This window comes from Thamnophis elegans, chromosome 3, assembly GCF_009769535.1.
Source record: "Thamnophis elegans isolate rThaEle1 chromosome 3, rThaEle1.pri, whole genome shotgun sequence".
Classification (NCBI taxonomy): Eukaryota; Metazoa; Chordata; class Lepidosauria; order Squamata; family Colubridae; genus Thamnophis; species Thamnophis elegans.
In genome coordinates, this window is record NC_045543.1 from 93033161 (window position 1) to 93177339 (window position 144179).

A 144179-nucleotide genomic window follows, 5' to 3' on the forward strand; every position below is an offset into this window, starting at 1 on the left:
TCAAGCACTCTTATAGTGTAGCCTTTCTGTCAGCTTTGATTTTAGTAGAATTTATGACTAAGAAACTAAATGAAGAATTGCTGCCACATGAGACAGTCCTGAACTATTAATGTCTATTTAGATTTGCTACTGATTTTGATTTAGAAAAAATTAATCAGGGAATCATATTTTAGTGATACTATGCCACATTCATACATACGTATGCAAATATATACTATAGTATGTGTGTGTGTATGGAATATACACACGGGGGGGGGAGATACTCATTTACTATAAATACAAGTAATCAGTGTAAAATAAAATGTTACAACTCATCATTAACCAAACAGATACCAAACACACATGCACACATGCACCAAAAGATACAGAAATAAAAAAACTGGAATAAAAAGTTAGAGAACCATTGTAGTAAACTGAAGAGGTTATAAAATGTTGTTAAGCATTAACAATAGTTACTAGGCACTTAATGCAAAATTTCATAAATTCGTATTGTATACTTTAGGGGTGTCAAACTCGATTTCCTTGAGAACCACAAGGTTTGTTTGACCTTGGGGGCAGGGGGGCATGGCCAGGGTGGGCGTGGCCAGCTCAATGTCACTTGTGTCAAGAGCACTATGGTGACCTGAATGCTTTGCCAGCAAAAACGGGTTCCCAAGCTCCATTTTTGGCTGCAATGGCCTCCTGCAACTCTCTGCCAGTGAAAATGGAGTTTGGGAGTGCTGTCTGCGACCCTCGCAAACTCTGTTTTTGACTGCAATGGACTCCTGCAAAACTTTGCCAGTGAAAATGGAACTTGCACGCAGCCCTCCCAAGCTCCATTTTCACTGGCAGAGGCATGGCAGGCTGGCCCTTCACTGTTTCCAGGGCGGTCCTGCAGGCCAGATCTAAGCATCCCATGGGTCAGATCCAGCCCCTGGCCTTGAGTTTGACACCCAGGTATACTTTTTAAATGATAATGAGATATTATGAGAATGTTGATATGAGAGGAGTACCTTGGACCAAATCACTTTGAGTTTTGTTTTTGGGGAAAGAGGGGTTGAGTTTAAGTCAAATAACAGCCTAAATCCTGGAGATGAAAGTTGGTGCCCATTGCATTAGTATTTCTAAGTAGTTTGTTGACAAAATTTAGATGCAGAATTTCCAGGGAGTTTGGACTATAGCAAAAAATTAGATTCAGATCTGTATACAACCAACCACTTTTGTTATACCTCAGGGCAATTAGGATATAAAACATAAATGTCAGGTGTTATCCTTTTCAGATGATGTTATTCCAAAAGAGAAAAAAAATAGAGGAGATGCATTTATAATTTTGAAAGATTTTTTTCTCAACAAAAGAATGATTGAAATAAGTTCTTATCTTTGTTTTTACGATTTAATAGACCTTAATTCTGACTTACATAATTTGGCTATGCCTAAAACAATATTTGGTAGTTAAACAGCATAAGTAAATATTTGCAGCGCACAATTACTGTAAAAATCTTTCATCACTACTATGCTCAAGAAAATAAATCATGACCAACCTATCTTCAAATAACATTTGTGACTCCCCCGTTGGCAACCATTTGTTAACTGCCTAAGATAAAAGTGGAAAAAAACCCAGACAATAGTTTACATTCCAAAGTATTTATATATGGCCCAGTACTGTTAGACTTGCTCTCAAAAGTATAATTTATTTGTACTGTTTTTGGCTATCAGTTCCTTTCAGAAATTGGTTTGAGAAGACTTAGCAGAATCATTCATCTTTTCTTTAAAAGGTGATCAAAGTTTTATCAAAGAAAAAAGTTTAGTTATAGAACAATTTAACATTTTATAATTACAGTACAAAATTAAACTTTAGAAGCTGCACAGTATATTAGTGACAACTCTTCTTTCAGTCTTAGAAAGAAGAATTTCAGTTCCCCCAATTCAGCAGCCTATGCTGGGGGCTTTCAGGACCTGGAGCTATTCACACAAGGACACGGGCACACAAGCAACAATATTTTCAGGAAAACATAACATAGTTTCCATAATGCCGAACTACAACCATTGCTAACTGACTATTATTTTAAGTAATCTGTTGAGTTAGGTATGGATTGCATCACTGTACATCACAACTTCTTTTTTTAAACGACTTATGAACTCTTCCAATAGATTTATGCTTACAGTGTAATAGATGAGGCACCGGAGATCATAAAGGTGTAATTAACAGAAACACGACACAATGTTTTGAGATACATTGACTCTTCCTCCAAACTGGAGAAAGACTTTCTTCTGAATTAGCATGGGAAAATTTTAGTGGAAACTGTGGGAAAAGAGAAGCTGGCAACATTTTCCAAATGTTGGCGCCCGACCTGTGCCCAAATTGAGCATCCTGTACCAAACTCATGCTTGCTCTGATACTAGTTGGAAGGATAGGATGTCTCTGTCTTTTGAAGAAGCTTTAGAAATCTTGGAGAACTGTATCAGTGCATTGAAAGAAAATAGGATATTTTGTCATGCTGTTTTTCATGGTTTCTTTAATTAACTAGTCTTTGCACTTAATCTTCTGACATTTAACACATTCTTGTCTTGACTTTACAACCTCTATTATTCTTCTCTCCCCAAAAAATCATTTTCCTCAATATCATTGTATTTAAATTTCTGAAAAGTTGCAGGATTCTGTAACGGAACAGTAACTCTGTTATATGCCAATTACATCATAATTGAATAATACTAATAAATACATTTTTAAAACCTGCAAGCTCATGCTTTTGAAGTGAATTATCTGTATGGAATGGGGCACCAAATAAATTCAATATCATTTCTTCAAGAAATATTAAATTATTGATAAATTTAAAAACTCTTGCACCTATCCATCTGGAATGTGGCTATTATATCTGCAAATGTACCCAATGCCATCCACAAGAATAAGTTATGGCCATTTTCATCACTAAGGTGACAGACGGTAGAAGAATTAGAATTTTCTGAATTGACATTCAGACTTGTACCGCTGAAACATCCAAAATCAAGTGGGCTACTAGCACAGCCCTAATTTTGTTTCTAGAAATACTAGAAAGTTTATTAGCATTTCAGTTAAGACTGAAAAGACCTAAATCAAGAAAAAATATAAAAGAAACCTAACTATCTTAAATACTATATACAAATAGATGCAGATAGGTACACATGATTAAATACTATTTGAAAAGAAAATGTATATTATTCTTTAAACATGGCTGAAACTAAGGATTTAATAATCTGAACCAAATAAATTGGTTTATGTATTTAACAGTAGCCGAGGGAACCTTCAAATACTAAGGGAGTTTAGCTTGAATGGTGACTGGGGAACAAGGGAACAAGAGCTTAAGAATATAGATGCAAGAAATGTGGACAGAAGATATGGGTGTTGAATCAAAAAAGTAACTTTGCAAACCTTTAAGAGCAGGTGTCAGGAAACAGACCTTCCAAATAAATTCTGCTTGTCATTAAAAAAGTGAATAATTATCATGTGTGTGTTTGTTTGTTTGTCTGTCTATCCATCTTTCTGTCTTCAAGCAACAGCTGCTGTGAAACTATTGTTCATTCATGTTTTGTTTAAGATAATAAGAGCGTTTTAGAACTATTCCTCATCTTTATGCTGTGCTGGCTGAGGATTGCATACTTGGAGGACATGTGTTTAGGGAAGGTGACTACAGAGTAAGAGACCTGCAAATTTAACTTGATGGTTTATATTAATTTTAGCAGAGTTATGTTATTTCACATCTAAAACATGAATGTTGGAAATATAATATAGAAGGTGGATAAATGCCACAGCAAAGGTTGCTCAATAACTATAGCTGTGTGTTCCCATACTTTTCATTATACAGACTAAGTGGGACATTAATTTTGTATTTCCTGTCTTTTGAGCGGTTTCGCTATTGATTTTTTTTCAAACCACACACCAAGAAGGAAAAAAAAAAACCAAAAATTCCTCACTACAAATAATTTCCACTTCTTAAGAGAAGGACACTCTTTAATAGATTCCGCATGACAGCACCATCACTTTGGTAACCTAAGGTGGCCAAATCACACTGTGCTCCTAATTTTTTTTTAAAAGGCCTGAGTTCAGGTTTTAGTTGAATGTTATAATATGAGTCATGCCCATGAATGCCTAGATTATGGAAAGAAACTGTATTCCACTGATACCCTGTGCCAATGCAAACAAAAATGAGTTCTTTTCTTAGAAAATTGATTTGATGTAACTAAATGAGGAGGGATATTGTGTAGTGAGATCATGACTGAGATGTGTGAGAGTCAAATGGAAAATTAAAGAAAAATGGATAGTCATGGAGATATTAGAGTGATTAAAAGGGAGGGGGAACGCCTAACTTTAACTGCAGGTGGTTTACGGCCACTTATGAGCCAACAGTTGTTCTGACCTAGAATCATAGAAGAATTGGAAGGGACTTAAGAGTTCATCTAACCTTAAACACTTCAGCTCTTTCATCTACTATAGATGACTATCTACTGGAAAACCTCCAGTAAAGGGTAAGAAACTACTCTATGCTGCAGTTCTAGAGAGTGGCAGCTTTTATTAGCAACAAGTTCTTCCTAATGTCTAATGCATATAAATATCTTTAAAAATTTTATCCCATTAATTCTAACCCTCTCTGAGAATAAGTCTGAACCCTCTACAATATGGCAACTCTTCAGATGTTTGAAGACAGCTATCAATTTCTCTCTCAACTTTATCAAATGTAAGTTAAATATACCAAGGGCTTTTAACCAGGTTTCCAGTCCTTCCACATCTTGGTAACCCTTCTCTGGATTGTTCCAGGTCATCAATGTACTTCTAAACTGGGAATTGGGGTGTGCAGAATTGAACACAATATTCCAAGTGCTTCCTGACCTGGGCAGAGTAGAAAGGGATAATTACTTTCTGTGACCTGGACTTTATATGCCTCTCAATGTTCTTTAAGATACCATTGGTCTTCTTTGCAGCTGCATAAAACTGTTGGGACATGTTGGGCTTAGTACACCTAAATCCAGAATAATATTAATGTCAACTTGAGACTCATGGCTTAATTAGGGCATCCATCATAATCCTAACAACCAAGATATTTCTCCCTACTAGTTTTTCTTTTCTTTTTGATTTCTTTTCCTGAAAAAAAATGTAACTGGAAAGAATTAGAAGCCAAATAAACACTCTTTTTCAGAGTAATGAATTGAATACGACAAGGTCTTTTATATACTGCATTTTTCAGAGTATAAGACTCACATTTTTCCCTCAAAAAAGAGGGTGAAAATCTGGGTGCATCTTATACACTAAATACAGCATTTTTGGCCTCCTGAAACCCTGCCTCCTTTGCAAAAATGGCCATGCATAGCCTGTAGGAGAATTGTAGAGTGCTGCTAGGGGCTGGGGAGGACAGAAATGAGTGAAAAAGAGACCGGTTTTTGCTCATTTTTAGCCCCCCGCAGCCCCCCCCAGGATCTCTCTATAAGCCTCCTAAAGGCTATGCATGCCCTTTTTTTTTTTGACAAAGAACAGACCCATTTTCATGAAAAATCGGCCATTTTTGGGAGGTCTGCAGAGTGCAAAAACTTTTTTATACTTTGGTGTGTCTTATACTCCCAAAAATATGGTATATCCTTTATTCTTCTCTAAATATGTTTCAAGAAGATTAACAGAAATATTTTTATTTATGGTAATAAAAATAAATTTATGCTGGTAGTCTTACAAAAACTCAGACCACTGGTGAAAGACATCAAAAAGAAAATAGGGTAATAAAAATGGATATTCCTTATATTAGTATTTTTCCTTAAAATATCTCTTAAAAATGACAGAAAACATGGATTTTTCCATGACTTCAAAATTTCCAGAAACAATCTTTTTGGTAATAGTAATATATTGTATGTTATATATTATTGTTAGTTGTCATTAAATTTTATTAACATAGATTCTAGAACACTAAGGAGCAATTTAGTTTTACAAATATCATGAAGAACCAGCATAAATTTCAATTCTGTAAAGCTTTACTATAAGCAAAGTAATACAAATAATAAAACAACCGCAAACAAAAGAACAAGAAATTATCATATTCCACTTATCCTAACATACAAGTACTATTGGCATGTAAGTGTGTGTTTTGTTTATTTACTGTAGAACTGAGATTGCAATACTAAAACTCATTGCTTTTGAATACTCCTCTTGGTGTGCTTGGAAAATTAGCATAAATTACTGTAAAAATTTCATCCTAAACCAGTTTCTGTCAACCTGTTCCAGGTTAGCTGCCTGTGGTTCCAAAATCTGTGATTAGCGCTTGTTGTCGTTTCCTTTGCTGCCTTTTAAAGGTGAGAAGGTGAATTCAGGAATGGAGGTTCTTCTGAAATTCCCAAAGAACAGATTTAATTCTTACCTCCCGTGTGAACCATTTGTGTCTCATTAGTTTATGACTGATTGCCCAGTTGAGCGAGAAGGCTGAGATATAATCTCCTGCAGCCTGAATCCATACAATTTCTTGCTTTCAAGAACTCTGCTAACATAATGAAAGCTGCCTAACTTTGGATGATTGACTAGCCAGGCCACTTGTAAACCAGCAGGCTGTCTGTTGGCCAATTACCTGGTTATTTTCTCAAGTTCAGTAGTTTTATACAATTATTCTGCCGTGGTGGCTCTGGTGCTTATACAAAAGGTCATATAACACAAGGAACAAAATGAAACAAAACAAAAATGACATACTGTTCACAGACTGAAGGAGTGTTTTTTCAAGTGGCATAAGCGGTGAGTTAATGCACTAATCATTACTTCTTGACATATATGGCTGCAATGAAAGCAGGTTCTACAAGGCAGGAAAGGTCCCTCAGAGGGGAGCATGGCTAGAGCACTGAGATTTGGTTTCCTTCAAAATGTGAGATCAGGTAACAAGCACAGCTTGAATTTCGGCCTTGAGCCACTAGATGGTGATCCTTTTAAAATAGGATCACTCAAGAGGTGAAAGAATTGTAAGATGTTGAATTAAAAACACCTTCGTTTCAAGAAAGGCTAAACATGGACCTCTTTTTGCTTTGTTACATCAGAATTCAGCTTTTAGTCTTTTCTAAAATGTAGTTCAGGACCTTCTGGGCACTTTCAAACAGCAGACAAGTAGAACCTACCAGTTCCACATTAGCACCACATCATTTGCACTGCTGTGTTCAATCAATTGCTAACACTATCTAGCTGGCCAATGGAAGTGGGCAAAAAGGTCACACTGCCATCACTACCTTCCTCCCTTTGCTGTCCACCAATGGGGAGGATAACTATTACTGTGGAGATGGGGTGAAAAGCTACCGCTTTGAGAAACTGACATTGGGTGTGTGAGATAGTGGCATAGTGCTCTGGCAGAAGGAAAGAAAGAAGCATAGGACAAAGGAACTAGATGGTATAATGAAGTTCCCACCAATGGAAATCTTCTGAGCTTCAGCTCATTGAATACTTCTTGATATTTTGGGTTCTGGAGTACAAGAGTTCACTTAAGCAATAATGTGGTCTCTTTAGCTTACATATTACACTAATATTGTGGAACATTGTTATGCATGTGTTAGATCGAATCTAATCCTACCTACGGAATCTGGGAAGGAAAGTATTTAATATTTAGAGTACATTTAGAACACATTTGAATGGCTTCGTTACAAATGAAGCCATATTTCTCTGTGGATGAATAGCAATAACATTTAGACTTATATACCACCCATAGCACTTTATAGCACTCTTTGGGTGGTTTATAACAATCCCAAAAATCTGTTTCCTCATTTTACTGACCTTGGAAGGATGGAAGGCTGAGTCAACATTGAGCTCCGTCAGGATTGAATTCCAGGCTGCCCCTGCAATATTGCACGTCAACCACCAGGACTTGAAAGTTGTGTCGTATCTTTGGTATGTTGTACAAATAAAGAAAAAGAAGGATATATTATCAATATTATCAAGAGAAACTGCTGAACCTGATATATATATAGGTCTTGTTGTATTCAGGTCTTTTCCCATGTAAGATTGAGATTGTCTTGGCAATGTTTTAGCGAGGTCTCTGGGTTTTGGGCTTAAAGTGTGATTGGAGCTGCTGTCGTTGTATAAATCTTGGTGGGTAGGTGTGGAATGCCGGCTTTGTTTCAGTAAGTGGAATGATTGATTGTGTGGTTGTATCATGATTGGTAGATTGGTGCTGATTGGTTCTGGCTGTGTGTCTATTGTTGTTTTGTGTTGTAACGGCCTGGGTGGTGGGTGGGGCTTGTTTTTTGACTAGGGCTGGTTTCCAGATGTCTGGTAGGCAGAAGGTATCATCACGTTTATTCATGTTGTGGGGGTGTTTCTCTATTTCAATAGCTTCCATAATTATTCTCTTGTTGAAGTGTTCTGTTTTAGAGATTAATCTGGTTCCTTCAAAATTAATTGCATGTCCTGTAGCTTTAAGGTGTTGGAAAAGGGAGGAAGTTTTTTTCTTTTTTTCTTACTGCGTTCTTGTGTTCTATCACAAGACCCAGGCCATTACAACACGAAACAACAATAGACACACAGCCAGCACCAATCAGCACCAATCTACTAATCATGATACAACCACACAACCAATCATTCCACTTACTGAAACAAAGCCAGAACTCCATACACTCCACCAAGATTTATAGAAAGACGGCAGCTCCAATCACACTTTAAGCCCAAAACCAACTCTGAAGATGGCGAGTGAGACCTTGCTGAAACATTGCCAAGACAATCTCAATCTTACACAGGAAAAGACCCGAATACAATAAGATCAGCATACCTGCACCCATGAAAATCTACATATATATATATATATATATATATATATATATATATATATATATATATGTGTGTGTGTGTGTGTGTGTGTGTGTGTGTGTGTGTGTGTGTGTGTGTGTGGAGGGAGGGAGGGAGGGAGGTAGAGAGAAAGAGAAAGAGAGAGAGAGGGAGAGGGAGAGAGAGGGAGAGAGAGAGAAGGGAATTCCTTGACCGCCAGGAGCTACCCTGGAGTTAATGGCTGATTTTATGTAACACTAACCCAGTAGCTCAGGCTGCTTACTCATTGATTATAATAAGGTTCGACTTAGTAACCCATTCTGAGTATGCATTATCTTGAGGAAAAGATGTTATTGGTCACAAATTGGCATGAGTAAGGCAAGAGTCCTGAGTTTAAAGCTAAAAACAAATGGAGATATCACATCCAGACTCACCTTTTCAATCTTCACATGCTTTTTTAATTGACATATATTAAATTCATACAAGCCATATCTCCCTGATTCCAATAGGATTTTTTCCCATCCTATATGCTTCTCTCCCTCCCTCCCTCCATATGTGTGTGTGTGTGTGTGTGTGTGTGTGTGTTGTGTGTGTGATTTTTACAGTAAAATATTCTGAGGAATATTTCTCCAATAACCCTAAATTCTCTCCAGGAGCATTATTTGTTGTGAACTAGGCAGTCATTTTTGTGTTATAATTACTTTATAATTGATTAAAATTTGAATTAAGAGTAATTGTCAGCATGGACCACTGACCTACAGTAATCTGGTTGCAGTGACAATTTGGAAGAGTTCTAAATTTCAAAGGAATTCTTTATTTTTCATCATTTCATCACACAAAGAAGAAAACAACAGCAGTTCTTCTGAGGTCAAAGATACATTAATAGCTTATTTTCAGATAGCTGGGGAGGTGTTTTTTTTTTTTTACAAGAGAAATGATGCAGAAAGTAGTTTTTCCAGGACATAATGATTAATGAATTTCTAAGTACTCAGTTTTGAACATTGATATATTATGAGTTTTTCTTAGTTTCTCTTCATTACAAATTTAAATGATAGCTAATGAAAAGTCTTCATAAGAAGATAAATATTTTATTAACCAAATAGAATAGAATTCCTTATTGGCCAAGTGTGATTGGACACAAAAGGAATTTGTCTTTGGTGAAAATTCAGTGTACATAAAAAGAAAAGAACAAAAATACATTCATCAAGAATCCTAAGATACAACACTTAGTGATAGTCATAGGTTACTAAAAAAGCAATCAAATCATACTAGGAAAGAAATAAAACAATATAAATCATAGAGATAATAAGTGGGGGGAGATAGGTAATAGGAAGGATGAGGAGAATAATAGTAATACATCTTAGTAAATAGTTCGACAGTGTTGTGGGAATTAGTTTAGCAGAGTAATGGTGTTCAGGAAACAAACTGTCCTTGTGCCTAGCTGTTCTGGTGTGCAGTGCCCTATAGCTGAGATGGTGAACCTATGGCACGCAGAGCCATTTGTCAGGGCATGCGAGGCGATGCCATGTCAGCTGGCCAGTGCAAACGGCCTTCTTTTGAGGCCGTTTTTCACCCTCTGGAGGCTTCCCTGTGGGCAAACTGGAATTTTGGGAATGGACTTCCGGTTTGCTCATAGGACCAATTTTGGCTGTCTGGAGCCTTCAGGGAAGCCTCCCAAAGGCCCCTGAAGGCTCTGGAGGTTGAAAATTGGCCCTATGGCTAACCCAGAAATCACTTCTGGTTTACTTGTAGGGCTGTTTTTTCCCTCTGGAACCTTCAGGGAAGCCTCTTGAAGGCACCTGAAGGCTCCGGAGGTCAGAAATCGATTCTACAGGGAACCCAGAAGTTTGGGAATGGTGACTTCCAGTTTGTACGTAGGGCCAATTTTTGACCTCCGTAGCCTTCAGGGGCCTTCAGGAGGCTTCCCTGAAGGCTCTGGAGGTCAAAAATCGGCCACATGGACAAACTGGAAGTCACCATTCCCAAACTTCTGGGTTCCCTGTAGGTCCATTTTTTTGCTCTCCAGAGGCTTCAGGGAAGCTCCTGAGGCCTCTGGAGGGCATTGGGGGTGGGCAGGGGGCTGTTTTTGCCTCTCCAGGCTCCTAGAAAGCCTCTGGAGCCTGGGGAAGGCAAAAAACCATGGTAAAATGGGGCTGACCATGTGCATGTGCACACTGGGGGAGGGACAATTTATGCCCAGGATGTGAGAGGTCTGTAGATAGCCCTCGTTTTGACTCGTGCAATATGCAGGTCCTCAATGGAAGGCAGGTTGGTAGCAATTGTTTTTTCTGCAGTTCTAATTATCCTCTGAAGTCTGTATCTCTCTTGTTGGGTTGCAGAGCCAAACCAGACAGCTATAGAGGTGCAGATGACAGACTCAATAATTTCTCTGTAGAACTGAACCAGCAGCTCTTTGGGCAGTTTGAGCTTTCTCAGTTGGTGCAGAAAGAACATTCTTTGCTGTGCTTTTTTGATGACATTTTTGATGTTAGGTGTCCATTTTAACTCTTCAGATATGATAGAACCTAGAAAATTCTATTTTTGATTCTGTGTTGTCTAGTATTGTTAGAGGCAGTAGAATATGAGGGTTTATCCTAAAACCTACCATCATTTCTATGGTTTTGAGTGTGTTTAGTTCAAGATTGTTCTGGCTAGTTGTTCAACCTCCCATCTGTATGCAGATTCATCGTTGTCTCGAATGAGACCTATCACTGTTGTATCATCTGCAAACTTCAGTACTTTAACAGAGGGATCTTTTGAAATGCACTCATTGGTATATAGAGAGAAGAGAAGTGGAGAGAGCACACAGCCCTGGAAGGGCTCTCTGCTAATTGTACAGATATCTGATGTGATTTTGCCTAGCTTCACCTGCTGTTTCCTGTCTGCTAGGAAGCTTATGAATCATTTACAAGTGTGGTTGGTACAGCTAACTGATTTAGTTTAGTTAGAAGAACATCTGGAATGATGATATTGAATGCTGAACTGAAGTCTACAAAGAAGACCCTTGCATAGGTCTTTGGAGATTCAAGATGGTGTAGTGCAGAGTCATATTAACATTGTATTTACACTTTCTTTTCCTCAAAATAAGTGGGTGTATTTATGAAAATGGTGTGATCTTATAGCTTCTAACACAAAATGTCACTATGTGCATATATAAATTATTTACAATTATAAAAGAACATATTCGACATATTACTTCTGCCACACAATTCCAGGAAAAAAATGCATTTGTAGGCCGATGCTATGTACATGTCCTCAGATGATTCAAATCACCTTTTAATTTTTCAAGACACTGCATAATCTTAGTAAAGATGTCTCATACATATTTCATTTTTTTAAAAAAAATATTAATGTACCATTTTAAGAAGCAGATATTTACATAGCACTCTCTTAATTTCAAATTTATTGCTTTGATGCCTATAGAATCCTTGAATATCCAGAGGATGCACTTATTAAGAATAAGCTCCATACATTCCATTACTAAGATGTATGGGGCCTTTCAATAAGTAAAAAACATAGGATGAATGGAGCAAGCTTTCATATAGAGAAAGATCAGGAAGCTTCCATAGATTAAAAATAGGTGTTTCCTATTCAGACTCACTGGCTATGCATAATATGAAGTAGCATTAAGCCTTTCAAGACAAACTTAGATATTCAAAATGTATTGGGTGAAATACTGTTATTGCTTGTGGGAACAATCATTTGGTAACAACTAGTATTTATTTTATTCAGTGAAATTCCTACACTCAGTTATTCTTCCAATTATGGAGAGAAATAATGGGTCTAGAAATACAAGAGGTTCATAAGAGTAAAAGCAAATATGTGTTTTTTCTCTTCTTTAAAAATACCTTTCTTGAGACTGCAGTGTCACTGTATTTTAGTATTGAGGGACATACATTTAGGATCAATATAAGGATTACTCAGAGTATACTTTTTGTTACGTGCGGAAAACATTTTAATTGAACACAACTGCTGTCATTTCATTTTAAAAATGAGCAGCTTTTTGCATGCTGAAATCTTTCATGAATTTACACAGATTCTTTTTCACAGAGCTTTTTCTACAAGTTATCACAGCTGTTACAATGAAAGAAAAGAAAAACATAGACACTGACTTCCTCAGTAACTGTACTATGTACTGTCAAGTACTTTGATAAGATACGAAAGGCACATGGCTATAAATGACTAGCCATCTCTTTTAATGCTTTTGGAATAGAACAACAAAAAGGAGAGGCATTGTCAATATCTCTCAAAGCATTCACTACCTCAATGACCATATTCATATTATTATCCATGAATGATTTTATTAGATTTAATGGCTACCCAACTCATTTCAAACTGAACATCTTACAATATTAAAAGTAATAAAACACCAACATGATTTAAAAAGATCCATATTTGGGGAAAATTCATTCCCTACCTTTTGGACATTTTTCCCTTTTCTGTTCTATATTGCTGTGGGAATCCTGACTGATCAATTTATAAATGATTTAGCTATTCTAAAACCAGGCAATCTGATATGTATTCTACAGTAGTCTTTCTCAATCTTGCTGGTTCAGGAATTCTGGGAGTTGAAGTCCATATCTCTTCAAGTTGCCAAAGTTGAGAAATACTGTTCTACAGGGTTTAACTAATAACTCTTATGCTTCCCTGCCACTGGCTCTTTTGGTTTGGGCTGATGAAAACTAAAATAAAAAAATGTATATAGGGCAGTGGATTGTAAATGTCCACTTGCAGTTACAGAGCAGAAAGTCACATCACTTGCCCAGTGATATTATCATCCTAGCACTATAATGCCAATGACACAAATTTTATAATGATACAATTACACACAGAATTTACATCATTGTGACATGCCAGATCCCAGTGTTTAAGCTTGTTTTAGAGCTTTGAATATCATTTATAATCTTTATCTAGTTACTGAAATATTTCCAACTTTATTTTATTAATTGAATCCCACTGGAGTACTGGAGTAATTTTTGTTGTAATAATTATTTTGTTTGTAGTGCTATGAATGACTCTGGCAGGACATGTACAAGATTCTGTAAGTAGCATTTCTGGGATTTTTGTGGTTTCTGTTTCCTTACCTGGTTTACTTTGAAGGGCTGACATCAATCTTGAAAAACTGCCACAATTTTGCAGTATTCTTTCTTATACTAAACAGAATCACAGTGGGTTTATGGTGAATTCCTTTATCACGTGTACCACTTTCCAGAACTGAGTTCATTTTTCCTTCCCTTTAACATTCCTTAACCATGAATCCATTCCATAATCAGGGTTATTTTATTCCACATCCCTCTTTACCCCATCTTAATTTTTATCACCACACAGCATTTCATTAGTATCATTGAATTAAGTAAGTGTTAACCCCCAACATATTTTACAGTCATATAATTTTACCACAAAAACAAGTTAACAGTGCAATCTGTTGCTTATTTATAGCCTTTTGATTCTAATACAATCAAAATGGAAGAAAATAGCATCTGCAGTATATGCTGGTGGTGATTATTGATGCCCATCAATGAGGCAGAACCAGTAGAAATTTAAATTGTGATTTGTCCTAGAAATCAGTAAAATCAAATTTCTTAACTATTCTAAATACTTTGGATTCCTTTTCTTAAGTATGAGTCATTATGAGCTATTTTGAATAGATGGGTCCTCTAAAGCCTGTAAGAGGTGACTGCCTTATCTTAGCACAAAAACATGCCAGGAGACACATTACTCAGAAGCAGTGTTCTTGATCAGGCTGCTGTCACTCATTCCACAACCAACTTTCTAGAAGTGTCTCTGACTTTTTCCCTTGAACATTTAATCTGATGCAAGTTACAGCTGATTATATATATATATATATATATATATATATATATATATATATATATATATATATATATATATATATATATATATATATGATTTTTTACAACCCCTGGTAAGCCCCAATTATGGGAGGAAGCTAACTGCTTCCATTATCTGTCAATCGGCTTGTCACAAGAGTCCATCATGACAGAAACTCAATATTTTTTACTGTTGCCTTTGTTACACATTTTGTGTTATAGTTGTGCTGAGAAATAAATAAAGGGAGACTAGTATAGATCTATTTCAAGCTATTTAGCTCTCATCAGCTAGCCATACCCTTCGAATCCCAGTAAGGGTATGGCTAGCTGATGAGAGCTAAATTGCTTGAAATAGATCTATACTAGTCTCCCTTTATTTATTCATCAGCACAAATATAACACTATATATATATATATATATATATATATATATAGTGGTACAGTATAGTTTGGATGATTTTGAAATCAATGAAGTTTATCTCCAGAGTATATATTTGGCATGAAACTATGAAAAGTATAGAATTTCATTATCAATGTTATTATTCTCATATTAATAATTACTTTGACTTAAATCCAAAGGTTATATTCTTTCTCATTGAGGGAGAAAATAGGTTTTTATATTTATAGAAGGCTTTGTACAAGTTCATAAGGGCTTTTGTCAACTTTTGAAGCCCTCAAGGAGTTTGAACATTTGGTGACTTGAACACATTTGGTGTGTGCATGTAGGTGACTTTCTCGTTGTGGTGCTTGTACAGTTAGTTTCTAATTAAGTCAACAAAGCTTACTTTTGAATTGAAATGTACAGAATTGTTTTGTTAAAATATATATGCTGAAAGCCATAAATTCTTTATTCCTCTGATTTCGGTACTTTAATCTTCTTTGCTTTAATTAAAACAATGGATTCGCATTAAGAGTAAGGGGGCTGCGTGAGGAGAAACAGGAGAACCTGAAACAGATCCTATCGGAAGCTTTTGACCGCCTGATGGGAAGACCAGGGACCAACCAAGGCTGGCAAATTGACAAAGCTTACCACGTTAACTCCTGGCTGGCAAAGCAGAAGCAGCTTCCTCGAGACATCGTTATATATTTTACTACAAGAGAGTTCAGAAATATGGTACTGCAAGCGTCTTATAACACTAAGCTTCAAATTGGCGGTCAAGACCTGGCTGTTTTGAAAGAGATACCACCTCAAATGTTAAGAGCCAGAAGAGACTACGCTTTTTTGGTCGAAGAACTCAGAAATCGTCAGATACAGTATAGATGGGATGCACCATTTGGCATCATATTTACATTTGATAAGCAAAGGTACCGCCTCAACTCTGTATGGAAAGCCCGAGATTTTATTATAATATATTGAAGGCCGGACACCCTGCACCATCTGGACCTAGAGAAAGACCACAAGAAGGACAGGATAGACAGCAAACTACACAACCACCAGACAAGATGGAGCATCTCTCTTCTCTAGAAGTGCAAGGTGCTATGGAACCAAGACCTAGCCGCATGACTACTAGACGTATGGAGAAACAAGCTAAGAGGCAACAGCATCAACAATCATCGGCCATCGATCAAGGAACTACAACAACAAATCTGGAAGCAGTGGGAGGAGCTAGACCTAAGGTTAAACAGGCCGTGCAGGAAGCTCTAAAAATGCTTCAACCAACCAAAGATGACAACTAAGATTTTAACATGGAATGTCAACGGACTGAACTCTCCACAGAAGAGGAAGAAAATATTTCATTATCTTAAACAGTTTAAGAACGATGTAATTTGTTTGCAAGAAACTCATATCAAGTCAACTGATCAAAAATATTTGATCAACTCAAAACTTGGTCAACATTTTGCAGCTTCTGCTATGGAAAAGAAGAATGGTATAGTTGTATACTTAAGAAAAGATATGAAAGCTGAATTAATAGAAGCAGATCCCTTCGGAAGATATATTGCTTTAGACTTAATCTTAGAAGGGAAAAAGACATTACTTTTGGGAATTTATGCTCCCAATCAACAGCAAGATAGATTCTATAGAATCTTCATGCTAAATTAGTACAGTGGGACTATAGTTCCTGTATACTATTGGGTGACTGGAATGGAGTGATAGACACTAAGAGAGATAAGAAGATTTCCCGCCTAAATACCAAGATGCGAGCAAAGTTACCCAAATCTTTCTTTGACATTATGGATGATTTTGAATTGAGAGATATCTGGCGAGAAAGAAATGCAGAGGAATATGACTTCACTTTCTTCTCGGACAGGCATCAATCCCTTTCAAGGATTGATTTTATTCTAACCACTAATGATTTGCTTTCTAGGGTCAAGAAAACAAAGATTGCAGCTAGAGTCCTTTCGGACCATAACCCAGTTTGGATGGAGTTGGGAAGGGTAGTGCAGGCAAGAAGGTTTTGGAGACTGAATGAAAATTTATTTAGATATGAAAACTATATTAATGATTGTAAAAAATTACTATCTGAATATTTTGTTTTGAATATGAATAAGGGTACATCTATGGAATTTGTATGGGATGCAAGCAAAGCGTATATGAGAGGAGTTTTGATGAATATAAATAAAACTCATAGAAATAAGCAAGGGTTAAAACGAACAGAACTGGAAGAGGAAATTAAGAGAAAAGAGCTGGAGTTAACAAGGAAACCAGACGATACAAAGGTTAAGGAAGCTATTAACATATTAAAATCTCAATTTGACATGTTGATCTCTGACCAGGTAGCTACTAATTTATTATATGCAAAACACAATACTTTTTGTAATGCAAACAAACCTGGCAGATGGTTAGCTTATCAGATTAGGAAAAAAAGGAAAACTCGAAATATATCTAAACTGATTTACAGAGGGAAGGAGGTGTTCCAACAGGAAGAGATTCAAAAGGCTTTCTGGGAATTTTTACAGAACTGTATAAAGGGGATAAAATTAATGGTTTAGACATAGACAAATATTTAGACAAGGAGAAAATACCTTCAGTTAGAGAAGAACACAGGCAAAAATTGAATCAACCAATAACCTCGGGGGAAATCCTGCAGGTAATTAAGCAATTAAAGCCAGGGAAAGCACCAGGTACAGATGGCTTGACAGCGGTTTACTACAAAAACTTACAGTTAGAAATGGTAGAACCTCTTAGAGAATTATTTAATATGATTCAAACGGAAGGTAAAGTCCCTCCATCTTGGAAGACAGCGTTTATATCTTTGATACCCAAAGAAGATCAAGATACTACTCAACCCAAAAATTATAGACCCATTTCATTACTGAATGTAGATTATAAAATTTTTACTAAAATATTAGCAAATAGGTTAATGTTGGTCATTCAACAATTGATACATACGGACCAAACAGGTTTTATACAAGGGAGACAGATGAAAAGTAATGTCAGATTAATTATTAATGCATTAGAATATTTGGGAAAGAACAACCAGATCCCTGCTGCGTTTATATTTTTGGATGCTGAGAAGGCCTTTGATCGAGTTAACTGGCAATTTCTGCTGAAGATATTGCAAAAAATGCAGATAGGAGATAATTTTTTACAGTCAATTAAAGCAATATACCAACAGCAAACAGCACAAATCATAGTCAATGGAAGTTTAACAGACTCTTTTCAAATTGGAAAAGGTACAAGACAGGGTTGTCCTTTGTCCCCATTATTGTTTATTATAACTTTGGAAGTATTGTTGAATAAAATACGGGGCTTGGATGGTTTAAAAGGGATCAAGATTAGGCAGCAAGAATATAGAGTCCGCGCTTTTGCGGATGATTTGGTCATAATATTGGAACAACCGCAGGAATCCAGTATGGTTTTAATGAATACGATTAATCAATATGGTCAAGTGTCTGGCTTTAAAATAAACTTAGGAAAAACCAAAATATTAGCTATAAATATGAATATTAAACAAAAGGAAGAATTAGGAGTGATGCTAGGATGTGAGGTAGTTAAAAAAGTCAAATATCTTGGAGTTAACATTTTAACTTCAAATGGGAAATTATATAAGCATAATTATGAACCACTTTGGCATAGCATACAGACAGAGATGAAAAAATGGGAGAAATTGCACTTATCTTTGCTGGGCAGGATAGCGGCAGTGAAAATGAACATTTTACCAAAATTTTTATTTCTTTTCCAAATGTTACCTATACTTAAAAAAGATGCGAACCTTTTAGAATGGCAGAAGGGTATCAACAAATTTGTGTGGGCAGGAAAGAAGCCGAGGGTAAAGATGAAAATAATGCAAGATGTACGCGAGAGAGGAGGATTGAAACTACCTAATTTAAAACTATATTATGATGCAGTGGCATTATCTGTAATTAGTGATTGGATTCATTTAACCAATGATAGAATATTGAACATTGAGGGACACGATCTGGTATTTGGTTGGCATGCTTACCTGTTATTCAACAAAAAATTGGATAAGAACTTTAAAAGTCATATTTTGAGAAATGCTTTATTGCGGGTTTGGAAGAAATACCAATATAAATTAAATGACAAGATACCCATGTGGGCATTCCTAGACATGCAATTGAAAATATGAATACAGCACAAAAACAGGACAGATTTACTTACAGACAGCTTCTTACCTCGGAAAGGGGGGGTATTACAATTAAAATCTTTAGAGGTATTAAAAGAGGAGAAGGTAGTTCAAACATGGTTCCAGTATGGGCAATTACAGGCTAGGTGGAAAATAGATCAAAAAATTGGCTTTATTCAAGTTGAGGATAATCTGTTTAAACAAATAAGAGATCAAAGCTTAATGCATATAAAGAGGATATATAATGTATTAATACAGATGGATTCGGAAACAGAATTAGTTAAAGATTGTATGATAAAATGGGCTCAAAATATTGAGGAACCAATAATGTTGGATACATGGGAAAGAATTTGGGTAAGAAATGTGAAATTTACACAAGCTCAAAATCTGAGAGAAAATTTTTACAAGATGTTTATAGATGGCATTTAGATCCTAAAAAGTTGGCTTCTATGTATCCGAATGTACAGCCTAAATGTTGGAGGTGTGGTTCTCTCGATGCTACATATTATCATATATGGTGGACCTGCCAAAAGGTTAAGGCATTTTGGATAAAAATATGGTGGGTCATGCAAATGTTTTTAAAAAAAGGATAAAGTTTATTCCTCAGTTATTTTTATTAGGTATATGTACTGATTTTACAGTGGTAGAGACCAATTTGATTCTGCACCTGATAACTGCAGCAAGACTGTTGGTGGCGCAATATTGGAAGAAGGAAGACTTGCCTACAATCCAAGAATGGACATTGAAAGTAACAAACTTAGCTGAAATGGCTAAAATATCGGCATATCTCAAAGATCATTCAAATGAGAGATATAAACGAGACTGGAAAAAATGGATTGACTATATACAAAATAAATACGGGACTAAGAAATTCCAGTTAGCCTATGCTTAAGATCAGAAATGATTTAAACTGTTAAAAGTTAGTTCAATAAGAAGAAGCTACGTTCAATCTAGAATGTCATTATTTCTTTATTTCTTTTTCTCAATAGATTTTAGACTGTGTTAGTTAAAAATCCATACCGTGTACGGGTTCTGGGAAGTCGGGGGGGGAAGGAGGAGGGGGGATGGGGGGGTGGAGGGAGGGAGGGGTATACACAACAAAAAAAAATTGTATTTCAATGTCTTAATGATTGACAAATGATGACATATTTGTGTTTGTTTTTTTTTTAAAGAAAAATAAAAAAGTTCTCTTAAAAAAAAAAAAAATTAAAACAATGGAAACTCTGGTGTAAAAAATAGCAAAGCTATTATAACACAAAGCTTAGGCAACTTTATTAATCTGAAAGAGAAGATTTGGTTGAACAATAAATTATACCCAATAAATAGGTGCTGCTGTTATAGTTATGAAATAGTGCTCTAATGACTTTTTTCTGCAACAGATTACTAATAGGCTCTAATTTTGAATGTTGAACTTGGAAAGAGGACAGTAAACATTACACTGAAAGTGAGAAACAAGTAAAACTCATTTACTTTCCCAGGTTGAAACACAAGTCACATTTATTAAAATATGTTAAAGATAGACGATTTGTAAAGGAAAGTTCAACCCTGATATTTTTGGTTATGGAGTTTGGCTAAACCCAGTATTAAAAGTTCCGAACAGGCATGTTGATCTAAAAAAAAAATCAGATTCTAAAAAGCACTTAGAGAGATGCCCTGATACTTCTACTAATCATTATGTGTTCCACAAATTAAGCACACTAGTTGATTTGAAATGATCTTATTCAGCTGGAAGCAAAGTACAAAATAAGAAGCAAAGATTCTCTAGTGCACTGAGCAAATTCTTGACCAATCTCTCAAGCCTCTTATTGTTAAAAAAGCACTGCTAAATACTATAGCATGCAGTACTACTACTGTGAAATTTCCAACTCACCTTCCAGAACAGAAAATCCAGTGATATTCTTGGGTATCAACAGTGCCATTTCCTTTAAGACCATTAAAGTTGACAAATAAAGACACCAACCATTTCGTAGATATATGCAGGGCCAGGCAAGAGTTTCTTCTAGGTCCTTTATTATTGTTACTTTGTTGTTTCAATTTTATAATGTTTATTCATATTTATATATTTTGTCTGCTACTCTTGTAATAGAAAAATGTGATTAAAAAGGTATGAAATACACAAATTTCAACTCTTTAATACTACATGTTTAATGAGACAAAGGTGCCTGGTTACTTTTCTAAATGAGCCAATACATTAACTCAGGGGATTTATGAATTATATAGTGATGCTTCAGTCATGAAGTAATGAGGTAGGGTTCTAAAGGCAAAAATGGCAATTACAGGTTATGCCTGATAAATACAACTGAGGCTGGGGCCATTTCAGTGATGACTTTCAGAATTGGTAGAATTAGTTTGTACAAAGGAATCAATGACCAGATGATGTTGATGATAATCTTTTATAGCACAGACCATCCTGAAAATTAAAATAAAGGACATTTTTATCCACACACCAGCAATACATCTTGTATATGATTTCATTAATTTGTTGATTTGATTAAATATATGTGCATCTATATCATCAACACCAAAAATGAACCTCATAAATAGTTTGCTTTGTTTTTGTTACTAGGTTTTTAATTCAGTATTGTAAATTTAATCTTTAACATTGGGCTTACCCCCTAAATCACAAAAACAAAGTAAGGAAATGGAGCCAATTGTGAACAGGGTAGGAAGGTCACCTTACCTGGTGTTAGATTAATTTTTGCTACATTTGCTACAGCATTCAACTTATTCATTTATAGTGCCTTTTGCGATTAATTAATTATCCCATTTATATTGCCTCCCACCTCACACAACGCAACAATTTTCATGTGTTTTAGTTTTAAAGGAGTTAAAAATTGGAAGAGGCCCAAGACAACTTTCAAGGAATAAATATTACTCTGAAGTGATGGGAATAACTGTGAATTTAATTTAATATAAAGTCCTGCCAGCATGGTCAACTGAGATTAAAAAATATAAAATGCTTCAACATAAATTTAAAATTGATGATCTAATGCACATTTGCCCCACATAGCCACTTAATATGGCAGGACTTTCTTTCATGTAAAAAATACATACTTATTGACTGTGCATCCTTACTCCATCATTTTATGCTCAGAGGTTATGCTCACCATTCCAAGACATGGGAAAAGGACTTGAGAATATTATATGCACATAGAATGGAATAAATTCAGATAAGTCTTAAACTTTTTGTACATCAGGAGATATTACAATCATATCAAATGAGTGGAATGACTTTAGCTTTCTGTTCATGTAGTAATCGACATCTAGACTGCCTGTATTTTTCTATGTTGTACAATAAAAAGTTGGAACTCAATTTATCATGGGTTGTAGCTATATATGAACCTATTTTTGTGATTGATTGTAAAAAATTTAAACATGGACAAATTGTATTGATTTTTCTTCTTCATAATTAAAGTAAAGAATGCCTCTTGCTATACCATTTTTAATGTTTATGATTTCAAGCACGGTAGCTTTAGATAAGAGAGTGTCACTATTTTACTTGAAATTATTCATCAGTTATGAATAATATGTCTCATTCATTAAAGAGGACAGTTTTCAAAAACTCTACATATTTCAAATGCTTTCCTTATGGATATTTTACAACATATATATCTACAGATTTATTTAACAATTCTTGGATCTCCTTGGCCAATGCAACACTGGCTAATGAAAACATTTATACAAAAAAGTGCACAAAATGTGAATTTTGAATCCATGGAAATGAAATGTGCATTAGTCAGAGGAGGGCAACGATGGTCCTGGATCACCTTCTCTCTCTTGTCCTTTAGTCCTTTTAAATTAACGTCAAGTAAAAAGAATGGCAATCTAACTGAACCTTATCAGGAACATATATTCGGGTCCGTTTAGTCGTGCTGAAGAAAAAGGTGCAACAATAAACAAGTCCCTGTGCATTTGCAGTCATACTTATGGGCAGAAAAGCCCTTGACATTTGTTGCTTTGGTATTAAATAGCAATTATAAAAGCTTTTAGAAATAAAGCAATACATGATGAGGAAGGGGCTGGAAATCCTACAAGGCTTGGATTTCTTGTCCATTGAAATCAGTCTCATTCTTAGTCATAAATAAATAATCTCTTTCCTGGTTTCGCTTCCATGCCAGGATCAATATCTCTTAACATCTTACTTATTTTATTACTGCTCTTGGTTTTCTGGGACTGATTGAAAGTTGCTCAGAGGAAATCTTTGGTTTTGCTTAAGTGTCCGTGACATTTAATCATGACTTTCCTTGCAGTTTAATTCCAACCAGTCAATCAGTTAATCCACTTCAATTGATTCTGTGCTCTCTGTTATTGGCTTGCACTCATTGGGCATCCTCTGGTGTCGACTCAGCTGGGTGGCTTGGGTGAAGCTCCTCTCACACCTCTCGCACCTGGAAAAGGCAAGAGAGAAAATTGAGAGTGGGAAGCTGCTCCTGGGGGGCACGGGGCTTCGTCTTATCATGCCTAATCAGAACAGACACTCAAAAGTGGCTTCAGATTTTACTGGCTCAAGAGGTTTAATTGGTGGCTACTTCCAAGGCCTTGATGCCTATGATGGGACAAGGCCTGTCTGATTCAGAACAAGGGAATCTGTCAATAGACAGGGGAAGGTGATTTCTCTAGAGAGGCTTGTCCTACTGTAGCTCTGATCACTGTCAGTTCAAATAGATAAAGAACAAAAAGAGATTTTTAAGAGTGAGCCATCAAAGAAGCAGCTTGTCTGCAGTTTTCTGCTCTGTAATCCCTCGGAGAAATTGATGACAAATAGAATTTCACCTCCTGCTAATTTAAAACCAGGAATCTTACCTATTGGAACAATCATGAAACTGGGAAACAATAATCACTTTCTGTATTTCTCTGAAGTTACTGTTTAGCCAGCATGATACAAAGGAGTGTTATCGTGTTTAAAAAGAGACTTTTAAAAATATTATTATAGAATCAGTATATTGCTGAAATGACCATTGCCATCTTCTCATAGATTTAAAATAATGTGCCAAAATAATGAATACATTTAAGATGCAGGCTTTCTGGATGAACATCTGAGGGATATGCATAATTCAAACAAAAACAACTTCATCTCTTTTAGAGAAGAATTGATTTTCCAAACTTTGGCCCTTCAATAATTTGACTTAATATTCAGCATAGAGTGCTTAACTTGAGATCTATGAGATGTAAACATTCTTTTCAATAACTTCCATCTAAGCAAATATTCTGCTACCTAGTGCCCTCTCAATAATTCAACTCTTACAATTTTACCCCCAGTTTATAACCAACAACAACAACAAAAACGCAACAAAGAATCTGTTCTAGATCACTTAGTCCAATTAAATGCTCTCCAAATATGTTGAACTACACACCGGCTGTGGAATTAAGCATACGATTTAAGCCAGTAAAGTTGTCATAGGTAGACTATTAGAATGAATAAAGCCTGCATAAGAACTTCTTGAGCACGTTAATTTAAACTGAGTTGACAAAGGAGATTACTTGTGAATTACAAACTATAGTTTTAACATAATGTTGATGGAATCATACATATAATAATTATTAACAATGGTTAAGAAGCCTGCTCATAATCCAAGATATCCTTATGTAAAAAATATCTAAATGAAATGTAAGGAGACTCTGTTCAGGTACATCTTTCTATTGTAAACATTATATAGATAATGAATTGATTCATTATGGATACATCAAGAGCCATTTATAAATATATATAATTTCAGAATGAGATAAAGTATGTGTCATTAAAAAAAAAAAGAAAATTATGGCTTGAGAAACCTATGGCCTGAAGGTTACAAATTCATTCAACTTATCTCTACTTCCAGTCTAACATGTCAAGATCTTTAAGTTAGTTTCTTTGATTGTTTCTTTTAGAATATTTTAGCAGCCTGTTCTACTGCTAAAACTGCACTGTGATCTTGACAATGTAAAAATGTCAGCTCTAATGTATCAGACCTATCAGCTCAATGAAAATAACTCAGAAGTATTGATCACCTAATGATTTCTGGTGTATTCATTAATGTCTATGTGCAGGTCTTCCTCTCTCCAGAGTTCCTGAAATGCTGATGACACATTAGTGTGTTGCTGATTGTTTATTAGAAAACTGATTAGTTACTGGATTAGTGTGTCAAAATGTACTATCTTTCATTGCTTGATAAACTTGAAAATTATGAATTTGTTTTTCATTATGAACACCTTGAAATCAATTCATTTTAGGCTTAGTTTCTCTAGCACAATGCAGTGATCTCTACTTAGATTTGATTTTTTTCCTTTCTCTTTTCTGTACCAACAAAACTATTATACATATATATCATGTTTATATGTATAATGTCTCTCTGTCTCTTATATCTCTCCTCCAAGTCAGGGTGGACTTCTAGTTATTTCCTGGACAAATCCCCGCAGCTTTCTTAACAAGATTTTTCAACCATAGTTTGTTATTGCCTTCTTCTAAGGGCAGAGAGAGTGCGACTTGCTTAAGGGTATCGAGCTGGTTTCATCAGGTTTCCATAGTTTAACCATTATACCAAACTGGTTCTCACCTTCTTGCTACTGAATTAATAAACAAATTATAATTTTTTTATAAATGAAAGGCACAGGTGAAAACTGAAAACTTACGAAATGAGCAACAAATTCTCCTGGATCATAAAGTGAAAGGTGCTCCTACATTAGTGTTACAATACCAAACCTATTTCAAGTAACACTTGAAGATTTAGGATTATTCATGATGCAACAAATAAATAAATCCTCCATACAGCTAATATTCATAGTGACCATTCTATAGCTGTAGAGGAAGCGTGCATAAGTGCACTAAAGTGCCAATCATCACTATCATTGTATTTTTATTCTCTTATTCTTGTTCTCATTTTTTGTTTGACAAATTCCAACAAATAGATAGATAGATAGATAGATAGATAGATAGATAGATAGATAGATAGATAGATAGATAGGCCAACAGTTGAATCATTTTTCCTTCTGTTCAAATATATGTTTTCATTTGCTTGTTTTATGATAGACAATATAATGCATATTTATATTTAGATATGTAAATACATATATTGGAAATACAGAACTTGTGGGAAGGTACAGTAACATACAATTGAATTAAATTATTCCAGTGCATTACTTTGTAAATTATAAATTCTTGCATACGCTATTCCGTAAATTTTAATGCAATATATTGGTTGAGTAAAGATATTGGTGTTACACAAAACACTATTATCATTTCAATATCCATTAAAATGGATTTCACTGTTACTTTTTTCATTACATAAATGTTTTAAGGTTAACTGAAATACATATATCAAATATTGGCCAATTATGTAAAAATCTTGCATTCAAATATAGTCACAGAACACATAAAATTAATGTGATTCACGTGTATCTAATGGAATTGGTTCCTAAGCAGTTTATTTCATGGATGGAATTAAACTGAAACCACTCCATATTAATTCAAATATTTTAGGAAATAAAAAAAGAGAAAGAAAATATAAAGGGAAAAAATGTAGCATTGGCTCTTAGTGGTGCAAATAGTAGATTTATTGGAAACATGACAAAAACAGAATGTTATGGGGGTGGAAATTAAATGGAGTCAACAAGGTTACATATAAGTAACATCTTAACATTAAAAGAAATCTATTTTCCATTTTGACCCGGAAGCCTGTACAATTAATTACTAAAATCTATTTACACAGCAACTACATAAAATCAATCTGAACTGCTAGTTTTTGGCTTCCTTTTCCATTGGCTGTATTAATCCAATGTAATGGTTCAGTAGCTGCCATTTGTTGATACGGCACTCTTGTGTCATTCTAGATTGAAGCTGAACACTGATTGAGTTGCATTTTGGCAAACATGGCACTTGACTCCTCATCTTAGCACTCTAGGCATCCCAGTGAGATGGCCAATCATAATTTTTATGAAGCTTAAGTAACTTGGTATTTAAATGGTTACATTTATATATGGTTTACAAGCCAAAGCAACCAAAGAAAGTGGTTATTATAATATAATATCAGCGAACACATGGTTTTGGCGTTATTTGGGCTGCAAGTTAAAAAAAAGAAAGTAATGGAATATTGCTAGTATTTCATCTGAGTATAACAATGGCTGTCAAAAGTTATGCAACAAAACTATTCCACAAACAGAATCTGAAAAGGTATCTCCACTCTAGGTTTCTTTATGTGATATGGTTTCTCAAATGATACTTTGCTGTTACTATCAATATTTAGTGGCTACTGGCCTTTGCAATTAGTGTGTATGTCCGTGTGGAAAACTTTGAGTCAGTTTTTTAAATTATTATTATTATTTCTGGCAACTGCCTGGACTGGTCTCTGCAGTTTCCTTGGCAAGACTTTTCAGTTGTCTGCCATTTTCTCATTTCCAGAACTGAGAGAAAGCTGTGACTAGTTCAAGGTGCACCTTTGTGCTTAACCCAAAACTAGAACTCATGGTTTCCTGGTTTCTAGCCTGATTCTTTAACTATTACACCAGGGGTGATATTTAGTTACCTTCCCTACCGGTTTGCAAATGTGAATGCGTGGCCACCTCCCTGCATTCGCTAAGCATCTCACGCATGCTCTTTTTGCTTAAAAAGGGCCTAAATGGGATACTATAGAGCAGGGGCAAGTGTGCGGGGACACCCACGATTTCCGCTTCTGGTTCGGGTGAACGGTCCTAACCGATAGAATAACACCTCTGTATTACACCAACTAGCTGTTCCATAATTAGAAGCGGAATCAATTGCAAGCATGTCAATAATTTAAAAAATATGTTATTTCAAACTTACTTGATTTATCTGAACTACTTAAAACATAAACAATCAACAACAAACCTTGTTTTTCCATGCACTCCAAACATAAGATGTCTGCCTCAACCACATCTTGCAAAGCAACTAAATCTCAGCATGGAATTCAATTCAGCTATAGTAATGATGGAATAGAGGAGGACACACTCTTTAACCCCTTTCTGTGACTTTTATTTTTTTTTCATATTGATAGCTGCTCTGTTTTGACTAGTTCTGGGAATTAACATACTAAAGGTTCATAAGGGGAACATCTGAACCAGAATTGATTGGCCTGTGAATATTGTTGGGTTACAACTCTTATCAGTCCTGGTGAGCATAACTGTAAGCCAAAACTAACATAATTTGTAGTTCAGTATCCACAACTATGTTTTCCACCCCCCCAATTTCACTCTAAAATATTAGTTGTACTTATATAAAATAATATAATCATACACTTGTGTAGTATTTTTTTCCCTATTTAAAATACTTCTGTCTTAAAAGTATGCAATCACTGTTGCTTTGATGCTCACTGATTGTTCCCTACTTGATGTTCCTGAATATACTGTGCATGACATATGCCTGAAAATTTATTTATTTTGTTGTTCTTAGATACTATTACTGGAGAGATTGTTACAGATTTTTTTAAAAAAAAACCAACCACCATTTTCTGGTAAAATTACAAGATTATGTAGCTGAGATAAAGAGAGACAAAGGATGCAGAGGTAAAATAAAGGTATAGGTAGAAATAAAAATATGTAAATATATGAATACTATCATAGCCCTTAAGGACTCAATTAACAAGTTGACTCCTGTCGACATATTTTTCTCCTAAATAAGTGACACTGAAATAAAGAAGGAACATGGCCAGGTTCACACATCTGTTTAGTATTCAGAAGTGAATTCAGAAAGGACATCCCAGAAAGTGTGAAATTTAAATCTGGATTATTTTAGTGTTTCCTTCCTGCTCCACTGAGTCTTTGATTACTTACTTAAATGGTTTCTCCCCTGTATGTGTCCGGATATGATTGTTGAGTGTAGTAGCACCAGCAAAGGCACGACCGCAATAGCCACACTTGAAAGGTCTGTCACTGGAGTGAGTGACTACGTGGTTCCGGAGCTCTGAAGGTTGGGAGAAGGATTGGGAGCAGTGTCCACACTGATAGGGCCTGCAGAAAATAAGAAACACCCAATGTGATCACTACTTGTTTTGTTTTTTAACTGCAGCACATGGAAAATCATTTGGGTGGTGCCGCCAAGCTTGGATTGCTTACTTCAAAAGGGAATGTAATAGTGAACTTCCTAAAAATTTGAAATGTTCTCCTTCTCATCTTCCCTACTGATGTGCTCCACATGTGATAAATACCATATCCTATAAGCGTAGCAAGCATTGCTATGCTTGCTAGATATTGCAAAGTCCAATACATTTAGGGATGTGTTGTCTATAGTCTTTTTTTAAAATAGTAGGGAATCTCAGTTTCATATAAGGTCCTCATGAAAGAAACATTTTCCCTCCTCTTCTCACAACAAAATATTGAGTGTATTACCAACTACAAACAATAGTATCTTTGATTCTTCTGAGAATGTGTAATATAGTTGTTACATATACTCAAAGAATCCAACAAGCTTGCTCCAATCATTTTTCTGTTTAAAATCTCTAAGGCAGGTCATCTTTAATAAATGAGGGACTTGGAGGATGGTCGGAGACTGGAATTCAATCTTTCATTTGAAAGCTTGTACTGCTGAATCAGAGGTGGTATTCAGTAGTTTCTGACCAGTTCGGAGTGGTTCGGACAACTGGTAAATATCACCTCTGACTGGCCCCATCTTTTCTCTGCCTCCCGAGTCCCAGCTGATTGGGAGGAAATTGGGATTTTGCAATAACCTTCCTCTGGAGTGGGAAGGGAATGGAGATTTTACAGTATCCTTCCTCTGCCATACCCACCAAACCATGCCATGCCCACCAAGCCATGCCCACAGAACTAGTATTAAAAAAAATTGAATTCCATCACTGTGCTGAATATAATGACCCTTCTACACTAAGCATTATCAATGCCTATGGAATCTAAATACAGGCTTTACTCATTAATTCTAGAAGACTCTTAGAAAAGCTTGGACCTATTTAATGCAGTGAAAGCTACACTGGGCATTGATTGACTTTACTGTGCTACATGTGTGTTACTTATTCAGTAGTGCCACTGTCATACAAAGGATTTGTGTATATGGCTTGGATGTGTCATCAGTAATACCAGTAATGTATATGAGCAGCCAGCCTCCCAGCCCTGTACTCAGTAGGTAAAAATACCATTAGAACAAGGACAAAAATAAATAGAATAAGTCTGTTAATTCTAATATTACACATTAAAAATGTATTGGTGGTGTAGAGATCTTTCTGGATAGAGAAACATCTCAACAATATAAAGGTTGAAGCATTGTTTTGCATGTGATTATGCCAACCAAAGGGAAATATATAAAAGCATCAGTTTACTTAAAATGCTTTAATATCCACAAAAGCAATGCAATGAAAACATAAATATTTTTACTTAAGTCTTCTGCAGACTGTAGTCTTAAAGGCAGAAATTCAGTTCAAGGTAATAATTAATATTTATGAAGACCTCCCTGAATTGAAACCAACATTCCTTATGTGTTCCTGTCATCTGTAATCATGTGACTATCAAAAAAATATTTGCTTGGCAGCAAGAGAAAAACATGACACCTTGGTTCTAGAAATCCCTTCCACAGCAAGTTCAATGGGCCCATTCTTTCAGAGTTTGCTATTAGAATGAAATCAATTAGTGGTGCTAAGATTTATTTTTCAATCTACACTCTTTTAAAATCTCTTTGTTTCAAAAAAAACTTCAGGTTCAGAAAGAAAACATTGTCATGAAAATAGTTCTTATTATGACAAACACCCCTACCAAATTTTAGACTTTTACACTGAAGGTATGTACTCTTTCCAGAATGGGATTGCAGCTGAAGCCCTAATGAAGGAATAGAATAGTCTAAAATGTACTGATATTTTTCTCAAAGGAAATAAACATCAGATGAACCATCTAGTTAAAACAGTTCAGTTTGTTGTATAACTGTCATGGATTAAATACTAAGAGGTAGTAAAATGGATAGGAAAAACTACAGCTCTCTGTCCCCAAATCTCTTAACCAATTCCCAAAATGCTCAGATTAAGAAAGTCAGAGTGGGATAATCATAAGAGTCACTCTTATCTAATCCTCATTCTCTCCTTCCCACCATAGTATTTTGCCCAATGCAGTTATGGGTTCTTTGTTGACAGCTCTATTAGATGAGTGAAGTTTAAGATTATAAAATCGGTTATACTGATCTACTACCCCAAATATCCCATATATCTGAGAGTTCGGTCTTTAGCTTTAGCTCAGTGTGATACACAACTCTGGTTTAATTATAAAGAACTTAAAGCATGAATTTAACGGAAAATTAAAAAGTTTGGGACATGGTTGGGACCCCATAATATACAATACATGAAATTCTGATGTGGTCTTCCTAGAGCAGATTTGGAATGTTCTAACTCAGTATACTTTATCCTGATGCTGCAGTATAAAAAATGATTTGTTCCGCGTCAGCATTCAGGTAGTTCTTGATATACATAATAGCTCCTCACTATTATCTGCTGCCATCCCCATATTTCCACCCATTTGTCCACCTTAAATGCTAGAGTTCCTTGAACCACCCCACTACTTAATTGTTACCTATCTTAAATATCAGAGTGTGCAACTGAAATACGTACATATTCTATTTTTTTTTACACTGCCTTCCCCTTGTCACATTTCAGAATGAACTGTACATGTACATGGATAGTGCTGTAGAAATCCAAACATATTAAACATCCAGTATCATTTAGACCTTTCGGGAGAGGAATATGGATTATAAGAAAAGTTCATTGGAGAAGATGGTGCATGATAACACCTTTCAAGAATCGGAAGAACTCTCATATAAACTATTACTGTAGACCTGAAGTCATATATAAATAATTTGAGTTACAGGCTGGTTTTCCACTGAAAATTACAAAACTTTTTTTTTCAGAGGATAGACCTATACAGCAAAAGAAATTGAACTTTAGAAAGAGATAAGTTCTTCCCTGCTGCAGATGACCAAGGCAAAATTGGGCTGATCTAGCCGTATGATGTGTGGGATTGGTTTAAAAAAGCCAATTTAAAGGGATTATACAAATTCTGCATACCTCTTCAATGCAAATAATCTGTTCTTTGCCTCAAAGAAGGCTCCAGCCAGCTATATTGCTATTTCAAAGTTAGAAGAAATATCACTTTAGAGCTGTGAAAAACTTGGGCGGCATCATCCTGTACACATCTTGGAAGTCCTATTTCATAGTTACAATTTTTTTAATTTTGTTTTCCAAAATTAGAAAAAAGAATTCATTTTGCCTTTAGCTAGACAACTCCAGATTGTAGCTTCCTTTTGTTGAAAATGCCTTATGTTGCCAATGGAAACTTCAAAGCTTTAAACATATTTACTCAACAGGCTGTTTTATTTATTTATATTTAGCTCTACCAACCTCTTTTATTTTTTTTTAAAAAATAAGGATATATCTTTAGGTGTCTCAAAATTTTAGTGCTGAGGAACAAGCAGCTTAAGCTACAATTCGTAAAACCTGTAATGTTAATGTACACTGATGTCTTACCAGCGTTTTGTTCTGAATAAATATGTATTGCTGAAGAGCTAAAACAAAAGAACAAAGGAAAGAGACAATGGTGACCAGGCATACAGAACAATTCAATGAAGTGTACAATAAAATGTTATCCCTCATTCGTCAGCTGGACTGCTTAATTGTGACTACTTGCATCACGATCACCAATACCTATTTATTTTACAGTGCTTCAGAGCACTGATCACAGAATTTTCTGCTTGATTAATGGCCTAGCTTTGGTCAATAGTTCAATACTATATTATTTTAATTACATTATAAAATCTGTGATGAGTGTTCCACAACAAGTTTCAAATGTAAAGTTCTATAGCTTTAAGATATTACTTGAGCTGAGATTATTTAGGGATTTAAATTTTCTTTACATTAATAATAATCAGATTCCCAAACATTATTTGATCATTTCTTATGTAAATATGTGTAGGAAAGGGGGTGGGAGGAGTAAGAGAGAATTTGTTTTTCTGCCGAACTCCCATAAAGAACTTTCAGTAAACCCTAATGGTAATGCTACTAATTAAAGGATTTATGCATGCATAGATTAGATAGACATAGACAGGCATATAGATAATAAACAGACAGATTCATGCCAGTAAATGAAAAAGAACTGTCATACAGAAGCCAGAACTATATACTGAGAAGGATGATGTAGTATACTTCTAGATGATACTGTATCTTTATTGTATTAAATTTATTTAGCACTGGAATTAAATTTGGTTTATTATTGGATCATTTTCATAAGGATGATTGATAAATATAGATAATAGAGATAGATGGATGATAGATAGATATAGATAGATAGATAGATGTGATAGATCGACAGATAGAGATAGAGAGATAGACACAGAGAGCGTTAATAGGTAGATAGATGATTGATAGATGATATACATAGACAGACAGTCAGTCAGTCAGTCAGGACAGACAGACAGAGACTGGGAAAGGGAGAGAGACTGAGACAGGGACAGGGAAAGAGAAAGGGAAAGGGAAAGGGAAAGAGAGACAGAAACAAGAGATGGAGAGATGATATAGATAGATATGATTTCTCAATTCTTTTTTCTAGTATCTATTTACAGGACATTATTGACCTTTAAGTGGAAGACTTTTGGTCTGAGGACACTTCATTAGGACATACTATCTCTGAGCTCTGCAAATCCTATGGATTTTTTTACACTCACTTGTTTTATTCTTTCTTTTACATAATTAATAATGAAATCTTTATATATGCTTGTTTCTTCATCCTCCTTGCCCTGCCATTCAGACTTCACGTAGAAAATTTGCAATGTATATAACATTTTTGGATGTTGAAGTAGCTGCCTTTCATACAAAGCTCAATGTACATAAATTTCAGGTTTCCAAAAAAAATCAGATATTTTGCACTGCATTAATACTACATATTAAAAGTTATATTCTAATGCATGCTGTTATGATCGGAAAGTAAATTCAGTTTTTGTTCAAAGGAACTATTCATTTTTATATAGAAAATGAAGCTGATAAGTCAAATGTACAAAAATCTACTAAGGATTAAATATTTTACTATAGTGTATTCTTTTTTCTTGGAGCACTTAATAATAATAATGTACTGTAATAAGATATTTTTAGTATTAGATTCTTTTAGTAAAACCATAAACAAAGATGTGCTGTAATCATCATGAATTGATTTTCTGAGAATGAGTGGGATCATTAACATTTATTAGCCCCTGGTTATCTATTTTTTAACTGGTACCAAAATAAACAAATAAGTCACTAAATAAAATCAATTAATTCCTTATTTCAAGGTGATTAATTTTTCTGCAAAATCAAATCATTCTTTGTTTATAAACAATAATCTCTCTGAAACAATTGCAACTGAATAATAGATATACTAAGCTTTTAACATTTGTCAGAAAACCTGCAGTTACTATACTTTCAAGACTATTATTTTCCATAAAAGAAATGTATAGTGATTGCTCAGTGATTTACTTAATAAATAGTAATAATTTTCTGTAATAGAGGCTATATTATTGAAATCACTCCATGAGATTAAGGGGGAAATGAAGGGATGGAGGGTTTGTTTGTTTTTCAAAGTCCCTTCCAGGTATTCTGCTCATCTTTCTTAAATCTAAGCTTTCATGTAAAATAAAAAAGATTATTGCCATAAGCAAATAATATACAGCTTTATCATAGTAATTAGACAAAAATACCTCACATATCTAGAATATCAAACTACAAACTAGTAACTCTACAAGCTTTTTAGAAGCAATTATGCAAGAAGTGTTGGATGTTAAATTTGATTTATTGTCAATTCTATAGTCAGAGGACCAAATCCTGGCAAGGTGTCCATCTTAAATGTGATGGGATATAAATTGTAAATTGTGATTTGGGAAAAACCTATAAATTTTATTAACAAATTTTCATTTAGATCTTGTTATAAAGGTGTAAGGGTTTTTTTGGGGGGGGCTGATGAGTGGAACTGGGGATAAATAGTAAATGATTTTTAGCCAATTATAATAACAACAAGGAAATGTTAATGGTCATTATTTAATAATATATACATGCTATGGTATTGGCTAAAGTAACTTAGATATAAACGTTAGTCAGTGAGTTGGGAAAAAGGGGGGGAGGCTTAAAAATGTTATCTATGACTTTTATTTAAAAGATGCTATAAAGGTGTAATGTTATTGGAGGATTTTTTGAAATAGCTAATGAATGCCATTATGTGGTTGTGTCTTTAAGTATGAATGATTTGAAGTAAAAGCATGTTCAAATAATTGTAGTCAAATGAGAACTGTAGTACATTGATAGTAAGATATACAAAGATTTTTGACTTAAAGTGTATAATCTAATATGAACTATAAGTAATGACTTTGGAAGAAATGCACGAAAGTTATCTGTAACCAATCTACTGGTTTCTACAAGATGTAATGAAGGATTCTTTTTTTGTCTTTTGTTTCAAATAAAAAAATTTTCGAAAAAAATGTGATGGGAACAAAGAAGATAACCTACAGTGACTAAAGCTACTGTCATGGCTAATGTAGAACTGGGGTAGAGGTTGGTGTAACAATGCTTTGGGTGATAACATATGTATATAATGGGAAATCTAAACAGGAGGATGCTGTTGTTCTCATGTGCTGCTTGTGAGAGGCAGGTAGATTTCTGGATAGCAATAACAATAGCACTTAGACTTACATTCCACTTTATGGGGCTTTACAGCCTTCTCTAAGCAGTTTACAGAGTCAGCATACTGCCCCCAACAATTTGGGTCCTCATTTTACCCATCTCAGAAGGATGGAAGGCTGAGTCAACCTTGAGCCTGTTGAGATTTGAACTGCCAAATTGCAGGCAGACGGCAGTCAGCAGAAGTAGCCTGCAATACTGCACTCTAAACACTGTGCCACAGTGGCTCATCAAACAGAAATGATAGACAAGATTGAATTGGTCTTAAAATCAAACAAGATACTCTAAAGAATATATCTGAAGAAAATCCAACATACTACCACACTAAAAACACAATCCTACAAGACACTGTTTTTCAACCACTGTGCTATGGCCCATTTGTGTGCTGTAAAAAATCCAAATCAGTGAACCAAAATAAATGATAGGAAGTAGTGCACAGCCAGCACACAGCCTCTGTGGCATCACCAAGGGCCAGCTGCCTCCATTTCTTCTTCCAAGTCCCAGCAATTTGTGGTATCATGACACACTCTTCATCAGATGTGTGATGAAACATATTTGATCTGATGTGCTCATCAGTAGATGACAGGAAGTGATGCACATTCAGATGGACTTTGACTTAAGACCACAATTGAGCTCATAACCTCGGTTGCTAAGTGAAACATTTGCTAAGAGAGTCTTGACGCATTTTGTGAGGTCTCTTGCCACAATTGTTAAGTGGATCCCTGGAGTTCTTAAGTTAGTAGCAGGGTTGTTAAATGAATCTGGTTTCCCCATTGACAGAAAGTCGCAAAAAAAAGAATCATGGTTGCCAAGCATCCATGACCAAGGGGATGCTGAAATGGCCAGAAGTGTGAAAATGGTCATAGGTCACTTTTTCCAGTGCCCTTGTAACTTCAAATGAAGTTTAAATAAATTGTAAATCAAGAGTTACCTGTATTAGCACATAGCTCATGATATAAGCTTGAACATGCTGTATTTATTAATCAATCAATATATTATACATGTAACATTTAATTTATCAAATTAAAAATTACAAATGTTTTTTTAATTATTTAAGAAACTGTCAGGAACAATATCAATATATGTATATTAAAACATTATATTTATCATTGAAAATGCATGGTAGACTGTGCATGACATTAAAAAAATAATGATGTATTGTAAGAACTGCTTTTTTAATTAAAATGCATTATGAAAAAGTTATTTTTTTAAAAAATCACTTTGATTGAAGGCTTCTGCTTACCCCTTTCTGGAGCCCCCCAAATGGGATTGTTGGGAATTTCTGCAGCAGAAAAACAGAAGAGAAAAGGGATTTCTAATCCTGGTTCAATGGAATAATGGGTAAGATTGTCGAGAACCAGGCAAAACAAGCAAACAAGCAAAACAAATCTTGGAAACCGCTTGGCCAATTACTTCTAGAGGTGCTTCTAAATTTTAGACTTTAAGTTGATTTCGGGAGAAGCATTAAATTAATTAGCAATTTAAAAATGCATTCTAATGCAAGAGGAACAGCATCTAAGGAGAGAAGGGGGTGTAAAAAAATGAAGATGGCAGCCAGAATGGCTTTCTAAGTTCTACCCCATTTTATATGAGACAGAACCTCTTTTGTTCCTTTTTTTTTAAATTCTTCCTCTCCCACACCTGGCAAGAGACGATGTAACCAAAATGGTGAAAACTGTTTCCAGAAATCCAATTACTATAAAACTCAACATTGCCTACATACAAAACTTGAACATACTTAATTTGCCCTGGGGATGTTATTGTCTACCATACATTTTTAAAGGCTGAAGCTGCTGCCTTTAAAATAATATAACATATATTATATCATATAATTGATCAATTATTTATTAATATAAATAAACATTATACATTGTTCTCATATCATTATTCTGGAAAAATAATGCCATTGATTTGAATTTTCCAAAATTCAAATCATATCATAAAGAATGTAAGACCCTTTTACTGCATTATTATTAAAAGGGATTGGCTTCAGATTTCTGGAGAGTTGAGGAAGGCTTTTGTAGAATCCTATAGAAGAGCTAAAAAAGCACACAATGTGTAATTATCTCCTGGGAGTAACTAGAAATAATCAATCATAGTAAACCACCTCAGACGATTTCTTAATTTTTTTGTAATTAAAAAATATTAGGTTTAAATTAAAACAGATACTTATCACCTAGAATGAGAATAGAAAATCTAAATGAAAATATCCATGCAATATGTATTGTAAAATGAGACAAAAGTTACTACTATACTAATGCTGTACTATACTATACTGTACTACTACTGTTACTACTGAAAACAGGCAAAAACACTGTGCGCTTAGTGAATATATTTCTTCTGTTTTAGTGGAAATAAAAGTGCAAAACAACTCCCCTCCCCTTTTGAAATGCCATTCTCTATGCAGAAAAGCATTTCCACTCTGCCACTATAATCATGCTACAGGCACTTAATGTCTCTATCCTTGTCACAAATCACTCACAGTTATTTTACTGTCAAATCTACCAGCCATAATATCCACAAACCAGTTCAAGTTAGTGAATTACACAGGTAAAAAGTAACCAGGCATGACTTGGGGAAGAACTGACTTTGGACCTGCAAACCTATCTCTGCTACTGTTGAAAAGAAAGAAAGGTCAATCATACCCCTGTTCAGAAACAATGGCGAAAGGGATGTATCAAAGCACGGGCAGGTCAAGGATGTTACTATCAAAGCAAGTGGATTTTTAATCTGTTGTAGTGTTGGACATTCTGCGTAGGGGAACATGACATAGAAAGTCCTTGACAATTTAAGAAGAGTTACATAAGATTCATATTCCACTCTTTAGTAATAGTCACAACACTGTCTATCCTTTGAGTGATTTAAACAATTTCTATAAAGCATTTTGCTTCAGTGCAACTTGAAATGAAGCATGAGCTTATACTGTTTTGCAAACTAAAGTCATTGCATCTATAAGAGCAAAGTGACAGTAGTGTTTTAACTCACTCTGCTCTGGAACTTCTTTCAGGCTTTTTCTGCAGAGTTCAGTTGATGTGCTTCCACACTAGATTAGGTTTGACAATGCACAAATCCACAATGCAAGCCAGAAATTTAAACCCTACCGACATGTGCTGAAGGTATTTCAGGCTAGGTATGCTGCAAGGATTCTGAAAACTTCCTTTTCTCTAAGCACTTTTATAATGTTGAGTCAGAAGTCTGAGACAAGCCTTTTCTCACAGTATTAGCTCAGTGCTGAAGGCTGCACAAATGGCTTTGTTAAGATGAAGATGTCCTCTTTATTTCCATGGAGTGAATTACTTTGTTAGAAGTGAAGGTGTACGCTTTGTATGGGTCTAATAATTACGTAGTAAGGTAAAGATAAAGGTTCCCCTCTCACATATGTGCTAGTCATTCCTGACTCTAGGGGGCGGGGCTCATCTCTATTTCAAAGCCGAAAAGCCAGCACTGTCCAAATACATCTCCGTGGTCATGTGGTTGGCATGACTAAATGCCAAAGGTGCACGGAACGCTGTTACCTTCCCACCAAAGATGGTTCCTATTTTTCTACTTACATTTTTACATGCTTTCGAACTGCTAGGTTGGCAGAATCTGGGACAAGTAACAGAAGCTCACTCTGTTACGTGGCACTAGGGATTCGAACCGCTGAACTGCCGACAAGCTCAGCGTCTAAACCACTGAGCAACCATGTCCCTTTATACACCATGTCCCTTTTAATATGTAGTATTAAATGCTAATTAAATTATTAATCAAACATGACAACAGTATTAAAATGCACATTATTATCAAGAACTACAAGTATTCCCCTAGAATTATAAATACATGCACTGGGAAAAATTCTTGATTGTCCCCAAATCTGGCTCCAACATTCTCCACTGAATAACAGCTATAACTTGCATAGGAAAACCTTATTCACTTCATCCATTACAAGATATTTCCCACTGAAACCACAAATAATTTTCCAAAAAATCCATAAACTAGTTCTTAATTAATCCAGAAATTTTTTTTTGAAGTGTATATTCAAAATGAAATTCTTATCATATATTACAAGATAGAGGACTGGTTGACCAAAGAACATTGTTCTTTAAAAAGATTTAAGGATAATCTGTATTCTTCTGATACAGAATTGTGATAATCTCAATTTCCAAATTGTCCTTACTCCCCTAGCAGTCTCTACTCTCAACAAACAAACAGTACTCTTGTAAAATAATGTTAATATTGCATTCAGTTTTTGTATCCAGAAAGCAAATCCAGAAAAGCTGCTTATAATGAGATTTTATCCAGCTCTGTCTTGTGTAAGGTAACTGTTTAAAGAAGAGTTTTGCCACCTAATTCCTTGAATTGCTGCTAGAGATGACCTACTACTGATCTGACCCTTCCCCAAGCAGTTGGAAAAGCGTCAAGATTTGTATTCCAACCTAAATCTTCTGGGATGAACAATGACACTATAATGATATTGACTAAGAGTCACATTTTATATAATTGCTTTACTCAACTACAAAAACATTGACAAAAAGTGCAAGCACAATATTCTCACACATACAATCATATTCTTTATTTGGTGAGGAAAATTTTGCTTGCTAATATTAATATACATCATTGGAAAACTGAAAAAAGTACAAGTACAATGCTAGATGTATTGATTGAAAGATGTACTTCTCTACCCTGGCATGCTTGGACTATTCATAGCTTACATTTCCCTAACCAGTTTCTTATTGTAATATCTGAAAATGGTCCTAGAATATATAAGTTGCGTGAGTACTAAAGTAAAAATAACTGGTGTAGATTTTCATTAATACTAAGAGGCAGAGGTAAATGAGTTTCCATGGTTTTCTTTACTGTGTTTCCCTGAAAATAAGACATGGTCTTATTTCTTTTGACCCCTGAAATAAACACTTGGCCTTATTTTTGGGGATGTCTTATTATTTTGAGGTGCAGGAAGTGGCAAGCTTCATGGCTGCTGTGTTGTAATATTTTCAGGGAGGGCTTATTTTGGGGGGAGGGCTTATTTTAGAACAAGCGTTCAAAAGCCTGATTGGGCTTATTATCGGGCAGATCTTATTTTCGGGCAAACAGGGTAATACATGTGGAACCTCCAGATAAATTCAAATGTGATTTGTAAAACATGATGAAAACATCTTCCTTCATCTCACTTCAGACTATGCCCAATCTTATAGCAAAACAACCTAAATGGCTGCTATTTCAAGATTGTTTTGTGAGCTTCAGCATTAATACAAGGTTACAGTTAAGATTTAGTGATAGGTTGAGCCAGGTTTAGAAACATTACTATAATTTAGTATGATTAAATGTCCAAATAAATTAATTGTGGAGGGCAATGGACATTTGAATTTTTAAAAATGGCATGCTATCTTACTTTTTAAATCCTCAAAATTGTTATTGTAGATGCTTTAATTATGGCTCAATGTTTTGCACATTTTAATGCAGTGAGGATAGTAGCATGAATTTGACTTTAATCCAAGATCTGATTTCTTACAGACAAAGAATTTTGATGTACACTACAGTACATGCATAAATATTTTGGAAAATTAGCTAATTTACTTCAGTGGAAATATTACCATTAAATACATATATCTCACCATACAGTCTATCACTTTATTGAAATGAACAAAACAATGAGAGACCTGTGCATCCATTCAAATATATTTAGATCTCTGGTTGAATAGCTTAAATTCCTTTGGAAATTTTCAAGCCATATTGAAAAGGCCTTTTTTCCCCTTCTTGAAAATGATCACCTATTAATTCAACACATTTATTAATTTATTCTAATGCAAATCCCACATAGAAGATTTACTGGGGAAAAAACCTGAGGTTCTATAGTAGTAAACATGATTAATGTATTTTGATGAGATTCCTATAAAATGATAATAGATTTATACTCAGCAATGAAAACATATTAAATGTTTACTAAAATAGCACATCGGCTTTGAAAACTTCTCTCTAATCTGCTAAGGCTCCTTTTCATCACTAAAGTAGCATAAGAACAATATTTGTGAATTGTTTCTGAAATGATTGTTCCAGGACATTCAATCATTTTTGTTAAAGCATCTCTTTGTCACTAAATCCCAAACAATATTTTTATTGGGTTAATTTGATTTTTGCCTTTTGTGCTGCCAGCTATCATGATTGTCAAATAAACCAGATTTGATTCATAAATAATAGTTCCATTATCTCTACCGGGCCACCGGTCAGGATACCTGAAATTTTAATTCACTTGTTCAGCTAAATTTCATCCTCAGTTCATGGCCATAAAATTCTGTATTGACAAACTTTCAACCAACTTTGACTCTGAGGTATCTAGTCAACATTTTTCTTCGGTGTGGATATTAGTTTATTGAATAAATGGCATCTGTTTTCCTCCATCACTAGTGGAGTAGGTATTTCCTTTTGACAGCTTTGCACGATTTATGGCTTTGCATGCTCTGAAGAAAATAGTGCTAAGCAAAAAATTCCAATTCATTACCCCTTAGTACTTAATTAAGTTCATACACATTGCACACTATAGGTGAACCCTGAAATGGCTATGACAGCTGCTGAGCCACAAGTTATATTATCTCTCAAAGATAAAATGACTTTTAATTATCTTGACCTGTTTTTCCCCATCTGGTATATCCATATATTTTTCTTCTATTTTGTCCCCCTCCTCCACTTTCCAAGAGATGCACCAAACTAAGATTATATTCTTAGCCATTTCCTCTTATCTGTCTCTTTAGGTGCCCAATATTTTTACAAATAATAACACTAACCTACAGCCATTATCTGTATGTTTCATACAGCTGCAGATGAATTGCTCTGCACAGGTTCCTCCTAATAACGCTCTGTTGCTGAAAAGAGTGTCAGCCTGATAAAGCAAAAACAATGTTGTCTATATAAGCAGATAGAGAAGTAAAGAGTGCCCATGTTTTTACCTGTCAGGGTTCTGTGTACAAACATGCATTTGCAAGAGGATCCGTTGGGTGAAAGTCTTAAAGCATTGCCCACATTTCCAAAGATGCCAGTCACTAAACTCAGAATTCAATTGACTTGTTGATGTCGGACTTGCGAGAACTCGTTGGTTTTTACATTGATCTGGTTAAATCCTGATTCGAGAGAACCCGATTTATCCAGAAGAGAGAAATTCCTGTTACATGGAGTCTGTGGAAAGACTACGGATCGCTGTGGAGGGGCAGAGGGTGATTTGCTACTTTTGCTGAATGGCTGGAGAGTCTTGTCTTGACATGGCTTCCATAACAGTTGAAGGAACGTTCACTAGGGTGGAAGGAGGGGGGGGGGACGACAGAAAATTCTTGTCATTATAACACAGCCTTCAGAAATATGAAAAAAAAAAACAATTCGCGTAAACACACCATAATCTACTTATATTTCATTGTATTTACAATAAAGCGCTGAATTCTAATAGTAGAAGTAAACAGATAAGCATTGCAATGAATTTTTTCCTGATCTACACAAGCAGTCCTGTACATGGTAGTCAGGAAGTGTTAAAAAAGAACTCCAAAAGCAAATTTGAGATTTCATTTCTGGGTGTTCCCTCATGCCATGAACATCATGGTAAGTGGAAGAACAGCACTGCAAAAACAGGCTATTTTAGCCACTGTGATTGTTTTCTTTTGCAGAGGCATTAGAAAGATGGAAAATCTTACTTACAACCCATGATAACCAATTGTTTTCAGAATTTAATCACCATTTTCATAACAATGGCAACAAAGTCTTATTCACTATAAGAATGTGAAATAATCTTGGACATACCTATCTAACATTTGTAAATGATTTTTTTTCATTATTTCTCTTTTGCAAATTTTAAAACTCAATTCTGGAAAATTGATGTACAATTAGTATCAAACAAACAATTTACACAAATATACATGAAGAAAACAATTTATTAGGCAGGCAATTCAATTCAGATGAATAGATGAATAAATCTGGATGTTTTATATATTTTCTTCAAACAAGAACTTTTCAAAGCAGGTGGGATGGGTATAATCCAATTCCTTCACTTAAATTATTCTTTGTTTTTTATTTGATTATATACTTTTTAATGTTGCCACCCAGAATCATTGTGCATGACATGGAATTTATGTCTGAATAGACAAGAATAAGAGCAATATACAAAATTTTACACAGAATGTGATTAAATGAAATTCAATTTTTCAAATGTAACAGATATCTAAAATAATTACAGTTGTTTGCAATTATGATATGTGTGCGTGTAATTGACATATTTCAGAAACCATAAAATTAATTTATTTATCCAGCAAGCAATAATATCAATGACTCCTCACACTTCATTTCATGCACTTCCTCATGTGGAACAGAAATGGCAATCCATTATCCCCATTTAAATGCACTTGTGCTTTGCCATAATATCTATACCCCTCAGAAAATCAAAATTTGAAGCTATCATGGTTGTTTTTTCGTTTACAATGTGTCATTGATACCTATCATAATTTCCATAAAACAAGAGAATAGATTTGTTGACTTTCTAAATTTCATGTAAAATTTGACACATTGCAAAACAGAGGAAGATGGGAAGGAAATTGATGCAGGATAAATAAAAACAATAAAAAACAGGCTGTGTTCTGCCTTAAATACTTAGGTTTCATGACAGGTCGAGTTATGTACAGAGCCTGGGAACAAAAATTATATTAAATGTTTTACTGAGAAGGTGGACATATTGTTACATTAGTTTTTGCTCTGTCTCCCCATTATATATCTGTGGTTGTTTGATCTAGCATCTGAGACTGTCGATGATGCAGTGGCTAGAACATGTTACAACTGATGCAGAATATATTTGGACCAGGTCGCTCCCTTTTGAATGCAAACCACTCTCATTTAGGTTAAACATAGGAGAATATATTTCTTTACATGCAACAACTGGCAGCAAGGTCAGTTTCCCCTTCCCTTTTTTAACTTAAAAAGATACAGACTTGGTGTTTATCTAGTGAAGTGTATATGCACACAGTGGAGATGTGGCACTAGCTTTTGTGATGAACCAGGTGATAAATTTCACTGCTGATTTCATAATATCTATAAGATTAATATTGCTCCATAATGCTCACTAAGTTGATGGGTTTTCCAGATCCTAACTAACATCTTAATGGAAAGAAAGGGTATAGCCTGTCTATTCTTACCGGCTTGATTCAGCCTTCCATCCTTCTGAGGTGGGTAAAATAAGGACCCAGATTGTTGGGGCAATGTGCTGAGTCTGCAAACCGCTTAGATAGGGCTGTAAAAGCACTATGAAGCGGTATATGTCTAAGTGCTATTGCAATTCCTAAATTCTTTTTAGTAATGAGCTGCTTCTCGCTGATTAGTGTTGCAGTACTTAAGTTAAGAGTCTTGCAAACCCTCAAGTTAATAGTCTTCAAATGCAACAAATATTTATTATAATCATAAGTTAATTCATATCTTGTACTATCATACTACTAGTTTCCATAGTTAGCACCTTCAGAAGAGTTTTTTATATCTAAGGTGGAAAATTCATGTTTGTTTGTTGACATGATTCAGTTCATAAGTATAAGTATAATCTTATTGTCATTGTACTTAAATACAACGAAATCATAGGATAAGGATCTACTTCAATCTAAATACAAAACATGGATGCAGATAAGATACTATTTTTTGATAATTCCACTTACAGTTCTCATCCTGTGCAATGCACTGCAAAGGAATTCCAAAGAAAGATGTGTAGCTGTCATTATACCACACCAACAACTCAGTGCCTCTGGGAATATCCATGCAAGCTCGGTAGAATATATTTGATCTAGTCATAGGATAAAAGAGAAAGAAAGAATGAATCAGAACCCAAGATATTTTTTATTAAAGTGCATCCTCCTGATCACCTGAGTGAAAACTTTGTCTAGCAAAAGCAATGCATTCTGTTAATCCCAGATATCATAATCTAGTTTACTCTGCAGAGTAAAAGCGTGCTATGTATTTTTAAAAATTCAGTATTGCTTCACTTTTTTAATTTACAGAAGTTGAGTTATAAATAAAGAACTAAATTGTAGCTAGTATCCCTCAACAGCATTCAAACAAAGCAGACAGTTATGTAAAATCTAAGATTATTTAAAAGTGCCTGATACTACATAGTGCCCAACAACTTTTAAGACAATTTATAATATTTTAAAACCATACATTTCAAATATTTTCAAGCTTGCAGCCTTTTGCTTACGAATATAATTTAAATATCATGCCTAACTAGCAATACTTGTACAGTTTTTGAATGTAATCCTAACTCCCTGAAAATGTCTAATACAGCAAAATACCATCATGGAAACTCCCAGCTTGTCTGCTGATAGCTTGACAGATAACGAGCTACCAGCAATTGGTGATAGTTATGTGACATTTCAAAATGAGATATTCTGGGCATAAAAAGGCACATATTTTGTTTCTTAGCATTCAGTGACTTAAAACGGATATGAAGATAATTAATAAATTGCATGTCTTCAGAATCTAGAATAATGTTGCAGGTTTTTAAAAGTCGCTAATATAGTCAAAAGTGAACAATGGATTCATACTTTTTCAGCAAAGTCACTTGTCTGGAATGTCAGAATGTTCCAAGTGTATTTTCACAAAACTAACAAAATCATAACTGAATAATACACCGGGAGGCTGAATATTTTGGAACATTTTGAAAATATAATTATTTTCAATGGATTTAATTTTAATACAATTAACTCAATGGAATTCGTTAACACAACTTTTCTTTGTCTTCTTTGTAGCCTGAACAAAGTTGAACTGTTTTAAACAATAGCAAGGAGATGCTGTATTATAGATTGAAGTTCTTTGGATTCATTTCAATTCTGCCCTGCTCTCTGTGTGTGCATACATACAAACATACATGCCTACCAGTGGTGGGATTCAATTTTTTTTACTACTAGTACAGTGGCCGTGGCTTGGTGGGCATGGTGTGGCTTGGTGGGCATGACAGGGGAAAGATACTGTAAAATCTCTATTCCCTCCCACTCCACGGGAAGGTTACTGCAAAATCCCCATTCCCTCCCAATCAGCTGGGACTCAGGAGACAGAGAATAGATGGGGGTGGGGTCAATCAGAAGTAGTATTTACTGGTTCTCTGAACTACTCAAAATTTCTGCTACCAGTTCTCAAGGACTGGTCAGAACCTGCTGAATATCACCTCTGACACCTACTCAAGGGAAATCCATCTGCTTGCACCAAGGCATGTTACCACTTCATTGTGCTTAGCACAGCCTGAGATCTGTACAAGTCGGACGGAGTTGTACAGTCTGACTAAACTAGAGCTATACAAAGCAGCCATTTTTTTATTCATTCATACTTCCCTTTATGTATCATTTTATAATGTAGTTAATAAATATTTTCTTAGAAGGAAGAACACAATCTGAAACAGTATCAGGGCAGGCTACAGGCAGTGGTAAAACTAAAATAGTCATTTAGGAGCCAAAAGAGAAATTATTATCTTGACACTGTAGTTTGTCACCTAAACCAGTTACAGTAACATAAAATATCCTCATATGTGATAGATCGCAATTCAATAAATACAAGATGAGCATTCTTTTCTACCTGGAATAGCACCCTGCAGAATGATATAGCCATAGAAGTAAGGAAGGGCCATTTATAACACCACCTCATGTGAAGCATAGATATAAATGGAGTTTTGAAAAAGTTGAATCTGAACTGGTTCCTGCAGTGAAGAATTGCTAAAAGCTTGAAGTCGAGATAAAAGCTTGCAGGATGGTAAGCCTTAAATTTAGTCCCTTTGTAAAAAATTGGCCAGAGTGGTGCAATTTGTTTCTTGTGTAACACTGCCGACATAAGGAGAATCTTTAACCACATTTTTCATGGCAGTGAGATATGCACTTGTCAACATATTTTGTCACCGCAAAGTGGCTCTTGGCAACAGGATCATAAAGATCAATAAAAAAGTGCAGATTCTCAATATTTTACGAGCAGCTGCAAAAATTTCATTTATCTTGTTATTTTCCTCGCTTACTGCCACCCTGTCTCAGGAGGGCACTGCTGGCTAAGCAGAATGCTTTTTCCCCAACCTATGAATATCTGACAAAAACTCAAGTCTTGCTCTCTCTCCTGCCCTCATGCTCTACCCCTACCCCTCCCACTATTTTCACCCAAGCTGCACATTTTATTAATTCTTTCCACCATTACATAAAAATCAAATTGGGGCAGAGTTATAAATCACCCGCATCTCCTGACTTTGGAAAAAAAATACAGTCTACTTTGTACTTCACCCTTGTAACTTTTCGTCTCTCTGTTTGGCTTCACCTAACATAAACACAGCAGCCCAGCAAATGAATGTGCTAAAACCCAATGACACACTTTGGTGCTGAAAGAACTGAACTGTTTTCGAGCAATGGGTGGTCTCTGAGGAGTAGGCCAAAAAAGAGGGGGGGAAGTGTAAGCATACACCATTCCTTACAAGCTCACAGAGCTTCCAAAACTTGCAGAAATCTCTGCATGTTGAAGTACATCAAAGGGATTTTTCCTCTTTCGGATAATATTTCCTTTGCTGACATGTATTTAGTATTGTGGTTGGATGATCATAAAGATAGCTTCGTGGCGTCCAACGCAGTTGAAGCAGAACACATGCCAACAAACATTATTGTCAGCTTCAAAATAAAAACAAAACGTTCAGCTAAGGGTCAATCAATCAAGAGCTCTTTGAAGAAAATTCCATTTAGATATTACAAATCATAACAGAATGAATTTAAACCATCTGACTTTCAGTGAGGAGGACGTCCATATACAATAAAAATTAGATGGATTTTCAGGGTCCAAGTTTGTTTTGTTTTTTATTTCTACACTTGGATGTAGTCCCTGGTGATAGATGCCAGGGTTTTTTTTAAACTGTTTTTTAAAAGCAATTGAAAACAGATCAAGAGAGAAAACTCTAAGCAACAATTACAGAATGAACAGGGAGCTATAAGATCTGTTTAATATTGACAGATGTTTAATGGTTTCCCATGGCTGGAGTTTGATTGAGAATGTGTATTTTTGCTTGCAAATATGCTCAGTTTAAGCCAGTGAATTTTGGGGGAACGGTGCTCCTATGCAATCAACTCTATCTGCTGACTAGGAGCACCTTCTACTCTCTTCTTGGAAAGAGCAAGCAGAAGTATGACATCATTCATCTCTCTTTCTCTCTTTCCTCTAAGAGTATATCAGATGTGACACAGAACTCTGCATAAGGACAATATATGTTCACAACTGTCCTAGTAGATCAGAAAATACCTCGATTACAAGCACACCATCTACATTCTTGTTTAGGCAACTTGAGTGACAGGTATGGAAGAGGTTGGTTGCATCACACTAGCACCATACCTGATGTGGCACATGGTGCACTGCCATCTCCCACAACCTCTCCATTGTGCTTCAACAGTTGTAAATGGTGTAGTCTTTATGACAACAATGCATTAATTTCCATTTTAGTTTTGCTATGGATTAAATTATTTGTAATCTATCAAAGCAGGGGTCTGAACACAGTGAACAAAAAAATAGAAAAGCTGAAATTAAAACGTCAGCGAACTAAAACTAAACACCTCAGAGCCCCCCAAGAACTAAAACAATCCAGCCACAGGATAAAACTGTTCCACCTCTCTTCCCTATGGAAGGAATTACTCACAGACAAGTCCATGTTTCTATGAACATGCAGGATGAACTCTTCATGAAGGGACTCCCAACCTACTTTTACTAATAATATTATATTGAAACTTTCGTCTAATAGAAAATGTTTAGTGGCCCAAATTGGCAAGTTGTTTTCCTTTAATTTCCTATTATTTACTTTCATGTTTAAGTTGTAAAAATTAAAGGCATAATAACCATTGCATTCATGAAAGTTTTCTGGATTGTGAAGCTACTTTTATTCATCTTATTCTCTTATTCAACTGTAAAAATGATTTTTGTCAACTTAAAAGTATGTGCATTTTTGACAAAACAAAACAAAGAAGCTAATATAGCAATTGCCAAATTAGCTGTAAAGTAGAATAGAATGGAATTCTTATTGGCAAAGTGTGATTGGACACACAACGAATTTGTCTTTGGTGCTTATGCTCAGTGTACATATTGCCATAATTCCTAGTTGTGTCAAATCATTGTTTCTGAATTTAAAAGGGTAATCAATCAATCTTATTATGGTCACAGACCAGCAAATAAATGCATTAAAGTAGCAATAACAGTAAAAATAAAGATAAAACACAATAATATATTGCAAATAGTGGAGTATTAACAATGAACAATTAAAATTGGACTAATTTTACATACAATATAGCAGAATTTGGTCACATTCAGAGAAACTACTTCATACTGATGTGATAACAATAGCTAGACATAAAAAAGTACGTATTTCTCAGAATTTTTATTAGATAAGGTATTATAAATTGAGTTCCTTAGTCCTTATAGAAAATGCAGTACAGCAGGTCGTGACCTACACATTGTACAGTGGGGCAAAATCTCAGCTCATATGATAGTTTTTTATTCAGCCCCCAAAACTGCTGTGGGAAGTGCATTGCAGCATGCTAAGGTAATATCCTTTGGATTTTCGGGATTGTTATTTGATATATATATACCTTTTTTTTTCAGCATAAATATAACATATATTATATATATATATATAATATATATATATATATATATATATATATATATATATATATACACACACACACACATATATATATATATATATATATATATATATATATATATATATATATATATATATATATATATATCTTGCTGCTTTAAAGGGTAGAGTTAAAAAGGGAAATATTGTTGACTGAAACTTCACATAGCTCTGTAGCACATTTACTAGGTTATTTTGTTTGCAAATGTGACTTCTACATCCAAACACAACTTCTCAAATTTGTCATTATTTCCTAGATAATTATAAATGGACAGGTGCTAGGAGAAAGTGTGTCTCCAAAGCTTTCTGGTTTTTCCACAGAGAAACTGCTATTTTTATTGTGAGTAAAATTCTAAACTTTCAAGCCTACATGCATTTGAATGATACATAAAGAAGATGTGCTATACTATGCAAAGCAATGACCGTGTTCACTAAGCTTTTCTGCCCAACAATGGATTAGGCTCACACAATTGCACAGAAGAAATACATCCAGAATAATTGTCTGATAAACAAGCCACAAAACAAATAAACACAGTGGGACTTTCCCCCCCTCTTCCATTTTATTTATTTGGTTTTGTTGGCGCTCAGTGAAGTCGCAGGGAAACTTCAAGGGATCATTTTGTTTATCCCATGACCCAAGTGTGGTGTCCCTTGCAGATAATAAAACTCAGACATAAATGCATTGTAGACTTATATTTCTCATAATTAACACATACATTTTTCTTGCCGTTTTTCTACAATCATTCTGGAAAATGCAAGCTAAGTGTAATTAGCAGTGAGAACTCAACCCAATGACCTTATAAGGGAATTAAACAATTTTCTGATCGATCAGTGGACCATATAACTAAGTTCAGAGCTGTTTCTGAGGGACCAAGAGTATACAGGTTATAGGGAATAAGTGCAACTGAATCTAATAGGGGTTACTTTCCATCAATATGGATACAGTATGCATATTATAAATAAACAAAGCATCACTCTAATCCAACATAGTTCATAGTTTGTTTTTAAGATTGGAGCCTTAAAACTGAACTCTTCTTCCAAAAGGAAAGCAGAATAGTTCAATTATATGGATCAAATCATATTTTTGCACTTTTGTTTTCTAAACAATGGCAAATAGAGTTATCAGGAATTTTTGCAGGATACAGCTTGATTGCAAGCATGAGTGTTTAACATTTTCTGGGGTTCCTTATGCTGACTGACATTACACCCCAGTTGAGGTAACTGATTGTTTTTATATTAACAGAAAATCATCACATGATTTTAGTGCAATTTTTTTGCTCACACTCATTTAAGCAAAGCACTTACCTCTAGATGCAACCTGGTAAGGGCAGCTTTTCCCCGTAAGAGCATTTACAAAGCCATAATTTTTTTTGCTGCAGTGAAATATGCTATTCATATGGTCTTTTTTTGTTGCTTTCTGATGCACATTTGTTTGACAAAATACTATTGCAAATAAATTGAAATGTTTGTCGGATAAACTGAAGTAGACCTTACCTGTATTGGACTACAGTTAAATTTTGTTCCCCACAGTGCCGTGCACATCGAATATATCTCATCCAACTTGACTTACTGGGTTCCCCACCATCAATAAAGTGCTGTAGTGTCCCATCTTGGTCATATATCTGTAAACAGGTCAGAAGTCAAGTCATTAGAATGAATCATCTGCAGTCATATTTGCTGTTGCTATGTGCCACTCTCAGAAATTTATTGCAGTAACATTTCACAGCTTATTAATGCTCTCAGAAATCAGAGGAAACAAATGACAAAATATTTTTCATGTTAGCAGTCTGTCATGCTTTTCTTATCAGGTTAGTCTTTCCTATATTTAGCATGATTTTCATGCATCAAAGATGCAGCCATAGTTCCCAAAGAATATTTAACCTATTTTGACAGAGTAAACTTAAATAATGAACTGTCATATAAACACACATGCAGGCACATATGGAAACTGAATGGGAAAGGCTGAACAAGGGTCAGTACTCAGTGAACATTTTGTCGTTGCTGCTGCTGTACCAAACTCTTTCCCATATTTCCCAAAGCAAGTTACAAAATATTAAAGAATAAGGCAGAAAATTAGAAGAAGCCATCCTGGGAGAAATGTATGACACCATTCATTCACACCATCCAACTGAAGAAATGATATCAAGAACCAAAACACTGAGAATTCAAATTTAAACAGGGCACTTTGGGGGGGGGGAATCTGTAGCCTTACACAGAACATTCATAAGCATTAATTCCTGAAGATGAATTTAGCAAAAATATTTTCAATCATAGAAAGGAGTCATTGAACAAATGGATATTATCTGAGAATTACCTATATTGTTACTAAAATTTAATTTAGCCACCTACTATACATGAAATACAATATATGTATGCTTTTGTGGGCTTTTTTGTGGGTTTCCCCTGGTGTGTGTGTGTGTTTGTGTGTGTGTGTGTGTGTGAGAGAGAGAGAGAGAGAGATGAAAAGTTGACTGATGAAAATTCCTAAGTTATCTTACATAGATTCACATATTGAATAAGCAAGTTTACAGAAAATGTGTAATTTTAAAAGACAAATGTCATTTTATGTTACAAACATCTTTGATATTGAACTATGAAAATTATATGAACTACATAAGAAACAAGGCCAATTTTAGGCATCAGTTAAACAATAGAACAAAAGAAAAGGCAATCATTTAGTAGCCATATATGAAAAACAATTTTTCTTGCTGCAGACGAACAGTATTACAAATATTCTTATACTTACATCAATTTTAGCAGCTTAGAAATTCAGAAATTCTGTAGCAACTTATTTTTCTTTTCAAATGTTCAAACATATATCATAGTCCCGTTGGGGGAAAAAAATCTGACTTTTCAGAGGGACTGTCCCCACTAGTGTTGACTGACAACTTCCCTCCCCTTGGAAACAGGCAATTGATCACAAGCTGGTCTCTTATGGGCTCTCACCGGTATTCTTAATGTCTCTAGGCTTTGACCAAGCAACGCAAGTAGTAATCAACAAAATGAAGGACATAGAGTTCCAAGAAGAACTAAATAGGTTGCTTCTCCCCAGTAGGACAGAATCAAACAGGGTGTGTGGGAATCGACAAAATATCTAAATGACTTGATCTTCCCAAAACAAAGAATAGCTTTATTCAGAGCCAGATTTAACATTCTTCCTTCAGTACTCCTCCAGGGCAGGTATAAGAGAACACCAATAGCAGAAAGGGTTTGTATATGTGGTAAAGGAGAAGTGGAAGATATCTCACATGTTCTATTACACTGTGAGCTATACAGATCTTGTAGGTCTGCACATATTCTCCCCTTATTAGAGAGATTGCCAGGAAGGGCAGACAATTTTTATCTAGGCTTCCTCCTCCAGGACACAAACCCAACTACCACGTACGCAGTGGCAAAGTTTTGTGCTGCTGCAATGTCCACAAGAAAAAAATTGGTTACAGAGGTATAGTTGTCATCTTGTACCAAATATTTGGACAGAGCTCTAACAATTTCTGGACCATTGTATTTAGTCCCATACTTATTGGCTTTGTACCCAGGTAAACCAGGGAGTGAGAACATGTGTGTTATTTTCCACTTTTAACATCAATACTTTTTAATTATATCTTAATGTCAGTGCTTTTTAACATATTGTAAAAAGTAATGTGTATTGCTGGTCTTTGACCATAATAAAGATTTATACTTATACTTATACTCAAACGTATATCATAGTCCCGTTGGAGGGAAAAAATCTGACTTCCCTTTGTTTTAATTAATATATGTGAATTTTTTTCCTGTAAGTATTCCGGTCATACTAGATAAATTTATGGCTTTGGCCCCTGTCTTGCACCATTTCTTTCCAGGTGGTATGCTTCAATATGAAGATATTGCCTGAGAACTCAGTTTGATGAGAAAGTCTTCCTTTCAACAATTTCAACTTCTGTAGTTAAAACCTTCTATACAGTACTTACAGTAAACTCATACTGTAGCAATCAGAAAGTATAAGATAGGTACTCCTTGTTTAGTGACCACAATTGGGATTGGCAACTCAGTCATTATTGTAAATAAAGTAACCACTAAGTTTAATGGTCTTATTATTTTATTTCAGCTTTCTTTTGCTTTAAAGGTCTGTGATGTCATGATATTTTTTCATCACCACGATAACTGCAAACATTCACACTTTTTTAATGTGATTAGATATCTCTCCTACCCAGTAGCTAATCTTCCTTGTGGTTGTTAGTAAAACTGGACACTTAATAGCAAAAGAATTGTTTAATGTATCTGTTCCACATCGTTTTTCCCAAAAAGTACTTCTGGTTGCAGACAGTGATGTGTAAGAACAACTTTCCATCAATTACAGCTTTGGTGTGACTAATTTTCCCCCAAAGTAACACAAAAATGATGGACTAACTTGTCTTGACTGAGTGAATTTCATTTTCTCTCACTCACTCATTCCAACTCCTTATTTCATTTTGGAGACAAGGAGAAGCTGAGAGGTTGAAGTCTGGACAACGCCATTTTCATTCCCAGTTTCTCCAGACAAAGCAAAAGTAGATATGCTAGATGCATTACCAAACAAGAATGTCAAGAACAATCCCAGAGCCTAATGAATCAATCAGCTAATCAAAGGTCACCTGAAAAGAAGTTGAATCAATCCTCTGTCTAAGCTATTAACCAATCCTGAAGCCACAAACTATTCCTGCCTCCCATAACTATATAAAGAGAATTGAAATAATGGATATACCTCACTCCATAGTCTCAATCTGCACTAAAGACCTTTGTTTAATCACTTGCAGAAACAGAATAAAATACATCCCCACCCCAAGCACTTACTGGGATGAACTTGCCAGGCTATTATGCCATAATGCTTTCTGTACTAAAAAAAAAATACTGCAACAAAGCCTGAAATAGATGAAGGTGGCATGATATCATATCATCAGTTTTGCAACCAGATACTCTTCCTAAACGTCTAATCATGGTTAAAGTCCATAGCAGTATCTGACCTAGAAGAGTGGGGCAACATGTTCTAAATAAAGTTAAATCATTTTAGGGTGGAAGGACTGGTACTCACTGCAAGGGACTTATAGTCCATAACATTTTCACTCCACAGTGGTAAGCTAATCCCTTTCCTGCTACCCATGCTTTACACAAAAGAGAGAAAAGTAAGCAAAAGTTCTGAGCTGTCCTGAAGAGAAAAGGAAAGCAGACCCTCCTCTCCTTCTGCTCGTCAATTTCATTCTCGCTAAGAATAAGCATCAGCCCTCCTCCTCCAATGACGCTCAGGAACCATTCCTCTTAAAGGACACATTAGGTTGGCTGAAACTCAAAAGCTGACAGGTGGCAAACAATTGCTCCAATGAAACAGAAGAGATTTATCATTGCAAAATGAAATACTGCTTTGCATGAATGGTATTCCAGGTTACTGATGAACCCTTCTCCTCTAGAAATTTCAATCAGTTGCTGAATTCAACAAATGATCTCATCTCAATTAATTTGAAGCTAATTTTGAACTGGCACAGAGTCTTTGTTTAAGAACTCTCACTTAGTCTTCCTAACTAACACGGGTGAAGTATTTTTGGCTTACATAAGGTATAAAATTTTGGCTTACATAAGGTATAAAATTTCACAAAATTTAGTATACAGTGCTTTTTCTGAATTCTCAAACACACTCAGTATTAAGTATCAACTTCCTAATATTAAAGCAGCAGCATTATGTCCATGCAATGGAGAGCCAACCAGGAAAAGATAAAACTGTGCCAAAGTTAGGGCTGGTGAAAAGGTTTGGGTATCCCTGCCGAATATTCACTAAAAATTGTGAAAATTTGGAACTCCCTACCAAAAACTGACTAAAAATTTCAACAGAGAATCCTGTATCTCACAGGTGTCAAACTTGCTGCATCACGTTGCCATCATGTGATGTTTTGTGACATTTTCCCCATACACAGAGCTGGAGTGGGCATGGCCTGCATTTGACGCATCCAGCCAGAGGCCGCCAATTTGACATCCCTGCTGTATCTCATTCTTTGTATTCATTATAACTGCAACTCAAGATTTTATTGTCTGTACTAGCATCAGCTTTGTAGCTATATATGAAACTTTAAAAATGCTTATACAAAGCCTTATTTCTAATTTAATTAGAATTGTAAATTTCACTACAGAATAATTTGTCACTATAGCGAAACCCTTTCTCTGATCCATCCACCTTATCTTGTTTCATTTTGGAGACAGAGAGCAACTAAGAAGCTCAATAACATTGTCTCTGTAGGATACACGATTTGACTTTCACATATTCTGATGATGGCATATCTAGCATGTTGCTGTACCTACTGATCATTTAGATTTTTGCAGGACAGATCTAGTAGATCTACTTTGCTGAAAGTGTATATTTCAAGCTAAAATAATTTTGAAAGACTTAGTCTTACAAAAAGACCTACATATAATAGTTATTCTTTTAGGTTCTTTTGCAAAGATTCCAAAATGAAAACACTGTAAAAATTTTTGTATATTTTTAACAGATGAACTGTCAAGTTTCCAGGATGATGTTTAAAGTCCAAGTAATAAAATATATGCTAAACTATGTCTGAAATTCCCCCATAAAATAAATGAGCAATGGTTGTAAAAGCTGGAGCCATATTTTAATGCTGATAAAGGCCCATCATTCTGCCATTCTTCACATTCATTAGATGGGAGCTAGAAAATCAGCATGTTTCCTTGTGCAACTAATCCTTAAAGTTGCATTCAGCTGGCATTTTAGAAATTAGTGAAAAAGCCTATGTTCACATTGTGTAGTGAAACCAGTGGCCTCAGTGTGGATTTTGTTCAGTATTGTTCCACACTGTTTTTGTAGAGATTAGAATGTTTACATCAGAACATGTTCCTTTCCCAAGAGCCCTTCTGGGCTACTCGACATTTTCCCTGTCCTACTTATCTCTAAGAGTAGCAGAGGCCACAGTACAAAGTGGACTATCAATCAATCCGGGGGCTTCTTCAGGCACTCTTGTCAGCTGAATCAGAGGAAAATGTTGGGGAATGAGCTATCCATTATCCATTGGTCTATGATGTAGAATAAACCATAGGACCTTCTTTACTTCTTACTTGGCAAAGCTTTTATACTAGAAAAAATGCATGACAGTTCATTCATTTTGCTCCACCCTGGAGCCAGATGATGTTTGATCGAACAGACCCACCCTCTTTGATCTCGCAGTCTATTGAGACTGCCCTACTGTGAAAAAAAGGTCCTTCCAAATTAAAGAAAAATATTTCTGCATCCAGCTGTTAAAATGTGGCATATTTGCCATTCTTCAGTGTCCTGGCAAAGTGCCACATTTCAGGCTGTGTTTCAAGCCTATCTTTTTTCCTTTTCTCAGCAATCATAGCCGCAAATATGCTCAACCTCGCTATATAACATCAATACCAAATGGGGAAATAAAATACTACTTTATATTTCTGTGAACTTTATTACAAATATTTATACATATTTCTCTTATATGAATGTACATGTTTGGTTTTCTAAGAACTATCTAAATCAGAAATTGTTTTGAGTATTATATATTACACATGAAATATCAAGATTTAAAATATCTTTACCTAAGAAAAATGAATTTTGGGGTTAGTTCTGATTACAATAACCAAACCATGAAGTGAACCTTGTAGAGGTTTCGTTTACAAATGAAATGTGTTTGGATGTTATTAAGGCTGTTTCTCATGTGCACTTGAGCCCACATCAAAAAAGTGGCTCGGGTACAGCAGGACCTAGTTCTGTTTAAATTAAGACAAACTTCTCATGAAAGCTTGAATAAACATTTAGATTTAAGTAATCAAGAAAATCTGTATCTCCTCATATTTATTAAGTGCAATTTTTGGAGTTATAAAAACTTCTGTCACAAATTGTGTATACTGTAAATTAAGTATAGACTACATCATTACAGTTCTTCCCCATCTTCTGAGGTGAAATGAGACACAATAGGTCCTAAATTCACTTTTAGTTACTGACTCTCTTCCTTTTCACTTTTAGGTTTATTCAAATGAATAAAAATCACATTTAACTAGACACTGGCACATTCATAGGCTCCGGAACCTCCAGCCTACTATTTATTTTACAGAATAAATGATTTATACTCAGTACACTAATAAAAAACTAAAGTTTTAAAAAGAAATCAAAGCATAGTAAAGGTAAAGGTTCTCCTTGCACATATGTGCTAGTCGTTCCCAACTCTAGGGAGTGGTGCTCATCACTGTTTCAAAGCCGAAGAGCCAGAGCTGTCTGAAAACATTTCCGTGGACATGTGGCCGGCATGACTAAATGCCAAAGGCGCACAGTACACTGTTACCTTCCCACCAAAGGTGGTTCCTATTTTTCTACTTGCATTTTTACGTGCTTTCAAACTGCTAGGTTGGCAGAAGCTGGGACAAGTAATGGGTGCTCACTCTGTTACATGGCACTAGGGATTCAAGCCATCAAACTACCAACCTTTCTGATTGACAAGCTCAGCGTCTTAGCCATTATTCAAATTAAATTAACACTTTATCAATTTCAAAACCAGAAGTTGATTCTTAACAGAACTAAAAAGAAAAGAACAGGAATCCTCCTCTTCCTCTTCCTCTTTCTCCTCCTCATATCATCATGCTGATGCTTTCACAGATGTAACTTCAATAGGACAGCAATTATTATAGTAGTCCTTAGTTGAGGAACACACTTCAGCAACTCTTTAAAGTTGTGACAAGTGAACAAGTAGTACTTAGGACCAGTTTTCGAAGTTCTGGCCATCACAGCACCCCCACGGTCACATGATTGTTATCTGGGTACTTGACAACTGGCTTATATTTATGACAGTTGCAGCATGCCAAAATCACATGGCTGCCATTTGGGACCTTCTCTGCCAGCTTATCACAATCAAAGTCAACGGGGAAGCCAGCAAGGAAGATTCCAAGGCTTTTCCACTGTGTTTCTCCTGAGCCTCCAATGGACTATGAAATCACAGGAACCCTGAATTATGTTGTGCTTTCATGCTACAGCACTCAATTCCCAGCCAGCACACACTCGCCACAACAATCCCCCCCTCCCGCTCCCCCCACCTCGCTCTGTAGTATTCACCCTAGAGAAAAATTCTGTTGGCTTGAAAAGGAGAACTGCTAAATATCTGCCTACGGTATTATGATACAACAACCTTGTCATAAATATCCTCTCTAAGCAATGTTTTAGATACAGGTAGAAAATGTTATTATTCAATCTAAAATTATTGGGGATTATTTTTGTCAGGATTGCGTAATGCTATAAAACCAGTTTTAATAATTTCCATGAGAATACATTCCAACTCGATGTTGCTCTCCATATAAGATGTAACCAGGTCTTTTCCAAGGCTGCAGCACAGATATTCTTTAATTTTAATATTTGTCTTCTGTATTTGCAAGAAGACCAAAATAGATTCTTTTTTAAAACAAAATATCCAAGTATATTTGTCGTCATTTTGTGATCATAATTAAGAAGATGCCTTTGGTTCTTAAGTAATATTTAACAACTTTCAAAATGAAATGCTACAGAGAATTTTCCTCCACTATTTTTTCAAATAAGAAAGTGGGTTTCTTTTTACTAAAAATATTAGCCAGAATGGTTCCCAAGGTTCTCCTCTGTATTACTAACAACTTTATTTTCTTTTTGCAAAATGTCACTTTTTAATATTATGGTGTTTACCTAATTCTATACTCTGTTGCTTACCATTTATTAAGGACACTAGGTGATCACCCTTCCAATAATTTGGTAACACTTGGTTGTTGTTGTTTTTACAATATCCTCATTTTTTCAACATATTCAAATCCAGTAAAAGTAAACTGAGTTTAAAGACATCTGTCAGAGCAAGAAGATACTGTGAAGACACAACAGCCCCAGGGAATCTCTGATTATTACAAGAGTCACAGCCAGCTTAGATAAGATACTTCTGTGATACAGAAATTACTGCAACCATCATTTCTAGACTTATCATTTTAGACAGCTAAGATTTGTTTAATGACAGCCTAAGAGATTTAGGTGCTAGTAGAAAAACAGATCAAGGTGCCCTGGTTTTTCCCTATATAGTCTAAAGATTAGTTCTTTTCAAAACGATTGTCAAGTGGAGCACATTTGCTTCCTTTCCTTGAAAGGTTTATCATTGCTTCAATAAGACATCAAAAATTGCATCAAGCAATTTTTAGCATTTTATTTCTTTTAATAATTTCTAGTAATATTTCCCCATTTTAATATTCATTTTTCAAAGTCCTATAAAAGTATTACACTATTAGCACACAATTATATAGAAAAATAACCTATTCTGGGGAAAACAATCTAGAAAAATTATATAATTATAATTCTCAATAAGCAGGAAAAAAAGAAAGGAATTTTCAGTGTACTGTATCTCTTTGGATAACATGTGAATGGCATAAAAATCAACTCTATAATAAATAGTCTGATGTTCTTCAATAAAAGGCAGCAAGAGAACAGTTAAAGTTCGCTTAGGAATCATTGTGTATGCCATAAAAGGAAGCTGTGGTGAATGTCACTGGAGAGCAACACAAGCAAGGAATAGGACTTTTTTAAAACTAAATTATAAAATGGTTAAGAAATTTATAAAAGAGGACATATAGTATTTAATGCTTTTTAAATAGCCAATTGTTTGGCCAGAATAAATAAATAGACCACAGTAAAAGTTAGCTAGAAATATTTTCATCTCTTCCTAAAATGAATATTAGAAATTCATAAAGTTGGTTCCCGCAATGGTTTCTTGTGGACAACGAATTTTACTAGCTACAGAATTAATTTTCAATTTAATTTCTGCTGAAAGCATGGAGTACAGTGCGATTTCTACCAACATGTCTTGCCATAGCAACCAATGATGAGTAGCTACAGAAGAAAAGATAATCAGTCAGATTTGGCTTCCCTGCTTTTTCCAGTAGGAACATTCTGAATAGCATTTATTTAAGGAATTCTACCACCAGCTGAATGAAATGCTGAATCCAGACTAGTTTGCCTCATTTTTATTTCATTTAGCTGCATATCTGTAGCATTTATTTCTTAACTTTTTGCCCATTTAAGGAGCATTAAAAAAATAAAGGGGTAAAATATTAAAAATAAAGACAATTACTCAAAATTAAAATAACTCAAGCTACAATGGCTCGGCTAAAGAACTGAACATAATTCATTTCCTTTTATGACATGAATTAGATATTCTGTATGTTTCTGTTCTTTTAGTGTAATTACCCATGTATTATTTCTGAACACGCTTTTAAACAAAATCCTAAGTATTAACAATAACTACATATCAAACAATCTGAAACAATCACCACTGATTTTATTCATACTGACTCATAAAATCAGCAATGAGAGACCAATAGAGCTTATTTTGAATGGTATAATTCTAAAACATAGTTAAAGTCAGCTTGATTGAACTGAATGGGATTTCCTTCAGATGAATTTAAGATATTGCTGTAAATAAATGATCATAAAATTAGTGTTCAAGGTTTATGAAGCATATTAAAAAATAAATTATTTCCTCTGTGTCAAGAGGAAGATTTAAAATCAGTTTGCACTTCATAAACATTTAAATATAATATAAATTAACATTTAAAATATAAATGAGTAGATTTCTTTGAAATGCATTGTTTCTGTCACAGATACCATAACATGTATCCAAATGTACATTTTAAAATTTAACCAGCACCTACCTATAAAAGCTATTAACTTGGTTTATCAGTATTTCAACTGGTTTTCAAAGTCATATTCAACTTCTGGAGGTCAAACTTAAGACAATAATGCTAACCTGTTCTTGTTATGATAATGTTACCAATGTTAACATATAAAGATGAGTGATTGCAGGTTTCCGTAAACCCAGTAGATTAGCCTCTTGACTACGTGAGGGATTCAGTAGCTTTAGTAAAGCAATGGCAAAACATGACTAGTGAGTAAGTAGTCTGATCACTAATGGTACAGTTTTGAAAGAGGATATATTCTATTTACAAGAATATTTACAATTAGAATGTAGAAGCATGAAAACTTGACATTCACAAAGCAAGAATGAAGTGATGCAAAAGTGGCATTTTTGGAATATGTGAACAGACAGATATAGTGCTTCTCTATAATGCTACACACACACATACAAATACGAACACACAAGCACACATAGAGTATGTATGTCTGTGGGTGTATACACTGTAAACAAATTCACAACATTGTCAATTGAAAAAAACAATTACAGAGAAATCAAAGAAAATTTATGGTTAAGCTAGGAATACTCCATATTGTAGTAATCATGGGAGATATTTCATAGATACAAATGTGAATAAGGAAAGATGGCAATGTTATACCCAAACTCTTTACAGATGGGATTACAGAATACAGAAATGTTTGGAGAAAGAGATTATGTTCAGGAACTGACTCCACTAGAAACTGAGATTCAACAGACAATAAATCAGCTGTCAAATTGGTTGCACCAGAGACAGATTAAATATCCACTGAACTGTTTAAAGCTTCATCAGAACAAGCAGTAAAAGTGATAACAGCTCTGTGTCAACAAATTTGGAACAATATGTGGCGGAGAGACTGGAAAATATTGTTGAATAAACCTATACTAGAGTCAGGAAATGCAAGAAAAATTAACAATAATTGAATGATTTCACTCGTTCTTCACATGGGTGTCTTGCAGAAGATCTTCCAAAAAGGCAAGGAGGTGGAAGGACAAATGTCTTACAAGTAGGCAGAAGCAGCCAAAGTTGAATGACTGATTTGAGGTGTACAATGGACAGAATAACAGCATATAATAAGTAATTTGGGTTGTGATGTTGATTAGAGCAACATCTTAGATTGTATAGATAATGCCAGAATGTGGAATGTGGTAAGATAACAAAAAGAAGACCTGATTATTCTGAGAATACTTGCAAAAAACAAGAAGCTACTGCAAATAGAGAATCAGAGTAGCTCAGAGAGAAAAAAAATGAACAAGGCTGCCCATTAACCCATGTCTTGTACCCTATGCAACACATTTAAGACTGAAGAATTGGAAAAACTTACCTGTGGAATCAAATTAGGAGACCTAACAACTTGAAATATTAGGACAAAGCAATGTACAGCTGCAAAGTTACATACTGAGAAAGAAATGAAAAAAAATATATAATGTAGAACTTTGTCCAAATCACCTTTTCCAAAACAAATTCAAACCTCTGTCCAGGACTAAATTCAAGAATTATATACATCTAACAGGTCAAGGAACAATCCATCATTATTTCCCCAACCAGCTATGTTATTATTACCATCACTTTAAAAATCTATTTTTACAGTGATGTACATTTTAATATAAGTGCTCCAATGACCTCAGTTTAGCACTTCCTTTCTATCCATTAAATAAGGATGAATTTGTTTTCAGGCTTCTGAGTCAGCCTGAAAACAAGATGCATATTATCTTTAATGAGGCAATTCCTTAAAGCAGCCACATCAGGCTTGTATAGAAAGCAGGAAAAAATGGATTTTTAAAAAAATAAATAGTGCAGAGGTACTCTGCTCAGTGTGAGCTGCAAAGCGTTTCATCCAAATCATTTAAAAAATATGCACAGACTATTTATTGCTGTAGATTTCAAGAGTGCTAAAATGTTAAACTGTAAACTGGTTGAACTTGTAGTTCAGCCTTCTATGGATACTTAAGAATATTATTGATATTAAATTGCTACAGACTATTTTTACTATATTGCTAGATCACTTTCCCAAGCCGATAGATATTTGCTATGCCATAAAGTTGTTTTGAACTTGTTCTGACCATATTTAATAAGAAAATATTAAGAACAAATGTTGTGTAAGAAAAACATTTGTCTTTAAATTTGCAAGCATTTAAAGTAAACAAATTTAGTACAAATATTTTGTATATATCATCAAAGGTAAATATTGTAGCATATACTACCCTTGCATATGCTGCTATAAAATCAATGCTAATTGTTACTTTATAATTTTATATTTTTATTCTGGATTTACACAAATATAAAATGAAAGCTGAATGGTGTTTACACTGAGAATAGTACAATAACTGAGAAAATATGTTTAGTAAATCATAATTTAGTTCTAGGTCTGAGTAAGTACTGGAACTGGCAGGTACTAGAATATCACATTCACTGATGATTTTTATAAAAGACAAAAATATGTTAATCTAAAAACTGCCCTTTGCTCCTATTTAGCAGCTGTAGCCGCAGAGGCAACAGAGTAACATGAATCTAAGAATGTACAATAGTAGTGGAAAATGCATAATGCAAATAGATCAATAAATGATATGAAGTTGCTAATAGTAAATTCAGACCATGGTCGGTTTAGTCTAATAATGTCTGTGTTGACAGATTTCACCCAGACATCAAAACTTCATCCTGTTGTGACATACTACAATTAAACCTGGAGATTTATGCAGGTCTTTATGTGCTTTATCATAGAACTATGGTGGTTTCTTCAGTGTTTGTAAGGGGTCATGACCATTGTTTTAACAGATATTTGCTTCATTAGGTGATAGGACAGAAAACATGATTCTTAACTCCAGCATACCCAAAATCTAGGATACATCAAAATGACATGGACCATACCACACACGTTCCATAATGATCCTCTTATTAAAAAGCGGAATTCACCATCACACTAATTATTGAATATTGCAGAAGGGAATCCAGATGTATTTGAAAATTTGAAAATTTATTTATAGGTCGCCCTTTTCCCTGGGGGGACTCAGGGCGGCTTACAACTCATAGGGAGGGGGATACAAACAATAACACATAAGGACAATACATAATTAAAAATGATCACAACATTCATACCATTCGGGTGGGGTGAGTTACATTCTTTAACCCCAGGCCTGACGGGATAGCCAGATTTTAAGGGCTGTGCGGAAGGTCTGGAGGGTGGTGAGGGTACGAATCTCCACGGGGTACGAATCTCCACGGGGAGATCGTTCCAAAGGGTCGGAGCTACTACCGAGAAGGCTCTCCTCCGCGTAGTTGCCAGTCGACACTGACTGGCAGATGGAACTCGGAGGGCCTAATCTATGTGATCTAATGGGTCGCGAGGAGGTGATTGGCAGGAGGCGGTCTCTCAAGTATCCAGATCCATACAGGATGTGTTTATTCCATACAGGCCACTGAATGAAAACATGATTGTTTTTTTGTTTTAAAGTATAATATCTAATCATTAAGTTGAAGAGACTCATGTCAGGGGACTTACCTGAATATTTTTATTTATTTAATTTTATTTAATTAATTGGTTTAATAGCCAAATGACTCTAGATTGTGAATCATACTATTAACTGCAGGATCTAATCTGGCTCGGTTACCTGGACCAGAAGTTTTGCCTTCTGGGATTTTGAACATGTGCTGGAACCCATTCTATAGAGAGAATCTCTGATTCCTGGTGTCCAACCCCCATTGGATCCTGCAACATTACCCCCAGGGTAATGTCCCAATCCATACATTTGCCTTTATTTATTAACACTATTAACAGTTTTCTATAGTGAAACAGATGTATAGCTGTAAAAGTTGCACACTGAGAAAGAATTTAAAAATATTATAGAACATAAACAAATGCTCTTTCATTGATTACAGCAAAACTTGATTTTTTCATCTAAGTTACATTATAGTATCATTAAATTGCATGTATAATTAAATTATATCTAAGTTAAGTATCATTTTATTTCAGAGTTGTGTAGTGTTCTGGATGCTGCATAGCCCTTACCAAAAAAGCATACTCATAATCTGGGTTATGGCACTATATTATCATTATTTCTAACAAATCACTGGATACCAAGTCGCTAAAAAAGACAAAGTATGGGGAAATTTGGGTGTATGTGAATATAATTATATTAAAGTTTAATAAGTAATCTCTATTATAAGATTTTCTTCTTGGCTCAGGATTTAGATTTCTTCCACAACTCAGTTTTCTGTTTTATAGATAATTTCCACACACATTCCTTTTAATAATTACATGGTATTAAAAATACTGTTCTGGGCTTCTCTTTTAGCCCTGGGTAATATATCAATAGAAAAAGAAGAAACTATGAAGTTGAGTTAAATGATTTAGTGTACATACAACCAGAGTCAGAAAATGATTCCTGGTGGTTTACATCATTAAAAAAAACATAATAAAAACTAATAAACCAATAAAAGCACAACCTAAAAACCTAGCCTAGTGCAATGGGACAACGGTGATCATTCACTTCTCAAAGTTCCTCCGGAATATTTTTCTCTTTAACAGTTTCTTAAAGGCCAATAAAGGGGGTGTCTCCTTAATCTCTAAACAGGAATTAATATGGGACTACAAGTGAAAACTTTGCCTGAGAACCCCATCCTTGTTCAATACACATAGCCAGGGGGAAAATGTATGGATCACACTGGTTGTTTTGTGTGCGTGTTAATAAAAAAAAATCCTCAAATGCCTATTAGACCCTCATCGAGCTGCTTCTTAATATATGCATATCACAGCTTTTGAAAATGTTTCTTAGTTTGTAAAGGCAACTAATGAAATAAACGTAGGGATATACTGATAGAAATACATTTGATAAGCTGTTAAAAAGCCTCGGAATTAGACTGTGCTATTTCAGACTAATCTTTAGCTTTGTCTAGAGCTATTTAAACCCAGCTGATAAAGAGAAGGTATGCAAGTGACAAGACAGAATGGAAAGTTCTCTGTGATGCTGAGGAAACCACCCAAGTAGTTAAATCAATTGCCTTCTGTTTAATTTTGTGGTTTACTTTCACTCTCAGAACTGTCTATTGTCAAGCATATTACAAAAGTCTTTAGATTGATGACTATCACTTTGCCTTTTTTCTTCTTCTTTTCCACTTTAGGTGAATCAATCCCATAAAGGTGTTTGTTTTAAACCAGAACATGGTAGGCTGCTATTATGCTGTTTTGCTAGCCATTGTCCAAAAAGCAATTTAAATACTCTTTTATTTATTATTTATGCATGCATGCATGCATACATAGATACATACATACACATACACATACATACATAGATATATACATACATACATACGTACAAAAGGATGCCTTGACAAGCATGCCATAACAATTCATTTCACCCTTGACCTGCAGTGTGTACATCATCTTGTCAACATATAAACAAACACGTGACAGGTCATATTTTAATAGATTTTGTAAATATCAGGATCCAATTTATCAAGTGGTTCACTAAAGTGACAGCTATGGCAGCCACTGAATAATAACTGCAGACTTTATTCACAGTTATTTCAATTGAATTATCTATTGAAGGAAACAATTAACTGTTGCTGTATAATGTGCATAAGGTTTAAAATTCAGGTTCTAGTGCCAAAGGTCAACAATTACAAGCCTATAATACATACATACATTCATACATACATACTGTACATACATATGTATATCATTACCACCTGATCTAAGCTTGACTTAAATGAAGTAAAGCTAAAATAAACAAGACTGAGATAACTGTCAAGACCCACTCAAACTTTTCAGAACTCCCTGATCCACTTTTAGATCGCATAAACAAATGACTGAGACAACTAATTACTCATGATCGTGCTTGCAATAAATATCAGTATACTTTAGTTTAGAACTCCAGAATCTATTTTATTTAGAAAAATACTTTGTATTTAAAACTATTATTATAGTATAATATATCTTAGTCATGCCCCGAAATGTCTGTTCCTCTAATAATCAGCATTATCTATAGGGACTGATCACTCTATAGCCATGGGCGTTTTATAATCTTCTTAGCTGATAGTGACAGCACTATTTTATCTTTCCTGGAGTCTAAGCCACTGAAAGTATGACACAGACACACACACAAAAGTTCACATTTACAATTTTATCATCATTTGTGCAATATCCCCCTTTTAAAAAGCTTTAACTATGTAAAATAATATAATATTAAACGTTTATACACAAATTGAAACTTTGGCGTATATCTGACTGCAACAAGCAATAGGTACGGTGAGAAAGATTTCAAAAATTTACCATGTTTGTGATCCTTGCATTTACTTATTTCAGACATCTGTAACCCATTCCCATTCTCTAGAATGTAATGCATTCCCAAGATATGGATCTGGATTTGCTGGCTATCATTATTATGTGAACAAACTAAGGCAACTGAGATCTTTTACTAGGACGCAAGGAGAAACTGCAAAGAACAGCTGAGGAAAGCAAAGAGAATTTTAGTTAGGCAAGACTTTATGAGAAACAAGTATCTCATTGAAACTGAACCACTTCTTCCTGATTTCTAGATTATTTAAATCAGCCCATTTCAGGGTTCGGTCTTTTGGCTGCTGTTATTTCACTGCTATCTTTGTAATAGAAAGAACCTCAGTTATTTGCCTAGGCCTGATTCAAGCATTGTAGTTAATAACTTTCAAGCAAGGCAGGATTCAGAAACAAATCATTAAACTATGATTCAAACACAGATTAAATATAATTTAAGTATGAAAGATTTTTAGAAGGGGAGAATACTACTGTATAGTACGGTATGCCTAGGAATAATTAATAATTAATTAATTTCAGTAGAAACATTAAGCATCTATTTCAGCTATGAGACATATATTAATGTTGCTACAAATATTTCAGTCTTGGCTATATCCCACTACACCTATTTAAGTCGACACTTAAACAATACTTCTCATTTTAATTTAAATGTATTTATAATATTATATTCAATTATTAACACTGCCAATTACAACGTTACCCAATTCTATAAAAACCCAAAGGAAAATAAGACATCAACACATTTCATGAAAGCAACCAAATTGTTTCTAACCAAGTGTTCACTTTCATCTTTATTTTCCACAAAATTCAATAAGGATTCAATAAGTAAACCAAAACAAAAATAAAAACAAGAAATAGATTTCAGGTTTATCACAAATGAGATCTTATTCAGATTGGACTATATTACAATGAACTTTTTCACATCTTAAAATAAATTGCTTCTGTATAAACTAATACATTTTCTCTGTATTAGACGGAGTACTAGATTACCAGAAGAAAATGGAATATAGACAAATAATATATCCATCTATATCTGAGTATGCTATCAGTTGAATATATATTAAACAGCTTTAATTCCCTTAATTTAATACCTCTCGCTCTCTAAAGATGTATGGGACTACATCCTTCAGAGCTGTAACCATTTTAACCTTGTTGCTTATGGAATTCTACCAAATGTAATCTTGTAATGTTTGGAGAGTCCATGTCTGGAGAAAAGCTGAGAATATAGCAATATATTATAAGAACATCATAGAGAGTGAAATATTTTATACGCCTACTCAGAAATAAATTCTGTGATATCATTCATAGGAAAGTACAGTACATGAATCCATCCACAGAAAGCATATTAGCAGAGTATTTTGTTTTAATTCATTTTCTCCCAATGGTACTATAAAGCATGACATTTTGAGTTACAATTCATATAAACTACTACAGTACTAAACTCACATTAAGTAAAAAGAATTAAAAAGCTAAAGGTGCAGCACAAGGAAAAAGGAACTGATTCCATAAAATACCAGGTCATGTTTCTATACTATTTATAACTCACGTACAGTGAGAGAATAGATTCCTATTGATCATAAGTTGATACTGTAATTGATTATTTTAAAATGACTAGTTAATAGGACTTTTGACACAAGTTACTGGACACCCTATCCAGTTTTTATCTTTTATTAATCCTACTGATTTAAAGAGCGATCTTGTATCGCCTGAATTTCAGCATTTGTGCCTATCTCAAAGGTGCTTTTTCAAAAGCCAACCAGACTGTTTTTTTTTGAGGACGAAGAAGAAAATGTTACACTTCTCATCCAAGAAACTTTGTCAGTTCTGATGAAGGAGAAATGAAAACTTTTCTTCTTCTCCCTCAAGGAAAAAGCAGTCCAGTTGCCTTTTGAAAAAGCATCTTTGAGACAACTATGACCTGAATAAGAATTTCCACTGGCATTTGTGCCTATGCACAAGGATCATTCTTACTAGGAAAGGTACAAAACTGTGCAATGGCTAAACCTGAATTTCCTGGGGCTAGGTTAATTGATAACTGTAGGCTAAAATTCCTATTGATGTTGATACACCTGTCATGCAGCCAATGTGATTCACCCTGGCCTGATGTTATACTGCATCCTTTATAACCATAGATGAAAAAGGGTTATGTAGGTAAATGAAAAACATTGCAGGCCTCAAAGGAATACATGGCATGTCAACCAGCTATTTGGTTGTTTGTACAGCAGTGGCTGTGCTGATGCCCGCAATCAATTGGAGGTGCTTGGCAATGTGCCTTTAGAAGGGGTTGAAGTTAATTTCTCGACTTTAAAAAAAAAATCAGTGGGATTCACAAGCCTTCTTGGTAGACCAGGGTGTCAAACTCGTGTCCCATGGCGTTGTCACATGACAGATCGTGATTTTTTCCCTTTGCTAAACTAAGTGTGGGGCTTGATGGGCCGGATGTGTCACACTCTGGCTTGTGACACATCCGGCCCATCAAGGTGTGAGATTGACACCCCTGTGGTAGACCATGTATTATTAGGTCTGCTCCACTGCATTTCAATGTTTTTCAAACTTTGCAAATTTGACAAAAAAATCATTCAATGATCACTGAAATTTGCATCCAAAACAAGTAATATCAAGGTCTGCTAAATTAAATTTTCACTATTCTTTGTTACAGATGCAGCAAGATATGGCCAAAGTACAAAAGGATCCTTCTGTTTTGGAAACTTTTATCATTATCAGAATTATCCATATATATCCATATAATTATCCATAATTATCCTTAGTATATACCAAGGCAATGAAATTAAAAATCTAAGATAAAAGCAAATGCAGTTAACTCATTTCTACCAACCCCATTCACTATACTTCTCCACTGCCTTCTAACATTGCAAACTATTCTTTAACGCAGGCAGTTTAGCATCATCCTTAAGAGTTCAGTATCATGCTGCCAATTCCTTTATTTTAAATATATGTAGGCTAGATTCTAATGCATTTTTTCCAAGCATAAATTACCAAGTCTATCAAAAACTAGGTTTGTGTTTTATATAATGGTGTTATGATCAGTACTTTATTTTTGTAATTCCATAACTGAATATAAATTTAGAAAAAGATATAAGAAATAACAGTTATAAAGAAATGTGCCAAACTCTCCAAGATGGCAAACTCAGAAAATAAGAAACACTTGACTTTCTAGAAATGTATAATATTGGTATATTGAAAGGTTGTTAAAACAGTTTTCCTGCTTAATTTATATCTACAGTAATGTAATTAAGGCACAGTCAGTCGCAGTCTCTTCCCCCCCGACACCCACTCCTCTCTTCCTGGTGATTTTTTTTTTTTTTTTGCAATAGTCCTATATATAGGGCTGGCTATAAATTCCATCACACTGTGCCTTTCAGATACATTCCTAACTTGATAAAATTGTATGGCACTTTCTCTTTAGCTACAGCATGCATTTTCATAAATACTAATAAGAACATTGAAAAATAATGCAGAGTAAGTTACAGAATAAAAAATGGCCCCTAAATAAAAGTTAATGTAAATTTACACCTAACTATACCATATAGCTGTGATGGTGAACCTATGGCACACATGCCCAAAGTGGCACACAAAGTCATGTCGCCCGGCACACGCAGCCTTCCCAGTTTGTCTTCTGTGTTTCTGGCCTGCATGTATGGGCGACAATCAGCTGTCCTTCACACAAGCGGCGTGGCCGCAGGCTGATCATTGGGCATGCATGCGTGCTAAACCTGGAAATTCAGCTTTTCCAGAGCATGATTCCCTTCACGAGCACGGCATTGCCAAAAGCCAGCCTGCACATGTGCTCCAGCCAGCTGATTGTTGGGCATGTATGCATGCTAGAACCCAGAAGATCAGCTTTTCTGGAGCGCGGCCCCAATGAGCGTGCATGCACGCAACATTTCTGCACGACCTTTTGGGCACCCAATGCTGAAAAGGATCACCATCACTGGTATATAGGAAAGCTACTTAATCTTGATTATTTGTCTATGTAGGCAATATTATTTGTTCTGACAGTCAATGTTTGTTGGCCACGTGGAATCACAACCAGATGAGCTACTGTATTTTTTGGACTATAAGATGCACCGGTGTATAAGATGCACCAAGATTTCGAAGTGGTAAGTAAGAAAAGTTTTTCTCCTTCTTCTTCTCCTTCTCCACACTCTACAGATTTCAGCAAGGCTGGGGAAGGCAAAAACGCCCCCGTTTTTGCAGAAACGGGCAAAAAATGGGCAATTTGTTTTGCACAATTGAAGTATTTTTGCCTTTCCCCAGTCCTGCTGAAGCCTGCAGAGTGCTGTTGAAGGCTGGGGGAAGTCAAAATGCTTCCATCCATTTTTGCAAAAAAATGCCCATTTTTCACAAAAATGGGATGTGAGGACGGGGCTTCGGGAGGCCAAAAATGGCTATATTCAGTGTATAAGACACACCAATATTTCCACGTTCTTTTAGGGAGGGAAAGGTGCATCTTTTACCCCCAAAAATACAGTAATTCTTCTTTATTGTAATTTTAGATTGAGACCCTTTTAATGCTAAAGTACATTTCTGTTTCCTGTCTACTTTATGGCTGAAAAAACTCTTCTGAGCATTTTGCCCCTCCCACTGTCCAGTTGCAGGCTATGCTCTCTCTTATCTGATTGTTCCCAAGGCAGCATCTCCTCTTGCTCCATTTTCCAAGGTCTTTTCTATATACCATCATATAACACTCCCCTTCAGATGCATCCCTCCTCCTGAGTTCACAGGAGACAATGATTGTGGGTTGTGAGATACAAATATAGCTGTGTCATTCCCCTTAATAATCCCCAGAGATCACATGAAATGTCCAGTAATTCAGCTGTGCTTATTGCTGTTATCAGGAATCTGATGCTCTCTCCCCATGTGGCCATATGCCTGATGTGGAAGGAGCTGGGTCATTTTCCATGCCCACTATTTGATCTCTTGTTATACTCAAGGTGCCCTCTACCCCCTAGAAGTAGTATTTATGCTCAGGGCCAAACTTCTGAAAGACCAGTAGTCTTTCAGGATTGGATTTGTTAGCTGTTGGACATGAAAGCATTGCCACAATTGTGATGCATGCACATCCCTTTCCCATATTTCTCTGGGTAGCCTTCCCAATGAATTACGTATTCAACTGGCTTCCACCTCATCAGTTTCCTTCTACCAATTGGAGGAGGGGTACTGTTTGTGAATACAGATTGAAGTGGGGTGAACTTGCCCTGCTGTAAGTGATGGTGCTGCCATTTAGGAGAAGGAAATGAGAATGTCCCCCTTGCTCAACTTATATCTGGATCATGCAGCTGAAGCCACTCTATTCACAAGATGATGGGCACTTGCAAGGAGGCAGTTACATTGAGAATTACAAACTCTGTGTGACTTTGGTTACCTGAAAAGGAGCCAAGCAGTGCAAAATTGGTCCTGCTCTTACTGCCTGTCCATCACTCATCTTGAATATCAAAGAGTGTTCTAGTGCTTGAATAGGCAACTTCAATTTCTGTATTGCTTCTATATCTATGAAATTAGTGATTACCCTGAGTATACAAAAGCAGAACTTTTCATCCTCTGCCTGGAATCTAAAGTAACTATAACAAAAGTAATTAAATATGCTTGCCTAAAGTTGGTTGTCTGAGTTTCCTTAAATGGTGGTGTGCCCCCCTTCAGAGCTCCCGGGAGCTGAGCCAACTAAGTTTCCCTGCTGTGCTTCTTTGAAGTAAACTGGGCACTTGCTGGATACATGCTCTGTTGATTTACAGGTTCTTCATCTCACTGTGTCAGATGTTGGTGCTTTTACTAGGCATGATCTGGCCATGTGTCCATGGGCCCTGCAGTAAAAATACAGCTCCTGATCCCTTCTTTATTGTTTCTATGCTGATGATAGAGATTTCTTGGTTGCCCTGATTTGTATGAGTTCTCCTGCATTGGAATCCAAGATGCTATTAAGATGGGTGGTATTGTGGAAATCAGGTTCTGTAGGTTCTTTTCCCCTTATAGTTCCTTCCCTGCTTTAAATCTTCCCATTGGGCATCTATTTTGCATACCTCTGATATAATGCAGAATATTTGATGTGCTTGCCCCATCAGCTTGTCTCTTAGGTGGTCAGCCAACCATTCTCTGAACTGACCAGTTCAGACTAAGTCATTCCACCCTACATTACCATAAAATGTCAGAAATAAATGACTTTACTCTTCTTGTTTTTGGACCTCAAAACTAACAGTGATTCTCTAAATGGGACCCCAATGTATCCTCTGAGTTTATCCATGAAATCCTGATAGTTGTCCTACCATCAATGAATGGTATAGCCTACATAGTTGCTTCTTTCTTCAGCAAACTCAGCACAAAAGTACTTTTGTGATCAGTAGGAAACTCCACCAGTCTACATGTCATAAACATTTCACCTTGAGTGGCAAATGTCTGAAATGAGCCTGGTCCCTCTGTTTTAGGTCCAGTACTCTTCAATATCTTCATCAATGATTTGGATGAGGGAATAAAGGGGGAACTCATCAAATTGCAGATGACACCAAGCTGGCAGGAATAGCCAGCACTCCAGAAGACAGGCTTAAGATACAAAAGGATCTTGACAAACATGAACACTGGGCACTATCTAATAAAATGAAATTCAATGGTGAAAGAGTAAGGTTCTACACTTAGGCAAGAAAAACGAAATGCACAGGTACAGTATAAGTGGTACCTTATAGTCAAACTATTCTCCAAGGCACCTGAGGTTAGAACAAGAAGCAGTGGGTTGGAACTGATCAAGGAGAGAATCAACTTAGAACTGAGGAGAAATTTCCTGACAGAGCAATTAATCAGTGGAACAGCTTGCCTCCAGAAGTTGTGAATGCCCCAACACTGGAAGTCTTTAAGAAGATGTTGGATAACCATTTGTCTGAAATGGTATAGGGTTTCCGGCCTAGGCAGGGGGTTGGACTAGAAGACCTCCAAGCTCCCTTCAAACTCTGCTATTGTATTGTATTGTATTGTATTGTAAATTAACCAGCAAACTCATGTGGGAACACAAGAGTATTGACTTGAGCTGCAGGTTATTGTGCTACAGCAGGTTGGGGTAAATTCTGCCCCAGTTGTTGTTTAGTTGTGCTAGTTGCATTCTACATTCATTTACTGCAGGTGCTCCAACAATTCTGTTGCTAAACACTCAGTAGCAAACTTCCTTGAAGATTGGAGTCCATTCCTGAGACTTCCAAGATTGATGTTGGCCTCATGAAGTAAGCCAGATAGGAATCCCAACCAGATGAGCTTTATCTACTTTATTATAATGCTACATTGAACGATTCTTGCAAGACTGAAAGTATAATTCTCCCTCCTATCTCCTTTACTGCCCAAGAAACTAGGGAGGATCTTTTTGGAGCATCTTCCTCCTCCCACTATCCAACTATGGACTATGCTATCTCCTATAGGACCATTCCTTTGGTAATGTCTTTTTGCCCAGTCTTCCAAGACTTATCAAAGGTTCCATTACAATGACTCTCCAGGATCTCAACCAGAGCTCTTCCCATAATTCAGGAGTCTCCAAACTTGGTAACTTTAAGATTTGTGGAGTTATATTTCCAAAATTCCTCAGCCAGCATGGTAATTTTGAGGAATTCTGGGAATTGAAATCTAAAAGTCATAAAATTGCCAAGTTTGGAGATCCCTGCCATAACTAACATCAGGTCTTTAAAGACAGCTTTCTCCAACTTACCAACTTCAAGATACCACTTCCATATCTAGTCAACATAAGAAGCAGGTTATGGAAAGAAGGGTCACATTTCAATCTATGTGAACAGTACCAAATGGATTTCTGTTGGCCAATCCTGGCATGGAAGTTCAGCATATGTTAAACAATTATGTTTAACATGATTCTATCATGTCTGTAAACAAAAACAAAGTTGTATGAAACTATAACAAAGTCAGCATCATAGTATAAGTATAGAGCATGTCCAATGGAGTGCAGCCAATACAAGGAGAGTTGGAAAAAAAACAAAAGAATGGAATGGAATGGGAATGGTAATGGGAAAGAATAGAATAGAATAGAATAGAACAGAACAGAACAGAACAGAACAGAACAGAACAGAACAGAACAGAACAGAACATAATTCTTTATTGGCCAATGTGATTGGACACACATGATTTGTCTCCGTTGCATAAGCTCTCAGTGTACATACAAGGCAACAAGTGATAAAATCATGATTATAATCATAAAAATGGCCCTCATTGTAAATCATAAGTGATAGCCACAGGATATTAAATAAGCAAGTAACAGATAAAAGAGACTAGAATACTAGAATAGCTAAATAAAAACAATTACTGTAATATAAATTGCAAGATACAGCACAAAGGTTGTAGTCATAAGAAGATAAGGAATAGGTAATAGAAAAGAGAGTAGACAGGATAATAGTAATGTATAGTATTAGTAATAGTAACAGCCCTACTAGATAGTTGGCAGTCTTATGGAATTAGCTTTTTAGCAAAGTGATGGCAGGGGGAGGGGGAACTGTCCGATTGTGTTTAGTTGTTTTGGCGTGTAATGCCCTATAGAATTGTTTTGAGGGAAAAAGTTGAAACAATGAAGAACATAGAGGAGTATGTTTAGTCCAGAACAGTTAAGTTGGTGGAAACAGTTTCTCTTCAAATAGCCAAAGAGTGATCATAGACTACGGGAAATAATTGTTCACCAGAAACAATGGGGAATGTGTGATTTAAATTTTAGTGAACATAGAAAACATGTCTTACTGTAAAAGCTGTTCAACAATGGAACAGAATGCCTTAGAAGTTGGTGGTTACTATTTTTAAATATTCTGGAGTAACAGTTTTCTGCACTATGCAAGGGGTTGAAACCAGATAGATCTCGAAGGTGAATTCTAACTCTAACATTCTATGATGCTTTGTTCATCATAGTGGCAAAAACAAAATTCAGCCAATATACATTCATCAAAATATGTTGACCAGTCACACATGCAGAGTTGTCTTTTTAAGAAGGCAACTGCTAGAAGATTGTCGTCATGATGATACTGTTACTGGTCTAAGCACAAAACCTTTTTCCCATCTCTCACGTAAAGAGAGACAAGCCATTAAAACAAACCAAAAACTTGGCACTTGTTTTATTTTTTTATCCTCCAAAGTAACCAGCAATTAGTCAACCCACAGAAGATTCTGTAGAGACTAAAGATCCCAATGACACCACTTCCTTTGAAATACAGGAGGACGAAGTGGATAAACAAGTGGACAGCCCTTCAACTAACTGGGTTGAAGGATACATACAGTCCCAGGAAGCCCATCTCAATCAGATTACTTGCCTATCTTAAGGGAGATGTTGCAATCAATTTGCTAAATGTTAGCACTTTAGGTTTCAGTTCAAGTACGTAAGTATTTGGACTATATCAGCTTGCATGGATCAGAATAAGCAACTGCATTTATTTAGAATACTTCCTCAGCATGAGATGCTGGTGATGACATGGCTCAAGCCCTTTCTGAACACTGCACACTATAAACCTGTTATTGCTGACTTCATGGGTTGCTGTTTAATGTCTGACTTTTGTGAGCTTGTGCATTTATAAAAAGAAAAGGTTTGTATCTTAGGCCTTTTCCTAATTGCATCTAACCATAGTACAAACATGCCCTGACAACATCATTTTCAGCTGTGTCCCCAGGATGTTGCCTTCATCTTGTTCCAAGCCCAAGAGTGAAACAGACGTAAGTTGTCCTTAGCATTTCCCCCCTTATTCTAACGCCAACCAAGCACAGTCTCAATATATACAAAAATTGTTAGGCTTTGTCAGCTATTACTTTGAAAAGAAATCAAGTGATGGGTTTCAGTACAGACAAGAAAGGCAGACAAGGGCGGGGAGCAATTGGAAGAGACCTTTAGTTCAGGGATTCAAGGGCAGCTGGAGAACATTTTACCTCCAGTATGAAAAAAAACACAAAAAAAAACCCTATGGTCTATTCAATGTCATCCTTCCCTCAAATTTTAAAGATGTGCTTTCCAGTTCCAAGAACTGAGTTATACACTGCAAAATTGCACGTCTAATGCAGAGGTGGTATTCAGCAGGTTCTGACCAGTTCTGGAGAAATTGGAGCAGAAATTTTGAGTAGTTTGGAGAACCGCTAAATACCACCTCTGACTGGACTGCTCCCATCTATTCTCTGCCTCCCAAGTCCCAGCTGATCAGGACGGAATAAGTAACCTTCCCCTGTCACACCTACCAAGCCACACCATGCCCACCAAGCCATGCCCACAGAACTGGTAGTTAATTTTTTTGAATCCCACCACTGGTCTAATGTCATGCCCTAATGTGCCCTAGTTCAATAACCATTTTTGTCTGATGCACCTAGAACAATTTGTTATTTTCACGTAGAAAAATAAGGAAAATAATGAAAAGGAGAATGGGCTTCCTGGAAGAAGAAAAACCATAAGCATTCAGAAGCAAGTTACTCTGACTTTTCAAAAGTTTTGATATATTTGGCAAGGAATGCATCACTATTACTATAAATACAACATTCAAAAATGCATACCATGCGAAGTCTTAATTTCTAATTCAGAGGTACAGAATTAGTTTGCCTAGAAATCATTCTTAGATCCTCTTCCATAAAAGACCACCCACAGCACTTAAGTGGGCAAAACTAACTGATGCATTTCAATGAAAAATAATCATATACTACACATGTTTAATTACACACATTTTGAAATATTATATCAGTCCTAGTGTTAAAAAAACCAACAGTTCAAACAATTGTTAGTGACTGCTAGTTATATAACCAGTTTCTTATAGTTTATAATATTATCCTACCCACCAGATAATGGGACTGCCAAATGAAGGATTAGCAGATACATAAACTTTGCCAAACCACAATTACAGCAATGGTCCATATAATCACTATAAACAATATGTAACTTGGCTTCCTTTTTGCAGTAAAAACATTTGTTATGTCTAATATATTCTTTTTTTTAAATCAAGAATTCCAGAAAATATATATTTGTTTATATTTGTTGATAATATCTAGGTAGTTAGAGGTACCTAGGTAATTATTGCTTCAGGAATGAAAAACTTAACTGAAGATATTATTTTATATTTTGCATTTTTCAGAGTGTAAAGTTTCCATATCATATGCTATCAATCCTGCAGCTCAAAGGAGAATGTTTAAGGAAACATTCTGAAACAATTGCAGCAATCTAGCATGTTAAAGGGAAAATACTTTTTCAATCCTAAAACTGTGGAAGAGGCAGGTTTATATCTTCCATAGTCTGCCTTTCTTTTTCCCTTCCTTCCTCTGCCCCTTTATTACTTACTTTTCTTCCTTCCTTTTTTCTTCCTTCATTCAATTCCCTTCCCTCCTTCCTTTCTTCCTTCCTTCCTTCCTTCCTTCCTTCCTTCCTTCCTTCCTTCTTTCTTTCTTTCCTTCTTTCTTTCCTTCCTTCCTTTTTTATTTTCCTTCTGCCTTCAAGTCAATACTGATTCCTGGTGACTGCTTGAACAATTCCCTGAAGTTTTCTGGTAAAATTTATCAGCCTGGCTTGCTTCCTTAGGGTTGAGAAGGATTGTCTGACACAAGGTCACTCAGTTGAGTTTGTGTCTAAGGCAGGACTAGAACTCATCATGTCCAAGTTTCTAACTTTCCACACTATTTGGAAACCTTGTGAGTGGCTTACCAAAAAACTCCCCCAATGTGGATTTGGCATCTTTATTATAACTTCTGTGCAAAAAAAAAAAAGATCAAATTGTGTGATCAAGTAGGCCTCTTGAGTAATAAGAAGTTTGCAAGAAACAAACATGTATTGACTTTCATATATTCAATAAAGTAAATGTTTCCTGCCGCAATCCATTGTATAAAAATATTTATCTCAATAGAAGTTCACAAAGAGAATATGCTGATAGATCCCAGTAAATGTCTACGGCTATCAGGTCTTAAAAATAAGAGGCAAAGAAAAAAAGAGCTTCTGGTTATCATGACTAGTCTATAATTAGCATATGAGTCTTCTTTAAACATAAGCCATCTCTTACATTAAGATACTTGGGTGCATAATTGACCTTGAGTGGACAGAAGCATCTTATTTTAGTGGACAGAGAATATAGATATTCAAGGACATGCCTCTTGTCAATTATCATTGTTAGAATCTGCCTATGCCACACTTGGGCAATCAATTTTGTAAATGGTTGCAATAATCAAGGAAATTGCCTAATTTATAAATCCTCACATATAGCATTTTAATGGATTCTTACATTTTCATGCTGATGCCTTCAAAGTTAAATGAATTGTTGTCCAAACTGTCATTGCATAAAATGATAGAAACATTCAGTCTTGTAAGTTACTGTATCTCATGGATATTCAACCCCTCAAAACATAATCACTCATTAGTGAATTACACAATAGGCCTTCTTTTACAGAACTGCAGTGTGACAAAAGAGCATGTTCCCTTCCAAACAAAGCTTTGATAAAACTAGAGGAGCAATAGCATTGATGGTTGGAAAGTATTAAACTTTACTGAAGTGGAATAAAAAGTCAGATGATAACATTGCTAAAATATTTTTTTTTATTTCCTTCTTCCTAAGCCTCAAATTGAATGAAATGGTATCTTTTCTTTACCATTAGCCTAACAGCTGATATTGTTATCATAAAGCAAATGTTGCTTTCCAGATAATTTAAATAACATTAAAAAAGACACTTTGGATATTGTATATGGTAAAATATTTGCCCAATGGTGCAGAGAGCTTTCCTTCAAATGAAGGGAACCTCTCAAATTAAATTACAACTGGTACCCCTTTTTCTTACTGATCATTAAATCTGCACATTCTACATATTTAGACATGGTTATACACAGATTGCTATTCTTCGTTAAATCTTAAGCAATTGATTTGAGTCAATGTTGGGCTGTCAGTGTTTTACTTACTGCTCAATCTCACTAACCTGACATTTATGGTTTACTGATTGGCCTCTGTCAGTGATGGTGGCTGTAAATTCACTTTGAAAAGCTTTGTGTTAACAGCCTTCAGCCGGGCTCCGAGAAGGGTACGAGCAGGCAGCTGACAATTGCTCGACCTTCTGCCCTTATTACAGTGAGTAAATCAGGCTTTGAGCTATTAAGCTGGAGCCTGAGGCCTACACAAAAAGGATTGACATGACTAAAGGTCAACCTCTGTCACACATGTGTAACAATTTGGATAATGGAATTCTCTAAGTTATTGGGGAGGGGGAGGGAGAAAGATGGCCATGACTTAGAAATGGAGCAAATGCTGGCTGTAATTCTATGCTTCTTTGCAGGAGAGGGAGACTGGGGTAATAGTTATTCCAAAGCAGCCATTTTTAAATTCAAGGAGGAAAAATCCTCAGGACACAAAACAACCCTGGGTGAGAATGAGCAGTGGATTTGCAAGGCAACTCTACAATATTTCTAGGACACAGATTCCATATGCCAACTCAGCACAGGAATGGAATTTTTGAATCTGCTCATACTATCATTATCATGCCAATATCAGATGTATTGTCAGCTTTGGCTATATAAATACTAATATCACCGAATGTAACTATGTTGTGTTTGGTGTGGAAAAAAGTACTATGGCTTTTATAAGATCTGCTTCTAAATCAAATCTGAGCTGATTCAGGCAAAACGGTTCACAAATTATAGTTATCAGTGAAGTGGAGGAGTAGAAATAAACTAGAGAACTGTTGTCTTTGTATCTTTAAAAACTACTGGATTGGATTAGATTGGATTAAATTACATTACATTAGATAGATAATTATAACCTTTTTAAACATTCATTAGTATGTATAACAGTATCTATGCAATTACAATATGAACCTAGCTGAGGTACAGAGATATAACAGGCCAATCCTAAAAATCTGTAATCAGAAGTTCCATTGTGTTGAATAACATTTATTTCCAAATAATTGTATGCATTGGAGAGACAAACATTCTAATTGGATGTTCTGACCCAATACATATGATGCAATTGCCATAGTTACGCCATGCAAAAGAAAGCTTATATGTAATGTACCATTTTAACATTTAAAAATGTACTTCTTTTGATTCATATGAAACAAATACAAATGTTTATATCTTATTGATAAGATATAAGAAGTAGTGCTTTTACTCCTTATTTTGCCTGCTGCTAGTGATAAAATCTCATGTCTTTTTTTCAAGAATATAATGATGATTGTTACACTGACAGCAGATTGAAGTTTGAAGTTTAATAACATTTGTATGCTGCCCAATCCCGTAGGACTCCAATAGATTAAATTTATATCACCATGTTCCATGAATTTGTATGAATCAGCAACTCAGTTAGTTCAGTTCAGTTCAGTTTATTAAATTTCTATGTCGTCCTTTTCCCCCGAAGGGGACTCAGGGCGGCTCACAACTCGAACCGGGGAGGGGGATACAGACAAAAGATTTAAAAACAACAACATAACAATATATAATTTAAAACTCACAACTGTCATACCATTCGAGACGGGGGCAACAGCTCTTTAGCCCCAGGCCTGTAAGAACAACCAGGTTTTGAGGGCTTTGCGGAAGGCCTGGAGGGTGGTGAGGGTTCAAATCTCCACGGGGAGTTCATTCCAGAGGGTCGGAGCAGCCACAGAGAAGGCTCTCCTCCGGGTAGTCGCCAGTTACATCAATATTGCACAGCGATACATATAGAATGCATTCTAAGAGATCTTTGTTGTGATTTGGTGTTGGTACATAAGTGCCTATAATTGATTAGGGCACAAAAGTCATTGGCACACAAAAACTTTCTGGGAGATAAGAATGCAACAGGAGCCAGAAATATTTCCTCTCTGATATTAATGTTATTATTTTGTATGTAAATTTGTTGTTTTAAGTTTGACTTACTCCTGATTATAGAGGTTTGCTTATTTCTGTAGTTGCTATGTATGTTATTCAATTAAATATTCAGGAATTGAATAGAAACTTGTGATGATGGTGGTGATGATGATTATTTTATCTATTAAATTTATTTGCTGCCCATCTCATTTCAAAGTGATTCATCAAAGATACAAATGATGTTGGCAATCAGTCAATTATCTAACATATTTATCATAAGAAAATTAATGCACACTTCCAAGCAAGGTAAACACAGAATAGACATACATATGAATTGAATATATGAAATTTATTTTATCAACACTCATTTTGTTGCCTTGTGGAGTAAGGAGATATGGTCCCCAACTCTTCCATAACTAGTGATGAATGTCAGTGAATCTGACAGTGTTAAGCATTAAAAAACAAACTGTTTGATCTAGAGGTAAAGGCTAGAAATCGAATTTTCGTCCATCCTTAGATATGAAAGTCAGCTGGGTTCAGGGGTGTGTTCCTGTCAGTTCTAACCTCTTCTGTAGAAGAGGTTGCACAAATCTACAGTGGCGTTTAGAACGGGTTCCAGCTTCCCCCCCATCCATCCGTCCATCCGCACATCATCAAGATGAAGAGCGAGAGGAGGAATTCTGGAAGTTGAAGTCCCCAGTCTTAAAGCTGTCAAGTTTGAACACCCCTAGGTTTTTTGTCTGAAGGGTTAGGGGTGCAAGAGTCTTGTAACATGACAGCTTTAAGACTTGCACACTTCAGTGCCAGAGTTCCTGAGCCAACATGACTGGAGGAGGAATTCTGGGAGTTGAAGTTCACAAGTCTTAAAGCTGTCATGTTTGAACACCCGTGGGGGTTTTTATAAAGGTTTAGGGGTGCAAGGGTCTTGTAACTTGACAGATTAAGACTTGCATGCTTCAAATGCCAGAGTATCTGAGCCAAAATTTTGGTTGCTAAGCAAGAGGGTTGTTAAGTGAGTTCACCACGTTTTACAAGTTGTACCACGCCGACCCAGTCACATGACCCAGCAAGCCACTCCCACACAGTCACATGGCTAGCAAGCCACTCCAGGAAAGCAGGCCACACCTACAGAAGAGGTTCTAAAAAATTTGAAACCCACCACTGGCTGGGTTGTTGCTTGAGTTATATATAAAATAATAAAGGTGGAATAAAATAATACATACTTCATTACTGAATGCATGTACTGTATCTGGACTGGCACTTTCTAAATAAATTTTAACAATGCTCATCTATTTGTATATATAAACACACACACATACACACATACACGTGCACAAGAATTATAGCTGCAGTTTTGCTGACATTTACTTGGAACAAACCCTAGTGAAACAATTGCCACCAAACAATGGAGGAATAACTAGGACTCTTGCAAGAAGACATTTCTAAGTAAATATGCTTTTTAAGTCAGATGTGTTCCATTACATTTCACATAAGCAAGAGATTAAGATGTTGAGATAGAGGTTTAATATCCTAATCCAATCCCTAAACTAGTTGAGAAGCAAAATAGCTGTATATAATCTGGTTTATTGCTAATTTCAACAGTAATACCAATTTTAGCATTCCATTGTGCATTTTAATTATTTTTTTCATTCTATCATATTCAAAATGAAATATTGAACCACATAACTCATTTTGAAAGATTATCTAAAGATGCAAAATAGTCTGATATTTAATTTAACATAATTTATAAACAGCCTACCAGAATACTTTCCTAAACTCCCTACAGTTACTAAAAAGATACCTAAGGAATTTAAAAGAAGGCACATTGTTCTGGCACATTCTGAACTTGCATTTAGTACCAGAATTTTGCACAAACTATTCCACTTCTGGTTACATTATAGCTTTCCTATCACACTAGTTATGGTAAATCATATAAACACAACTGTAAAATAATTGAGATTTTCTGATCTACAATGAATCACTGGAACACACAAGCTCTTTTTCACTTGATACTGCAGGCTGAAATCCAACATTATTTCCAAGGCAAAATATCCAGATTTCATCAACAAGATATATTTGAAACAGAGTTGACAAGCAATCAAGAAATACGAAGGATTATTGAGTCATATAATATTCATATTAATATAGTTATAGTTTGAAATTAATTCATGCCATCCTTTACTGCATGCATCTAAACTAGAAGGCAGTTCAGGTGTATCTATCTCTACATTATACAGTCTATATTGCAGGAGGAGGAGGTTAGGTATTCTATCTTTTCCATAGTTTTCACCAATTTTAAACTACCTGTGAGATTCCAACTGTGTTGGACTATCTTGGAATTCCTGAAATATGCTGATTGAAGATTCATAAAATTTAATTGTAATATCTTCAATTAGTGCAAGACGCAGAGCCCAGACAACTACGACCATGATAAAACTAATTGCATTAAACTAATTAAATATAGCTAAATAGCTTCTCCATTTGTCAATATTAAAGACTATAATTTGATGCAAGACCCAATTCAGATAATGGTTTTAAGTGTGGTGGAAGAAATCTGAAGACACATTTATTTTCAGATTTGCAAAATGAGCGTCTGGACTATTTCTTCCAGCATACTTAAACTGTTCTCTTTATCTTAACTTACCTTTGTTGCATTTTAGTTTCCTTTGACATCAAAGGAATTTAACATAGTTCTAGCAGACAAGTACATTGATCTTAACAGGATTACGAACAAATAACTTTCTAAGAACTGAGAACATCCTTTCAAAGTTGTGATGTTAAACTTTCAACCTAGAAATATAACTGCTATTAAATCTTAAAGACAATGTTATATCATTGCAGAAAAGGGATCTTGTTGGCTGTGCATATCTACATATATTATACAGAAATAAAACCTATTGATGCTAACGAATCTCCTTCCCAGATAAGTATAATAGGCTTGCAAATTCAATCTATTGTAAAAGAATAAATACATTATTTTTTTCAGTCATGTTTTCAACATCCTAAATAGCAGAAGCATGCCTTGTATTTCTGATTATTAAATAAAACTTTAAAAACACTATAATTATTAGAAATCTTTCAATCCAATAGAGTAATCCTCGCTAAATCAGTAAGTCATAGTCCTACAGAAAGAAACATTCATTTGTTATATGTATGTAAAATCTAAGAAGAATTTGCAGACAGAACATATAGGAATTAATCCTGTCATAGATCAGTTAAAGAGAAGTAGCATTTATTTCAGTTCTATGTCCCACATAGTTATACAGTTTCCCACTACATGAAGAAGGGAGAGAAGACGGATAAGGGCATATTTTGCCATTCACAGGTCTTCAATATTAAGTTTGAAAAAACTTCAGTAATGAGACTTTGCAAACCTTTTAAATGTCTATATTATACTCCCATGGAATTAAAGTGTGCCTTCTATACATTCCTTGAGTCTGGTCTTATTACAATTTGATGTTAAACAGAAAGTAGAAACCTTGTGCAACTAGATTAATTTATCTCTGGGGAACAAAAACATTAATAACTGAGATAATGTTTTCATACATGTTGGAAGTTAGTACAGATTTCTTTTTTACTAGAAACACTAAGAAAAATATCTCATCCTCATCTATACCATCTAATTTTTGGGAAAGTTTATTTACAAGAATACTAGGAAAGAATTGGTTCCATTAACTTAAAGCAAACACATTAGAAATAATAACTGACTTTCAAAGGAGTCAATCTCTGTATGAAGATTTCCTTGTGAACTTCAGTGCTATTTTTTCTGTTAAATAAATAAATCAGAACTTATTGCCTTTGCGTAAATGTATCAATTCTTTTTCCCCGCCAAAATGGGCCAATGGAAAATTAAAAGAATCACAACAGAAATGAATCATATTCTTGGCTTCCTAAAGAAATTGTCTTCTCCCCGTGCTATTTTTTTAAAAAAATCACTTGGCTGATTGATAAAAGACTGTACAATTTCCCAATGAACACCCATAGGTGTCAGGCCATCTTGTGAGGTAATGGAATGGTGTTTAATTTACTTCAAACTGCTGTATATTGAACTGTATGGATTGCACACAAAGCAAACACTAAATGTGTGGCAGGAACTCTTGCACAGACAAGCCAAAAAATGTGTCTACAGCATCCAACTATACATCAAATGCAATAATCCTGATACTTGCCAAAGTAAAACAAATCTACATCTGCATTAGAGCTTAATTGCCTCTGCACTAATCCTTCATTGGTTTTCTAATCATACGAAAAATTATTCGAAGACCATTAAGAATCAGAAGTTTTAGGGCAAATGAAAAGAAGGAAGCGTAAGAAACTGGATTCTCCATTTGTAAAACATGTTGCTGGTTTTAAAGTGGATGTTACTGTAAATTTGATTGATGTGGCCTATGTATAATTGATCATTTGTATGATGGTCGTAAGTTGAATCATGCAGTTGTAAATCAAGTCACATAGTTGAATGTGCCAATCCAGGTTAATCAATGGTGGGTTCTACAAGGCTCTGCTGTAAAAATCTCAAATTGCAATCATGTGACCCAAAGATGATGCAATCTGTCATAAATGTGAGCCAGTTGTCAAGCACCTGAATTGCAATCATGTGACCATGGAGTGGGACAAAGTTTGTAAGTTCGAATTTGAGTCATAATTTATTTTTTTCCTAAGGCCATTATTAATTTGAACCATTATTAAGCAATGGTTATTGGTCAAGGACTACCTGTATTAATTGCAACAAATTACAATTATTTTGTCACCAATTTCTTGTATACTATATGCCTGCAGACTTTCATATTCCCATTATTTACCTGTCTTTTCTCCAAATCCTCTTTAGACCCATTACAATTCAATGTTCAGTGTCTGCAATTCACAAAGTGTAGCCTTGAGCATTCTTGGTCCTATATTATTTTCTTTCTAAACATGTTAAAATGGCAAATATTCTGACTCAATAATACTTCAATACTGATGTTATCTAGCTCTATCAATTCAAACTTACTACATAAATACATACATACATACATACATGCATGCATGCATGCATGCATGCAGTCATTCATTCATTCATTCATTCATAGATTCTTTTAAACAAGAATACTCAACATAAAGTAAGGAAATAAAAACAAATGAAAAAACAATGAAGAAAAAAGCAAAAAGTGCAAGAAAAGAAAAAGTTGAAAAAGAGAAATACACACACACACACACACACCAACCAATCGGCTTCAAATATTCCTCACAGCAATTGCAAGTATAAATATATTTTAATCTCTTTCTAAATTTACATCATGTTAATCTTCCTTCTATAATCTATCCCATCTCATCATCAAAACCATAAGTCACAAGTTCATTTTTTCATGGTTTACCCCCCAAAATCCATGAGGCAACCAGTCACCAATAAAAATAAATAATGTCTTTTCTCTAACCAAAAAAGTCAATTTATCCATTTCTGCAAGATCTGTCAACTTCACCAACCTTTCACAGTGCATAGTCTCAAAGCCAAGCTTCTTTGCCTCCATCCAATACTACACTGCCCGATGGTTTGACTAATTCTTTTTGTTGAATGTTATTTTGCCATAACAAATTAAGACAACCAAGACTAAACCCTTTAGATTTCTTTCTAAGACCTTATATTCAATTACTGCATCATATTGTATCCTTCTAACTGTATGTACAGCCCTAAATGTACCCATTTCCCCCTCTCTTTAGTTTATTTATGGTAAATCTATATTTAAGATATGGATTTCTTTCTACAGAGTGTAGCAAAGATGCAGTTCTTCTTCTTGTTCTCTCCACACAATTCTGATTCACCCATTCACCATCTCCCATATCATTACCATGTTCTCTCGCTTTGATTGTCACACCTTATGTCTTTTATTTTTATTAACTTCAAAAGACACTCATCTTTAATACTTGCACTAGTTTTTTCCTCTCTAACCCAGATTTTTATTACATACAATGTAATGTATATGCCAATTAATGAACAGCAGAATACTCAGGGGTAGGTTTCAAAATTTTTAGCAAGGGGTTCTTTTCCTGGTTGCTGAGTGGATGTAGCCATGGTGGGCATGGCATAGTCGACCTCCTGCACCACAGCAGGGGGGGGGGCATTTTTGCCCTCCCTGGGCTCACAGCCTTTCTTTGAGCCTCCGGGATGGCGAAAACAGCCTCCCCAGGTTCCAAGGATCTTTGAAGGCTGGATACAGGCCCATCTCTGGCCTTCCCAAACTTCCAGTAGGCCCGTTTTTCTTCCTCCCCGAGCTGCTGCATGCTCCCTGCACTTACCTGCATCCAAAATGGGCTGCGTGGGGACTCCTGAGAGGATTGGGGCCAGCCAGGATTTTGCAGTTCTTCAAACTGCATAGAATCTTAGCTAGAGGTTCGCTCGAACCCCTGCGAACGCCCAGCAGCCCACCCCTGAGAATACTTAACCCATAAGCTTCTTTGTTCCTTCTGTCAATTAATGAGCATTAATGATGCTCTGAAAAAAAACACCTCCAATTGAAATTCCTACAGGGTTTTTTTCAAAAATATGCCTAGAAAGTATACTGGCATTTTCCTGTGCTTTCAGTGATATGTAGGTTTGATATGCTTTTATTGACTTTAGCCCAACCTTCACAGTGATATTATCATTATATGGAAAAGCTAAAATGTTCAGCTAGGAACACAAAGATTTTATTTTCACTACACTAGAAGCAGTGTTGTGATTATGCTCCCCAGGCTGGATGAAATTTAGTCACAATCTAAAACAAAACCATGATCTAATTCCAATGAATTAACAGAGCCATGCATTCCCTTGCACTTTTTGAAACCTTCATTCATAGGACAATTATAGCTGCCTTGCTTCTTTAGACATTTTGTCTAGCAGGAGGATTTAATGTTGGTTTACCAGTCTACGAGAATCATATTTTGATTCTACTACTAGAATCAAAATATGATTTAACATAGAAGAGATACAAAACTCTGGTTTAAAGCCCCCACACTAAAATTCCAGAATGCTACATCAAAATGCTACATCAAGGCAAGAGGAAGAATTTCCAGCCTCCTAAAACACAGTTTAAGAATTTAAAACTGTCATCTGAAAAAAAAAGCTTTTAAATATCACAGTGCATGTACACCAAATCAACATGCTTTTGTCAGCCAGTAAAAGATTGTACTTAGCAGTATGTGTAACAACTAACATAGAAATTGCTTCAATAAGTGTAGCTTTTATATGACACCAGATTTAGCACAAAATCCAGATGATTGCCAAATGGAACAGTGTTTTCTGTTACAGTAGGACCTCAGGTCCCAAATGGCTCATACCATGAACAATTCGGGTGCCGACCAAAAAATCCACTAAATGTTTCATTCACAAACACATCTTTGGGTGCAGAATAAACACAGCCACGGTGATTTTCCCTGCTGTGGTGATTTCCCCTTCTGCACCATTTTGTGTGCGTGTGCGCATGAGCAGTCAGTTTTGATTCTGGTCACAACCCAATCAGGCGACGACCGAAGTCCTGCAGTGGATTACGATCGCCACCTGAGGTCCCTCTGTACCAGTCCACTGCCATCTAGTGGTTGTCCAGATTTTGCAGGACTTGCTTTCAGATATTTTTTACTTTTAGAAAAGACAATAAAAAGGCCTGTTTTTCCCCTGCTCAAAATATTTATGATAATAGCTTTACATAAAGTGTTTTTTTTAAAACTATGACAACAGTCAGAAGGTCACATGTTTCAGAATCATACTAACTTTACATTGGTTCCATTCCCTGTGATTGCTAACAATCTAAAGATTGGACAGAAATGCCCCACAAGGCTGAAAGGTCTCAGATGTTCCATGCTAATACTGTTAGTGCACATACTGAAATCCACCGAGGATGGACAATGAAGACAAATGAAACCAACATGAAACGAAACCCAAGCTCCCATTTGGATTTTAAACTGTGACTTACTTCCCAGAGGTGCTGAGTATTTCTGGGTCCTCCTGTTTGTACCTTTTCCGGCAGAAGAAGAACTCCCTGGAAAGGCCCAATCCAAGTGCCCTGTTGAATCCTCTGGGCTGCACAGATGCCATAGGCCAAGCCAGGAACAGTGCTGGTGCACAGACATACTTCTCGTGGCAGATCCCGAAGCCACTCCGGAATCTCAGGGGGAGGAGCTGCCGCTGCTGCACTACTAGTTCCCACCAGGCGGCGCAAAGAGTGCAGAGGTCCATGCATGGGACATTCTCCATTTCGGTTATCGGCACACATGTCACACCCTGTGGAGAAAAACAGAATGGCAAATGCTAAATGGCAGTTCTGATTTCTAGGCTAGCAAATAAGAATTCATCCACTACATTTTAGAGGCACATATCATAGGAAATACATAGGAATAGATTTGTTGGGCACTCTTGTTTGGAGCACTGATAAATAAAACACATGAAAAGAGTTTGGCCGAGTGGTGTATTAACAATTAAGCATACTAAACACGTGCTTAAGGCACCAGACCCAAAGGAGAGCACCAGAAAGTTGAGAAATAAAGAAAAAACCAATGAAGATTTGTATAATATGTACAAAGGAGGGGAGGACCAAAATTTTTCAGTGCTTAGGGCACCAGTGAGTCCACTGGTTTGGCCAAACACTTTACCCCAAAATGTGGCAGAGACCGCTGTTCAAAATATGCCTGGACTGAGCAGAGCGAAAGGCAACCAAATCCACAGTATGCATTCCCATAGATAGTGGAGCATTTATCTAGGATGGCATATGGCAAGCAGACGCATGGAGAAGTAGTATAGAAAGCTGTCCGAGGGCAGAAGCCTGCCATGCTTAGATATGATACAAAATATGCCTGTCACTTGCAATGGCAGAGGGGCCAATTGTTCCCCCTTTACTCACAGAATAAAAATATTGGACTAGCTTTGCATCTAAACCAATTTATATGAAAGGAAGTTCTATTGACTGGAATGAGATTTATTTCCTAGAAAGCATACACTCGACAGCATCTTACTATCTTCCAACTGATTTGTGGATTAAAACTGAAGAGGTTTATTTTAACGAAGCATTCAACATTAAGGCCTGGTTCGCACATGTAAATCATGATTTATTGCGCTCATTATAATACACAAACCATGATTTATTTGGGACAAAGAATCACCCAAATTAAAGCTTTTCACACCCTGGGTTGCTTTTACAATTTTTGTATTATGTTTGACTCCAAAATGTTGCAGTACTAATTTGCATGTACCCAAAGGTATGATATTACTATTTCAGTTATGTTGGATTACAGTTAATATCTAATGAAGCATAAATATTATGCCACAAAACAAGGACTTTTTAATATTGGGGTGGTCTTCAAAATGATTGGTCCAAAAAGGCTAATGTTAAAGAATTTTTTAAAACCGCATGAAACCTTTTTATAATTTTCTTAGGAACTATATCCTGCAAAGCTGGTAGAACTATAGTTTTGCTAATTTATTATATTATGATTTTACTGTATGTGCTGTCATTATTATTCCTATTATTGATTTTGTATTGGCTTTTCTAGAATAGATTTCTATTAATTTGCAAGCTACACAATTCGCAAGCTATGGTTTATTGGATGTCTTGGAAAGCAACAAATTAATAATTTTATTAATACAAAACACTGCTGAAACAAATGACAACATCTTTATGTTACATTAAATTTTTAACTGAAAGAGAACTTTATAAGGTTTTTTTTTCTATTTCAAGTCAATAGTTTCCATGTTCTTTATATATTTTAAGTTCTGGACTCTCAAGAACATTGCTTATTCACAGAAATATATTTTTCAAATAAAATAACAATGAACTTCTTTGAATTAACTACAGTCCCTGGCATATTTTGGACATTAAAATACAATGAAAGGTTTCAAATGCTGTTCCAGAAATATATTCAAGAAGTAATGCTTGTTCTTTATTATTTACACAGCAATTCCTTTCACTCCAATAATTTTGCATCATATATATCTTGCAGCTAAAAATAAAACAAAAATATTCACCAGTTGGTTGGGCATTTGGTGGTCTAAACCATAAATTTGGAATAAGTATGCATCCTGGAACCACAAGTAATAAACCTAGTCGAATTGACACAGTTTTCTTTCCTCCTGTGTCAAATAAATTTTAGTCAAGTTTAATGTTTCAACAGCACAAAAATCCTTTCTATCCAACACGGTTATCAATTATATAACTAAAATCTACCCTCTATTCTGCTGTTGCTAAACTAGCACCTACTATTTAGTTTCAAAATCATTTTCCAATAAATTGTTCAAAAGGTGAATATAAATTTCATTTTCTTTACACTCATCCAGATCAGCTATCTACAAACCTGCATCTTCAAATCTGTCATATTACAATTCCATCATCCCCAGCCAACCTTCAGTAACTGGGTTGATTGGGAATAAACTTGCACATTTGCAAAGACCCAGGTTAAGGAGCATATTATAGATCTAGAAAAACATATACTTATACATTGAAATTTGAATAATCCTATAAAAATATGTTGTTTGAAAACAGTAATAAGTTCTTGGTTTTTGATGTCATTTTAGTTTCACATCCCTAAAATCCTGGTGGCCTCAAGTTGAAACATCTGAATGCCGAACTTGCTTAAGTACACAAAAATAGGTATGGAATGCTATGGATCCCAATAGAAAATTCATTTGAAGAGGTTCATGTTTTTCAATCAATATATTCATGATCCAAGTACTGAGTCAGATCAATTTCAAATGCAACATTCTTGACCCCCAAGTTCTGAAACCATTTACATCTATCCATAGTGCAAACAAACTCTTGCAACATTTTCCCCTTCCACCCATCATGTCCTCATCAATGCTATCATCATGTTCCATTCCAGGAGGAAGACAGGTTTGATTCATCCTCATCTGCCAGCATTGAAGAACTGTTTTCCTCCTTCATTTGACATAGTCAAGGGCAAACTCAAAGTGTGTAAAACCTGTTAGTCTTTGGAAGGAATTTAAGTATTGGGCAGATACTACAAAGACAATAGGGATAGGACAGGATTCAACAGTGGAGACAACTACTTCATTTTGGTACAATTTTCTGCTAACTCAAGGATAAGTAGGTGAGGAAAGACCCATAAACCAGGGTGCTTACAATAGATGGATTCTTAACTCTAGAACACAAAATATATTTTCTTGGCCATTCTGTCCTTTCCTGCTTAACAGAATTTTTTAAACAGCAAAATAAAATGAAGTGGTGGACTTTCATAAATTTCCACAACTGGGGCCCATGATTTCACAAAAAAAGCCTTGTTAAGCATTTAAACTACAGCTTGGTGGGTCTGGCATCCTACACATCCCGCAGCCAACTGGAGGATGGGAGGGACAGGGAAAGATTAAACGGTCAAGGTTGTAGATTGTTCCCATTCCAACCTAATTCATTGCATTTATATGTAATGTAGGAAAATTTATATAGGAAAAAAATTATGATTATACAAGCATTTCACTTTGCTATACCTAATAATTATCATTCCTCTTCACAAATAAGTTTCATGTACATGTTAAACTACATGAAGTTGGTTTAATTGTTGGCTTTGATGAACTTTAAATCTATTTAAATTCCAGACCAAGAAAATATACTTCTATCCTCAAGGCCTTGTGCCATTGATTCTTTAGGACAATTTTCATTCCACATCGATCAAGGCTGATGTTCAATCTTTTGAATTTAGACTACTCTCCCTGAATGGAATATGAACAGGCAAAATAAATCCTGAAGCAAATGATACACACAAGAGCAAACAGATATATGGAAGATCCCAGACTTCCTTTCACTAGTTCACAGCAGCTATATTGTCACTGCTACCCACTACCTTACATAGCTAGAAACATTTAGCCATTGGAAAGCTTTCTCTCTTGCCTGATGCCATGTTCTCTTCTCTCACAGTATTCCATGCTGCTGCATAAAACCTGGTTACATGCACTCTATGTACGAAAGATAGTTTGTCTATGAGCAATCTCTGGGGATAAACTTAATCTGGATAATCAGAATATCTAGTGGCCAGAGGTAGTATGCCCTTAGCTTTGCATTTGTAATTCCGGAAAGGAAGAAACTACAGAACTATTTTTATTTATTATTCCTTTTTCAGAGAAATTTGAACCAGATTCATACTACCTCTGGTCTGTAGATATCCTGATTACCCAGATTCAGCTTATGCCCAGAGGCTGCTCATAGCCAAACTACCTTTCGTACATACAGTGCCCGTAACCAGGTTTTGTGCAGCAGGATGGAAGATCCATCAAGATCCTGGATGGGGCAATCTTCCTGCATGCAATTTCTGTAATTATAATTTACGTATATTTTAGACATTTTCACTTGTAATCATAGGTGCCCTTGTATCTAATGTTAGTTGCAATTTATATTAAGTATGAGCCTCAGTAATAGATGTTAGTTAGTTTTATAAATGTATTCTAACTTTGTCCAAAATGATTCCATTATCTACTAAGATAAATATAATTTACCAAGATAATAACTGCAGTATATGCAAGTAAATATGTTCCCATATGCAACAGAATCTACAAATCTATTCAGAAGCAGAATTGCAGGTTTTATTTTTTTAAAGAAAAAGAGCGAGCAACCGTCAGGCTTTATTCTTATTATTTAGTAATAAGTCAGGTAATTCAGCTAGTTAACATTTCTTATTATTATTTTCATAATAATTCATAATAATTATTTTCGTAGAACTGTTAATTCAAATATGACCCACCCCGTGTGTTTTGTAATATTTTTACATAAGATGTGACTTGGATTGAATTAGATTTTTTATACAATTAAACGACGTTAAAATGACCAAAAACGGGATAGAAACTTGGTATGTCTCAAGATATAGGATACGTATGGTCAAGATTTCAGTAACATTTCAGGGCAGACTCTTGATTCTAGAATAATTTGTTCTCTGCTGACAATCTTTTAGATGTGTAACCTCCTCCCAGCTTCCTGATTATTAATGGCTCTCTTGGAGACACCATGTCTACCAAGCAGCTTCAATTAAATGAAGCCAAAGCATCTTTTTGTTTTTTACTCTAACCATACAGTTTCAGGATCAAACTCTTATATTTAACATATAGTATCGCTCACATTTATGCACATGTGGTCTTCAAAACATCATATAAACATACAGTTCTGAGATGGTTATACATACTTGTTCTAAACACAGTTTTGGAAACTTTTTTCTGAAGTGCTGCCCAAAAAGTAAAGATCAGCATTGCAAATTAGAGAGAACAAATTGTAGACTACATGCCAAGGAGTATTTTCCATTGCTAGGAATAGATTTTACCTGGACAATTATGAAACTAAACTATATTAAAAAATTATCTGCTTAACTATTCAGTACAATTCTTACTTAATGTTTTCCACTATTCATAATAAGGTACCATAAACAGAAAGACATTATTGTTGTGGCCATATTTAATATTCTATTATAAATTATTACAAATGTTTTAATCATTTGCATTGAATTCTATCTACCGCTACAACTCTTGCGTAAAATTTATACAAGTGCAGCTTGATCGCTTGCTATATGTATTATATTCCAAAAAGTTTCTGAAACTAGCTAACTCAATTATTGTCAGGGTACATTTCCAACTTGATTTAAGAATTGATCTATTAACACTTCAGAACTGTTTCATGTTTTACATGTTTTGGGAACATTTAAATGTCACGATTTAAATTATGTTTAAATGAACATAATGCACAAATTACTTTTTCACCTTTTAAAGTTTAGCTGCAATTATAACATTATTCGATTAAATTCATACATATAATAGATCTAATAAAATCAATAAGCTGCATGTTAGCAACTTGCCCCATTTATTTTAACAATACTCTAAGTAACACAGTTTACATTTAATCATTGTTTACAGCTAAATCTCATTCAGATAAATGGATTATATTTCTACTGAAAAGATTAGGAGTCAAGATTTAAGATACACTGAAATCAATTTACATTCAAATCAGAGGCACTGGATTCCTGTGGCATTAACAGAACTTGAACCAGAGGATAAGTAGATGAAGTCTATGAATTGTATGCTTAGAAGCAAAAAGCACTCTAGCATATTCCATGGAGAATATGATTAGAAACAATGCAGCTTTATATATTACTCTTAAACACTTCAGGCACAAGACTATTTCATTAAAGTAAGTGTACCTGATAAAACCACAAATTCAACAATTTGTTGAATGTGGATATTTATTCCATTTCAGGATAAATAATGTGCATGGCTATGGTTTACTTTTTTTTCTTTTTGCTAACATTACATACATATAAAGCATTATCAGTTTTCGGATCTATTTACTAGAATTAAAGTGTTTACATATTAATTAATATATGTTCTGCCAATACAAAAATTAATTTTTCCACCGCAAAGGAAAGAAAAGTAATCGTAATTTTTTTAAGAAATAAAGAAAAATTTAATTTTACAGACGCAAACAACTAAGCTATTTACATATTATTGAATATAAGAAACATCAGGAGGAAAAGGAAATATAGTTTGCAGCTTAACTAGTCATATTTTAAAGGGGTAAAAAATAAGAGAGCAACCCCAAAATCCTGAAAATATTTATATCGCTTTTCATTCTGGAACATATGGAAGAAATACCATTATTAACAGAGCAAGTCTTTTAGAACATTGTTATTAGCGGTATAAAATATCCATATATAAAACTGTGTCTCATCTTTCTCTCAGAATTTATTGTTAAACTATGTTTACTTCAAGTACATCTAGTTTCAAGGGAGCAGTCTTTAGACCTCTATTCATCAGTTTCTGAAAAATGATTTAATCACTATCATCCGTCTGAAAAAAAAATTGTCACAACAAATCAGATATAAATAAAATAACCAAAAATATTGATGCAAATACAGCAAAAATATTCAAAAACAGCATTTCAAATTGTTTAATAAGGGCATGCAGAACTTCTATCTTCCCATGAGTTACAAACATCAAGCGATGTATTTCATGTAAAAATCCTTAGATGTGAATTGGCTGTCTCTAATGTAAGCTTTCTAACAATTTGAAATTTTGTCTAAGATTATTGGAAAGAAATATCTGAAAATATTTTGAAATAATTCATATTACTTTTCTTTGACTCTTTTCCGGCAGGTGCAATTTTATCTTTCTGATTATAGGGAAATTATTAATAACAGTTTTATAGTGATCTACTTAAAAGGGAGAAATAAAAAGCACAATGTAGTGGATTGGAGATATTAGTAGTGGAAGTTTTTTGCTGATCAAATGTTATGGTTGGTTCTCCCCCTCTCCCCATTAATCAATTAATTTCCTGGATATAACAAGCATTAGGCTTTCTCAATTGTGAGGGTTTGTGAAGGGCAACCATTTTTTTAAATGCGCACTACTATCCTGAATATTATTCTTCAAAAGTAATAATGAACTCAACAAAAAGTATATATTCCAGTATTTAGGCTTTTTAAAATGCAGTCCTAAGGACACATAGCTGCAACTTTTACTGAACTCAGTTAAAACTTTTTCTAGTAACTTTTGCCATAGCTTTAAACATATAATACATACGTTATTCTTTCCTATAAAAGAATAGAGCTCACAACAACCATTTTGCAATAAGAATGTTCTCTCAATACTAGAAAACCTACACACAACAGTGTGTTTATATTCAAATCTAAATGCTCATTTATTAGATTTGATTTCAATAGAAAGCTTAGTTCTGTGTACTGTTTCTATTTAACAGTATCTATTCCTCTTCTTCCTTGTCTCAAATACAGTAATTGATGTTGTTTGAACATTCAACCATACTCTCGTATAAATCTAAGTATATTGGTGCCAAAAGATTAAAAGTGAAAAACTAAGTTTTAATCTCTCAGTCTTAAGTAGATATATTACAGCCCAACAACCATCTAAAAGAAAGATCTATGTTGTTGCTATGCCAGGTGCCTACAGCTCAGTAAATCTGAAAGAGTTTGATATGCAAACTTCTATCTTGCAGCTGAGCTTCAGTGACAACCATACACTGATTTCACACGTGACACTAAAAACAAGCCAGAGATTCTTTCATGTTATAATTGCTGTTAAAACCTTGCTAACACTAAATAGAAACCGCAGGCCAATAAGTTTTAAATTATTACATTTTAAAATCTAACATATATTGTAGTCAGCGTAAATGTTCAGTCCATCGCATTAAACTAAAATAGTCCTAATCCAAAATTTAACATCCAACATATTTATTTCATTATAAGTACATTTAATGAGGTAGAGAGATTTAACGTCATCATAAATAAAGCAACATTTTTAGTTACTTAGATGAATTTCTATCTCACCAAATCTTTCAAAATGACACATAACAGGCAACTTTGAAGTATCTAAACAGGATGTTAACAAAAGATATCTATTTAATAATACGAAATATATGTAGCATGGGTTTAGCTATATCTTACTTCTACAAGAAGATACTAATGAAACAATCTCACGTGGTTCAAAGTATTTCATATAAATATTCAGTTAGATTATTTATCTGTGGGGGGAAGTGCTGTTAAAACTGAGGAGCTGTCATTTGGAATCCCTTCTGAAATTCCCACTATTTTTAGGCAGAACAGCAAGAACATAGGTTTTAATGACTGAATGTATTTGCATTATACAAATCAATATGTGGGCCATCCCAAAAAATGAATTTGTGGTAGATCTGCTCCTGGATCAGCTCATCCCATCCTGGAACTCTTCAGATGTTTCAGCTGAAGTTCTTAACAATGTCTTACTTAGCATATAATGGATGATATTAAGGAAGTGCCCTTGAAGAGCATCCGGCGACTTCAGCTAGTGCAGAACGCAGCCGCGCGATTCACCCCGATTCACCCGCATTACACCTATCCTCCGCGAGCTGCGCTGGCTACCTGTCGATCTCCGGATGCGCTTCAAGGTGCTATTGACCACCCATAAAGCCCTACATGGCAGTGGATCTGGATACTTGAGAGACCGCCTTCTGCCAATTACCTCCCTACGGCCTATAAGATCTCATAGGTTAGGCCTCCTCCGCATCCCATCGGCCAGCCAATGTCGGCTGGCAACCACAAGGAGGAGGGCCTTCTCAGTAGCGGCCCCGACCCTTTGGAACGAGCTCCCCGTAGAGATTCGTACCCTCTCCACCGTCCAGGCCTTCCGCACAGCCTTGAAGAACTGGCTCGCCCGTCAGGCCTGGGGATAAGGACCATTACCCCGCCCGAATGTTGTATGCATGTTGTGTATCATTTTTATTATGTGTTGTTGTCTTAGTACTGTATTGTATTGTATTCCCCTCTCCCTGGTTTCTGTGAGCCGCCCTGAGTCCCCTCAGGGAAAAGGGCGGCCTACAAATAAAATCAATTCAATTCAATTCAATTCAAGTTTAACTGGATTTAAGAATGGTATGTATGAAGCAAAGGGAGGGGGGAAGGGAAGGGAGAAGAGAAAAGAAATAGACAAAGAGAGAGAGAGAGAAGGAAGGAAGGGAGGGAGGGGGAGAGAGAGATAGAGAGAGAGAGGGAGAGAGAGAGAGAGATTGGGGCATAGATGTGGCAATTTAATCGCTAGAAGAACTACACTTTGGCCAAAAGTACTTAGCTGTAGTGTAGCATCTTATCTTCCAGGCAATGTTAATCCCCATCAGTAGTGTTGTTCCAGTCTCAAGGCTGATCTCACCCTTTTATCCATTCTAAAATATCATAAAATATTTTTGAAAGATGTAAAGAAGATGGTAAAAGGCAATTACATATTTTCAGTTTGGCCCAAGCAGACATTTTTATTTCTTTTCACTGAACGTATCTGTTTATTCATAGTTTCAGCTATTGCACATAGACGTTTATTTATGAAATTAGAGTGGGGAAAGTATCCAAGCTACTTTTTTAATAGTATGATCCTAAGAATGATATAGATAAAAAGGAATGCTAACATTTGCCATGATCGGTTCAATGAAATAAGAAAAATTAAGCCAGCCCAAATCTGCAATTCTACATGGTCTTTACCTACAGTAGACACCTGTTAGCCTTCTCTTTTGCCAGTTCCTTAAACTGATAATATGAAATATATTCCAGACAGTTTTGCCAAATCATTTTGGTAAGATGAATAAAGATGCCTCCTGCTCCATTTTAATAAAGTTGCTTGAAGAGGGCACTAAAGAATGTCATATGAGCTGCTACACTCAAAACTGCATCAATTTTAGCATTTTCAAACTCTTTTGGTATTGCACTTTTCTCAGAGATCCTCAGAGATGGTTGCATTAGAGTTATACAATTGCATTAATCTAATTTGTACCAACATATAATTGTACCTTTAGTATTTGTATCTTGGTTTTAATAGCAAAGAGATTTTGGTCCTTGGAGCAATTACTCAGAGAAAGTTTTGGAAATATCTTGTGAGATGCAATTAGGTTTTCTTGCACATGAGTTAATTATTTGAATCATCTTCCTAAATATTAATACTAATATAGTTGCTACTAATCATGTTATAAATAAACCTTAATTATTAAATTTCAGGCCTATAACCTACAATTTTATGTAAGCAATGTAAGTTATATAGATTATTACATAATTCAAACCGACTTTGTGTTTTGGGGTCACATAGGCCTCTCTCTCGCAAAAAACAGCCATATAAAAATGTATCACAGCAGGTGTGGACTAACCCTTGAAAATATTAGCGCCAAACAGCTTTAGTGCAGTTAGAATCTGTAATCAACACATTGAGAAATATTAACAGCAATGGTGATTATTAATAAAAGCAGTAACCCTAAGTCACAAATCAACCTTGAGTTTTCACTTGAAGCACAATTAATCAGGCTCAGGCTGAAGATAGCCTACTTCAGATACATTATGGGAAGACCCAGCTCTCTGGAGAAGGTTTTGAAGTTGGGAATAGTGGAAGGAAAGAGAAGAAGACAACTGGTAACAAGATGGACTCAGTTGTGATGGGCACGCCATTGAAATAAGCGATGTGAGGGATAGATGATCATGAAGAAAATGTATAGGTAAAAGTCAACAATGTATTGATGGCATGTTTTCATCACCACCATCACTGTTTCAAATAGTTATGTCTTTTTTTTCCCCAGAGGCAAAAACAGCCAAATGCATCTTTGTTACCCAACCCAATAAAGGTGACCCAAGCCTCATTCTCAGAAAGGCATTCTTGCCATCTAATGGCAATCCCTGATGCCCTTGAACGCTGCAACTTTTTCTTCAAGTGGAGCCCAAGTCCCCAAACTCTAAAACCAAATGGAAAGTAAGCCACACTTTCACCTGCTTCTCCCCAAGTTCTCCCGCTCCAGCGGTCTTCATCCCAGAGAGGAGCAGGCAAGTAGGGGGCCGCCCTGCTCCTCTCTTCTCTTTGCTTGCCTGCCTCCCCCCACATTCGGATTTCCCACCTGGCAGCAGGTGACTATCCCCCAGCCTTGGCCCCTCTCTGGGCGCCTGACAGATGAGCCACGGACAGGCACATTAGAGTCACCTCCTGAGCCCAGTCTGCAGCCAGCCTCATTGATTACCACCCAACTGAGGGGAGGGAGGAGGGCAGCCACGCGCATCTGCCTTCGAGTAAGGAAATGCGCAGAGATTGAGAAGGCGGAAAGCTCAGGGAATCGGCAGAAGAAGAAAGGAAGCGATCGACTGCCCGACAGGATCTAGAAGCTGTTTGATGAATCTTTTCCTCCACTGAGACCATCCCCTACATTTCTTCCAATCCAAGAGACCCCCAATAAACTCAGTAGGACTTTTGCAAAAAAAAAAAAAAAAAAAAACACCCTGCATTATCCTGGGTTTGGTTGCACCTTCGAATGTACGCATCTTTAGATCCACACGCTCGTTAAATCGAGTGTCTGATTCGGTCAGATTAAGAGTAGAACGAAAATAGGCACCATTTTCTCTCGCTCACTCGCTCGCTCTCTCTTCCTCTCTCTCTCTCTCTTCCTCCTCCTCCTCTCCCTCCCTGCCTCCTTCCTCCTTTCCTCCCTCTCTTTCCCTCTCCCTCTCTTGTTTTGCAAAGCAAATTATAAAATAAAATAAATCCAGAGTTTTTGGAGTAGAATAATTGAAAAGACAAGATTGTTCAGTCTGGGACAAGTTTAAACTGCTACCATATATATATATGTATACAGTGTATACAGTATGTGTGTGTGTGTGTGTGTGTGTGTGTGTGTGTGTGTGTGTGTATACACACACACACACACACACACAGTATATTCCTTCGATCGCGTGTAGGAAGGAATTAAATTTCAGTGTCAACTATCAGAAGGTTAGGAGAATATTGTGTGTAGATAAACCTTGCCACCCCTTGCCCCTGGGGAAGCCCCATACACAATGTGGAGATGATGAATGGGCATTGGGAGAGGAGATCGAAGCGAGGGCCGTCTTGCCTCAACTCTCTCCTACAAAACTATAGGGCAATTAATTGTGCCTTGTCCCCTCATCCTTCATCTCCTTGTGGCACATATCGATGGAGATTACTGCTGATGGACCATTTTATCACCTTAAATAAACAGTCACCACCTCTTCTAACCTCAATCTAATATACGCGAGTCCTCCTCGTAAAAGGTGCCGCTCCTGATGGGGGAGAAAACAGAAGGCTGGAAAAAATAGCTACAGCACGTTAAAGATATGGTGGCAATTGAGGGAAATATACGCACCGTAGATATATATACGTCGAGGTTTAATCCCAAGAGGCTCCTATTCGCCCCCCCCCCCCGCTTGCCCTCTAGGCTAGGAGTGTGGCAAAAGACGCTGGCCAGACAGACAGCTAAATGCGCGGAAGGGGGCGGGCTGTTGAACCTGCCCGGTTCGTTTCACACGTTGCAGAGCGCGGCGAGGGGCAGAAACGTCCCTTCTTTTGTTTTTCAACCTCCGGAGAGGAATGGCAGGGAGGGAGCGAAGATGCGCTTGAAAACTACTTCAAGAGCATCAAAGCATGAATTGGGAGACAGTTGTAAAGGCGTGTTGTCTCTTTGGCTCTGCCTTAATTAAGGAATTTCAACTCCATAAACTGTTCTCAGTTTAAGAACGGAAAGGTGGGTGGCTTTCTTGGACTTATAGTAATCAGTAAGCAACTTAAAGATGGGGTAGAAATAATTGCGCTGCGTCAAAAATGTTTTGTCTGAGTTTATTGCTTATTAGCAAATCTTAGGATAGGAAACCTTCCACTTCCTAAAAGAACCGAACTCGCGTGGACGTCGTGAAAGAGAAAAGGACCTGAATTCTATTCATCTCCAGCAAAACCGCCCTTACTCAGAAACTTTGGGGGTGCATTGAACCTTTTACAACGTCAGACCCAGATCGTTTATTTCATCGAATCCATTCCACTCCCAATTCTTTCCATGGGCTGTGATCTTCGTGCTAGAATATTTCTGCTAGAAACAGCAAACCTTCGGTGTTTGAAAAAATAAATAAATAAAAATCAATCTGTCCGAGCAATATCTTATCCACGTTAACCTCAAATTAATTTATGTCAAGAACTGGAAATTCCTAAGTGCCCAAGGCAGCAGTCAAGTGTCTATTTATCTGGAAGTTTAAGTTTAAGTTTTTTTAAAGTGTGAAATTGTAAATTAGCTGCTATTCGTGTTATGGAATCATTGCCACGCAGCAAAAACAAATGCCTCACAACAGAAACCTATGAAGTTACATACCATCATGATGCCATTGTCAATTTCATATATTAATGTCAATAATAATAAATAGCAGGATATTATAATGGATAGTGATAATATGGGGGATATTATGAGTATGTTAACTAGTATTAATCTAGAATGAAGCACTGCAACTTTTCCCTCTTCTTGCACTACAGACTTAATTAAAATTTAGCATTCCAGCTTGTATTTTGCCTGGAAAGCATTTAAGCTGAATAGTGTTACTGACAGCTGAATTTGTATCCTAATTAAGCGAAATATTGGAACTCAACTCAACTCATTAGGGCTTAGACTCCATCCATGGAGTAAAGAGCCACTAAAATTAGTAAATGTGTTTTGGGTAAGAGTGCTAAATGACAATCCAATAAGTTGCTTTAACTGGGCTAAGGGTGACCAAAAAAAATATGTGCTTTGCAATAGTCAGGACAAGATTAATGGTGGGGAATAGGGCAAGCAAATGAAGGCACCATCAACACGCACAAGTCCTTGTGTTAGAGAGTAGACTAGCCCCCCTCTCCCAAAATTTCTGACTTTTTGACCCAGGACTTCTAAATGCCTAACTAGGTTTTTATTTAGATACAGTCTCCAGTCCCTGCTAGAAACCTAGGTAGTTTGAGAAGTATTCAATAGAACTCGTGTGTTGCGCTTGCTACTAAATGGAGCGGGTGGCACCTACATCCAAGCGTTCTTGTTCCAAGCAATGGGCACATTTGAACAGGACCGGACAGGACACGAAATGGGGGAAACAAAACAGCGAAACAAAAAAAAAAAGGAGCTTCATTCATTTGGGCACCGGAAGAACCGGTTGCGGGAGGAGATGAAGGAGAAAGAGAGGGGAGCTCTCGGCTGTAGTATATCTACTCTAGCGGCCTTCGCGGCAAGGTACCCCCTCCCCAAGTTAGGTTCCTTCAAAGAACAAGCGCCAGCTCCTTCGCAGCAGATCGCATTTTCAGCCACATTAGAGACGGACCACACCGCCCAGTCTTGCTCCAGTCTTTTGACGGTGCCTAGACGCCCCAGTCTTTTGATGGGACAACCCCTCCCCCCAGTTTTTTTATGGCCCCTAGTCTCCAGCCGGAGAAAGAATTTGGGACCCTCTCGGACTACACAGAACAGACATACCCGGCGACGAAATTGTAGTCGCAGGGAATGAAAAGGAGTGGGGAGCTCGAGGTTCGAGTATCGACGGCCCGATCCACCAGCAGCCTCAACTCAGGACTCTAAGACTTGGCCCAATGATCGGAAGGAAGTCCTCTCGACATACAGACATTTTCAGGGAGGGAAAGAGAAGGGCCGGGTCGAAGCCGAGGTTCGGGTGCAAGGGACGGGGGAGGGCCGGAATGAGTTGGCGCGGAGTGGATCTGGAGCCTAAACCCGCCCCACGTGTGAAGCTGAGCTCCATAGCCTAGATCGAGCCACCCTTTGGAGCGACCGAAGGCCACCTGGCGGCTCTCTGGGAAGAATGGCGCGACTTTAGAAAAGAAAAGGAAAAAAAACTTAATTCTGGACAAAAAGAGAAGAGTCCCAGTTCGATCCCAGGAAGCGGCTTTTCTTTTCTTTTTCTTTTCTTTTAAATTCATCACCTTGCTCTTTAGAAGCCCCTTTGTCTCTCGAATTACCGATTTCGATCTGCGAGAAGTAAAGCCACGGTATCTACGGTGGCAATTAAAAGCGCCTCTCGGAGTCTCTTAATTTATGACGCCAATAATTTATGGGATCGCTTCCTCGCGCTAACCTCCCTGCACTTCTTGGGGAAAAGCATCCGCTGCATCATCAGGGGATACGCAACAAGGCAGGATCGGAAGATGAATCCCTGGGAAATGCTGGAAACGGATCCAAACTGACGCCTCGCTTTCAGAGGAGGCGTCAGTAAAAAGAGAACGGCTAAGATTACAATATTCCATTGAGTGCGGGAGAAGAAAAAGATCTAGCACTGTGCTCTTCTCCTCTTCCTAAATTTAGAGTAAACATAGGTCGGATTTGGCTCACTCGGCACTGCGGAGCCCTATGCAACCTGGGGTTTACTTCCAAGTAGACAGTTTCAATTCTCTGACCTCGAAAGACATTTGTTTTTATGTAAATTCAATGCTAGTATAACCTTGTTAATACAATAAGCTATATGGGAATTTTCTGTAACTTTGGAAAGAAAGTTTTCGTTTCAAGTGTAAATATCTGCGTGATTGCTATTTTTCTGCCCCATCAACTTGGCTATTTAAACCATAATTTTTAGAACTAAATTGATGAGGTTTCTAATGCTGAAATTAAAGTATTCTTACTCAGACTTTACATAGATTCTTCTGCCACACAGATCTATACCCATTCAAGCCCCAAATAAAATTAATTACTCTCCTAACTTGATTGCATTTGTTTCCATGGAAATACAGTGAAGGTGTAAGTCGTACAGTTTGAAACAAAATGTTTCACTGGACTGAAGAACAACTAACTTAAAATACTACAGATAAGAAGAAAGGAAACCTACAACTCTATTGTACTTTTTCTTGTATATTTTTTCACATATTATTTATAGGCTTTCATTATGTTGTCATTTAAGATAACTAAAAAGATTTTTTAAATTTTTAAACACCATCCGTAGTGCAAGCAAATGCAGCACAACTCACAATTCTGGGGATGGGGAAAGGTGTTCTGTCAAAATCTGTATTTTGGGAGGTGGGGGAGAAAAATTATCAAAAAAGAATTCACCCTTGTTTTCTGCAAAATAAATATTACTCCTTTAATTTAAAATTTGAAATTCCTATTGAGTTTTGAGCCTCAATTATACTTCTGACATTTATACTTTTGAAAACTAACTGCCTATGAAATGGCTTGGACACTAAGTGAGGAAAACTCAGAAAACCTTGATGTTAAATGAAATGAGCAGCAGTGAAAGGTATATGATATTTCCAAACAAGACCATGAAAAAAGTACAATTTCTTCCTCCTTGACTGTATTATCGATATCCTTAGTCTTTCCAACTCTCTTGCTACACCATTAAGAAGAAAACCTTGAAAGTAAATAAAATTAAATAAAACCACTCATTTTCAAGAAAGTTACAGTAAGGTAAAGCTTTGATAAACAACCTACTAGGGGATAACTATTTTTTCCAGAGAACCCTTGTGGCAAAAAAAAAATGTTGTTCAAGATTTAATTTAAGCTTACTTCTTTACTTCATGAAACTTTGGAAAAGGGAGTCCCGCTGCTGCGTTGAACAGGGAGCCCTGCAAAAGGCAAAGCTAGAAGCTTCTTTCGGACCTGCTCAATTTAAAATAAACTGTAGGCATATTTGAGATACCTGGGAGATTTAGTCCCATGCCTCTCATTTAAGAGGGGATTTGGGGTGGTCCTCTATGCTAGAGATTCTGATTGTGATCTTGCTGCCTGCAATTCCCTACCAGCCGATTCGCACAAAATCGGCAAATTGATTCCGGAGTAAAAACTTGTGCAAGTTTGCCACAGAGCTCGGTGTGTGGAGGAACAAATTCGGATGGGAGGAGGCCTCAAAGCACTTGAGAAAAGAAAGGGCCCATCCATGCCTAAAACTCGGTGGGTACGTACGATTGTTGGGGTCCCCGGTGTGCTGGTTGAGGGGAATGATCTCCATGCGCTGTTGCCCGTAGAGGTAATAGTCCAGTTCTTCGGCCGTGCAGCGAAACCTGGACGCCGCCCTCTCGCTGCACTTGGCCAGGCTGCTGCCGCCGCCCCCTACCAAGTCCTTGGTCTGCAAGAGCGAGACCTGGGCTCCCGTCGCGGGATCGGAGCTTTGGATCGGCCCAAAGACAGGAATCTGCGCCATCGGCAGCGAAGTCAAGCTGGCCAGGGAGGCGACGGCGCACGAAGATGGAGCGGACGAAGGAGTGGAAGAAGAGGAGGACGAGGAGGAAGACGAGGAGGACGAGGAGGCGGACGAAGAGAGAGACGCCGGGAGCTGCCGGAGGTTGTCACAGGTTGGGTCGAGGACTCTTTCGGGCGCCTGGAGAGGGTGGCCCAGCAGCCCCGCGCCACCTTTCAGTTGGCTGCTGGGTGGGAAAAGCTGCTGCCAGTGTTGGAGGTAAGCCGGGTCCACCTTGAGGAAAGCTGATCCGCCGGGGTCGCCGGACTTCAGCATCTCTGCGAGCCTGGGGGGGGGGGGGGAGGGAGAGCTGAGAGGTTCTGCCGGGATTTTGGTCACCCAGGTGAGTCTCAGTCCACTGGAAAAGTGCGGGCAGGAGAGAAGCGTGGCTCTTTTACTGAGCGCTTACCCGAGATTTCCCCCAGGCGCAGAGCCTGGCAGGGCAGAATCCCCCCCCAAAATGTCACGGGGGAAGGAAAGGGGGGAGGAGCCCGGGGGCTTTGACTTCTTTCCTCTCCCCCCCTTCACCCCAAAACTTCCCCCTCCTCTGGGTTGCAGTTATCCGCTTTATTCCCTCCGTCTTTCCCTCCGCCCTTCCGCGCATCCTACCTCATCCCTCGACCCGACCTCTTCCTTTCCAACCGAGGGAGGCTACCCCCGCTCCTCCCCCCCACATTCGAAAAGCGAAGGGAAAAGAAAGGCGCCGAAGCAGCTAATCTCCAGGCAAGCAAGGAAACCCCCTGGCCAGCTCCGCAGCGTCCCGGCGAGAAAGTTGCCTGGCGGGAAGCAAACTTCCTCCGATCGCGGTCAGGAAGCCCAGCGGCCGGATGGGCAAAGGCAGCCCCCCTCCCCGCCCCGCCTGGGGATGCCGGCTGCCGGGCCTCTCCTGCTGTACCTGAGGTGCGCGAAGGAGGAAGAGAAACTCCCCGGGGTCCAAAAGAGGCGAAAAGGAGGAAGGAGCTCGATTCCCGACCACCTGGGCCTGGAGGGAGATGAGAAGCAACGGGAGCTGGGCGGGGGGGCGGTTAACCCGGCAAGGGAGAGTCCGGCTGGGCTCTGGGCTGGCTCGGCGCGCTCTTGGCTGTGGTTGCTCGGCGGAGACGGCTGGGCTCCGCGCAGTTCAGCGAGCTGCTGGCCGCCTTTGGCCGAGACACGTGGGTTTGACGACAGCACCAAACACGAACGCGGGGGGGGGGGGCAGTGGAAGGGGGGCGGGAGAAAGTGCCGGATCTGGGACCGAGAAGCCCCGCGATCCTTTCCCAGCCCTCCTCCCCTCTATCTCCCCCCCCCCAAAAAAGCCCGCACAAAGACGCGCGTGCGCGCGCATCCATCCCGCTTCGTGTGGGTTGGGGTGGGGGGGGAAGCGGCTGAAGTTGCGAGCGTGCGGAGCCAAAGGGAAAAGGCTGCCGCCGTTTTTCCTTCGCAAGTTCCCGAGGTGGAAGCCGGGGAGGCGGACACGCGGACGGCACGCGGAGCTGCTGGAGGCAGGTCGGCCGCCGCCGGGGGCTTTGTCGGCTCCGGAAAGTGAGCCAGATGTCCCGGCGCGACGCCCTGTAAGAGCCCGCGATCCGCCCAAAAGGGGATCTCGTGGAGAACGAAATCGCCCCGAGTAGCAAAAGCGGATCCGTTGGGTCGTGTGAACGGGCCGTTTCGCGGCTCGATGGGGCGTCAGAGAGGAGATGCTGGCGCCCTTGGCCTTGGATTCCCCGCCTCCCCCCTGACCCCAGTCCCGCTTTTAGACCTTCAGCTAAAGTCAAGTTCCCCTTTCGAAACCATTCAGACAATTTGCTTGTTTTCTCATATTCGGTTGCCCAATAAGAGCCGGGGATCCTCATCTTGGCCGAGCTTTCAAGTCGAGCCGCCCACCCTTCAGGCTAAGCTTTGGGCACGACCACTTATTTTGCTCCAAAGAAACCTGGGTTTCTTTTCCCAAACGGTGTGTGTGTGTGTGTGTGTGTGTGTGTTTGTGTGTGTGTGTGTGTGTGCCTACCTCATTGTTGTCTGTATGGACGCCTCCCCCGCAATATTTCCCACTAGGAACTAATCTAAGAAAGGGAAGGTTAGGAAGCCCTTGGAGAAGCGCTTTCGCTCTTTTGCCCACGAATAAATGGGAACCCGACGGACGTATCTAATTGGGCGTGGAGAAGGGGGCAATTGGATTATAAATAGATTCGCGCCTTTCCCTTCGAGTCAGGTTGGTGAAATAAGATTTGAGGCAATCGCTGGTAATCGGAGTCAATTTTCCAGCCTTATAATTCCAGCCGTACTGATTTCTGTTCTAGAAAATGGCCGGGCAGCTTCCACAAAATCGGGCAAGACTTTCCCCTGCAGGCAATTCCTTGGGTTAACGATGGGCAGTAATTAACCAGAAGTAAATTAACCTTTCTCTTCTGCACAATGCCGTTCCCACAGCTCTTCTCACACTAGAATCCTCTTCATAAATCCATTATTTTTATTTATTTTTTTACGCGCAACTGGTTCTCTGCCATTTGTCGACTTGGCTCTTTTGGAGGGAGCCTGGGAATTCTGACGTTGTTTAGTTTCTGCCTGTGTCTTAAGGAAGGGCATTTTCACACAAATATGAACGGAACAGCTCGGGCTCAAAGCGAAAAGAACTGTTTTGACTGGAGACCTTGTGACAAGGTCATCCGTCTATTTCTTTCTTCCCCGGGATAGATTGATAACACCTCTAAGTTAAAGGCAAAACATCCACAAAGGAGGCGAACGAAGGAAAGGACCCACCAAGGTCTCTTCTCGAGTGCCAAACCCGTTCGGGAGACAGCAAAGGGATCTCTCTAGCCTTCTCATTGCCTTTGAGTCATTGGAGGTGTTCGGGATAACGATTCCTCGCTACTGCTTCTCCGGCTGTCGCCTTTTAAAGATACTGACTTCCAGTATCGCTGTTTGCAACAGCGGAGAATAGACCTTCTAAAGAAGTTTTAGATCAATGTGAAAAGGGACAAAGTAGAGACCGAAGCAGAAGGCGAGCTCTATTAAAGAACCCGACACGGTTCTTTTCTCGACGTCTGAGAGCTCACGATCCTGGAGGGTCGTGCGAATTAAAAATTAAATTGAGGCGTCAACTTCAACCGACTCGAAAGCAAGAATCCAAGTCCACCAGGTCCCTATTACAAACGTCCTGTTTCATTTATGCCCTCGCTCCGCCCCTTCCAATAGAACCATGATTTTTTTAAAAAATACGCCAGGAAACCAACCCGAACTTGCAAGGGGCCCCGGAAAGAGGGTCAGGCGAGAGAAGAGAAGGGCAATAGTTCCAATGTGGCTCCCAGGTTAAGCCCTAGAATCGAAGCCGGAGGTTGGTCGCCACCAGGTTCTTTGCAGGGGAAAGTCTCAATCGAACCGTTTAGTGGGAGAAAAAAGCGCTGGAAGAAAATCCAACCTGAGCGTGGAAGGATAACTGCCAGATTTACCGGTGTGTCCCCTTCCCCTCCCCATCCCCAACTACGCTCAATTCCCCCCAAGCCCCGGCCTGCAGAGGCGCGGATCTTTCTTCCCATCTTCTGATGGCTGTTGTTTAAAACAATATCTCCAAGGCCGCCTCTGAGCTACCAACTTTTCCCACACCCCTTACTCTGAGCCCTTCGTTAGGCATGCTGGCGGGGGATGAGGGAAATTGCAGTCCAATATATGTAGCGGGCGAGCGATCTCAGACGGAGAAAAAGCCGGGAGGGTCCTTCATTTTTCCCATTCTACTTTCCCTTCAAAGCGGTCTGGATGTCAGCTTCAACAGAAGCTAAGCAGCGTCCGCTAAGAACTGGGAAGACAATGGGTCAAGGCGTCTCAAGGATCTGGGTGGAAGATGGAGCAACTGCTCTGGTCAAGCGTGACAGGGGATGGGTAGGTGGGTGGGACACTGGACCTCCGGAAAAACCAGTCGCCGGAGCCAAAGTGCGACCAGGGAGTGACCCCTTTCTTTGCTCCCATCAAGTCAAGGCCACCCTCAGTTAAGTCCAACTTTTCCTTTTGGCTTTTCATGAGCCTCACTTTAAGTTTTTGGGCTTTATTCCTTTTTGCTGGTTTTCAAATAGCGGCTTCGGGGCTTACAGAGGTCGTGATGAAGACCTCTCTCCGTCCCTCTCCTCCCCATCCCCTCCCACCCACCCCCGGCTGCAGATTTAGTATTCCGGCCCAGGCACACTCCCACCCCTCCCCGCCCCTCGCGTTCTCATCGGGTTTTCTTTTTGTTTTCTTTTTTAATGATTATTATTTATAGGGCGAACGGAGAAACAAATCACACCGACTCTCTCGAAAGCGATCGCACACTTTTGATTTAAGAAAAAAAAATCCACCGCCCACACCAAATCGATGGGCGAATATTTGTTAGGAATCCATTCCCAGAGAAATAAATAAGGAAAGGCGAAGTGTATTACATGCAAAAAGGTGAAATGCGGTGGTGTTTTTCTTCATTGATTAATGACCTCTAAAATAAAACAAGCAGGAAGAGGAGCCAGAATCGATAAATTAACTGCCCAAATCCATCATTTTTTTTCCATGGGAATATTGCATATCTTCTGGGGGCCCCTTTTTCCTCTCTCTTAATGCTTTCTTATTGAGAAAAGCAAGGAAGCATAAGCTGGGCGAAACGAAGACGGTTTAAAAAGGAGTTGAATCGGGGAGGCCCTATCTGATTTCGTTTGACACGCAATTAAAAAAGTTTCTTTTCATATTAATTAATTCTCCCAATCTGATGGGAAAGACAAATGGTCGAGTGCCTCTGACAGGAGACCGATAAAGGCTTCAGCAGTTTCCTTTCCAGCCCTGGGCGCCTCTTCATCCTACTTTTAAGGTCAGGAGAGCGAACTTAATAATTCATTAATAGAGACATTTATCCAGAAGCCATTCCCACCCCACTCCTGCAGAGACTTTGGGAGATCTAGGGATTTTTTTTGGGGGGGGGGAGTGGGCTAAACAAAGAAGGTGCGAAACGTGGGATGGCATGAGAGGAAAGTGACTGGTATCTGGACTTTGGGGGTGGGTGGGAGAGACAGTTTTGAACTAGAGAGAAAATAAAAACCCTAGAACAAAATAATCAGGAATGTCACCGCCTCTTTCCCGGAACTCTTAACATCTCAAAGGGGGCTTGGCTTGAAATGCGGGCTGCTTCTCTTGGGTTTGTCTTTTTGTTGGAACCTCAGTATGATGTGTTGGAGATCTGGGCATCCTTGAGGTTAGAAGGTGCCAGGGTGTAGGTACAGAAAATGGTGGGTAACTTGGTTTCAGCATCCAACAGCTGGTAGGGAAAGAGCCTTAGCTCTTTCCAATCTGGAAAATTGGCTTATTGACCCAGTTTTCAAAGAGAGGGAGTTTTAAAAAGGCCTAAGCTAAGTCGATTGTTTTACTCTTCAACAGATGAACAGAGTTGGAAGGGACCTTTTAGTCATTTAGTCCAACTCTCCCCCTCCCCAAGCTGAAGACCCTACACTATTTCTGACAAATGGCAGTCTAATCTCTTCTTGAAAGCCTCCAGTGATTAAGCTGTTCCATTGGTTGATTGTTCTGATAGAAAATTAATCCTTATTTCCAGGTTGAATGTCTCCTTGGTTAGTTTCCATCCACTATTCCTTGTCTGGCTTTCAGGTGCGTTGGAAAATAATTTGACCAACTCTTCTCTGTGGCAGCCCTTCAAATATTGGAACATGGCTGTCATGTCTCCCCTGGTCCTTCTCTTCACTAGACTAGCCATGTCCAGTTCCTGGAACCGTTCTTCATATCTTTTAGTCTCCAGTCCCCTAATCATCCTGGTTGCTATTCTCTGCTTATAATTCCTTCAGAGCTATGGAGAAGAGAGGAATTCTACTGGGAACTGGCTACTGTCTGACCACTGTCAACAGATCTTTGCATCAACAGGTCCCTCAATGGTGAAATTCATTTTTTTTTTTTACTGTCGGTTCTGTGGGCATGGCTTGGTCTAGTGGTTTGGTGGCCGTGGCTTGGTGGGCATGGCAGGGGAATGATACTGCAAAAAATCTCCATTCCCACCTCACTCCAGGAGAAGGATAATGCAAAATCTCCATTCCCACCCCACTCTGGGGCAGCCAGAGGTGGCATTTGCCGGTTCTCTGAACTACTCAAAATTTCCACTACCAGTTCTCCAGAACCTTTCAGAACCTGCTGGATTTCACCCCTGCATTCCCTCCATCCCAAGCTAGCCCTCCTCTTTTTTAATACAAGAGGAGACATGATCAATATCTTCAGCTGAGGTCTTTAGAGAGCAGAGTCCTTGCCTCCTTTACAGGGTTTTTCCCCACCAACCCTTTTTCTTAACCAGAGGCTATTCAGGTACACCTCTCAGTGCTGATTGGCCAATGTTTATTGCTTGTTATGGAACTATCCAGGAGACAGAATCATGTAATCATCAGTGCATGGTTTATATTTTTGTACCTATATTTTCCCACATTCATGTTAGCTTTTTTGTGAGTGTGATCTGTTGAGTTAGTTAGACTCATTACAGAAGGTCAGGTCTTGAAACAAGCTATGTTGGGCTTTAATCCTGTCTGGTTGGGGTTACTTACACTGGACTTTTCTTCTTCTCCCCCTTTCCCACAACAAATATATAGATGGTTGTGAATGTCTGTGTAGCATTTTGAATACGTTGTGCATGAACATTCTCCTCCTCTTCACTTTTTAAGTTATAATTCTGGATTTTCATAACGACAACAAGCTCAGATAATTCAAATTTGGACCTGACTTCTGCCTCTACCTTTGTCATTCTGAAGGCATGTACATTGAGTAGGTAGCCCTCACATAGGGCTTTGTCTCTTGGGAAAATAATAATTTCTGCAGGCTTGTGAACAACACAGTGCTGTTCAGCTATTTTGTAATTCAACTCCCATACAATAAGGAACCAGAGCTTGTGAGCGTGATTCTGAGAATTTCAGCCCAAACATCTGGAAGGCAGGCAGGTGTCTATGACAACTCAGACATTGAAGAAGGGAGAGATGGGCCCGAAACAACTGCCACCCTCCAGCACAGGAGTACACAATCTCTAAGAGCTCTCTCTGGTTTTTCACATACAGCTGAAGGCCCAACTCTCCTTCTAGGGGAGCTGGAACATGTCAAGGAGTTTAATGAGTGCCTGAAGCCAACCATTTTGCTCTTTCAAACCCTAAATATTACTACCTATTCTGAGGGGCTCCAAAGGGGGATGTAGGTGGACTTCATCAGATTCTCCCCAGCCAGACTTCTTGCCAGTGGTGGGTTTCAATTTATTTTACTACCGGATCTCTCATGCAACACTTCTACACTCGCGTAATGCATGCGCAGAAGCATCTGGGCGGGGGGGCGGAGCCTCCTGCTGCTGCCACTACTGGATCGCCCGATCCGGGGTGAACCGGCAGAAAACCACTTCTGCTTCTTGCCCCTCTGCTCTAATACTTATTGTCCAAAATATTTTTTTATAATATTAATTCTTTTTCACATGGTCTGTTTTTTTATTTTTCTGGATCCTGTTAAAAAAATTAATAGCAATTAATGCATCCAATTAACCTTACACAACATGTATTGATAAAATGCTAAAAATTAAGAATTCCACAGCAGAGAAACACTATAATTCCAAGGGGGTTATTAATTTGTATAGGTAGTCCTTGAATTACAGCAGTACATTTTAGTTTATTGTACAGTTACCACAGCACTGAAAAAAGTGACTTATGACTGTTTTTTACACTTACAACCATTGTAGCATCCCCATGGTCAATGACAAAAATTTGGATGCTTGGCAAGTGGTTCATATTTATGACGGTTGCAGTGTCCCAGGGGTCATGTGATCTTTTTGTGACCTTCTGACAAGGAAATTCAATGGGGAAGACAGATTCACTTAACAACTGTGCAACTGACTCAACAACTGCAGTGATTCACTTAACAACTGTGGCAAGAAAGATTGTAAAATGGGACAAAGCTCACATAATAAATGTCTCACTTAACAACATAAATTTTGGGATCGATTGTGGTTGTAAGTCGAGTGCTACCTCTACTTTTGATGATATTTTGCCATTCTCTTCTTCCTAGGAAAGTTTAGGGTTTTAGATACATTCCTAGATAGGTTTTCTTTAGGGTTTTTTTTTTGCTTACCTTGATTTGCGTAGACATATTTGCACTAAAATTTACAGCAATTGCTGTGTTTGAAGCCACGAAGAGGGAGCAACTGAGAAGGAAGAGGTAAAACTGCCAGGTATCTGAATGCTATCCATCACTTGTATGGATGGATACCACAGGTTTTACAAACCCAGCATATGGCAGGAATGAACCATGTGGTGGTAGGTGGTAATTCTGTTAGCAATGAAACATAGACAAAAGATACAATGAGAAAGAAGGCTCTTATCAGAAACACTAGAAAATCCATTCAGAAAAACAGGGTTAGCTGTATTCAATGCCTTTGACTGAAGCTCTTACATAACAATAATAGCAATAGCACTTAGACTTATATACCACTTCACAGTGGTATAGAGGCCCCTCTAAGTGGTTTACAGAGTCAGCATATTTCCCCCAACAATCTGGGTCCTCATTTTACTGACTTTGGAAGGACAGAAGGCTGAGTCAACCTTGACTTGTGATGGTGAGAATTAAACCACTGGCAGTCAGCAGAATTAGCCTGGAATACTGTATTCTAACCACTGCGCCACCATCATGTAAGTGTCATGTAAGAGTGACCAGGCATGAACACCACCCACATACATCAGAGCTTGCACCATAAACTGGCTCAAGCAATGCATAAAGTAATGCATTGCTATGCTAGGGTTATCAGATTTCATGTACAGAAATTCAAGTAATTACAAGCAATTGAGAGTGACTGCCAAAGTGATATTGCAAACGCTACCCTTTGCTTTCACCTAGTGGTCATGCAGAGTTTCACAATCCACAGCTGGCAACTCTGTTTTATATCTTATAGCCAGGTGGCGTTTCTGAAGAGGATTACATCTGAAGCACTCATGTCTGCTAAGTCTGTGAAAACTGAATTCCTATCTCCCCACATCGCATGTTTTTGAAAAAGACTGTCAAGCTCAGTTCTTGGAAAAGCTCTCAGCCTTATTGGTCCCTTAATATCTTCCATGAGTGCTTTTTAAATCTAGATTCAATGATTTGGTACACCGCACTTTGTACATTTTGGCAAATGTGGTCAATGTCAACTTGTAAAGCATTTCCATGGCTTGAGGTTCATAAGTTAATTATGGCATCTTTCGGAAACCTGACAGTCAGTTTCTGGTCCATTTCTACCAGACAGACATCAGCATATTCTCTGCCCAAACTGAGCTACAATTGCCTTGGGAAATGTCTCCCTTTTCTTCTTGGACACAAATTCTCCTTCCATTCATGCTTTGGAAAAGCTAATACCTTGAACATAGTAGAAGTGACATGGGCAGAAACATCAGGAACAAATCTTAAACTAAGTACTTACTTGAAATTAGGTAAAGGTTCCCCTTGCACATATGTACTAGTTGTTCCTGACTCTAGAAGGCAGTGCTCATCTCCGTTTCAAAGCCGAAGAGTCAGCGTTGTCCAAAGACGTCTCCATGATCATGTGGCCAGCACGACTAAATGCCAGAAATACATGTTATGCGGTTACCTTCCCACCAAAGTGGTCTCTATTTTTCTACTTGAATATTTAGGTGCTTTTGAACTGCTAGGTTGGCAGAAGCTGGGATAAGTAAAGGGAGATCACTGCATTACGTGGCACTAGGGATTCAAACCACCAAACTGCCTATTTTCTGATTGACAAGCTCAGCATCTTAGCCCCTGAGCCACCGCATCCTGAAATTACCAAGGTTTAATTTTGAGTAGAAATAAGACTTCATTGTTTTAGGAAAGGAGTTTTCTTTGAATTTCTTTAAAGTATGCTTCTTATAAAATACAACTTGGAAAATATCAGTAGTGTTTTTTGGCTTGGTGCTCAGGGTCTCTAACACAGATCAGAGTTATTACTTTACACATATATTATGAGGAAAGGGCGTTTTATTTTTCTTTTTAGCAATAGCAATAGCAGTTAGACTTATATACCGCTTCATAGGGCTTTCAGCCCTCTCTAAGCGGTTTACAGAGTCAGCATATTGCCCCCAACAACAATCTGGGTCCTCATTTTACCCACCTCGGAAGGATGGAAGGCTGAGTCAACCCTGAGCCGGTGAGATTTGAACAGCCGAAATGCAAAACTGCAGTCAGCTGAAGTAGCCTGCAGTGCTGTATTTAACCACTGCGCCACCTCGGCTCTTTTTATTCCACTGTAATCATTGTCCTAATAAATATCTGGTTAGTTTGCTAGCTGAGAAGTATGTTAAATGATCTGGAAAATGCATTTCCAGACACATTATGGATTCAATATTATATTTCTAGGTCAGGTATATAGTAATATCTCACTTGAGAAAGGAAAATGTACTTGGAATAGATTACGCTTAACATCTTTAGATAGTAGGAAGAGCGGAGGTGCTAGAACAATGGGGATGGAATTAATCTTCTAGAATTGCTCTTCTGAATGGCTTCTGATCTAGAAGAATGTTTTCATATTATTTATCTGTTTTTGTTATTCGTGCATGACTTGAACATTGTACTTGACTTGTAGTTAGACTGACAGCTCCTTTAGGAATTACTACCTAGCCTGAGCATTTTATAATCTAATGTAGGTTTCCTCGCCTTTGAAATTAAAGATTTGAAATAATGCAGCTTTTCTTAAAAATTAATGCAGCTTTTCTTAAAAATTAATGTGAGCAGGTAACAGCAAATGGGACAAACAAGGAATAATAAATAAATCAGAAGTATCTTTGGAAGGCAAAATAATAAAATTCTGCCTTATTTCATCTGTGTCGTGTGATCAAATTCATTGGAAAAAGCAGTTATACTTGGAATGGTGAGCAGGTATTCCAAATGAGGCCATAAAAATAGCAATAGCACTTAGTGCTATTACTACAGTGCTTTACAGCTCTCTCTAAGCAGTTGACAGAATCAGCATATTGCCCCAACAATCTGAACCCCCATTTTACCCACCTCAGAAGAATGGAAGGCTGAATCAACCTTGAACCACTGAGATTTGAACTGCCAATTTGCAGACAGAAGTAGCCTGCAGTACTGCACTCTAACCCCTACGCCACCATGGCTCAAAAAACATGGTTCCTAGAGACCATCAAAGCATAAAATAGCTGAAAGAAGCAATACAAGATCAGAAAATGTGGGGAGAGCTGGTCTATCCAATTGTCGAGCATTGGATATGATTGAATGGAAAGTATCATTATCGCCAGCATGGTAAAAGAAACTTTCTTCAGTGGGACAGAAAGTGGCTATCTCATGTTTGAGACGAGCTGCCTAAAATAGTAGATTAAAAAATAAATTAGTTTCTCTGGTGTACTACATTAAGATACCAGTAGGGGATTTTACAAAAGAAGACTTATCAAAGTTATGCAAAGGAGGCTTTGCATTTATCAAATTGGATACCAGGAAGAAAAATGTAGTTGGGACTCTTACGGATGATGCAAATTTTTGGGTGCAATTTCATTCATTTCATTGTAATGATGAAAGAATATTTGAGCATGGGAATCTGTAATTGCAGTTTAAAGGAGGTTAAAACCTTAAACACCAATTGACAGTCTGTGAGCCATAAACCATGGAGATTTAACAGGGAGAATATTTACTAAGTTACTAAAAGTGAATCACATCTTTTGCCTCTTTACAAAGCAGTAATCCTTTATTAACAAGAAATGAACCCATCCATTCTTCCTTAGTTTTTAGGGAATTTCTAAAGAGAAAATGGAAATGTTATGTGAAGAACACCTCCCCTTGCTGCCAGTCTAAATGTGTCACCTGATTCTACAAAGACAACCAAACAGATGCCAGACAAATAATGACTTTCTGCCACTATTGACCTAATACGGATATGTTCCAGTGACCTTAGAGGTGAAAGGTTATGTATCTTATTACCAATTCCCTTGGCTATCCCTTATCAGATTCAGATATTGGTTTTTCTCATTACAATAAATTTAATAATATGACTCATGGATCCCAATAAGAAGAAAAAACCTGGAAAATAAGAGACAAAATCCATTCATGCATTACAAGAATTGAGACATCTAATCTGGTAGCTGCAACAGGATTAAGTTAAGATGTTGACAATTGCTTTTCAAATTGTCTTATACATTGAAAGACTGCTCACTTAAAGTAATATTCCTTTCAAATGTTCAGTCCAAATTTTTACAGTTAGCCTTTCCCTACCTTTTTAAATATAATATGTTAATCAAATCAATTCAACATAGGCTTCGGTGAAGAATCATTGTTATAATTGAAAATGTATGAAACCCATCTCTGAGTTAACATTTACATACATCAGACAGAACTGTTAAAACCTAATCTTCATAAACCATACAGTTCTACTAATTATGCCCTAGCTTATACAATCGTTATTGTTACATGGCTAGGAAATATTATGTGCATCATAGGGTGGACTATGTTGGCATAGATATCATAATTTATGTCAGTTAAGTTGCTTCAATATGGGTATCCTCATGGTATTGCCAAGGTTGGCTGGCACAAATGTATAACTGAAGTGTCACCAGTTTTGTATGTGCATTTTTCATTTAAAAAGTGGAGCTTCAGTTGCACCATTGATTTTTTTTCCCCTTATCATATTTTGTGAATACTCTCCAGTGGCATAGCAAGGCCTCAGCAAGATTTTTTATTTTGCTACTTATTGTGTGGAATGTACAACAAAATAAAAATGATGATATTTTGCTAAACAACTTCATCTTTAAAGAAAAAAATAGTTGCATGTTAAGCAAACTAGTGTTGCTATTTAAAGTAGCTCTTTGATGAAGCATTATAAAGAGGGCATGCCGGATGCTAAGGAAGTTAGAGGAGAAAAGTGACATTAAGTATAAAATGGATAGTGTCCTGGAGAGGATGTATCCAATCTTAAATAAGAATCTAATTTCGAAACTGTCTCATAATGAGACTTCTGCCATTGTTATTTTTAAATTCAAATGCTCCTATGTAGTCTAATTGCATCTACATTTAAATGGAGACAATTGTTACCTAGGTGTGTATGTAAGCATACTGTAAATTAGAACCTTAATACAACATACGAAATGAATTTTCAGTTTTCAGAAAATGAGAACTAATAACAAAATCAAAAGTGGCACTATTTCAAAACAAAGTCCCCATACAAAGTGAAAAGTGATTTGTTCTCAGAAAAAAAAATGAAGAAAAAGAGTCCTATTTTAAGAAAGAGAAAAAAATAAACAGAAGAATTGGGTAATAAATGAGATAATAACAATTTGCCCTTATACAATGTTCCTGGAAAATCAAACAAAACAATTTGTTGTTACCACAGCTGGTGTGGTGAAAATACTGGATCAACTTTGATGAATGGAATAAGGCAAATAAAAATGTGATTCTCTTTTCCTACATATTTCTGGATTTGCCTCTACATATTTTTGGATTTTGGTTCTTTGTTTCATTATAGTACAGTGTTAGTATGATATCTAAATGTAATAGAAGACCTATAGTTGAGCTTTAATTTAGCTCAAAGTCAGTGAACTGTCACACTTAAGAGTAGATTAGAACTGGGTTTCCTCATTCATTATCAAACAATTTAAATAAGTCATTTTCAGATATCGTGTGATTCTCTGTGAACATATGATAAATGCAATTCTGGAACATAGCTTTTGATAGTTTAAGGCAAAAATGTGCAATCCAGAGCTGCCATGTGACCCCAGTACCTCATTTGCATTTGTCTAAGTATCCTAAGAGAATATTAGCCCTTTGAGATCGTATGTCAAACATGATAAACAGTTGTGTAATTTTCACTTGGCATTTGTCGTTGTTTCTGTGGTGGGAATGCAGGGATATGGCTCTGATAAGGCAAAATGTTCCCCTACCATCATTAAACTCTCCCAACTTCTAAACAAAGCAGTCAAAATCTTATGCCCCAAAATATATTCCTTCCTTCCTTTCTGTATCTCTTCAGGTGATGTAATCAAGTTCCTGGAAAATATGTTGAAGCTGGTCAGTAGATAAAAAAAATGATACCCGTCTATACCTGTGATGCACTCAAAGTGGCATGCAAAGTCATGTCACCCAGCACACTCAGCCTTACCTGTTTGTCTTTTGGGTTTCTGGTGTGCATGTGCATGCGATGATCAGCTGTCCTTCACATGCACAGCAGTGCCAAAAACCAGAGTTCATGTGCACACTGACCAGCTGATTGTTGGGCATGCATGCAAGCTAGAACCCAGAAGTTCGGCTTTTCCAGAGTGTAACATTTCCGCACGACCTTTTCAGCACTCGGTACTGAAAAGATTTGCCATCACTGGTCTATATCTAGAATTGATTGATTTCTGTATGAGCAAATCCTTCTGGGGCAAAACCCCTTATTTTTTGCAAGGACTGAAGCTGTTAAGGAGCAGGAAGAGCCACTCAGATGCACAAATTTGCTTATGCTTAACCTTTTTTACATCTTCTCTTCTCTGAGCCCATCTTTATTTGAAACTTGCAGGATTTTCTTCTGAATTCTTCTTCCCCTGTTCCAAATCCAGCCATTTTAGAAATGGTTCATGTTATCATCTTCTTATTTAGTCTCCCACCAGTTAACCTGTGACTCATTGGATCATCATTTCAGAGATATTTCTTTTCCTGAAAAGAGAAGTAGAACACCATGGGTGGGCAAACAATTAATGGGGTTGGGAGTAACTTCAGACTTCCTGTCGGCATCTCCATCAATTTTTTTGTGGGAAGCTGGCACTGACTGATGGAGACCTCCCTCCCTCCTTCCCTCCCTCCCTCCCTCCCTCTCTTCCTTTCCTCTCACTTCCCAGCAGACAGGTAAATGACTGATGCCAATGGGGAAGTGAGGAAGGGAGTGTATGAATGCCCAGCATGGCTTTATGTGCAGAAGACTGTTGCTCTTATGGACTGTGAGGGAACATCAAAAATGAAGATCACATAGCCATAGCTGATCATGGCTGCACAACAATTGTGCTGAAGTCATAGCAGCCTGGCAAATTTCATTTCCTTGAGAGTCATGGGTCTCAGAATTCTGTAAGTTAGCTCATTTGAGGCATCTTTGTTGCCATATGATGCATTGTTTGGCCCAATGGAAAGTCACAAAGTATCAAAAAGACACAAGAGTTTAAGTAGTATATACTTAACAATCACAATTTGATGTATGCATTTTTGTAACATGCATGAAAATGTATACTATTAATAAAAATATATGTGTGAAAATAAGCCTAGTTTCCAGACTCTGCTCTATTCTTCTGAAAAGCTGGCAAGTGTCACCCCCTCAGAAGGATCTATTGTGTCTAGAATGTCATATAATTTTATCAACATGTAAAATGGTTAAATTGGTGGATTTTCTTGCTAGTTAATTGATGCATGAAGTTTTGCGGTTTTGGTCTTTGGGCTCTGAGTAAAATGGGACTGAACCACATCAGGATGTGGTTGATTCAAAGTTTAATGTTAACTTTAAAATGGGGCATGGAGACCATCTCTCTTTTTTAAATGCTAATGTCGGTTTAAGAAGAAGACATATAGCATGTCTTCCCCAAAAAAGACAGAAAATACATAGAAAGCCATCATAAAATATTTGCTTGACAAGACATCGAAATCTCTGTTGATTCTTTCTAATTATGACCTGAATAATTGGAAACATTCTTTTCCCCTCCTTAGTTTATCTTCCCCACAATGGGTAACTGTTCTATATGAACAGGAATAAAATATAGATACATAATGGCATGACAAACAAGAATAAACCTTGGAAACCCATACACCAATTGCTAAGGGACAAAACAAGCAGTGTTACTCCAGGGGGAAATGCATTGAGAAATATGTTTTGCTGATACTAAGCCAAAAAATCTACAACTGACTGACTATTCTATCAAGTAGACCCAGAGAAAGCACGATAGATGAAGAAATAGTCCAATAGTCTAACAAGTTGAACTCACACAAGTTAAACTCACAGTCACCAAAGAAAATAGGGATCCAAACCCGTCTTAGCCAAGAGCCAAGAACCATTGATGTATTCTAGTAACTCCACAGCCTTTCAGGTGGCTCTTTAAAACTGCAAGCAGCCATAATTCTCAGACTAACCAAAGCCTGTCACTTATGTATGACTGACTACTTTTCAGATTTTTTTTTCAACATGGAGTTAGCAATAGCAATAGCAGTTAGACTTATATACCGCTTCATAGGGCTTTCAGCCCTCTCTAAGCGGTTTACAGAGTCAGCATATCGCCCCCACAGTCTGGGTCCTCATTTCACCCACCTCGGAAGGATGGAAGAGTGAGTCAACCTTCAGCTGGTGAGATTGGAACCGCTGAACTGCAGGTAACAGTCAGATGAAGTGGCCTGCAGTACTGCACCCTAACCACTGCACCACCTCGGCTCTTGAGTTCAGGCCATGGATCTATAGGCATTAAAGAGACAGGGTCTCTTCCAGTTTTCAATTATGAACCTGGGCCTTCAGGCAAAGCAATAGCCTCAAGTTAAATTTACACACCTTTTACACACCAAGCTTCAGAGCTGACCTATACCTGAAGGGAAAACAAAATCTCAAGGTAGAATTTCCTTAAATAAAGCATGTGGAAATCAAATGCTAATAGTTCCATTTTAAACAGACTTAATAAGCAGATGCATATTATGGAAGAGGGGAAGGTCTTACTACCCTGTTTCCCTGAAAATAAGACCTCCCAGGATAATAAGCCCAATCGAGCTTTTGAGCGCATGTGCTAAATATAAGCCCTCCCCCCAAAATAAGCCCACCCCGAAAATATTGCAACACAGCAGGAGCCGTGAGGGGACCACGCTCGCCGCCTCCTGCACCTCAAAAATAATAACCTCCCCAAAAATAAGGCCAAGCACTTATTTTGGGGGTCAAAAGAAAATAAGACCCTGTCATAACATTCCATCCTTAGCTGCTTCTGATTCTTAGTTCATTAAATATACTTTTTCTAGTTCAGATTTGATTCCATCCCATTATTGATTGCAAGTAATCAGAGAAAGAAAAATGTTCCTAAGTAGGGTAATGATCTCTCTCTCCTCCACCACCTTCTCCATATTTGTATGATAACTGGGGACCAGAGGAGAATTGCAAAAACATAGTCTTTCAGACAGTTAAGCCCAAGTACTGTGAAATCATTTTAACAGAGACTTAAGTCATGCCTAGGGACTACAGTAATTCCCTAAAATAGCTATTTAATAGAAGGGAAATGGCTCCTCAGCTCAAACAAAATGGCTCAAAGAAATGATTGAATCATTGTTACTTTTTTATAGCTTTTCCCCATAGTATAATTGTCCCGAACAGAGGAATAATAATAGCATTCTGATAAAGCATTTTGATTCTCAGGAAGGAAAACAGTTCTTTCCATTCTCATGTGTTACTGTTTGATACAAATGTGTTACATTTGGTTGTGTGATTCTTCCTTGCTGGGGAAAAAAGAATTAAAAAATGGTTATTAGCCCGTGTTTCTTTTTTTTTAAAAGTTTTTTATTTTTAATTTTCAAATCAAACACAATACATAAAATCTTCCTTTTTTACATACTGTAGAAAGTTGGTTACAAAAAACTTTTGTGGATCTCTTCCACAGTCATCAAGCATAATTTATATTAACTCAAGTATTTTAACTCAGATATTTATACATATTACCGTCATCATACCTCCATTTTCATTTGACTATAGTTGTTTAAACGTCCTTCATCATAAAATATACCAAGGTTTAATACATAACCACATACTGGCATTACATTTACTATTTCTAAAACCCTCCAATGACACTAACTCCTTATATCCTATTCTAGCTAAACATCCATATTTTTAATAACAAATTTTTCTACCCTTCTTTCCAAATCGCTGTTTACAATTTACATCTCATTTCCTTATATTGTACCTATACATTATATACATATACATATACATATACATATACATACGTATACGTATACGTATATGTATATATGTAATCACATGGAGTTCTGCATGAATTGGTCATAAAATGTGCTCTGAACTTCATCTAAGTCACAACAATAGACAAACACAGTCTGCTGAAAATAATACTACACAAACATTAGATGTTCCCATGGTTTAATTGCACATAACATGTAAACATTCACAATGCAGGGAGGAAAAAGTATGTGAGCCCCTAGCCTAATGACATCTCCAAGAGCTAATTGGAGCCAGGAGTGAGCCAACTTTGACTCCAATCAGTGTGATGATATTGGATGTATTGCTGACTGCTGTTCTGCCTTTACAAACACACACCTGTTGTGGCTTTTTCTGGTTTCAAGAAGCACTGTCTGATGTGAACCATGCCTCGCAGAAAAGAGCTCTCAGAAGACCTACGATCAAGAATTGTTGACTTGCATGAAGCTGGAAAGGGTTACAAATGTATCTCCAAAAGCCTTGATGTTCATGTGTCCACGATAAGACAGACTGTCTACAAATGGAGAAAGTTTAGCACTCTTGCTACTCTCCCTAGGTGTGGTCGTCCTGTAAAAATGACTGCAAGAGCACAGTGCAGAATGCTTCATGAAGTAAAGAAGAATCCTAAAGTGTCAGCTAAAGACCTATAGAAATCTCTGGCACATGCTAACATTTTTGTTGACACATCTACAATAAGAAAAACATTAAATAAGAATGGAATACATGGGAGGACACCACGGAGGAAGCCATTGCTGTCCAAAAAAAAAAATATTGCAGTACGTTTGAAGTTTGCAAAAGAGCACCTGGATGTTCCACACACTAAGAGCCAAGGTGGCGCAGTGGTTAAATGCAGCACTGCAGGCTACTGCTAGATCAGCAGGTCAGCGGTTCAAATCTCACCGGCTCAGGGTTGACTCAGCCTTCCATCCTTCCGAGGTGGGTAAAATGAGGACCCAGATTGTTGGGGGCAATATGCTGACTCTCTGTAAACCGCTTAGAGAGGCCTGAAAGGCCTATGAAGCGGTATATAAGTCTACTGCTATTGCTATTGCTACTAGCAAAATATACTGTGGACAAATGAAACCAAAATTGAGTTGTTTGGGAAAAACACACAATACTATGTGTGGAGAAAAAAAGGCACAATACACCAACATCAAAACCTCATCCCCACTGTAAAACATGCCGGAGGGAACATCATGGTTTGGGGCTGCTTTGCTGCCTCAGGGCCTGGACAGATTGTTGTCATTGATGGGAAAATGAATTCCAGAGTTTATCAAGACATTTTGCAGACTTCCAGAGTTTATCAAGACATTTTGTACATTTGACAGATGTACGACCATCTGTCTGCCAACTGAAGCTCCACAGGGGATGGGTGATGCAACAGGACAATGACCCAAATCATACAAGTAAATCAACACAAAAATGGCTTCAACAGCACAGAATACGTCCTCCAGAGTGGCCCAGTCAGAGTCCTGACCTCAACCCGATTGAAATGCTGTGGCATGACCTTAAGACAGCGATTCACACCAGACATCCCAAGAATATTGCTACACTGAAACAGTTTTGTGAAGAGGAGTGATCCACAATTACTCCAGATCGTTGTGCAGTTCTGATCTGCAACTACAAGAAACGTTTGGTTGAAGTTATTGCTGCCAAAGGAGGTTCAACCAGTTATTAAGTCCAAGGGTTCACATAGTTTTTCCTCCCTGCACTGTGAATGTTTATATGTTATGTGCAATTAAACCATGGCAACATCTTCAACTTCTCTGTCACATTTTACTGTTAGATGCAGTAAGTAATCCAACTTCTTCTCTATCCTTTCATTTTTATTTGATAATTTCTGTATTTCTGAGAATATTTTTTGCAGATTTAAAACTTCTTTCTGGTGTTGAAATTGCACCATGATTTCTGGCTGACAAACACTGCTACTCTAGCTTAGAAAGTTTTAGCAGAATTAAGCATCACAATAACATTTCAATCTACTTCAAAGGGATATATGTGTGGTTGTCTTCTTCTTCTTCCTCTTTCTCTTCCTCTTCCTCTTCTTCTTCTTCTTCTCACTCTCTATAAACAAGCTATGAGTCCTTGAAGTGCCAAGCCAGGATAATCAGTGAAAAAAGTATTTCATTTCCAATACACAAACATCTAGCTTCTGAGTAGCAGCATTACAAAGTTACAATATTACCATTTCTTTGTTTCTTTTTGTAAACTTTTTGTATTTCAAGTTTTAAAAAAAGGTCCGATTTTTAAATGAGTTAGAAAAACACCCACAGTAATGAAAGAGTAGAGTTTTAGTCCATAGATTACAGAGAGTAGTCAAAGAAAAAAAAAATAGAAGAAGGAAACTTAATCATTTCGTTTTAAAAGGCTTGCATAAATTCCATCTGTAAAAGTAGCATTTAAAAAGTAAAATAACCTACTGTTCAAAACCACTCCAAATTTAATTCCGTCGCTTATTTCTTCTGTTCTCCAGTTTAAATTAATTTTAAGGTTTTTTTATAGGCAGTCACTTTTAAAACAGTGAAAATTCCTCACCAGCTGAAAACACTTTCTCTTTCTATATCCTTCCATTTTGGAGCCGCCCTGACCTCATCAGCCGTTTGGCTGGATTTTTTGTCACCGGCTTGAAGAGTTTCTCTTGGATCAATCAGAGACTTTGCGATGTCCCTGTAATCAGCAAGATGTATTCTTCCTGTACACCATCTCTAAGGGATGGTTTAGGTCCGTTTGGACCACCCAGATTGCATGTTGTGTCGTCGTGACTTCAGATCCTCCCCTCAGCCTGTGTTTCTTAAAGAAGCAGGAGAACTTTGATATTTTGAAAGAAAGATTCATTAAATTGCTAGCTTACTACTCAGTTTGTGATGATTGCATGTGGGAAGAATTTTGTAATTGTAAAAATGTTGTAACTGTCATATAAGTGAGTAATATAGCAACTCTATTTCCTGTTCAATTTGTCTGTGATCGCTGTTTTGTATTTTTGAGGACTATCCGGTAACAAAGATGCACATCCTCAAAGTCATCAAATCTTGGGCAGTTGTCAACTTGTGGCCCCACAACTGAACCCAGAATTTCCATTGCTAAGCAAGACAGCTTTGCCCCATTTGAAGCTTTTTGCCACAGTTGTTAAGTGAATTACTGCAGTTGTTAAATCAGTAACAGAGTGGTTAAGTGAATCTGGCTTCCCCATTGACTTGGCTTTCCAGAAGGTCACAAAAGGGGAACACATGAGTCTGCAACCTTCATAAATATATGCCAATCGTCAAGGGTTCAAATTTTCATCCCGTGACCGCAGGGATGTTGCAATATTCACAAAGCGTGAAAACTGGTCATACGTTGCATTTTTCAGTGCTGTTGTAATTTCACATGGTCACTAAACAAATGGTTGTACGTCAAGGACTACTTCTATATAACCTTTTTGGTGCCGAGTGCCAAAAGCAATAATGCCCGCACATGCATGTGTGACTCTCTTGTGTGTGCCCCACCCCCCATGCTTGGGCATGTGACCCCCGTGTTCCCTTCTCCCATTCATAGGTGCGACCCATGGATGTGTTCCCCCACCACGCATACGCCCCTCTCCTGCATGCACAAAAATCAGCTGGCCAGTGGGAGACATGTGCGTATGTGCTGTGGAACTGAGCTGGGGTGACAGGTCATGTGCCCACAGAGATCGCCATCACAGCTCTATACACAAGTTCCTTTTCTTTCTTTATTGAAAACAACCATAGCCAAGGATTTAGTTTATTGTACTGTATTTTCAACTTGATCATGCTTGGCCCATAAAAAGGTTCTAAATGTAAAGGTTATCCTCACACATATGTGCTCGTCATTCTCAACTCTAGTGGGTGGTGCTCATCTCCGTTTCAAAGCCAAAGCCAGTGCTGTCCAAAGACGTCTCTGTGGTTATGTAGCTGACATGACTAAATGCTGAAGGTAACGCTGTTACCTTTCCACCACAGGTGGTTCCTATTTTTCTACTTGCATTTTTACATACTTTCGAACTGCTAGGTTGTCATAAGTTGGGACAAGAAATGGGAGCTCACTCTGTTACGTGGCACTAGGGATTTGAATCACCGAACTGCCAACCTTTCTTATCCACAAGCTCAGCATCTTACCACATAAATAATTTTTTTTGAGCTATTACAAAGGAAACCTTTTTATAGGCTATTCTTCACATTTAAATATTTCTTTAATTTTTTTTTCAACTAATGACCTTTTACACCACTGAGACTTAACATCTCACCTATTAGAGTTCTGGAGGGAAGTTGCATTATTGAGATTCTCTGACCTTCACTTTTAGATTGAAAGCATTTTCTTATCCCACTAGGTAACTTCATTAGCACAAATGTTCTCTTTTTTTTTAAGTCCAGTATTACCTAATTATTATAACTGAGTTTGTTTCCTTGACTGATGACTACAAATAGAAACTTGTTTTATTTAGATAAACATTTTACATAAACTAATAGAAAAACAAAGTTATACACCTATTACTGCTGATGTTGTGATACACATGGCAAAAAATAGGAAAATGAAAGTTTAACAAAAGGAAAATTATACTGCAAATAAAACAAAACTTCAGAAAGTTTTTTCTAATGTGACAAATTCTATCACATCTTATTCTACCTGCTTAATAAAATATTTTCAGTTCAATAGTTATATTTGAAACATATTTGAAATAAAATTTAAATGATTGTCAACCAAAGCAATGCATGTCATAGGAGTGTGATCTAAAACATAATACCTCTGCTGCATGAAATATGAAAAAAAAATTGACTAGGAGAAAGCTGAAGAAAATACTGTATTTTCATGTTGGAAAGTACACCCCTAGTGTACATTCTTGCACCCTCTCATGGATTTCACTGATATGTATATAACTTATAAAATATGACAAACACAGTAGCATATCTCCATTTGTGTTTGTGAGAGAGAGGGAGGGAGGGAGAGACACACACATAGAAAGGGAGCAGCCATCCAACCATTGACTTGGTTTTATGAACACTGAAAGGAATTATGTGTTTGATCTATAAAATATGTAGTTTAATCCTATAAATTCAGCAATATTAAATATTGCTTTCCAATCTAAATACTAAATATATTTTCTTTCAACTGATATTTCTTCTACAACTATTGACTTTTAAAATCATAACTTTGCTTACATGTGAAGAATTGACACCAACACAGCCCCATTCAACATTTTTATATTATGTTTTGGAAGAATATGACTTACCTTTAAAGCAACAATCTCTCAATTCCCATTTTCTTAAATTTGAAAACACACTCCTGGGTTTAGAGTTTGACTTGAGGGAGTTTCATCATTTTACTTTTCCTCTCTTTCTTTCAACAATGCTTGCTAGTTAACAAACTAAGATTCTGTTCACAATAAATTCTTAATCAGGTCTTTATAAACCCAGCTGTTGTCATTATTTATTTGGCTTAGCATGTTTAATGAATTCAATCCATTTAGCTAATTTTATGATTCAGTATACTATAAACCAGGGATAATTCAGTAGCCAGGTGGAGCATGTTGTGTGAATGCAGCTGAACAATATAAAATAAAACATACTTTAAAATAAAAACAACTGTTAAAATAACTAGTCAGTACGGTATGAGAGCTCAGCCATTGTGGTTTGATTTATATCTAGCACAGTGCACTGACCCATAGTTAGTACATTGTAACAATCCATAGTTATATAATTATGGCTTCATGCAATGTTAGAAGGTTTTTCTGCAAAATCAAATATCAGCAGGAGCAATGATTGTACTGATAGTTCAAAATCAGAAGATATTGCAAGTAAGACTACTCTGATGAGAGGCATGAATTGTGATATAATGGTGATACAATTAGGAGGAGAAGTGAAGGGGTTTCCATAGATACTTCATAAATTGTGTGTTGATGCAATTTGAGGAAGCAGCTGATGATAACGTTTGCCGGTCGGTTTTAAAAAGAAGCAAATACATAGTTAAATTTTAAGACGAGCCAGCCGAGTAATGTCAGCCTACAAAACATGTCTGTGTGGCCTTATTTGGAACATCTTGTCAAGATTTTTATGATTGCTTCTGCTAGTTTCAGCAAATGGAAAGGAAATTCTGGAATGGAATATAGTTACAATCTGTTTTTTGCTATGACAAAACACCTTTATGTTGCCAAGGCTCATATATTACTGATCTTTATGAATCAGGTCTTTATGGCAGTAAGCATAGATATAACATGGGTGACAGCAAATCTAATCAAACTCCATAGGACTTATAGGTATGCATTGATATAGTACAGACAGACTTTCTGGACATTACCTGTTTTGAAGAACACAACCAAGAAGAATGTAACCATTCTAAAAACGATCTGTGCAATGGGATTTCAAATGACCTCACCTATTTTCTTATAGAAGAGACGGTAAACCTATTATTTAAAGCAGGATTTTGCTTTGTGCTGTTGTGCCCATGGAATAACGTCTATTACTAAAATGTGGTTAATGTTTAGGGGAAAAATACTGTGTTAGGAGACCAGCTTGTAGCAATTTCATTTTCTGCATGATTCAGATTATAAAGCAAAAGCATATTTTAAAGCAAATGTTTTAGATTAAGATTCGTAATAGGCATTGTTTAGGTTTTGCTTTTAACTGAGGTTCCCTATCAATTAGCTTAATATCATTTTAAAGAGTGGTTAAATTGAACTTGTTCTGGAGAAAAGGCAGCTCAATTAAACATATTTGCTTTGATAAATCTGCCAGCAATGTCCATGCAATGTCACCTGTTTAGAGAAATAACTCTTTATCCATAGTCTTATCTAAAATATTTTTGAACTGATGCAACAGATTCAACTATTCCCAGAGTGGTGCTCTAAATAGACTTGGAACCAGAGTTCCATCAGCCCTGGCACGTTATCTGGTATGATGCAGGCCATAAACCAAATATTTGGAGGGTGGCTGGCTGGGAAAGGTTGATCCCTGGATTAAATAACAAAAGCCAGAAGAAAAGATGTCCCGATAAAAGGTACAACAATGCGGTCTGTATATACAGCCTTGGAGGTCTGAAATACCAAATCTTTCCCACTTAACAGCCTATGAACTGGCAGAGACCTATGAACCTGATTTATTCAATTGTGGCCATGCCTTAAAATGAATAAAATTCTGACCTGAAAAGATAAGGTAGGTATAACAAATGGTATAATTAAAATCATATAATCCTTATTCTTGAAACTGTTGGCAGCTACACATATAGTATGTCTATGCATGCATCCAGCGCACGAACACGCACACACACACACACACACACACACACACACACACTCACACACTGTTTAGTAACAAATAAATTTTGATACCTACAATTTATCTGGAATGCCTACAGTTCCAAAGAAGGGTTATGAATTGAACGTAAACATGTTTTTAATTTAAGTCAAAAGGCTGAAAATCATCTGATAACAATAAATAGTGAGTTTTCAAAGGCTTCTAAAAGCCTTTGGAATTGGGATTGTCAGTGCATGTGGTATTGCAAAATACTCTTGGATATTTACCGCAGTATGTGTATTGTGTGGAACGACAGATCACTTTACAAAAAGAAGAACAAAACCTGAAGGTATACATTGGCATATTTAAACTTCTCTCCATGGGATGGTGCTTTTGGAGCCGTACAAATGAAACTTCAGTTGAAACTGATTAGTTCCCTTAAATTACACTTAATTTGTGAAGCGGTTGTAGCACAGATGGAGGACACCTGCATAAAACAGGGCATGTGAGCATCAAGCTGCCATCTCAAGACTGCAATTACAATTTATAACTTTCTCCCAATAATGGGATTTACATGGAATTCTTTTGAGATGTGGGATTATCAAGTAAGATTAAAAGCAAATACCTTAAAACCAAAGTAGTCTATTATAATAATAAGGGTCAGATGGCAACCATTTTTCTGCCCAAAAGAGTTGCGCTGCCTGGTATGAGAAAGACACTCATGAATTTAACTTTATTTTACTGCTAATAGTGCTTGCATATTGTAGAAACTAGAATTTTCTTAAGAACTAGACTTACTAATTCTTGCATAATCATATTTATCAGTATCCTTGAATGGTCATTGCATGGTTCTGCTATCAGACAACAGCATCTTGAGAAGACCCTTTAAAAACTTGCACATATTACCCAATGCTATTTTCAACTGGACAGGTAATGCAATCATTCCTCCCACTTCTTGGGTCTCTCTCATGGTCCAAAAAGGATTTTTCAATCAAAGAGACTGAGTTTTCAATAGGATAGTTCTTTGTTTGCGGAAATAGTGGAAAATACCTGTAGCTCATTGTAGGATAAAGGTGGTGGTTCATTCTTTGAGCTTGTGGGTTGGTTTCAGGGGTGGGTTCCTGCCAGTTCTAACATCTTCTATAGAAGCGGTTCCACAAATCTACCATACTGTTTAGAACCGGTTCCAGCTCCCTTCCCCCACCTGTCCTCACCACACTTGCCCCACCCCACCGTCCACTGATTGGTTGGCTCACCAATTGCCCCGCCCACCTCTAAGAGTCCTATCTAAACCTTAAAGTTTTAAAGCTGTCAAGTTTGAATACCCTGGGGTTTTTTTCTAAAGGGTTAGGGGTGCAAGGGACTTGTAACTTGACAGCTTTAAGACTTGCACACTTCAATGCCAGAGTTCCTGAACCAACATGACTGGAGGAGGAATTCTGGGAGTTGAAGTCCACAAGTCTTAAAGCTGTCAAGTTTGAACACCCCTGGGGGTTTTTTTCTAAAGGGTTAGGGGTGCAAGGGTCTTGTAACTTGACAACTTTAAGACTTGCGTGCTTCAAATGCCAGAAGTTTCTGAGCCAACATTTTGGTTGCTAAGCAAGAGCGTTAAGTGAGTTTCATCACATTTTACAAGTTGACCATGCCCACCCAGTCACATGACTGCCAAGGCACTCCCACTTGGTTACATGGCTGGAAAGCCACTCCCACCCAGTCACATGGCTAGCAAGCCACTCCCACAAAGCAGGCCACACCTACACACGAGGTTCTAAAAAAATTTGAAACCCACCACTGGTTGGTTTCCAAACATTCCGTTTCCAGGCTAGGTAACATTTTCAGCAGAATTTAGGGGCACCAACCCTCAACCTGTTCTGACCGAGGCTTCCCAAGAGCATGAAGCAAATTCTTGGACCAAACAAAACCCCCTTTTTTCATTTACTGTGAATTCTGCTCATTCATATCCAGCAAAGTCTTTCAAGGAAGGATATACAGTTACAGACCTTATCTGGTTTGGAGAGCTGCCAGGCTGATATCTGCAAAATGTGGCAAGGAGTCTTGGAGAGTAACGCGGCAATTAAGTGAATCCTGCAAACTCCACTCCCCTTACGCTCCTTTTTTATTTCCTCTGAGAGGGACCATTCATCATCTGGCTTTACTCCCAAGTCTACCCTGCTCTTTAGTTGTTCCCTTCATCTGACATGACTGGAGGAGGAATTCTGGGAACAGGCTCCAGCTGTTCATCTGTCTCACTGCTCTTTGACTCTGACAACAGCTGATAACTGATAACTGGCATACGGCCCTGGCCCGCTCTCTGCCTCTGATAAAGAGCCCTCATCAGACCCTTCCCTAGACTCTAGTTCTGGCCCATGTTCCTCCCTAACCTCCTCACTGTTCGAATCTGCTGCCAGCTCTGCTGGCAGCAACACAACCAATCCACACAACCACCAACCAGCATGCCATCTTCCAAGACCTGCATCTAATTTGAGCTCCCCATCACAAGCCCTACTGACTATACAAAGCCTTTATAAGCAGAACACCGACAATGATATCCACGAAGATGTTACCTAGCCTGATGATGAAATGTTCAGAAACCAGCGCACAAGTTTGGAGAATGAACCTCCACCCTCATAGTATCTTATATAGCTATATAATGTATAGGTATATAACCCATGCAGAGGTATCACTATTCAATTGGATATAAAGAAGAAAGGAAGAAGCAAGTCATATCTGGAAAACAATGAAGCACTCAGTATTAGCAATTAGAAAGACAGGATGGAGACTTTAAGAGCCATTCTGCAAGTACCAGGAACCACATGGCATCTGAATGGCAACCTAACATAATTTTTCCTAAATTAGACTACTCAGATTTGAATGATTGGCCAAGAATCAAAATGCAACATAGTCTACTAATCTATCTGGAAAATATGAAAAATGTGAATGTTTTTTATTACCTTTCTAGATTGCCCATCTTACTCAAGTGACTTTGGGTGATTTACAATAAAAACATTAAAAGTGGCATAATAAAACAAACTTAAAACAAAATTAAGAGCAAAGTAATAAGACATTACAAGTTTAATAAGGTGGAGGGAGCCCTCACATCCCAGCCACCTTCAGGGTCACACATACCCTTTCAATTACTATACTTCTTTTGATCATGGACTTGCCTTCGTTAAGATGGGCAGCTATATAAAATTGATAAATAAATCAATCATTACACCTTTAGTATTATCATACCATGCACAAGGCAAATAATTAGATTAACATTCTGTCTCAGTTTTAACTCAGTGTCTATATTGAGTTGGCAGGCAGTGAGTTAAAATTGGGTCCCACCACCACCACCAAATGTCCTTGACAATAAGTCCACTTAGGCTTTGAGTTTTATTATCTTTGAATATAATTAATGTTTTGGTATTTCTACAAATGATTTGCCAAAGAAGGTTTATGCACAAACTAAATGAATACTTCTTAGATTTTATCACAATTCATACATGGCAACAACCCCCCCCCCCACACACACACTTTCACCCCATATTGAATTAAGTGGCTTAACTCATACTTTGGAAAAGGATAGAGAGCTTGAACAAGTGTAGATGCTTTGGAATCTTCTTGTTCAGTCCCAAAACTTTCCTTTTTATCCTCTGTCATGGTTTACAATAGCAAGAAAACTAAAACCAGAATTCACAGATAAGAGCCAACAGTGAAATTAAAGCCAGCAAAACAATAAAATTAATAACAAGATAAGTCTAAGGTGAGTCTATGTACCTTGTGATGTCTGTACAGAAATACCCATTCAACTTTCTTTCAATTGGACCTAATGATTACAGAAAGGCAGAGTGTCCAAGTTGAGATTGACTGCAATAATGATCTGGCAGATGTGATGTAGAAGCATCCACAAACACCACCCAAACAAGCTTCACATTATGTTGTCATTTATTTTGAATAATTTAGAATTGCATTTTCACATTGAATTTACAGTTTTTAAGATGTTTCCCTTGATGTCTCAGAAATAATAAGTGATGTCAATTGCTACATGCAACATAATAGGCTTTTCATTGGGTCACAGATGATTAACTTTGTGTATTCAGTCTAAATGCCTGGCATGCATGGAAAACAATGAAACAACCTGACTGGAACTGTGATTTGATTTAAAAAAAAAACACACACCACAAAGAAAACTGAAATGGCTCTACTTTGGTGATTTCATTTTTAGCTTGATGAAACTCAGATCACTTATTGGAATGTCCCGGACAATTTCAAAATATTGTGACAAATTGATGATGACATAAAGAGGGCTTGAATTTATAAGACATTTAAAATAATCTAATCTACAAAGTGGAATGAATCAACATTTTGGCAACCCTTTAAAACACACAAACAGTACAAACTCATTCCAAAAGTCTAGTGTTGAACTTGCAGAAGAGGAAATTCAAATATTTTTCCTATCCTTAGACCATAACAATGAATTCTACAAAGTTGCCCTTTCTTTGTAAGGTCATATAAGTAAGAATGCAAATAAGGAAATTGGCTGAAATGTATCTGGAATCAATGCTGATATTTTTGCTTTTTGGGATGGTAATTCTCAGAATAGAACATCTATTAGTACAGAACAGTTATTAAACACATTGTTGAGAAACTCCAAACTATTTTTTTAAAGACAGAGATACTTAAAATAGGGTCATTATGTAAAAATATACCAAGACTGTGTAACTGTGGAATTAATCTATATAGAGTCCCCATTCCTCCAATATACTTTTTAAAAACAGCTGGATCAGTTCATAGAAGCCATGGAGATCCGTGGCTAGGTGTATTAATTGCAATGTAACTGCCTCTGAAAGCCATTTTCTGAAAGACTAGTGGCTTTCTTTTGCTGTTAATTGGTCAGTTAGAACAAATTGCCAGATTACAATGGCCAGAAGGCCATCTCATCCAGTAGGACACTACTTAAGTCCTTCTGATTAGAAATCGGCATGGAAAGCAAGTCTTAAATGATTAATAAATTATGGTACTAGATGCCTTCAAATTCAGTTCAATTCTTCTTGACTGCATGGACAAATGTTCAGCATTCCAATCTTGCTCCATCAATTCCAGTTATCTGTTTGTTTTTGTCCATTGTTATCCTCATCTATTTGCCTCATTTTGCCAAGCATAGTCTTTTTTTTCTAGCCCACTCTCCCCCAATACATGCCCAAAGTGAGCTTCCATTGTCTGATCTTTGCTCATCACCCATCTCCTGTTTACCACATTTCATTTTCTAGTGATTGGTTCCCAAATATATATTTCTCCCTGCAAATGTTTCTGAACTTCTATAATATCACTTGTAAAAGATTTCAATATAGTATTTTCATCTTCATTTAATTGCATTTGCCTGTATTGGAACTTTACTGTACTACTACTACTACTACTACTACTACTACTACTACTACTACTACTACTACTTCTTCTTCTTCTTCTTCTTCTTCTTCTTCTTCTTCTTCTTCTTCTTCTTCTTCTTCTCCTTCTCCTTCTCCTTCTCCTTCTCCTTCTCCTTCTCCTTCTTCTTGCTGGATTTGTTTGTTTGTATGTGAGTTTGTGTGTGTGTGTGCATTCTCTGACTTTCTTGAGCATAACAATCATTTTTATTTTCTTGCTTAGAACTTCCACATATTGATATACAATTTACTATCACAATGGAGCCCTAAATTTCTGTTGTTAAGTGAGACATTTCTTAAGGGAGTTTTGCCTCATTTTATGACTTTTCTTGTCACAGTTGTTAAATGAATCACTGCAGTTGATAAGTGGTTATTAAGTGAATCTGGTTTCCCCATTGACTTTGCTTGCCAGATGGTCACAAAAGGGGATCATATGACCTTGGGACACAGCAATGGTCATAAATATGAACCAGTTGCCAAGAATCTGAATTTTGATCATGTGATCATGAGGATGCTGCAAAGGTTGCAACTGTGAAAAATGGTTGTAAGTCAGTTTTTTCAGTGCCATTGTAACTTTAAACAGTCACTAAATGAACTGAGGACTATCTGTACTTGATATATTTTCTTCTCCTTTTTTGCTTAAGGTTGGAAGTACATGTTCAATTATCTTATAACCTATTTCTTGGCTGAGGCTTTCATCTACCGTCTATCATTTGATGGCCACAGTAGCCTGAAAGACTTTGCTAAAAGTCATTTGAATATTTTCCTTTGTTGGAAGAAATGTCCTTCTGGGTTCGGCTCCAAGTGGGCAAAAAGACACTGGAGACATGGAGGCTGCTTGGAAAGATGGCTTTAATGGGGGACAGGACCACATGACTTGAGTCCTGAATAGAAAAGATGATCACATGCTTCAATGTTGGTGGAGAAAAAGAGAAGAAGGAAGAGAAGCTGAGTCCCTGGTTTTATGCCCTCTCTGGCCTTTGATCTTGATCTTGTCTTTTGATTGGTTGTCAGACTCCCATGGGGCCGTGCAAGGGCAACTCTCTAGGCTGCGTTTTGAATCCAGGTTTGGTTGAGTTCTCAGATGCCATGTGGTGAGTTGGGTAAAGGGCCAATATTATCATGCCTTAATTGCATCCCCTGGAGCTGAAGGGGAGAACTCTTTATTATGTAAAGGGACTGGCTTGGCCTTCTTAATGGCTCATTGACAAAGTGGGTGGGGGCAGGAAGCAGCAGGGAGCTATTCTGTCTTTATAAAACATGTTTCTTCCTTTTCACATCCAGATAAATATTCTTTCTTTTCAATATTTCCTAGGATATTTTATTTTTCTGGAACAGGGCTGGATGATAACTTCCTACACCTCTTTAAAAGTTGGGGATTCCACTCCCATTTTTTAAAATAGTATTTCTTATCGCTTCTTATTGCTAAGCATACAAATCTGAAATGTGTAAAATATGCCTGTAAAGCACTATGCTGAAATATGTGAAATCTGTTTCTTACATTAATCTTATGTTGTGATTGCATGTTCATATATTGCTGATATATCTACTCTTAGTTTTAAATTTATTTTAGCAACAATCAGTTCACTTTATAAAATGTCTGATTTTCTTAGTTTATATTGCTTTTAATTTCTGCTTCCCTGACTGTAAATTTCTTCTTTAAAAGTAACCAGATGTCATTGGATAAAAATATTTAAGTGGAGATATTAATGATTTATTTTATTAATAGAATGTAAATGAACAAATGGGATATGAATAAGTAAGGAGTATTATTAATCTTCAGGTATTTTGGTTCTAAAAGCAACTTCATAATATCTAATTTATTAAATCTTAACATTTTGCTCTACAAATAGTATATGTTGATAAAAACACATATATCAAAAACTCCCTCTTTCTATTTCTCTCATATATGCACATAGATGTACAAAGTGTTACACTCTTTTGGTTCATTTTAAAACTTTTTTTCACTCTGAAAAAATACTTTTAAGGATGCTACATATAATCAGAAGCAACAGAAAAATGGACCTTGCCTTTAGGCTTAAAATCGTATGGAGACAACACAAATAAATACCATGAAATCAGCAGTGTATTTGTAAAATTATCATATTTCTGTACTGAAGGAATCATATTAAGTTGGCTCGTCAACAGCAGTCATAAAAATACTCTTCATCTGCTCTTCTGATACAACCTAAATTCCAGTACAGTTGCTTTTAAACTAGTGTTGAAATACATTTTCCTACATTAGAAATAGTATAGGTTTAATATGGAATGTAGGAAAATGTATTTCAACAATAGTTTAAAAGCAACTGTACACTGCTGATTTTCATGTTCTATATTTAATAACACTCTAGTATTATAAATCATAATTAATTTTTGTAAGCAGTACAAACTCCTTAAAGCATTGTTTCATTCTATACCACAACCATAGTTTCAATTGGATTCCCTTCAAAATGAAATATATTTGCTTAGATAAATAGTTATGTTTTGTAATTAATGATATGCCTCTATCTTTATCTATCTATCATAATCTATATCTATCTATATTCTACCATCTATCTCTACATCTCTCTATCTATGAATGCTCCAACACTGGAAGTTTTTAAGATGTTGGATAACCATTTGTCTGAAGTGGTATAGGGTTTCCTGCCTAGGCAGAAGATTGGACTAGAAAAAACGAAATGCACAGGTACAGTATATGTGGTACCTTGCTCAATAGTAGTAACTATGAGAAGGATCTTGGAATCCTAGTGGACAACCATTTAAATATGAGACAGCAGTGTGCAGCAGCTGCCAAAAAAGCCAACACAGTTCTAGGTTGTATAAACAGAGGGATAGAATCAAGATCACGAGAAATGTTAATACCACTTTATAATGCCTTGGTAAGGCCACACTTGGAATACTGTATTCAGTTTTGGTCACCACGATGTAAAAAAGATGTGAAGACTCTAGAAAGAGTACAGAGAAGAACAACAAAGATGATTGGGGGACTGGGGATTAAAACATATGAAGAACGGTTGCAGGAACTGGGTATGTCTAGTTTAAGAGAAATAAGGACTAGGGGAGACATGATAGCAGTGTTCCAATATCTCAGGGTTAGGTTGCCACAAGAAGAGGGAGTCAAACTATTCTCTAAATCACCTGAGGGTAGAACAAGAAGCAATGGGTGGAAACTAATCAAGGAGAGAAGCAACTTAGAACTGAGGAGAAATTTTCTGACAGTTAGAACAATTAATCAGTGGAACAGCTTGCCTCCAGAAGTTGTGAATGCCCCAACACTGGAAGTCTTTAAGAAGATGTTGGATAGTCATTTGTCTGAAGTAGTGTAGGGTTTCCTGCCTAGGCAGCAGGTTGGACTAGAAGACCTCCAAGGTCCCTTCCAACTCTGCTATTGTATCTTGTATCTAGAAGACCTCCAAAATCCCTTCCAACTCTGCTATTCTATTCTGTTCTGTTCTGTTCTGTTCTGTTCTAGTCTAGTCTAGTCTAGTCTATTATCTATGTATCTATGTATCTATATATCTATCTATCTATCTATCTATCTATCTATCTATCTATCTATCTATCTATCTATCATTTATCTATCATCTATCCCCTCTTTTGCAACAATGAATTAAGCCCTAACTCACAAATTGGGTTTTTCATACTTTATATTATAATTAGGTTCTGATAATAAAAATAATTTTATTACCTGAATGGGGGAGGCATATAATTCTATGAACATTTTTGGTCGGAAAATTAGTGCTACCACAGAATAAGCAACTTATTTTTTACAACAATGCACATTTTTATGTTTATATTTTATTTGAAAAAAATGCACAAAAACACAATATTTATGCATTCGTCATCTAACATTAAGCTAAAGGCAGGTTAAATATACTTCAAATCCAGAATTAATGTATTATGAATATAAACCATAGCTTTTAAGAAATCAGCTGAAAATATTGTTTGTCCTTTTTCTTAGAATTCTAAAACATTTTGTATTGGGTTTTAAGAACTTCAAACTTCAATTTTTCAAAATAAAAAATCATTTCCTAATCTATAATAATATGCTAGGAAATATACATGAGAAACAACATATTTCCCACTGCAATATGAGATATATAGAGTACAAGCAAAAATCTGGCAGCAATATAAGCTTTAGTAAGCTCTAAATATCTGTAAAACATGTTGATCCAGAGCTCACACAAATGAAAGATGTGTGGTTATTTCTTTTACCTGGTGTTATTCACTTAGCGACATGCAGCCTTTTCATAAGAAAGAATAGCCCTCAATCCAGGAAATGATGGTTTTCAAGACATAATGGGAGTTTCATGTCCAGACCATATTAACTGCAAATTATTTTTAATATAAGCACTGCATATCTGAATTTTCTGCATCAATAATCTTGATTTTATACTAGCAGAGGGATATGAACAGTACATAAATCTCTGCTGAAAAAGGAAAAGCCAGATTAGGCTGTTTCCCTACAGTGAACAGTTGCAAGAGAGCAGGGCAGTCTGCCCATTCGGCAATTAAGTTGGAAGAGTGAGTGTATCTGGCTTATTTCAAATATGCCTCTACACATTTATATGTCTCAAAACTCAAAAATGGCATTTAACTTATGGTACGTAAGCATAATCTTTAACGGCTTCCAATGCATCATGATGAGAACATTGAAGTCCCTGCCAATAACTAGAATAATAGAGGATATTTGATTAGTTGCACAAAGTCCAAGCAATGATTGAAGGATTACTATTCTCCTGAGTCCAACTATGTTTTAAGCTCTGCCTTCAGAAGAGTGAGTTACTTAATAAGAGGCGCATTTTACAATCTAGTGTTTCAAGCGTATCAATAAGAGTTGCAAACTTGTCTTGGAAGTAAGTAAAAATAACTGTAGTTGCATTATTATTTGGATATTTCAGATCATTTCTCAATTTTATTGCCAATGGAAGAAAAAAATAGCATTAAAATTCCATGACTGGTTAAACCAAATCAAATCTTAGTTATATGAGGAAAGTACCATGAATTAAAGAGAGAAAATTATTGTGATAAACTTGTTACTTTAGTAAATTACTTAAGGAGTATAAAATAGCATAGGTTTAAAAAAAGGAGGGAATGAACAACATAGAATCAGAAAACAGATTATCCTTTATTCCTTAATAATGTATCTTCACCACCTA

At 36.9% G+C, this 144179-nt stretch overlaps 1 protein-coding gene across 1 annotated transcript; it reads right to left on the reverse strand.

The window, feature by feature from the left end:
- Window positions 1-21212: 21212 nt before the first annotated feature.
- On the reverse strand, window positions 21213-108755 carry PRDM6 (PR/SET domain 6). The gene is given in 9 exon segments (XM_032214147.1): window positions 21213-23470; window positions 28845-29021; window positions 42619-42772; window positions 42775-42914; window positions 42916-42958; window positions 45346-45470; window positions 51822-51949; window positions 90991-91298; window positions 108205-108755. Coding segments are annotated over 9 exon segments (1740 nt in total). The 5' UTR covers window position 108755; the 3' UTR covers window positions 21213-23355.
- Window positions 108756-144179: the final 35424 nt, after the last annotated feature.